This window comes from Macaca nemestrina, chromosome 1 (genome assembly GCF_043159975.1).
Source record: "Macaca nemestrina isolate mMacNem1 chromosome 1, mMacNem.hap1, whole genome shotgun sequence".
NCBI classification, from domain to species: Eukaryota; Metazoa; Chordata; class Mammalia; order Primates; family Cercopithecidae; genus Macaca; species Macaca nemestrina.
Window position 1 is genome coordinate 27,635,961 of NC_092125.1, and position 128,799 is coordinate 27,764,759.

Below are 128,799 nucleotides of genomic sequence, written 5' to 3' on the forward strand. Positions count from 1 at the left end.
TTTCTGTAATTAGAGTCAGTGTCTTCCTCCCAGTTTTTTATCCTGTCCCAGATCTGTAGTGAACACATGACAGAATTCAGGGGGGATGAAGGTGGGTACTTTGTAGGAAAAAAAAATTAAAAACATCTGAAAGAGCTTTTGTACTAACAGAATGTGATCTAAAAAAGGAAGCAGGAGAAGTTTCTGTCTGCACTTTACATCAGAACAACCTTGGCGTCTTGGAGCTGTGTCCTGTGGGAAATGGTGGTGCTTGGTAAGAGATGCCAGGACCAGTGGTACCCACTGGGAGCACTGCCAATACCCAGCAAGGAACGTGGGTGCACAGTAAGGTACTGCACTGTGATTCAGCATAAAATAACAATAAGGGAACATCATGGAGAAAAGGCCAGACTTCCTTTGCTTAGGATGTGGGAAATGTCTCCTGAAAACTGGTAGTAAAAAACACACTTGGATGGTCCACTCCAGGCAAAACTGACTAACTGGGGGTTGGGGATAGAACCCCTGCATCATATGTTTGTTTCTGTTGGACTGACATGAGGTTCACTGTGACCACTGTGGTTTAACCCCATAGTCTCCTGGAAATACAGCCAGGTCAAGAGAGCTCCACATAAAACATAATGAAAAAAATAAACTCAAGTTTCCACTGATCAGCTTTTCACAACTCTTATCCTTTCACTAACTTTGGAGCAAGATTTGAGAATCAGATGGCTATTTGAGGGCTATTTTTGTGCTTTAGTTCAATGTTTTGTTCTTTCTTTATTAGAGAACTATGGTTTTTTTCAACCTTGATTTCTTGCACGTGAATAAATGTTAATGATGATACAAATATTACCTAATCTGATGGTTCTGAATATTTTCATACACCAATTAAACCATCCATTAATATTTACCAAGCTTCTATTATAGATAAAGCACCAGCTACTCAAAGAGATTAAGATACATATTTCTGACTTTAGAATTTCCCTGGGAGGAATTGTAATCAGGGAACACCTAACCTGTTCACTCAGAGCAGTCCATTTTTCACCTGTTGTCCAGGCAAAATTATTAAAACTGCTTCATTTTACTCTCAGAAATTTCCCAGTTTGGATGATAAATTGTAGTCATACTGACTGTAAAACTTTTTATTAGCTAGTAAAATACAGATACATTCTAGAAACATTCAAAGGAAAGGGCATCCGGAATAGATGAAAAGGTGAATAGACTTCACAGATGTAGGGCTTAAGGTAGGCCTAAAATAAAGAGTAGAAATGGTAAAAACCAAGAGGAAATGGAAGGAAGCCCAGGTAGGCAAAATGGGGTTCCTTCGGGGGGACCTTTGATGATGAAGACAGAGATTGTTTTAGGAGGAATAGTTGTTGCAGTGTTCTGGAAATGGGATGTGAATGGTAATTTTGGCTAGTTTAAGGGACGTCTTGAATGCTAAGTGATTTGAATTTTATCCTTGAGATAATGGAGAGCCAGTGAAAATTTTGTGGGTAAAGCAGAAATGTTTTAAAATATTGACCGTTTTCTCAGGTACTTCGGCCTTTTTCCAGAAGTTGGGGGCAGGCTGCCCTTGGAGTAATCAGTGTTATTGCAAGCCTGTCTCAATATTTCTCTTGCAAAGTTTTCCATGATGACCCTACTTTTCCCACTTTTAAATAAAGACGTTAAGAGCCCTCTTCCCTATGGACATTGTCTTTACGGTCCTGAGGCAATGTAAATCAAGAGAGAGGCAGTTATGTTGGCAGAGTATTAGGAGATTGTACAGCTCCATGGTGTCTTATATCATGGAAAATAAATCAATATTTTCTTATTTTTTAATTTAAAAGTGAATACAAATATATGATCTAGTATTTTCTTTCTGCCTTATGATGAGATGTCTTGTATGCCTACTTTGAGGGCCACCGCCTTTGAAACTGGGAAACTGTTAGAGATTTTAATCAGGAAGACATGGGCAGAAATTGATGTGCTGTGAGTAATGTTATCTGGTGGTAGAAGTTGAATGGATTAGCATTAGGCAGGATGAATTGGGGCAATCCTCGATTAGACAGAGATAAAAAAAGGAAGCCGTTAACTAAATATTAGCAGTGTTAGCATTAGAATAGTTCGTTTTAGTCAAACATGGAAACTAAAAGGAAATAGGAATCAAGAATGGTGGTTTGCGGTGAGCCGAGATAGCGCCATTGCACTCCAGCCTGGGCAACAAGAGTGAAACTCTGTCTCAAAAAAAAAAAAGGAAAAAAAAATGGTGGTTTTGCCCTGTAATCCCAGCACTTTGGGAGGCCGAGGCAGGTGGATCACCTGAGGTCAGGTGTTCGAGACTAGCCTGGTCAACATGGCAAAACCCCATCTCCACTAAAAATACAAAAATTAGCCAGGCATCTTGGCACGTGCCTGTAGTCCTAGCTACTTGTGAGGCTGAGGTAGGAGAATCACTTGAACTTGGGAGGTGGAGGTTGCATTGAGCCGCGATTGCACCACTGCACTCCAGCCTAGGTGACAGAGCAAGACTCTGTCTCAAAAAAAAAAAAAAAAAAAATGGTGGTTTTAAATAAGACTAATGTCCTAGATTTATATGAAACTTTAATGTACAATATTACATTTGAAACTCATAACTGAATGCTGTAAACAGAATAAATATTATCCACCATTTTATTGAAGAGATCTTTGTCACTTTGTTACAGGACAGAGAAATAAGTTACAGGAAAGGGGTTTCAATCCAGACCCCAAGAGAGGGTTCTTGGATCTCGCGCAAGAAAGAATTCAGGGTGAATCCCAGCGCAAAGTGAAAGCAAGTTTATTAAGAAAGTAAAGGAATAAAAGAATGGCTACTGCATAGACAGAGCAGCCTGAGGGCTGCTGGTTGCCCATTTTTATGGTTATTTCTTGATGATATGCTAAACAAGGGGTGGATTATTCATGCCTCCTCTTTTTAGACCACATAGGGTAACCTGACGTTGCCATGGCATTTGTAAAACCACATGGCGCTGATAGGAGTGTAGTAGTGAGGAAGATCAGAGGTCACTCTTGTGGCCATCTTGGTTTTGGTAGGATTTAGCCGGCTTCTTTACTACAAACTGTGTTATCAGCAATGTCTTTATGACCTGTATCTTGTGCCGGCCTCCTATCTCATCCTGTGACTTAGAATGCCTTAACTGTCCGGAAATGCAGCCCAGTAGGTTTCAGCCTCATTTTGCCCAGCTCCTATTCAAGATGGAGCTGTTCTGGTTCACGTGCCTCTGACAACTTGATGAAGGCATGTGCACAGTCATGAAGGGCAAGAGTCAGGTGTAGGACTTGGGTCCATTTGACTTCTTTTTTATTAGTATTATACTTTAAGTTCTAAGGTACATGTGCACAATGTGCAGGTTTGTTATATAGGTATAAATGTGCCATGTTGGTTTGCTGCACCCATCAACTCATGATTTACATTAGGTATTTCTCCTAATGCTATCCCTCCCCCAGTCCCCACCCCCCAATAGGCCCTGATGTGTGATATTCCCTGCCCTGTGTCCCTGTGTTCTCGTTCAATTCCCCCTATGAGAACATGCAGTGTTTGGTTTTCTGTCCTTGTGATATTTTGCTGAGAATGATGGTTTCCAGCTTCATCCATGTCCCTGCTAAGGACATTAACTCATCCTTTTTTATGGCTGCATAGTATTCCATGGTGTATATGTGCCACATTTTTTTAATCCAGTCTATTATTGATGGACATTTGGGTTGATTCCAAGTCTTCGCTATTGTGAATAGTGCCGCAGTAAACATATGTGTGCATGTGTCTTTATACTAGCATGATTTAAAATCCTTTTGGTATCTACTGAGTAACGGAATTGCTGGGTCAAATGGCTTTTCTAGTTCTAGATCCTTGAGGAATTGCCACACTGTCTTCCACAATGGTTGAACTAATTTACATTCCCACCAATAGTGTAAAAATGTTCCTATTTCTCCACATCCTCTCCAGCATCTGTTGTTTCTTGACATTTTAATGATCGCCAATCTAACTGGCGTGAGATCGGATCTCATTGTGGTTTTGATTTGCATTTCTCTAATGACCAGTGATGATGAGCATTTTTTCATATGTCCACTGTCTGCATAAATGTCTTCTTTTGAGAAGTATCTGTTCATATCCTTTGCCCACTTTCTGATGGGGTTGTTTTTTTCTTGTAAATTTGTTTAAGTTCTTTGTAGATTCTAGATATTAGCCCTTTCTCAGATAGATAGATTGCAAAAGTTTCTTCCCATTTTGTAGGTTTCCTGTTCACTCTGATGATAGTTTCTTTTGCTGTGCGGAAGCTCCTTAGTTTAATTAGATCCCATTTGTCAATTTTGGCTTTTGTTGCCATTGCTTTTGGTGGTTTAGTCATGAAGTCTTTGCCCTGCCTATGCCCATGCCTATGCCTAGGTTTTATTCTAGGGTTTTTATGGCTTTAGGTCTTGCATTTAAGTCTTTAACCCATCTTGAGTTAATTTTTGTATAAGGTGTAAGGAAGGGATCCAGTTTCAGCTTTCTACATATGGCTAGTCAGTTTTCCCAACACCATTTATTAAATAGGGAATCCTTTCCCCATTGCTTGTTTTTGTCAGGTTTGTCAAAGATCACATGGTTGTAGATGTGTGGTGTTATTCTGAAGCCTCTGGTACCATCTGTTTTGGTACCAGTACCATGCTGTTTTGTAGCCTTGTTGTACAGTTTGAAGTCAGGTAGCATCATGCCTCCAGCTTTGTTCTTTTTGCTTAGGATTGTCTTCAATATGCAAGCTCTTTTCTGGTTCCATATGAAATTTAAAGTAGTTTTTTCTAATTCTGTGAAGAAAGTCAATGGTAGCTTGATGGGGATAGCATTGAATCTATAAGTTACCTTGGGCAGTATGGCCATTTTCACAATATTGATTCTTCCTATCCATGAGCATGGAATATTCTTCCATTTGTTTTTGTCCTCTTCTGTTTCATTGAGCAGTGGTTTGTAGTTCTCCTTGAAGAATTCCTTCTCATATCTTGTAAGTTGGATTCCTAGGTATTTTATTCTCTTTGTAGCAATTGTGAATGGGAGTTCACTCATGATTTGGCTTTCTGTCTGTTATTGGTGTATAGGAATGCTTGTGATTTTTGCACATTGATTTTGTATCCTGAGATTTTGCTCAAGTTGCTTATCAGTTTAAGGAGATTTTGGGCTGAGACGATGGGATTTTCTAAATAGACAATCATGTCATCTGCAAACAGAGACAATTTGACTTCCTCTTTTCCTAATTGAATACCCTTTATTTCTTTCTCTTGCCTGATTGCCCTGGCCAGACCTTCCAACACTATGTTGGATAGGAGTGGTGAGAGAGAGCATCCCTGTCTTGTGCCAATTTTCAGAGGGAATGCTTCCAGTTTTTGCCCATTCAGTATGCCATTGGCTGTGGATTTGTCATAAATAGCTCTTATTATTTTGAGATATATTCCATCAATACCTAGTTAATTGAGAGTTTTTTAGCATGAAAGGCTGTTGAATTTTGTCAAAGGACTTTTCTGCCTCTATTGAGAAAATCATGTGGTTTTTGTCATTGGTTCTGTTTATGTGATAGATTACGTTTATTGATTTGTGTGTGTTAAACCAGCCTTGCATCACAGTCACATGCTTACAAGAAACAAACACTTCACAGATTGATCATTATGTGTGATAAGTGAAATCCAAGGTGGGCTTAACAGGTAGGAAAAGCAGTATTTTCCTTCAACCATGAGTGTATGCAGGTTTTTCTTTTCTTTTCTGAGACGGAGTCTTACTCCATCACCCAGGCTTGCGTGCAGTGGTGCGATCTTGGCTCACTGTAACCTCTGCCACCTGGGTTCAAGCAATTCTCCTGCCTCAGCCTCCCAAGTAGCTGGGATTACAGGTGCCTACCACTGCCTATAGCTCATTTTTGTATTTTTAGTAGAGATGGGGTTTCACCATCTTGACCAGCCTTGTCTTGAACTCCTGACCTCATGAATCATCCTCTTCAGCCTCCCAAAGTGCTGGGATTACAGGCGTGAGCCACTGCACCCAGCCCGCAGGTTTTTCAAAGACTAAACTTTTTTTTAAAAAATTATTTCTCAATGAAATGTAAAACTAAAGTGCTAAACTGTGATAGACTGTTTTAAAAAAAATGCCAATTTTTACAAGTGTCTATAGAACATGTAATTTAGATTGGTAAGATGAAATTTTGATAATATTTGATGGCAAATTTCAACAGGTATAAAACAAAAATAAAATTCTAAGTCCCCCAACCAACTGAATGGACTCCTTCTCTCAGCCAAAGGAATACTAAAGTAAAGCTGAAAAACTAGTTTTGGCCAGGATTGGGGGTGGGTGGGGGAAGCCCAACATGACTCCTTCTTCTCTCCTCCCTTTGGAATTCAGGCACAACTGAATGTCAGCGTTGACATTAAAACACAGATCTTAAGACTGAAAAGCCAGACTCTTTGTAGCAGAGAGCCAGGCCCTGGAAGAAATCGAGGTATTTTATCCCAAAATGTATTTCTTTGATATATTTTGAAATGGCCCTGCAAAGCTGTCTCTTGTGGGGAAAGCTGACATTCTGTACAGAATCTCCTTCCCTTTCCAAGTCTTTTACTGATCCAGGACAGATTTAACTAAGAGGCTATCATCTTTTTTTGTTTTGTTTTGTTTTTTGAGGTGGAGTCTTGCTGTGTTGCCCAGGCTGGAATGCAGTGGCATGATCTCAGCTCACTGCAACCTTCACCTCCCAGGTTCAAGCAACTATCCTGCCTCAGCTTCCCGAGTAGCTGGGATTACAGATCCATGCCACTATGCCCAGCTAATTTTTGTAGTTTTAGTAGAGACAGGGTTTCACCATGTTGGCCAGGCTGGTATTGAACTCCTGACCTCGTGATCCACCCACCTTGGCCTCCCAAAGTGCTGGGGCATTACAGGTGTTAGCCACTGTGCCCAGCACGAGACATTTATCATCTATTCTCTCTGAAGCTGCTATCTAGAGGCTTCATCAACATAATAAGGCCCTTAGTGTCCAAAACTCCTTATCTTAACCCAGACATTAGTTTCTACTGATTCCAGGTCTTTAGATAATAACTTAACTCTTTCAACCAATTGCCAATCAGAGAGTCTTTGAATCCACCTATGACTTAAAAACTCCACTCCTTTGAGTTATCCCACCTTTCTGGACTAAACCATGTACACCTTATATGTGTTGACTGATATCTGCCCGTAACTTCTGTTCCCCTAAAATGTATAGTATCAAGCTGTAACCCAACCACCTTGGGCACGTGTTTTCAGGAACTCATGAGACTGTGCCTCAGACCTTGGTCACTCATATCTGGCTCATAGTAAACTTCTTTAAATATTTTATAGTTTGGCTTTTTTCATTGACACAGGAAAAATAAAGAATTGGAAGGTCTTTCATCAGTCACTGAACCAGCTTCATCTCTGACTGAGGTCATACAGTTCAATGATTTGTAGCTTTGCTACTTATATTGCTATTCATTATCTACAAGCATCAGGATCACATGGGACCTATTGGAAATGCAGACTCTCCTAGAACCCAGCACCTTGGAATTTCCTTGGCACACAGTAGGTGCTCAATACATATTGAACTCCTGGGTGCAATTCATTAATTCATGAATTAATAAATTAACATGCTCTCCAAGTTCAGTGCTTTTTCACAGACTAGTCTTTCTGCCTGTTAAGCACTCAGCTCACCACCCTTCCAATCCCACTCCCCTATTAGTCTGATTAACATCTGCTTACATGTAAGTGTGAGATCAAGTGTTATCTCTTCTGAGAAGTCTTTCCCCACTGACTCCTCTATCTTAGCACTGTCCCAGGTGACTTGTCATTATTCTAGTCTTCTTCATATTAGTTGTTTTTCATATATATGTTATTAAGGAAACTAGTCATTTCTCCTAACAAAACAAAATTGCTGGCCTTTGGGGTTGGCAATGCAGGGGAGGCTCTTATTGAAAAGGGGAAGAGTGTTCTACTGATATTTTTCTTATGAGATTTATGTTGCTCATCTTTAGCTTTTGATCCCCCATTGCCTGCCTACAGTTAGCAGAGACCATCTGTTCTCTCACTGTCAGGAACTGTCTCAATTCTTAAAGTTCAGAGTCAAAAAACAAGCAAGATTTCCTAGCTCTTTGATCAACTTTCTAAGTTTTACTTCCATTTGAAAATCTACTAAGTCACCAGGAGATGGTTTATACTGAGAAATATCCACTCATCCTCTTCCTCTTCAACTTTTTTCCATATACACCCTATTATAGGGATATAGTCTTACTCTACAGCTCAAAAGGATGACCCTATCAGAAACCTACACAGTATGTAAAGCATTCTCACAAGAGGTTCACTTGTGTATTTCCACCCTAGATTGGAAGCTCCCCAAAAGCACAGAATGTATCATTTTAACTTTAGATTCTATTTGCAAACCCAGTGCTTGACACATGATTTTAAGTTAATATTTATTTATTGAGTGATTGTTTTAAAATCATGACTCACTCAACAAAGTTATAAGATTAAGAATGGTGTTACAGAATAGGTATACACATGCTGACCATAATCAACACACTTATCATCATTTTTTGAGACAGGGTCTCGCTCTGTCACCCTGGCTGGAATGGAGTGGCATGACCACGGTTCACTGCAGGTTTGAACTCCCAGGCTCAAGCTATCCTTCCACATCAGCTTCCCACATAGCTGAGACCACAGGTATGTGTCACCATGCCCAGCTAACTTTCTAATTCTTTGTAGAGACAGGGCCACCCTATGTTGCCCAGGCTGGTCTTGAACTCCTGGGCTAGAGAGATCCTCCCACCAAGGTCCCCCAAAATGCTGGGATCTCAGGCATGAGCCACCATGCCTGGTCATAATCAATACACTTTTAAGAATGCTAGAATGTTAAATCAGATGCATACTTCAGCACTGTCTCAAGTAAACTGGGGTGTGGATTATTCTACATAAAAAGTTCAGCAGTGTTGTTCCACAATCCCAAACTCCAACTGAGGTCAAATGGAGGGTGCAACAAGGTCACTGGGGCTGTCATCAAGGGCCTCTCCTTGCACTCTTGCCAACCCTGTTTCTTGATTGTCTCCACCACCATGAGTCACCAGCAATCTCCCACAGTCACTTGTTTAAAAGTTCGCAAAATATTGTGTGAATTGCGGGCAACCCCTTGACTCCCTGATTGCCTGGTCTTTTTCCTTGGGCTCTACCATTTTTTTTTCCCCAGCACTTTTTCTGCTGCTCTAAATTTTAATTCATGCAATTCCATATGTGTTTCTCTATCATTCTTTATCTCTTTTCTCTTCCTTCCATCCAATTTTGTTTGTCTGTTTGCTTGCTTGCTTGCTTTAATACATTTCTCTTTTTCTGAGAAGGCTTGAGTCCAAAGCTGTCAGTTACTTATTGTTCTGTTTCCCATTAGTTAATCTCCGAACCTTCATAAATTAAATTTGACAAAGTCCCTTGACTAACAAAGGAAATGTACAAGTCACAGTAAAAGAGGCACACACAGAACACAAATAGACCCTGGGTCTTTTCTGTTAATCACACAGCTTTTCATAGGAGATCCAGGAGAAATGAAGTGGAAAGGGAAGTGCATTGAGTTACTATACAACACAAGAGTAAACTTTCTTATAAATGGTAATTTTTTTTTACAGGAATAATTGAAAATGGAAATTATCTTCTCTACTCATAGTAAGTACTCAGTGCATTCTTGATGGGATGAGAATGTGTTTGAGCTTTAGTGTAAGGCAGAATTCTGTTTAATCTGCCAGTATTGGAGAAAAATAAACACAAAGGGACTGACATGTAGGAAGTGGCACCTGGGAGGGGCTCAATTCTTCCTACCACAAAAATGCCCCAGAGAAATAAAAACTTTGTGTACATGTTGAGATGGCAGAGTTACCTGGCCCCCCTCGCAGGATGTGTGACAGGGGTGTGGCTCTCTGCTGGGCCACCATGAGCTCAAACCCCTTATAGGAGGGGAGCACACAGGCGGGAAGGTGCAGGAGCTGGGAGAGCTCTTTGGGTTCTGGCCCCATGGTACTGTCTAGAGGTGGGTGTCTGCAACTCCTGAAGCCCAAGTAGGCATGTGTTACAGTGTGTTCTTTCAGCTTTGCTGTCTGCAGCTTAAGCATTAACCAGCTCAGTTTCTTCTTGGTACCCAGGTCCTTGTCTGGCATCCAGGAAGAATCAGGTCACACATGGCCTTGAAGGATGAATGTGGGAGTTTTATGGAGTGGTGGAGGTGGCTCTCAGTGGCATGGATGGGGAGCTGGACGGGGGATGGAGTGAGAAGATGATATTCTCCTGGAGTTTGGCCGTCCAGCAGTCAATCTCCTCACCAATCATCCCCAGCCTCTCGACGTTCAGATGCTCCTCTTCTCTCCTTCTCTGCCATGCTGTTCTGCCATTCATCTGCCTGTCTCCCTCTGGAGCCTGGGGTTTGGGGTTTATATGGTACACAATAAGGGGCATGGCAGGTCAAAAGGGAACTTTTTAGGTGCAAAAAACGGGAATGCCTTTTCTCTCTTAGTGCTATGGATTTTCAGACTTGAAGGTGGGGCCTTTACCAGGGAACCTGTATTTCCCTGTCTCCTGTGCATATCAATGTAATCAAATACTGGGCTGATCCAGGATTTTTTTTAGACCAATTATGGGTAAAATAATTTACATTCAGGTTTTTATATTTGGTTTTGTCATTTCTTTTTAAGCAATCACGTAAAATATCTATTTGACAGTAATAGATGATAGTGAACCTAATTAAAATTACCAAAAACTTAAGAATCTCTAATGATTTCAACTGTAATTAAAGTTATTTCTCTTTATGTTGAACTATGTTAGGAGGTAAGACACAAGAGTTTCTGAAGTATTTTGAGGGAGGGTATATAAATAATATTTTTTTCCTACTTTGGGAAAATGAAAGCTAGTCACAAAGTTAAACGAGTGGTTATTTTAATATTTAAAATACAGGCTCGAATGTGTTTTGTGTTAAAGGAAATAAAATGCAGAATATTCAAAACATCTGACCACCTTTCCAAGAAAATGCATATCTGAGGTATTTTCCATAGAAGTAAGAATCTTTTTGGTTCTTATTGTAAAAATCCTGGAGAAGCTTGAACACAGCAAAGCAAACAGGATGCAGAGTTTAATCTGTGGAAAGCTTAGGGAAGAAAAGCAAATCATTAAAAATGTGCTTTCCTCTGAAGATCTTTAAAACACAAAGGTAGAATAGCAATGATAATAAAAAAGGTGGCATAGAGGTTGGTTAATGACAATTTGCTGTGCCACTGAGCTGACTGGCTGTGTTCTGAATTTCTAGGCATTAGTCTACCTTTCCACACACATTCTCCCTTTAAAAAAATGCCCACACACTGAATACTTTTTTCATGCAATTTAAAATAAGTACAGCATCTAATTTACAGAAATTCACGAGAAGTTATTTATCCTAAAATAGCAGAGATCTAGAAATATTTTGAGCTCTAGGACATTTTAGACACACAGAAAGAAGAATCTGGACAAGTCTTGACCAGACATGACAGAATAGAAATATTTTTTTTCCTATTTATCTCTTTGAATAAAATTTTCAGGATCTTGCAGTGGACAAGTTTGTTGTCTACACATTGTGAAGCATATTGATTTCTCCTCTGTAGCCTTAGGAAGATCTGAGAGGTGACTGAGTTGACTGAATGATCTGTGACCGCTATACTGAGACCAGTAGTAGAACTTGACTGGTGGAGACCTGCTGGAGGTTTGAGAGTAGACTTTGAAAATTACTAGAGCTACACAGATACTGTGTGGCTAACTGGATTATGTTTGGAGGCTTTCAGAACTATGCTGCCACTGCTGCAGTGTAGCCAGGACAGGCAGAGAACATCTAAGACTCTTGAATGGGGTGATAGGGACAGATTTCAGCAGCCATCTGACTTCACGCTCATTTTGATGCTTCCACTGCAGGGTGCAGGGTGCAGGGTGCAGGGTGCAGTGTGCAGTGTGCAGTGTGTAGTGGTGGGAGGCTCACACAAGAATACTTTCTTCTGTAGCCCTAATTTCTAGTTCAAACTCTGCATTCACCTTGACAGATTCTTTTCTTGGCCAAAATTTAGTTAGGCTTCTGGGCTTTCTCTTATGCCTATCTGTGGACCTTTTTGTAAAATCCAGTTTTAGTAAAGAACTCTGCTAAGTCAGTTTAGCAAGAATCCCCACCTCAAAAGTCATTATCTGCCTCCCTAGTAATGTCTGGCTTATCTTCAGCAAGAATTCTGTTAGGTTCTGTTAGGTTAGAATCCTCCTTACCCTTGATGCTTCCTCTTAGTGTTTTTTCATTCACTGACCCCTTGACCCACCTTGCTCCTTGGCTATAAATTCCCACTTGCCCATACTCTGCAGTTAAGCCTATTTTCTCTCCCCTACTGCAAAATCCCATTGCCATGGTCCCTATACCTATTTCAGTGGTAATGAATAAAGTCTGCCTTTCCATGCTTTAACAAATATCATTGAACCATTTTTTCTTTAACAATCTACTGCACAATGGGATTACTAAAACTTTATTCCATTTTGTCATGCTGGATGTCCTCAATGGAATGGCTCTTGTGAGCACCAAATCATTGCGAGAAGAAAAACCTATGTCTTACAGCCCCCTTCCTACATGTGATGTATGTTACATCGTTTTTTTTTTTTCATGTTGATCACTTTTTGTCCATTTTCCTATATCTTATCAGTTGGAAGACTGTGGAAGTTTGTAGTACTAAGCCACAAGATGACTAAGAAGAGTTGAAAGGGCAAGTGGGGCTAAAAACAGATTTTGTTTGACTTACCCCACCATTCCCCCTATCATGGGGCCAAATCTACTTGGAGGAAGGAGCATCTTTATCTTTGTACTGTGAACCACGCAGTCTACCAGCAGCACAGCCAAGGCATTTGGGGATTCATGAGACTAAGTACATGCAATTCTATTGTAAAGGCTTAACATATGTACAATTGACCCTTGAACAACACGGATTAGAATTGCATGGTCAGTTATATGCAGATTTTCTTCCACCTCTGCCACCCCTCAGACAGTAAGATCAACCAATCCTCTTCCTCCTCCTCCTCAGTCTACTCAAAGATACTTGAAGTCTACTTGAAGATGACAAGCATGAAGACATAGTAAATATATTTTTTCTTCCTCCTAATTTTTTAACACTTTCTTCTCTCCAGCTTAATTTATTGTAAGAATACAATCTATAATACCTATGACATACAAAAGAATTTATTGTAAGAATACAATCTATAATACATATGATATACAAAATATTCTTAGATGACTGTTTATGTTATCTGTAAGGCTTCAGGTCAACAGTATGCTATTAGTGGTTAAGTTTTCGAGGAGTCAAAAATTGTATGTCGATTTTCAACTGCATGGGGGTGGGCACCCCTGTCCCCATGTTGTTCAAGGGTCAACATTACTGCCAAAGGCAAGCCTTTACATCCACTTTTTTCATCCCACCAGTAAATGGAAAAGGACAGCTACAGTATCCCTGCATCATATCTTTTTTTTGCAGATCACAAATTGACCACTACCTTGCTCTGTGAGGGGTAAAATGCCCCACTTTCTTTGGTAATATTTAAGTTATAAAGTTTTTCTTTGTCATTGTAATTTTTACATAGTTTCTTTCAAATAGAAAAAGCACTTTTGTTAGATAACCTCCCGTATAGATGATGACACTCCTTTTAATTCCTTGAAAAGGCAGAAATTGGATTTCTAGTAGTTATAAATGTACTATGGCTTCCCCCAACCATCCGGGCTATATAGAAGCTGCATCCCTCAACTGCAATAAAGGATTCTTACAAAGCACAGAGCAACTTCTCTCCTGGGCTGCACTAGTTATGATGGCAATTTTAAATGTGTACTTTCATCCAAAGAAAACCTTATTATCAGCAATCACAATGCCATCATAAACATGGTATGAAAAATTCAAAATGTCCCAGCTAAAGTGGAGGCAAATAATCAAGTTCATGGAGTCTGAGTTTCCTTGCTATTCCTCTTTTTCAAATGACCATTTAGTAAGCACCTGAAGAAAATACTATGGAGGGCATTGAAAAGTGAAGATAGGTTTAATCTTCTCGAAAATCTCATTCTCTAGATGAAACGCTGATACTTATCCACCTGACAGACCCTACAGCAGATGTGTCACTGGCCATCACATTTGACACAGTGAAGTCACAACGCTTAGCACAGACACAGTTCCATGAGTTTCTGAAACATGGACAGAACGTCATCTGTGGGACATGAAAACTGGAACTTAGAGGACAGGCACATCTGAGAAATGGGCAGTTTAAAGGCAGAACACAGCACATACGTGACTAGGTTTTAGAAGCAAATTTACAAGATGCACTCTTCTTCATCATAAATAATCTGCAACCAAAGCTTACAAAAAAGACAATTTAGGAATGCGGAGGTGAGGAGTGGGGAGGGGAATGGGATGAGAGAGAGTGGAGATTAATGGTGGGCAGAGCAAGGCCTAGAACTTAGTGGTTTCTTCAAGTTCTGAACAGAGATTTGTATACTGTAAAGGTACAAACACCATTTTTAACAAATGTGAGCAGGACTTCCTATCTGATTCAGAAAACAGGTGACTAAATAGTAAGAATTATCAAAAATAATAATTTCTACTTATACATAGGAAACTTGATAGGAACCAAGATAAATGCTTAACTCTTAATCTTCAAAGAACTCTGCTAGGGATATAGTATTATAAACTTTGTTTTACAGATGGAGAAATGGAATTTTAACCCAAAGTATCATAACCCTTAAATGATTAAATTACACTGTTACATGAGAAAGCTATGTATCTGTTTTCTGGATTTGTAGCCATAATTTGTGTCCCAAGTCCCTTTTGCTGCCAGCTATCTTGGGTAGGTGTGGCTGTTTGATACCCCCAAATTTATCTTTTTTTTTTCCTTTTACTCTTTTTTTTGAGACAGAGTCTTTCCCTGTTGCCTAGGCTGAAGTGCAGTGGTGCAACCTTGGCTCACTGCAACCTCTGCCTCCTGGGTTTAAGCGATTCTCACGATTCTCCTGCCCCAGCCTCCCGAATAGCTGGGGTTACAGGCATGTACCACCAAGCCCACCTAATTTCATATTTTTAGTAGACACAGGGTTTCTCCATGTTGGTCAGGGTGGTCTCGAACTCCTGACCTCAGGTGATCTGCCCACCTCGGCCTCCCAAAGTGCTGGGATTACAGGTGTGAGCCACCGTGCCCAGCCCCAAATTTATCTTTAATGCCCCAAATTATCTAGTTCCCATGACTGGGCTTCTGCTTTGATCCTTTCTGCACTTGTTGAACCCTCTCCCTGGGAAGTGAAATTGTCCTGAGCCCCTAGTTAGAGGCTGTGTCTCTGCTGTTCCTGAATGGGCCTCCTGGATGAGACCTCATTAAAAGTCTAATTCTCTCGGAGAATTGAGAGATACCTATTTGTCTCAAAATCATTGAAACTGATTATTGTATTACGAGCCTCTATCCAGTGATTTGTACCTCAATTCCCCAATCCAGCTGTCAAGGCCAATTTGTTCTACCTTACCTAGTAGGTAAGTCTGGAATTGTAGCTGTGGCATTTTCAGTAATGGTACTCTAGGTTAGTGGTCCCTAACCTTTTTGGCACCAGGGACCAGTTTTGTGGAAGATAATTTTTCCATGAAGGGCTGGGCAGGGGAGTGGTTTCAGGATGAAACTGTTCCAGCTCAGATCATCAGGCATTAGATTCTCACAAGGAGTGTGCAACCTAGACCCCTCACATGTGCAGTTCACAATAGGGTGTGCACTCCTACGAGAATCTAACGCAGCTGCTGATCTGACAGGAGACAGAGCTCAGGCAGTAATACTCACTTGCTTACCACTCACCGCCTGCTGTGCAGCCCGGTTCCTAACAGGCCACGGACCGGTACTGGTCCATGGCCTGGGCATCAGGGACCCCTGTTCCTAGGTATAAGCATCTGGCTGCTGCATGTCTTCTGTGTAGCTACACCTGTGTGTGTATCTGATGAGATATAAATTATTTGATTATAAATTACTTTCTTCATATTAGAGTTGTGAATATCACATATAATTATATATAAACGAGGAATATACTTTTTAATAATGTATGTAAGGTTCCTTAACTATGACTCTCATTCTAGAGTAGTAAGAGGGTGCTAAGAAATATTTGTGATGAAAACAGGCATTGGTAGAGTTGAGACCACTGGATGATGAAAGCGCGTAAAGACTTTTAAGACTTCAGATTCTGGCTCAAGGTGAGAAATGTGATTGGGAGCAAATCAATTAACTTCTTGGAGTCTTATAGGGCAGTTATGAATATTTAATGTTAAGATATATAAAGGTCTTCTGTTTACACTAAATGCTAAATACTGTTAGCTATTATGATCACTACTAAAATGGAGATAACATATACCTCATAAGGTTTTAAGTATTATGCAAGATGCTATACAAACTACCTAGTTAACTGTAAATGTCCAGTAAATATCACATTTAATTGAATCCATGACGTCCGATTATTTTAGCTACTTCCAAGAAAGAAAAAAATGCTGTCAATTTTACTGTTGTTATAGAGAGCAAGGCCGTTCCCAATTCCCAATGAAGTAAAATGTGAAATTTTTTGCATTTGAATCAACAAAACACTTTCTCCTTTCTTTCCTACTATTTAACAACTGGTGAGAAGTCTATACTCCCCCAAATCTAGAATTCTCCTTTCTTTTTCTTTTTCCTCCTACCAAGACTGCAGGATCTCTTACTTGGCTATAAGGAGTAAACCTAAAGTAGTAAAAGTTCTCTGCATCACTTTTATACTCTATCACAGATTCCCTTTATTTCCTCATCTCCATGTGAATTTAGTTAAATTCTCACCATTCTGATCCTTACTATACAAGGTAAATGAATATAAAAACAAAATGAAACAAAAACCTCTTCCTATTTACCTAAGGCCTTCAAACCTAATATTTAGTGATGTATATTAATGGCACAGTGATCTGATCAGACACTTCACGTGAACCAGGAACTAACAAAGAGCAGGAAGAAATTCAGAGACTTGAGAGAAGAAATGGCAGGATTTCCTGGGTACAATTTCATGTAATGTCAAAGATGGTAAAAAGGTCAAATAGAATGAAGATGGAGAATACCAGAATTTGCTACAAAATGATTTCCCAGGAGATCTCATCAAATGCACAAGGATATTTTCTCAGTTTCACCTAGTGAGTACAAGATTGCTAACACAGCTCACTTATGATTTGGATAAACTAAACAAACATCAAAAATTCAGAAAAATTAATAGCAAGACAGAAATCAAACACTCAAATTTTTGGTCCTTCTGTTTATTTCATTTTGGTTACTCAGTGAATATTAACCGGGAGACTTAAAAGTTATTTCAATTATGAACCGCTTCAATCCTTCATCAATTATTTTGAGTATTCTGGTCTTAAAAACATCCCTTTCTTCTATAAACTTCTGAAAGAGGTGAACACCTCCACCTACACCAAAATAATGTGCTTTGCTAGCCAAAAGTACACGTCCATTTTTACTTAACAGTCTAAGGAAAGTCTGGTGCAAATTACTGTAATAATCTGGGTTGTAAATGGTTTCTGAGGTGAGAATGAGATCATATTTTACAAAAAGTTTTTCACTGCTTAGTACAAGCTTACAAAACTCAGACCACTCACCAGAAAAAAATCGGCATTTATATAGTTCTTGTGTTACTTTTGGTTTCTTGCATCTTTTCAGATCTGGCTTATTTACATCATTTTCTTCATCTTCCAAAGTGGAATTAGCTACTACATTAGCTAAGGTTACTTCATCAATCACCATACTGTTATAATCTTGAAAGTGAATTTCTTTGGCCCCTCCCTTGAATGCAGTTATACCCAGTAAACCTGATCCACAACCAAGATCCAAGACTTTTTTCCCGGCAAATTTCACTTTGGCCTTTGTGAAATAAGCCAGGAGGTCAAAGGTACATTCCCAGATTTTTAAGCCTCCTTCATAAACACCTGTAATCAGATCAGAGTGAGAAGAAAAGCTTTTTGAAACTATGTTTTCTCCAGGGAAGTTCTCTTTCAACAAGATGGTTTTCACTACTGAGAAGTTAACATGCTGGAAACCTGGTAATGTTTCTATGACTTTATTTTCTAACATCTTTAAATCTTTAGGCATAGCATGCTCTTTAGCAGCTCTCAAGGAGGGCTGTTTTCCATATGGCTCCAAGTTACTTGAATTGTTGGCTGCACTGAGTGGACTGTCTGTGTCTTGAGAGGGAGCTGCATTTTCCATTGACTTATGTTCCCACAAGTGACCCTGAGGCAAGTCAAATTGTTCTGCAGAACATTTTCTGTCCCTGTCTTCTCCTTTTTGACTTTCTGAGACTGACAGCTCTTTTGAGGAATCCAGGGTCAAAGCTCCATCTCCAGTGGGTGTTAATTCATTTTCCAGATGGTCTTCTATAGTGAAATTAAACTGAAAGGTCATCCTCTTATTAAATGCACACGATTGTTAAATTCAGATTCTTCAACTTCTGGATAGAATTTGATGACACACACAAACCTGCCTCAATTATTCAATTAATTTTGTTGGGCCCAATTTCTCTTTAGCAGCTTATACATGGTAACAAACATTTAGAGGTATTTCCAAATTACTTTTTAGACGTCTTCGGTCCTCTTTCCATGTAACTCTGGAAAGAAAAAAAACAGAAAGAAAATGATGATTAAAGCAAAATGGCACATTTCACTAAAGTGTAATATTAAACAGCCATCCCCAATCCCTCCCCGCCCCACCATACAGTTGCCTTTTCTAAAAAAGTTGTGGGGAAGAGAGAGAGAGAAAGAGATTTGGACGCTCATATACACCTTAAGGGTTCAAAAGTGGGAGAAGAAAATCAGCTATAAAAACAAACAGAAGAACAGCAGCAGCAACCACCACCACCACCTGGACAAACATAAAGTCCAAGATATTCAGACAGGACGGCCTAGTTACTTGCCATCTTTCAGCTGTCTTGACTGTGTCCAACCATATTCACCCCCTAAGCTTCCAAAATAACTTCACTTCTGTCTTTTACAAAAGACGTACAATATTTTATTTTGATAAGTGGGCGTCCCTTTAAAAACATCCATAGGTATGGTCTGGTGTGTGTAAATTCATCCAAGACTTCACTCCAAACATTTAGTCGAGAACAGCAGCCCTAAGTGTATGGAAGTGGGGGTAATTTGGAAATAATTAGTAAAGACTAATTTGATGACAGAGCGAACGCAAACTAGGGCAATGCAGTAGTTGGGAGAGGCCTGTAGAAATCAGAAGCAACTTTATTGAGAATCTTCTATCCACTGCGCTAGACACTATACCATCTGCCTCTGTTTTTACAATTCTGGCAAGTGGGATCTTTATTCCCTTTACACAAGATTTACAATTCGGGGGAGAGGAGGGTCACCCAGTCCAGCGGCTAGGAAGGCGCCTCTTTTCTCTCCCATCACGCTGCAAGGCTCGGAGTCACTTCCGGCTGCAGGTCCCAGGACAAATCCGACCCTAGAAGTGCAATCTTAAAACCCCATGGGTAGCAAATCTGGGACTTCTGGCCCTCACCTCCCCATTTGAATGTAATGTTTACAGTGATCCAGACCTGAGAATGCTAGCTTCCCGACACGTCCTGGGATCGCGCGTCTGAAAAAGCTCATCTCACGACACCTCCTCCGGACTGAAATCGCGCACCAGCGAGTCGAGTCCTCCGGAGGCTAGAGAAGCCCGACTTTCTTTCCGGCCTTGAGGGACCCGGGCTCACCAAGAAACCAGCCGTCCTCCTCTCTATGGTTCTGGAGCCGGCGGAGAGAGCGCAAGGGTTGGCTGGACTGTGAGTTTCCGCTCTGGGCTGTGGCGGGACTGTGAGTTTCCGGTCTGGGCTGTGGCGGGGTTGGTTTGAAGGTGTGCTGTTTGACGAAAGTATGTCTCAGGAACGCGCCGTCCCGGCTAGCGCGGTTCACCTGGAAGAATTAAGTAGCTGGCCAGAGGAACTATGCCGCCGGGAACTGCCATCCGTCCTACCCCGACTCCTCATATCCTTCCTTAGTTGTCATTTCCACCTAGAGAGGGGTGTGGGCGGGTCGCGAACCTTTCTCTTCTGTGCCGTCAGACTCACCGTCAGGCTGGGTTATATTACCGCGGCGTGAACCCCTTCTTTTCTTTGTCAGCGAGTGGGATGAAAAGCGAGGGACTGGAGGGGAAGCGACAACCATGGTAGATCTAAGGCTTTGGCCCTGGAAAGGCTCGCGGACGTATTCTGACCTAAGGGTTTAGCAGTGGATGTGGCGTTTTCTTCCATTCCTTCTTTGAGTTTTTCTGTACTCGTTGCTTGCAATTAAGTGTAAATACTTTTGGTAGTGGGTAATGGGAGAGGCAAGGACTCAGACCTGGAGTATGAGGATAGCCCTGGCTCTTAATAGGTTGAGATAAAGCGAGATACTGTGAGGTTTTGTCTCCCGTAAAAAGGGTGGTGAATATGAATAATGCCTTTCTTAGCGTTGTAAGAATTAAAGGACACAGTTCTGTGGTGTGAAATCTTTAAAAGATGTTCAGTAAATAAAAATAATTTTCCTCCTTCCTCTCTCAGACCTCTTTTTCTTCTTCTTCCTCTTCTTTTTTTTTTTTTTTTTTTTTTTTTTTTTTTTTTTTTTTTTTTGAGGCAAGTTCTCACTCCTCTTGCTGGGCTGGAGTCTTTTTCTGAAAGAGTTGCTTCCGCTTGTTGGCTTTTGACTGTTGCATTTGAGGCGCTTAGCGCCTTTGCCATCCAGGTGCAGCACATTCTTGATTGGTCTCATGCCTTTGTGGTTGTAAATGTGCCTGGAATCCTAGCCTTTTCATGGTAAACCCTATGTATATGTATCTTTTTCACAACTTTTGAGCCCACCTTTATACAATTACACTAAAAAAAAGTAACCTTCACTTGAGACAGTCTCAACACTGCACAAATATTGTGCAGCTAAAGCCCCATATAATCACATAGAAGTCATTCACCTAGACATTAGCAAAATCTCAGAAAGTGCCAAGGCCCCCTTTTTAAGTTTTTGTGTAGATACACAATTGCCGTCTTAAAGGAGTTTCAACTTGAAAACAAATAGCCACCCTAAAAACATTCAAAAACACTTAAACTGCATGCATAATGTGTGTGAGACATGATGTTAGCCTTTGGGAGAATAGAGACACGGAACATGTTTCCTCTCCTTCCCCACAAGCTTATAGAGAGACTTCATTAAGTTGAAAGTCAACATTCCCACTTAGCTTTGCACTTCAAACGACATATTCAAAAAAGCCGGAACTTCTTCCTCTGGTTTTCCTCATCTGAGTAAATGGTTTCACAAACTGAAACCTTGAATCCTGTCTCTCTCACACACCCGATCAATAAGTTCTATTGTTTCTGATTCCAAACTGTCTTGAATCAATCCATTTATTTCCATCCTCATTGCTACCACTCTGATTCCAAACCCCATCACCCTCTCACTTGGAGTATTAATAGTTTCCTTGTTTCTACTCATAATTATTACAAGAAAGCTCAGAGGGGAAAAACACAGATCACGTAATTTCCCTTTTTAAACCACTTTACCTTCAAGGCTCCAGGTGATCTAAGCCTTGCCCTTCTCTCATACCTAGTTAACTACACTCTATTCATGAATACATTAGGCTCACCTACCTCAGGATCTTTGTGCTCAGCCTGGTTCTCCCAGCCTTTTGCATATTTCATGTTTATATCTTGGCCCAAATGTCACCTCCTTAGAGGGGCTTTTTCAGAGCCTTCAATCTTAGGTAGCTCCCCCAAAGCCAGTCTTACACTTGTATCAATTGACCTGTTCAGTTTTCTAAAAAGCACATTATCGTTAAAAGAAATGCTCTTGTTTGCTTTGTATATTTTCCACTTTTACACATTACGTTGCAAAGTTCATAAAAGCAGCAAGTTGATTTTATTCACAGTGTTATCCTCAGCACCTAGAACAGTGCCTGACACATAGTAAGCATTCATTAAAGAGCTAAAAATATTTCATGTTTTAAAAATTCTTGAGAGTCTAATTAGACAATACTTTTTTTTCAGCTTATGGTAGTATTTTAGCTTCACTATTTTAACAAATGAAAAATTTGCAACAAATCTACAATGCCACTATCCCCCAAAATCATTTTCATGTTTTGCATTTTACATATTATTTTCTAGGCCTTACCTGCATGTCTGCATAATCATAAGTGACTAATTTTGGAACAGCTAGCAATTATTTGAGCTTTACTGAAATTTTTTCATGAGGCCAATTCTATCCTACTGAACTCAAATTTGAGTTAATAATGACCTCATTTTGATTGCTGCTGTAAAAATATATGTGGAAAATAAGATTTCAGAAGAGGAATGAATTCTTGTATTAGTGTCGTGGGATTATAGGTTCCTTTTTTTTTTTTTTTTTTTTTGAGATGGAGTCTCACCCTGCCACCCAGGCTGGAGTGCAATGGCGCCGTCTCAGCTCACAGCAGCCAGGTTCAAGTGATTCTCCTGCCTCAGCCTCCTGAATAGCTGGGATTACAGGCACATACCACCATGCCTGGCTCAGTTTTTGAATCTTTAGTAGAGACAGGGTTTCACCATGTTGGCCAGGCTGGTCTCGAACTCCTGACCTTGTGATCTGCCTGCCTTGGCCTCCCAAAGTGCTGGGACTACAGGCGTGAGCCACCGCGCCCGGGCGGGTTATTCATTTTTCTTATTGACATTCTTTGATGATTCTTATAGTGTTGTTACAGTAAAACATTTCTAACAATTATTTTTGATGGTATATATGGAGAATTTGTTGTCATGTATTTGTAAGTTGCTATGTGCAGAAGAATTTCAGTCTAATAAGGTTGGTAAGAAAGATATGTAAGTAATATGAAAATAAGATAAAAGGTGATGAGTGACGCAAGACAGGTATAAATTAAGTACTATAGAAATGTTGAGGAAAGAGAAATTTCTTGTAATAGAAATTGGAAGTACAAACTGGGCATGGTGGTGTGCGTCTGTAATCCCAGCTCCTTGAGAGGCTGGTATGGGAGGATCACTTTAGCCCAGGAGCTTGAGGCTGCAGTGAGGTATGATCATGTCACCGCACTCCATCCTGGGTGACAGCAAGACCCTCTCTTTTTTTTTTTTTTTCTTGACACGGGGTCTTCCTCTGTCGTGTATGCTGCAGTACAATGGCGCGATCTCGGCTCCCTGCAACCTCTGCCTCCCAGGTTCAAGTGATTCTCCTGCGTCTGTCTCCTGAGCAGCTGAGATTACAGGCGCGCGCCACCATGCCTACCTAATTTTTTTGTATTTTTAGTAGAGACAGAGTTTCACCATGTTGGTCAGGCTGGTCTCGTGCTCCTGACCTCTTGTTCCACCTGCCTTGGTCTCCCAAATTGCTGGGATTACAGGCGTGAGCCACCCGCCTGGCCCCGAGCGAGACCCTCTCTCAAAAAATAAATAAATCATAAACCTGTGGATTACTGTAGCACTGTTTCTCATCTGTCAAAAATATTTCATGACTATGCATAGTTTGAAAAGGCAAGTTTGTCCTTGGGCAATTTTCAAAATATTTCTTTAATGTATTTTCACAATACTGTTTACCTAATCTTAAGTTTTTAAAAGCAAAATTAAGCCAGTAATTTGAGTCCAATTCCAGTCTCTTATGGGTCATTGCTTAAATTTCAAAAGGGTTTTTTTTTTTAAGTTTATTCTGATAACGAATACCCTATTATTATGATACTAGTATCTTCCTTAATTATCCTACTCATTGTCTCAACATTCTGACAGTTGGATTGAGCATGTTCGTAAGTTAAATTGTTTTAACTGTATTATTTGATGTTAAGGTACGAGTCCCCACATACCTCAATGGATGTGTCCTTACAGTTTTGTATTCCCTTGAAATGTAACTGTTTTCTATGTTACAGCCTTTATAACCTTCAGTTACTTGAACAAATTCCTTCAAATTCCAGCACTTAAAAGTTTTAAATTACGTTTTGGATAAATACCAAAAGTGTTTTGTTGATGATGTATGTATAAACAAATTATAAATATTAAACGTTACGATTAGACCTATGTAAAACATGATTTACAGTCCACTGAATAACTATCAGTCTCTAACATGTTTAGTGTCATTTAGAAAATACTTTCTAAATTGTCAAAAGCTGATTGTCTAGGTGATAACAAATTTATCATTTGGAGGAAGTTGGCTTTCTCATTTTCATGTCGTCTTCAGTCTTACTTGACAAGATTTATTCTTTTAGTCAGAAGAGAGTTTAGACTGCTCAGTTTACTCATATTTTGAGTTAGCTTTTCTATTTAGAGTTCACTTGGTTGTGGAATATTCATTTATAATTTGAATCTACATTGTGTAATGGGACCTAATTTTTTTTTTCCTTTGTTTTTGATGAAGTCTCATTCTGTCACCCAGGTTGGAGTGCAGTGGCATGATCTTTGCTCACTGCAACCTCCACCTTCCAGGTTCAGGTGATTCTCCTGCTTCAGTCTCCCAAGTAGTTGGGATTACAGGCATGCTTCACCACATCTGGCTAATTTTTGTATTTTTAGTAGAGATGGGGTTTCACCATGTTGGCCCGGCTGGTCTCAAAACTCCTGAGCTCAAGTGATCTTCCTGCCTTGTCCTCTGTAACTACTGGGATTACAGACATGAGCCACCAAGCCTAGCCCCGAAGTTTGTTTTGTTTTGTTTTCGAGACAAGATCTTGCTCTGTTACCCAGGCTGGAGAGCAGTGGTGTGATCATAGCTCACTGCAGCCTGAACTCCTGGGTTCAAGCTATTCTCCTGCCTCCATCTTCTAAAGTGCTGGGATTACAGATCTGAGCCATCATGCTTGGCCTAATTTTTTGTTTGTTTGTTTTAGGGGACAGGGTCTTGCTTTGTCACCAAAACTGGAGTGTAGTGGTGCGAACACAGCTCACTGCAGCCTCCATCTCCCAGGCTCAAGCAGTCCTCTCACCTCAGCCTTCCAAGTAGCTGAGACCGTAGGTACGTGCTACCATGCCTGGCTAATTTTCTAATTATATATTTATTTTTTGGTAGACATGAGGTCTTGTCATGTTTCCCAGGTTGGTCTTTAACTCCTGGGCTCAGGCAGTCCTCCTGCCTCAGCTAACCAAAGTGTTGGGATTACAGGCATGAGCCACCATGCGTGGCATAATTTTTTTTGAGTAAATTATTTTTTTATCTTGAGTATAGAAGTGATTCATGTTCATTGTGGAAAATATGAAACATAGAAAAACAGAAAAGATTACAAAACATCTAATCTGAAATGGTTAAGATTTTGATGAGAACAGTCTCATCTCATTTCCGTATGTTCCTGCCAGCCTATCCATCATTCTTTGTACATGTTTATATTAAAATTGGTGTTATATTTTGGAAACTTTTTGTTTAACTACATTTTGAACATTTTTCATGTTTTAAGATGTAATTTTAATGATGGCAGATCCTATTCAATAGATGTACAGACACCTATTCAACTGGTCCACAGTTGTTGGATATGTAGGTTGTTTCCTTTCTCTGTCGCTGTCTCTCTTTTTTTTTTGGCTATTACTTAATAGTTTCCCTACATAGAATGTGGTGTTTTGAAAGTATATCAAGCTTTAGATTGGTAGTATTCTTGCATTTAATAAAGGGCAGTGGCCTTTGTTGACTGACATGACAATATTTTTATAAAATATGTTATTTGCTTTACAGAAATTTTGAAAATTATTGTAGAAATGTTTTTACCTCATATGAACCACCTGACATTGGAACAGACTTTCTTTTCACAAGTGTTACCAAAGGTATAATACTATTACCTGAAAATACATGTTATAAGGAATCTAACCTCTCAGTCTTAGATAATTTATCATTAATTATGGGTCTGTTTTTCTAATATATCAAATATATTCAAAATAAAAATAAGGAGTAAATAGATCTCATGTGAGACTATAATCGTGTTAGTGTGATCATTAGGCAATTAAAAACTGTTATAGGCTAGGCGTGGTGGCTCATGCCTGTAATCCACGCATTTTGGGAGGCTGAGGTGGGTGGATCATCTGAGGTCAGGAGTTCGAGACCAGCCATGGTCAACATGATGAAACCCTGTCTCTACTAAAAATACAAAAAATTAGCTGGACATGGTGACTGGTGCCTATAATCCCAGCTACTTAGGAGGCTGAGACAGGAGAATTGCTTGAGCCTGGGAGGCAGAGGTTGCATTGAGTCAAGATCGCGCCATTGCACTCCAGCCTGGGCAATAAGAGCGATGCTCCGTCTCAAAAAAAAAAAGAAAAAATTTTTATTTTCAGATTGTATGAGTCTTTTGCTAATTGATTTTAAATTATTTGTAGTCAATTTTAAATGTTCGTGTATTTTAAAGCCACTGTATTCCAGCCTGGGTGAAACCCTGAATTCCAAAAAAAAAAAAAAAAAAAAAAAAAAAGCTGGAATATTGGCAAAATCAAGTAACTAAGATAAAACATTAAATTCACAGACTACGTTACTACTTTTTAGATATATATGGTATACGTTTTCTCTGAAAAGCACAAGCATACTTTTTTTGTTTTAAATGGAGGCAACCAAAGATACTTTGGTGCCAAAATGAAACATTATTTGTAATTAATCTCTTATTGAAATGGGTTTCTAACTTTAGCTTTTAAACATAATCTTTCAGGTTTCTTGTACTCATAGTCACTTGATGATTCTCTATCTGAAATATTTCTTAGAATTTGTTCTTGACCACCAGAAAAAGATTCAACTATTACATTGATAAAAATAGATGTTGAATGTTAACAGGCCTACGGGAAACAGTATCTTCTTTAACTACATTGTATTGTTGACTATGTTGCTATTCTTATAATGTTTAGGTCATTTAAATTGTTAGAAAGATCCAAGTATTAAGATCTTAGGGTGGCTAACTTTTCACAGACAAAAAGCTTAGTTGTAAGGTCATATACTATACTCTTAATTCAGGAAGGTTATCTTGAATTGGGTCAAAAAGGAAACTGGTTAGAAAATAAGCAAGTAGTGATAGAGATTCAGTGCAAATTCCTTCCAGAAAATACCCTTGTAAATAGCCATACGAATGTGGATTCTTCAAGACAGTCAAATTTATTGTGCAAAAGTAATACTTTTATTTCTTGCATCTCTAAAATGTGAACTTTGAGTGATTTTTTCAAAAAATTGATGCTATTAAATAGATCCAAACCATAGAAATGGAAAATAAATTTCTGTTTGAGGCTTTTGGGGGGAATTATATTGTAAAAGTACCTTTTCTCTATATTTTGTGCTTAATTAGGTACAATTGTTAAGCTAGATGATAGCCTGTTACTAAGTGCAAAATCAAATTATCGTATTGTGTTTTCTCTGTAAAGTTTTGTCTTGTCTTTTCTAGTGATTTCTCTTATTACTGTTTATTACTTGATTTGTTTTTACAGACTGTGAAATTATTTGATGACATGGTATATGAATTAACCAGTCAAGCCAGAGGACTGTCAAGCCAAAATTTGGAAATCCAGACTACTCTAAGGAATATTTTACAGGTAAGTCAAATGTATTAGAAAGCAGGAGAGAGAGGGAGCTTAAAGAATATCAAAATTTTTATACTGATACTGATTAGCCATGTATTCTTATGTAATGGTGTAATGTTGGAATTAAATGTATAGAATTAAAGACGTGAATATAGAAACATGAATTCTGAATAATAAACTCTTATAAGAAGACAAGTCATCAAGCTAGCTTACCCTACCTATGTTTTTTTTTTTTTTGAGACGGAGTCTCGCTCTGTCACCCAGGCTGGAGTGTAGTGGTGTGATCTCGGCTTACTGCAAACTCCTCCTCACCGGTTCACACCATTCTCCTGCCTCAGCCTCCCAAGTAGCTGGGACTACAGGCACTCGCCACCACGCCTGGCTAATTTTTTGTATTTTTAGTAGAGACGGGGTTTCACTGTGTTAGGATGGTCTTGATCTCCTGACCTCGTGATCCGCCCGCCTTGGCCTCCCAAAGTGCTGGGATTACATGCGTGAACCACCGTGCTCAGCCTACCCGACCTGTATTTTCAAGGGATATGTGTAGAACACCTGCCATGTGTTTTGAAGTTTGGGTTAGGATTCTAAATGGCTAGACAGTTGTTCCAGTATTTGTAGTTCTGTGAAAAGAGGAACAGACTGTGTTTTGTTCACTGCTATATTTGTAGCACCCAGCATACTGACTAATACCTTTTCAGTGCACAAAAAATATATTCTGAATGAAATTTCCTTCCTTATTCACAGACAATGGTGCAGCTCTTAGGAGCTCTTACAGGATGTGTTCAGCATGTCTGTGCCACACAGGACTCCATCATTTTGGAAAATATTCAGAGTCTCCCCTCCTCAGTCCTTCATGTAATTAAAAGCACATTTGTGCATTGTAAGGTGAGTAAAAGTCTAATTATACTTTGAATGGTATATTATCAATGTGCATAGGGGCTGAGTAAAATAATGTTTATAAGATTTTACATTTTAGTCTGTATTATTGAAATAAACTTTTCTATACAATAAAGAACATGTAAGTAAACAATTGTTTCAAAAAAAGTGGTTATAAGTAAGTCATTAAAAGTGGCTTTTTGGGAGTTTTTAGTTTTATTTTATTTCCCCTCTATAAAGAAAGAAATTTTAAGAATTTATGTTGAGACAGACACAGGGATCCTGAAATAGTTCTGTCATGTTGCATTGATCAATATTCAGTTACCATTATGATTAGATGTCAGAACTTCCTTTTATAAAGGGAAATTAATCCTTATTTAGTCCATCTCTGCATTCCAAAGGTAGCCTTGAGGCACAAAAGCTTGCCTAGAATTTATGGGGTTCAGACAGTTTTAATATTGCTATTTGCTGAGCAAATGAAAATAGCTAGTTATTTAATACCTCTCTTTGCTGATAGGATGCTAAAAATGTCATGCACCTGGCCTAATGTTACCTTTCTTTTAGTTCTGTATTTGTAAGATCATGGAAGTCAAATAATATTTTATACATGCTTGCATCTCTTGAAGTACACTATATTTAATGGATGTTCACTGAACAATCAATGTGTGATTCAGTAAATTTATGATTTCTAATAGTATGAATTAAAGTAAATTTGGTTCTTGAGCTTTTTATGATTTGTTTTTTCTCTCATTTTTATTTATCCGTAATCAGAATAGTGAATCTGTGTATTCTGGGCGTTTACACCTAGTTTCAGACCTTCTTCAGGCTCTTTTCAAGGAGGCCTATTCTCTTCAAAAGCAGCTAATGGAACTGCTGGACATGGTTTGCATGGACCCTTCAGTAGATGAGAATGATGATATTTTGAATATGGTAATAGGTGAGTGAAGAAAACTTTCTGCTTAGTATATGGTGACTGTAAATCATATATCAGTTAAAATTGTCTCTAATGATTCCTGTTATTTTCTTACTAATTTTGCGTTAACATTGATTTAAATCTTACCAAATACATTTTAATCTTTAAATTTGGAATTTGTAAAATTTATTTTGGGTGCCTTAACCTAGATTTGCGTATTCAGTTACTGTAATTTCTCCACAATGATTAACTTATATAACTTTATGTTCTCTGAGGTTGACCATATTCAGAGACAATAACTTTCACATTTTTTAAACCATAACTCGTATTGAGATGCAGTTTATATTTCCTTCCAGAATACATATAAATATGTGCATATGTGTATGTAAATATGTCTATTCTCATATTATAATGAAGTATACTCATTTTACATGTAGTGCGCTTTATACTAGTTTATTTTTATTTATTTATTTATAAATAAATAAATGCCCAGGCTAGAGTGCAGTGATGCAATTTTGGCTCACTGCAACCTCGCCTCCCGGACTCAGGCGATTCTCCTGCCTCAGCCTCCCGAGTAGCTGGGATTATAGGCGTCCGCCACCACACCTGGCTAATTTTTGTATTTCACCATATTGGCCAGGCTGGTTTTGAACTCCTGACCTCAGGTAATCCACCTGCCTCAGCCCCCCAGAGTGCTGGGATTATAGGCATGAGCCACCTTGCCTGGCCAATGCTAGTTTATTTTTAAAGAATTGCTGGTTGTAGCACACTTCATTGATTTTATCACTCATTAATGGATTATGAACAAGAGTTTGAAAAACAATATAAGGGCAAAGTTTGCATTCAAAACTTTGGTATAAAGAGAGAAATTTGGTTTTGTGCAATGTATCAGGGCCCTGTCCTCTGCAACACACCCTCTCAAAGTCTATTTATTCACTATTCTATTTATTCATGATTCTGTGAGTCTGCAGTTTAGGGTGGGATCCCCTGAGATAACTTTCTCTGATCCACCTGGGGCACTAGCTCACCCATGTGACTTCAGCGACTTCATTCACATCTGGCTGTTGGCAGAGGCAGAAGTACTTGAGAAAGCCATGTGCATCATTCAGCAGGCTCACCACATCTCAGATACCTGATGCCAGTGGTTTCAGGGTTTCTAAGAGTAGCAAGAGTAAGCAGGTCCCTCCCTGTATGCTAGCACTTTCCAAGTTTCTGCTTGCCTTAATTTTATTATTGTCCCCCGGGCCAAAGCAGGTCATAGGGTTTAGCCCAGAGTCATTGTGGAAAAGTGTGGATTCACAAAGGGCAGTCATTGTGGCCATTTTTATAAGTAGTCTACCACAGGCTGAGTAAAAGCCTTGCATGAATACCATGGAAATTAATTTGAATTCTTCCTTTTTAGGTTTTCTTTCCTTAGCAATTTGTTTTGTCATTTTGGATTAGAATTATATCTGTAGAATATTTCAGTTATAATAGGGTACAACTTTTATTCCACTGAACATTTTTAGTTTTATTTAGGTCATCAGGTAGGTATAAACTTCAAAAGTTAATTTTCAATAGGTATAAAAACCGTAACAAGTGTGACACTTAAATAGTTTAAATAATTCTTTTGACACAACTATTTCCAAACTGTGTTACCTATTTTAATTCAATCAAATGTTGAAATTGTTCAGTAGATAGTGTTAATTATGGGAGAAACTCACCCCCATGATATTTGGATGTCTTAAAAGTTCTGTTATCTTTCTTTGCAGTTATTCATTCTTTATTGGATATCTGCTCTGTTATTTCCAGTATGGACCATGCATTTCATGCCAATACTTGGAAGTTTATAATTAAGTAAGTTTGTTTGTTATTTTTTACTTTTTAGAAAATGTTTTCCATATTCCCCAATCTTAATTATTCATGATTCTTTAGATTGCATTTGAAACATTTTGTGTGAATTTAATGTTCACTGACACTGCTGTCTGGTAATCCAGATATTATACATGTAACTCTCAAGCCAAGTTGGACTTCTTTACCCTGTGGCCTCTAAAAATAAAAAAAGTGTTTTTCCTAGTTAGCTAGTACTTCATAAATAATGGGCCATGGGCCAGACTAGAACTTAACCACTTTCCTGCTGCTACTGTTGTTTAACCAGCTCTCAAGTATCCTATTTCTAGGATTAGATAAATTGGTAACTATAATTAGAACTGAATATAATCTTTTCATTAGGTACTTTTAAGTTGTTCACACTTAATTCCATTTATACAGTAATTTTAACTTTCTGAAACTGAAGCATTATAACGGGTCACCAGGGATAGTGCCCATAGCATTCATCAGATTCTTAGGGCTGAGAGGAGATGTGGTTGAGATGTAAAAATGGTTAAGAATATCTACTTTATACACATACATAAAACATTAAAGGTCGGTGTATTTTCAGGTGTTAGGTGCTTTTCTTCTAAGAAATTACCAGGACATTAAGTTGCCATTCAGTGGTTAAGAGTGTTGCCTGGAAGCTGTGTCACATGTGCTTAAATCCATTCTGAAATCATTTACTCCTTCTGAGCCCTTGGGCTATTTGGTTAATTTCTCTGAACATTAGTTTGCTTATCTGAAAATGGAAATAATAATATAACCTTCTTGACAGGGTTATAGTGAGAATTGAGTTCATCACTGAAATGCTTAGAACTGTGCATGACACATAGTTAATGCTCAAGGAATTAGCCACATCGCTATCATCACCACTGAATATCTTCCACTCTTACCCTCTTCCAGTTCATTTTCTACCCAGCAGAATGATCTTTTAAAAAGCAAATCAGTTCATGTCACTCTATTGCTTAACGTCTATCCCATTTTACTAAGAATATCAACCTAATCCTCTCTGGACGCTGCCTCCTTCACCAGCCTGTCTCATGCTACTCTCTCCCTGCTCTTAGTTGCTCAAACATACCAAACTCTCCTGTCCCAGAGCCTTTTCATGGTTTTTCCATCTGCCTAGGATGCTTCTCTCTCCTATTGTATACCTTGCTAACTCCTGCTTATTGTCTTTCAGTTCTCAGCTTAAGAGTTATATCTTCATGATAACATTCTTTGATATCCTTACGCTAAGAATAAACTAGATTAGGTATCTCTATTGTAGCACCTTAGACTTTGTCATTTGACAAATCACAGCCCTAATTAATTATTCTTACAATTATTTAACGTTCTCTCTCATGCTGGACCACAAGTTTCATGCAGGTAAGGCAGAGATTGTGTCCGTTTGTTTGACCCCTTTGTCCCCAGGGCCTGGTAGAGTGCCTGGTATGTAGTAAGAATTCAATTAATATTTTACACAGAGAAAAAATTAGCAGCTTATTTAAACATACCTGCTTCAAAGGTAAATAGGCATATCTTATTTATATTATGTCATATATGATGCTTTGTGATTGTTTTTTAAATGTTCTATAAGGTAGATATTGTTGGTGGTCCTAAGTTACTTGATGTGTTACTTGTGGTGATTGTATTCTTTTCTTTTTATTCATTTAGGCAGAGCCTTAAGCACCAGTCCATAATAAAAAGCCAGTTGAAACACAAAGATATAATTACTAGCTTGTGTGAAGACATTCTTTTCTCCTTCCATTCTTGTTTACAGTTAGCTGAGCAGATGACACAGTCAGATGCACAGGTAAAATTTGGGCTAATAGCATTTTAAACAGCAACTCTTATTTTCTTTGGCAATTAGTAAATCTCATTTGAATGTCTGGGTCAGTCTGTTTAAGAGGATTTTAATTTATTTCATTTGGGTGTTTTTTTTTGATCTGTGGGATTATTTATAGCCCATAATTACTTTTCACCCAGAGCATTGCATTAGATTCCTAACTGCTCTCATTGCCTCTAGGGTCTACCTGACTCCCTCTTTGCATTGTGACTGGTTGGTTACAGCATTCTTCTCTGAATCCTTTCATTCTTTTCTGCATGAAAACAAATTATTTTGTTCATATTTATATAACATCTAATATAGCTGCAATCAATCTTGCATTTTTTCTTCACCAATGCATTGCAACCTTTAGGGATACAAGTATGTTTGTGCATGTATATATATGTATCAGTCTTTTAAAGTTGATGTATTCATACATTCATTTTTATTTCAAAAAGTGAGAGCGTTGAATTGGTATTCCATTTATGAAACAGATTAAATTTGTAGTACGATTATTGGGAATTATAACTCATTAGTACCTTTTGCTTTCAGACTAGCCCTCTAATTTTATTTAACTATAATAGCCCTAAATTATAAGATTAATAGTACTCAGGACCTAACAGTTATATGTAATTTTTTTTTTTTTTTTTTTGAGACTGAGTCTCACTCTGTCACCAAAGCTGGAGTGCAGTGGTGCAGTGGTATGATCTTGGCTCACTGCAACCTCTGCCTCCCGGGTTCAAGGGGTCGTCCTGCCTCAGCCTCCTGAGTAGCTGGGATTATAGGTGCCTGCCACCACGCCTGGCTAATTTTTGTATTTTTAGTAGAGATGGGGTTTTGCCATGTTGGCCAGGCTGATCTCGAACTCCTGACCTAAGGTAATCCACCTGCCTCGGCCTCCCAAAGTACTGGGATTACAGGTGTAAGCCACCGCACCCAGCCTGTTTGTAATAATTTTAATGGGACCACGAATTTAGTATTTCTTCTTTGAATAGCAATGACATAGCCTGTTCTATTGTACATGTGCAAGCTGATATAGGGAATTCTTTTGTACCTGTGCTCTTCCCTGCCAGTCAGCTATGGGGGTGAAAGTGTAGGGATTCATCCAAGTCCTAAAACTGGTAGTAACTCCTAGGGCAGGGATGATCTGGAAGGACAGACCCTAGGGGAGGATGGAACTTTAAAAAGAAATTCTGAAGGTAGTAAGAAGGAAATGAGGAGTAGTGTTAGGAAGGGGCTAACTTTTTTCTTCTTGTTTCTCTTCTTTATCTCACCTGCCCCTCCCCTTATAACTCTTCTTCCTTTTTCCCTTTTCTTTTTTGTTCTCACTTCATTCATGCGTCCTTTCTGATTCCTCTTACCTTGCTAAAAGGAGAAGTTTGTTTGGGTATCCTGTATCAATGGCAGGAAGGTTGTTTTCTTCTTCACCTTTGTCCTGTAGATTCATATTCTCAACCCCAACCTCCTCTTTCAGTTTCCTTCTTGCTTCTCTTGACACCACAGACTTTCCAGCTAGTACTTGGAGAGGAAAATTAAACAGAGATATTTGGACAGGAGTAAGATGAAGAAAGCCTAAGCAACAGTATAGTCCATAGTGGCAAGAGAGAGTATGGGGGCTGCTTAGCCAGGGTGGCTGTTTATATATAAAGGATATTTTCAGTTTATATAAACTGCTTATAGATGGACATCAGAAAATTTAAATTCTCTTAACTGTCCAAGAAAATTCTCATATTTTTACTCATTTGTTCAAATTTGGGACTGATAAATGTGACCAGTTCTGCTTACTGTCCATTGCCTGAAATGGAGCTTTGAGGTGGACTGTATAATTTCTTCAATCTTAACTCCAAATTCTGATCAGCGATGCCCTCTGCTGCTCACTGTTAATATTTATTTACCAATCAAAGTGAAGTATTGAAGTTTTCCAAGCAGTTTTCACTTTGTGTCTTCGTCCGTTTAGGCTGCTATAACAAAATCCCTTAAACTGGGTAAAGGATTATAAATATTAGAAATTTATCTCTCACAGTTCTGGAAACTGGGAAGCCCAATATCAAGGCACCAGCAGATTTGGTGTCTAGTGAGGGTGTACTCTCTGCTTCAAAGATAGCCCCTTGCTGCTGCATCCTCACTTAGTGCAAGGGGCAAGACACCTCCCCTCAACCTCTTTTATAAGGGCACTTATTCATGAGGGCAGAGCCTTCGTGACTTAATCACTTCCCCAAAGGCCCCACCTCTTAATAGTATCACTTTGGGTGTTAGGTGTCTGGGAGGACACCAGTCTTCAAGCCATATCATCTCACTTTGAAAAAAGTCACAATAAAACCAGTAGATTTAATTAATATTACACTATTTATGGAAGCACGTGATGTGTCATTCCTTGTATTTATTTCCTGGGGTTGCCATAACAAATTACCACAAACTAGGTGGCTTAAAACAATAGAATTTTATTCTGTCACATTTCTAGAGGCAAAAGTTCACAGTGTGTCAATCGGGCCATGTTCTCTGGAAGGCTTTAGGGGAGAATATATGTCATATCTTTTTCTTAGCTTCTGGGTGTCACTGGCAATCTTCAGCTTACTTTGGCTTGCAGCTGTGTAACTCCACATGCTGTTCTCTTTCTGTGTCTTCACATCATCTTTTTATAAGAACACCAGTGATAGTGACTAAGGGCATACCTTACTTTAGTATGACGTCATCTTAACTAATTATGTCTTCAATAACCCTATTTCCAAATAAGGCCACATTCTGAAGTATTGAGAGTTAGAACTTAAAAGCTTTCTGAGAGGGACACAGTTCAATCCATAACAGCCCCTAAAATCGATATTTATTCTCGAGTCTTGAAATTGGTTTTTAAAATGAGAATATTCTATTAGAGTTTTTAATGTATAGTTTTAACATATAGTTCTTTAGCCCCCAATTATTTAGTTTTTCTATAAACATAGGGAAATTTATTTGTGTGGCCCTTAGAAATAATTTAATTTCCACTCTAATTCCTACTTATATTTATATAATGCTTTTAGAAATTTGTATTATTCAGAAAATAAACATATACTATTATATCTGTTGCCTACACTTAGATTTTATTGCCTGCTACATTTAAATTTTATTAGTATTTTAGTTGTTTTAGAAAGAATGTGCCTGTAATCTCAGCACTTTTAAGAGGCCAAGGCAGAAGGATTGCTTGAGCCTAGGAGTTCGAGACCAGCCTGGGCAATACAGGGAGACCCCCATCTCTACAAAAAATAAAAAAATTATCCAGGCCTCGTGGCACATACCTGTAGTTCTAGTTACTTGGGAGACTGGGGCAGGAGGATGCATTGAGCCCAGGAGATTGAGGCTGCAGTGAGCCGTGATCAGGCCACTGTACTACAGCCTGGACAACAGAGCGAGACCCTGTTTAGATAGATAGATAGATAAGATAGATAAGATAAGATAAGATAGATAGATAGATACCTGGACAATAGAGCGAGACCCTGTCTAGATAGATAGATAGATAGATAGATAGATAGATAGATAGATAGATAGAGAAAGAAGGAAAGAAAGAAAGGTGCTCATATTTTAAAGCATTGAAAAATGGTCTTCCTTGCTTATATTACCCACACCTTTGTTGGCATTGAGATGCAAACTTTGTTTTAAACAGTTGAGTAAATCAAAGATGGGACTGTTAATTTATTTGTGTTATTTACTTGCTTTTTGAAAATGTAAAAATACAACTCTAGATTTAATTAGTAGTATACTATTTAGTGATGAAGTAAAGCTACAGGCTTCGAACAAATCTTGCGTAATTTCCTCTTGAATGAGAGAGAAAATCTAAAGTAAGCAAACAAATAAGTTGTGTGTCACCACTCATTCAGTCATTTAACAAGAGTGCTTATTCCGTGCCAGGAAATGTTGTAGGTGCCCTCAACAACTTAAGAGTCTAGCTTGAAACACAAATAAGTAGGTAATTATTATAGAATGGTATGATCTTTGGAGGACTGGGTATTGGCTAGCTCATGGGAGTACAAGATAGGTATCCAGTGATGAAGTCAGGAAAGGTTTCTTATGGTGATATGACGTCTATGCTGAATAAAATGTATTATAAGGTCAGTGTAGATTAATCTTTAAACTTTGTGCTTTTAAATTTGCATAGCACTCTATTAGAGAGTTCATGTTCAAAACAGTCGAAAAGGCTGGGTATGGTGGCCCATGGCTGTAATCCCAGCACTTTGGGAGGCCGAGGTGAGCAGATCGCTTGAGCTAGGAGTTCGAGACCAGGCTGGCCAACATGGTGAAACCCCGTCTCTACTAAAAATACAAAAATTAGCCCAGAGTGATGGTGCACACCTGTAATCCCAGCTACTCGGGAGACTGAGGCAGGAGGATCACTCGAACCCAGGAGATGGAGGTTGAAGTAAGTCGAGATCATGCCACTGCACTCCAGCCTGGGCAACAGAGTGAGACTCCATCTCCAAAAAAAAAAAAATTCAAAGAAGAATGAATTTTCATCTACCCTATTTCTGCTGAGGAAAATTGACTATTTTCAAGCATTTTTAATAAACATGAGGGATCATGTTCCATTAGCGAACCATCCAACTCTGTTTTGACTGGGTTTAATGAAGATTTTGCTCTATTGGAAAAGAAATCAAACATAGCCAATTAACATATAAGTTAAGATATGTTATTTTCATATGAAATAATTCACAAATTAAAGACAGTAATTTGTTTGACTTAATTTTATGGCACTGTTTAAAGCTGTTTGGATTATAGTGTGTATTATAAACTTGGGTGATGGAACAACCAATATTTATTGAGCTAAGGTGCTTAAATGTCAGACACTGTTTAAATCTCACAATAATCCTGGATTAGCCTCATTGTAGATGAGAAAACTGGGCCACAGAAAGGTTTAGTAACTTTCCCCAGATCATATAGTAGTTGTAGTAGGACCAGGACTTAAATCCAGGCAGATGAATCTATAGCCCTCCCTGCATACTGTTGGCACTACCCACTGTTTTATCAATTTACAAATGTAATACGTAATCAGAGAACACACATATTACACAAGTATCTAACATGGAAAGTGAAATCCTATTTTCATCTACTAGAAAGAATCACAGGAAAGTTTTTTATTTATTTTGAGGGTGGGAGAAAACATTAACATGGAAAACATTTAAAAATAATGATAGGATTATGTTATCATTAGAGTCAATAGACAAATCTCTGAAAACAAAACGTTTTGTTTGGGAGGAAGTAATTGCAATTTGTAGCATTCATGCAGACCAATTGTTTGGTATGTCCACAGAAAAAAGAGAAGGTTAGCGGTCTTATAAAAAAGGAGAAATAATACATACGGCTCTTGAAGAAAGTCCATTGGCACTAGATTTGGGGAGCTGTCAAGCTCTGATTGGTGAGTGAGGGCAATGGGAAACACTGGTCTTAGAGTTGCACCAGGTACTTTCAGTAACCCTTAGATAAACTGGTTTCCAGTTACAGCAGGCAGTTTCAGCAGCCAGGCTTACAGAGAATTACATTTGGGAGAAATGTTTTGTGCCCTAAGTGCTTTTCCCCCAGGCCTGTTGACTCTGTTTTAGTTGGGTATGACAAGAATGACTCAACTTGTGTTACTAATTTTTACATTATACAAATTGTTTACAACTTGAGTTTTTGCTTAACAGTTTATCCTTAGGGCTTTCTGTGTCCATGAAGGTATATGTACCTGATTCTTTTTAATAGCTATATGGAATTACAGTTTATGATTATACTATAAATTTGTAGTTGACCCTTGAACAATTCAGGTCCGAACTGCACAGGTCAACTTACGCAGATTTTTAAAAATTGTCATTTATTACAATAAAATAACACAAATCTATTATCAAAGGTTAAAATTTATCAAAACTTAGCACACAGAGACCATACATGGTACCCATGCAGTTGAGAGAAATGTAAATAAATGTAAAGATGCAGTATTAAATCATAATTACATAACATTAACTGTGGTACATATTGTAGTACTATTAGGTTGTGCAAAAGTAATTGCAGTTTTTGCCATTATTTTCAATATATATATTCAATATAATACAATAATTTCATAGCCACTTCCTGTTGCTGTTACTGTGAACTCAAGTTTTGCAAGGCCATGTGATACTAACCATCCCCACATGAGCAGTTTGTCTCTCCAGTAAGTAAATTGCATTTCTCAGTAAAAAGTTAGCTCTTGAGGTGCCTCCATATTTTTTCATCGTCTTTAATGCAATATGGTAAACCCATAAGAAGAGCCACTAGTGATGCTGGAAGTGCTCCCAAGAATTCCTTAATACGTATTGTAAATTGAGGTCTGCAACTGCAATTACCTGCCATTTCATTTTGTAAATAGACAGTGTTAACACATATAACATACAAAATATGTTAATCAGCTGTTTTTATTGGTAAGGCTTATGGTCAGTGGTAGGCTATTAGTGTTTTTGGAGACTCAAAAGTTATACTCGGATTTTAGACCACATGGGGGTTGGCACCCCTAGACCCCATGTTGTTCAAAGGTCAACTGTATTTAGGTGTTCCCCACATGTTGCATACTTGGTTCATTTCAGTTTTCACTATATAAAAAAAGTTGTTTTTTTTTTGTAAAGTGAAAGCAAATTTATTAAGAAAGTAAAGGAATAAGGCCGGGCACGGTGGCTCACGCCTGTATTCCCAGCACTTTGGGAGGCTGAGGTGGGTGGATCACGAGGTCAGGAGTTCGAGACCAGCCTGGCCAACATGGTGAAACCCCGTCTCTACTAAAATTACAAAAATTAGCTGGGCACGGTGGCGGGCGCCTGTAATCCCAGCTACTCAGGAGGCTGAGACAGGAGAATCACTTGAACCCAGGAGGTGGAGGTTGCAGTGAGCCGAGATCACGCCACTGCACTCCAGCCTGGGTGACAGAGTAAGACTCCGTCTCAAAAAAAAAAAAAAAAAAAAGAAAGTTAAAAGAATAAAGAATGGTTACTCCATAGTCGGAGCAACCCCAAAGTCTCCTGGTTGGCCACTTTTATGGCCATTTCCTGATTTATATGCTAAACAAGGAGTAGATTATTCCCTTTCTGGGCAAGGGGTGAGCAATTCCCAGAACTAAGGGTTTCTACCTTTTGTAGATCATATAGGGTTACTTTCGGTTGTTGCCAGAGTATTTGTAAACTGATGGAACTGTTTGGAGTATCTTTTATCATGCTAATGCATTATAATTAGTGTATAATGAGCAGTGAGGACAACCAGAAGTCACTTTTGTCACCATGTTGGATTTGGTGGGTTTTGGCCGGCTTCTCTACTGCATGCTGTTTTATCAGCAAGTTCTTTGTGACCTGTGTCTTGTGCTGACCTCCCATCTCATCCTGTGACTTAGGATGCCTAACCTCCTAGAAATGCAGTCCAGCAGGTCTTGGCTTCATTTTACCCAGCGCCTTTTCAAGATGGAGTCCTCTGGTTGAAACACCTCTGACATATTTGCCCCGTCCCTTTTATAAGGGAACCCTTAATCCTAAGGGTTGTAGAGGGACAGGTAGATATCTTCTATAACTTCTTCGGGCTGAAGAGGGATGATGATATTCCTGCCTAACTATTGGGGTCTCTTATATTCCGGGTAGAGAGGAGATCAGTCAGAAAGTGTCAGTATCATGAGGGCCATTCATAACTCTCAGTTCCGAAAAAAGGTGATATCTGGAAGATTAGTAAGTGTTCGATTTAGTAAAACATTCAGTAAGCTTACCTCGTATTCCTACACAGAGTGCAACAGCAGTATATTCCACAACAGTAAAGCAAAATAAGTAAAATTATCCCAAGTACTAAATAAGAAGACTTCCCATGAACTGGGCAACTGTTGGAAACCAAGCTGATTCCAGTCGGCCCAGAATTAGAATACTGATCCAGATTTTCACATTACCATCCCTCTTGTTTCTTCTGAGCAGCAGCCAGAAATCACTGGTTGGTTCACAGGAATAAGCAGGTTTAGTCTAAATTGCAGGAAAAAAACTCAAAAACAACTGATGAGAAAACCACTCAAAAACACCTAATAACAAGTGTACCATAGTTTTTGAAACATAATTTTTTTTTCTCTCTCCAGTCTCCCATTTTTACTAAAGACAAATCATGATAGGACTGATTTGCTTTTTTATACTTGGCCTGATTATCTGTATAAAATACAGCAAGAATAATGATTTTTCACATGGGCTTTTAAAAACTGGCTTTGATGGAACTCTGTTTTATGAGGAAACTCAGATAAGACTTTAAAATATGAATTGGATAAATTCCTCTCCTCTTGAGGTCCCAAGATAATTTGGGGCTCCTGGGCCTGTCAGAAACTGGCATTCTTTACTTACCACAGGTCAGGAACCCTGGCATAAACAAGGTATGGGGCAAGTTTTCCCAAGGGCCTTTATTGGCTTTATAAGTCAAGTTTGATTCCTTAAAGGAAAGCACACTATTCCAGCCAAAGCCTTGGTAAAATAACCAGTTTATCCAGTTGTGTCCTGTTGCAAAAGAAAACATTCGTATTGCACTTACGCAAATAACTGTATTGCCATAAGTTGAGAATATTCACAAATAGGTTCCAAATTCTGGAGAAATCGGAAACAAATAGGCTCCAAATTTTATTCACAGTGATATACTTTACTCAATTGTTAAACAGCTCAAAGAAAAGCTCAAAGCAGCTCAAAAGAAAAGTTTTCTTGACTCTGAAAAATAAAACAAAGGATAAGCAACATTTTAAACAAAAAATAAAAAAAAATTACTTCAGTCTCCTGTTAGCTCAGTCCGTGTAGTTAACGCTTGCCCTATTTGATATCCACGAACACTCCGGCTCTTCATGAGAGTCCGGAAAATTTCTTTCCTCTATTTTAATGTCACAATTGCCAAAGTTATCGGAAACCTACATTGAAAAGCACCTGTCAAAGTCCTATAGCTGATTAAAAATTACCTTTTGATTAAAACCAGACAATTGTCTCTGGATGACAAAAATGCCTTATAGCAGCCTCTGTTAAATAATTGACTGGGGATTTTGGTTACTTCTGTGGCACATAACAATTTTATATAACAATTATAACGTACACTAAGTTATATCAGAATTATAGTTGTTTCCCATAATTTTGGAACACATGCCAGTAACATTTATACAAATATAGCCCAAAGAAAACCAAGCATCATTTTATATTTGACAGTGCTTCCTATATGATTTTTATACCAAAAAAGCCAAGTTTCACCTTTGCAGTAGTGTCCTATTGTTAACCCCGATTCTTAATAAAACTGTATAGACAAATCTAATTTTAATAAGTATAAAACTGTGTAAACAAATCTAATTTTAATCAGTATAAAATTTAATCAGTATAAAATCTAATTGTAATCAGTATAACCATAAGGTATGATTCTCATAAACTGTTTACAGCTCTTTACAATTTTTGTTGAAGAGTAGATTATTGCTTTCAGGAAACCCTGTTGTGATTTTTTGCAGTGTTCAATTTATGGAAAAACTGAATAATATCCCTTTAACTTTAGCCAATATGTTCACACAGATTTTTTTTACAAGATTAATTTTTTACAAATGTACAACTTGCTCAGACCTTCAGCGTTATCATGCTTAACTTAAAACAATCCTATCCCCCTTTAATCTAGGTCAAAAATACACATTCTCATGCTTTCTTACAATCTTTTACCAAAAACACATTTCACTTTCCTTACGTATCTGTAATGTAAAACTCTTTCTTCAGTAGTCTTCAATTACATATTACAATGTTAACTCTTAGCAACTTTTACTTATGGTGGAAAACCTTGGTAAGTAAGGAATTCTAATTATGTACTAGGTATGGAGCCTAGGACACAGAACAGAAGTGCAGATAAGGTCTGACTCTTTCTAGCATAGCTAGGGGGCATGGCTAACACCACATGTCCCCAAGCCTTACCTAGAATCTGCTCCAAAGTAAGTAAGTTAAACAGTTTTCAAAAGTCAAAGAAGCAGTTTATGATCTTAAAGCATTTAGCAAACCTAATATCTAACCTGCCTAATTTAAACCACATGTCTTTATTTTGAAGATATTTTGATTTTACCAATAATCTTTAAAACTATTTCCCAGAAATTACTTAAGTCACATGAATTAAAAGGCATTCCACTTTTTACTTTTCTGACAAAATATTTAAGTGTTCATTATTTTTAAACCAGTTATCAAAGCTCTTTTATATTTCACACACAATACATATAAATATACAGAAGAAGAGATGCAGTAGTTATAAGATTTTTCATTTGCCAGTTTTATTTATTTATTTAGAGACCGAGTCTTGCTCTGTTGCCCATGCTGGAGTACAATGGCATGATCTTAGCTCACTGAAACCTCCACTTCTGGGTTCAAGTGATTCTCTTGCCTCAGCCTCCCAAGTAGCTGGGATTACAAGCATGAGCCAACACGCCTGGCCAATTTTTTGTGTTTTTAGTAGAGGCAGGGTTTCACCATGTTGGCCAGGCTGGTCTTGAACTCCTGACCCCAAGTGATCTGTCTGCCTCAGCCTCCCAAAATGCTGGGATTATAGGTGTGAGCCACCACACCCGGCTCATGTGCCAGTTTCTTAATTGGATTACTGGGTTTAGGATAGAGCCCTTGGAGGAACAGGGCCAGGAAAGCATGCAGTGTCTACAGCCTAAAAATAAGCAGGCACAGTTGGAATGCAAAACAGATCCCCAAAAATTAAGTGTCCCATTTGTATACTGGATCCTGGATTCCCAAAAGAGAAACGCTATGGAACAAGGCAGTCCAATGATTTTACCATGCATTTCATTGCAAAGTAACCCAAAGCCAGTCAGTCCATTCTGTGATCAGCCCATCACTCATGGGAGTTGTATCTCAGTGGGGGTTGAGGGGATGCTTCTGATCCAAATGTGCAAAGATCTGAGTATCCCCCTTGTGCCATTAGTTATACCCAAAAGTATATTTCCTACCTAGTTATATACGAAAGCTCTGTGAAGTAATTTCTGATACCCCCAAAGTGAAAATCATCAGATAGTGCAATGCAAAACAGAACACAGCCTTAGATTTTGAGAGGGATCTATCCATTTTAAATTTTGGGGTTCCATGAGGAAAATAGAGGTTTTCACTTAAAAGGGATCTGTGGTGCCCCCTCTGTTTTCCGATGGAGTCCCAGGCTGTTAAAGCTTGATTATCTGCTTTCAATTAAGCTGACTTAACCACGGCACTTTTTAAAACGTCCTTTTAAATCCCCTGTTACCCATCTTTAGCCATGCCAAAGTGCCAATATTTCTGGCTTTTGAAGCGGGTAACCTTCCAGGTGCTCAGAGAAAGAAAAATTTAAGACAGTTCATGGAGGGGAAGAGAATCAACAAATGGTAAAGGTCACACAGATACCAACCAGAAAGTACTCATTGCCTTTGCCAGATTGAACCTGGGCCACCAGCCATTGTAAAATGGCAAAGCCTTAGCTGCTGAGCTCCAGCACTAAGCAATTTCCATTGCTCTTTCCAGAAGGAGCCCAGAGCACCCAATTTTGAGCTTGCAAAGGCTCAAGATAATTTTTAGAGCTAATTATAACAACCCCCAAATTCCTGTTCTCGGGATGGTAGAGACAGAGCAAGTACTGCCATGTGGTTATAAGGTCAAGCTCCTCAGGATATTTTTCAACATGTTGTCTCTGGGCAAGATGAAAGAATGGACAGTTGATCTGAGTAACAGAAAAGATAAGAAAGGGAAAGGAGAGAATGGGAGAAAAGCATTGGCTGTGGCAGGGTTGGGAAGGTGAGAAGCTCAAGGAGGCCTGAGAAAGACCCCTCTATTGCAGTGACACTGAGTCAAGTTCAGGCACCACTTGTCTGTAGTGAAGGGACCTTTTTCACCAGTCCCATCAGCTCAAGTTTCCCCTTTTGGGAAGGATAAAAGCTCCCCATGTCCCATGATTCTGTACATGCCTAATCCTGTCACCCATAGCCGTCAGCAAGAGTGCAAGGCTGAGTAATCCAAAGAGAATAGCAGTTAACATCCCGTAGTGCCAAACCCGTTCTTAGCCCAGAAGGACTTTACTGAGGGGGATCTCTAACGCCCTAAATCTTAGGAAGAAGTCTAATTTTCCTAAGTTGGGCCGCAGACCAAAGTTCAGTCAAGCATCCTTTCCTTTTATTAAGAGGGGTGTTTAAACCCACCCTGTCTTAGGAGAGACTCTCAACTCCTGTAAGTTAGGGCTCTAACCCAATCCTCTTCGTCACCTGGGTACCCCACCACTTAACGAAAGTTGGCCAATTGGTGCTGCAGTCTACTTTTTGGCACTGGAGGTCTCAGTATTGTCCCTGCGGGGTTTGCCAGGAAGTTATTACTGGAAAGGGGTCCTGATCCAGATGCCAAAAGAGGTCTGGATCTTGTGCAAGAAAGAATTCAAGGTGAATCCATAGAGTAAGATGAAAGCAAGTTTATGAAGAAAGTAAAGGAATAAAGAATGGCTACTCCATAGGCCAAGCAACCAAAAATGTCATATTGCATACCTATGCTAGTATTTCTATAGACTATGTTTCCAGAAATTGAACTGCTACTCAATTAAGATGTTTTAACACTTCAGCTTTTTATAATAATGTATTATTTTATGTTCCCATCAGTGGTAAAAGAAAGTGCTTGTTACCTTACTTCCTTACTAGTGCAGGGATATTATCAGTCTTTTTAATCTTTGCTAATCAAATAACCCTCAAACTTCCCCCTTCCCCAAATATATATAATTAGGTTGTAATTTGGATATTTTTCAGTATTAATTTATTGGCAGTTTGTTTTGTCTTTTTTGTGAACTATGTTTTTATGTCTTTACCTGTTTTCTTTTATGTATCATTCTTTCTTTGATTTGTAAGACCTTTTTCTTTTGACCATCCGTTAAACTTATCCCCATGTAACAAAGAATAAGGTATTTAAATTTCTTTCACTTTCAGATCAACCAAGAAGGATCACCTCTTTTGCTATCATAGGTTAAGATTTCTTTTCAGTAATGTAGAATTGAATACCTCTATTGTCATTTGTTATTTGCATTGCACCTAATAATTCAAAGAAGAGTTATATTTTCTTGGAAAATTTTTATACCATGTTTAAGAGGTTTTGTTTTTGTTTTTTAGAAAATATTGTAAGTTTAGCTAATTTTATATTCTTATTTATTATGCTTATTTCCCTTTTTGGTTCAGGATAATGCTGACTACAGATTATTTCAGAAAACACTCAAATTGTGTCGTTTTTTTGCCAACTCCCTTTTCCATTATACTAAGGTAAGTCTTTATTATACGTTACTTTATTTAATTGTAGTCCTCTCAAAAAACGAATTATTATCCCCATTCCACAGAATAGAAAGCTCAAGCTCAGATAGCATATAACTTGATCAAGTCACATATCTAGAAACCAGTAAGGCTGGGATTTAAGTACAGATGTGATTTCTTTTTTATGGTTAGACTATGCCTTAGAAAGTAAAAGAAATAGTTTTTATTGTATTATAGGAAAAAGCTGATGATCATTTGAAAATTTTTAAAGATTCCCCTGATGGAATTAATTTTTTCAAAAAGACAAGCAGCATAGTTAGGGAAAACTTTGCCTCCCTACACACCAAGCAAATATCAGATGGGTTACTACCCATCAAATGCCATTGGTGCATTTCCCACAATGTGTCTTTGCCACTGGAATACAAACCCTGCAAGCTGCAGGGAACCCAGTGTAAGAAGCAACCAACTACTCTTAAATGGCAGCTGCCCAGAAAGACCAATTTGGATGGCAGTGTATCAGTAGCCAGGGTACCAGCCATGGAATTCTGACTATAATAAATCGTCATTGGAAACCCTTATCTTTCCTCAAAAACAGAAGAAAAGGTCAAAAACAAATTGAACATGGACAGTAGTTTTTTTAAAAACCACTAACATCTTTTACTAATAATGTTTTGTTCACTGACTGCTGTAAGCATTCTCTGCTCATCTTTGCAAATAATCTGCCTTGACAACTTTTCTATTTGTTTATTTTTTTGAGACAGAGTCTCGGTCTGTTGCCCAGGCCTGGAGTGTGATGGCATGATCTCAGCTCACTGCAACCTCCGCCTCCCAGGTTCAAGCGATTCTCCTGCCTCAGCCTCCCAAGGAGCTGAGACTACAGGCGCCTGCCACCACACCTGGCTAGTTTTTGTATTTTTGGTAGAGATGGGGTTTCACCATATTGGTCAGGCTGGTCTCAAACTCCTGACCTCAGGTGATCTGCCCACCTTGGCCTTCCAAAATGCCGGCATTACAGGTGTGAGCCACCGTGCCCGGTCGACAATTTTTCTGTTTTACAGTTACCACTACTATTCTGATGACTCTTACATATGCAGGCCTCTTTAAAATTATGACACAGTTTTTAAAGTGTGGTGGCTCATGCCTGTAATCCCAGCACTTTGGGAGGCCAAGGCGGGTGGATGACCTGAGGTCAGGAGTTCAAGACCAGCCTGGACAACATGGTGAAACCCTTCCTCTACTAAAAATACAAAATTAGCCGGGTGTCGTGATGCACGCCTGTAATCCCAGTTACCTGGGAGGCTGAGGCGTGAGAATCGCTTGAATCCGGGAGACGGTTGCAGTGAGCCGAGATCACACCATTGTACTGCAGCCTGGGCAACAAGAGTGAAACTACGTCTCAAAAAAAAAAAAAAAAAAAGAAAAGAAAAATAATTTTCTTTTAAAAGGGGGCACATTCAGGATTTTATTTTATTTTGCATTCCTTTGTGAGATTATATGTACTAAAAAGACACATTTTATGCAAAGAATGAATAGAGTTGTTTTATTTTAGGAATTTCTTCCTTTCCTCTCTGATTCTTGCTGTAATTTGCACCAGCTGTATCTTCAGATACACAGGTAAGAAGAATGCCGTATGATTATTAAGATATAACAATGCCATTTGTGCCATGCAGTGCTTGAGTACCTACCATTTTACAGTAAAACAAAAATTTTTCTTAATGTTTTAGTAATTTTTATCTGCTAGCTTGAAATAATTGGAGATAGAGGCTTTTGAAAGATACATTCCACATGAGTTATGCTTATCTTTGTATTTTACTAGTACCTTATACAGGAGTGATAATTAGTAGGGTGATAAAATCCAATGGCAAATATAAATATATATATATATATACACAAATATACGTATACCTTATATATGCCTTTATATTTTAATATTGGCATTTTTTCATCTTTATTTTTATTTTGTTTCTATGAAGTTTAAGTCAGTCCCCATTTGAATTTAAATTTTGATACCTTTCTGTAATTCACTTTACAGGACGGTCTTTTTTCTGAAACCATCTCAGAAAAGAAAGGGAATTACAGAAAGGTATCAAAATTTAGATGGGGGCTAAGCGACTTCTAAAATTGATGGTTACCTCCAAAGAGCCCTAAATTTGACACAAAGTGAGTTCATTTATCCATCAGTCCTGTTGCAGCTTCATAATTCATTTAGCGTCCCAGACAACTTTTTCATACCTTTCCTTCCTCGAACTTCCTGTATCTCCAACATCTTCCCAATTCCTCATTGTCAATGACCTCACTTCCTGTGTCACTGAGGAAAAATGGAAGCAATTAAAAGAGAGCTGCTGTATGTTTCCTGTAACACATCTACTATTCTATGTGTCTAGACCCATATATTCATTCCCTCACTACCATGAGTGAACTGTGCCCCTAAGACTAGCCTCTCCATTGTGCATTGGATTTCATCCTGTCTCACAGGCTCAGTGACCTTGCACCAGCAATTATTCCCTTTCCCTCTTGCATCATCAGCCTTTCCTCCATACTGGGTCACTCTCATGAGTATACAAATATGCTGTTATTTTTCCCATCTTAACAATGCAAAACAAAATCTCTTGACTCTACATCCTCCTACAAATACCCTCTCGTTTCTCTGCCTTTCTTTACAGCAAAATTTCTAGAAAGAGTTGTCTATACCCCTGTCTCAACTCTTTCTTGAATCTAGTCCAGTCAGGCTTTCTGCACCAACACTTCATCAAAATAGTTCTTGTTAAGGTCATGAGTGACCACCACATTACTGCATCCACTAGTCAATTATAGTCCTTCTGTAACCTGTCAGTAGCACTTGATCCTCTTTTATGAACACTTTGTTCTTTTGGTTTCTAGGACATATCTCACTCTTAGTTCTCTTGGTTCCAGTCTTACTATCTGCTCCTTCTCAGCTTCCCTAGGAGGTTTCTCTTCTAAGTTAAGTGTGTCCCAGCACTTACTCCTCAGGCCTGTTATCTGTCTATTATCATTTAGTCTCAAGACTTTAAATTTATATCTTCTTTAATGTCTAACTACCAATCAGGACATCTATACTAAATTGTCCCAAACTGAACTCTTGATTTCCACCCATGTCATCCTCATACCCAGTAAAATCTGCTCCTTTTGTAACCTCTTTATTTCAGTTTAAGTGGCAACTTTGTTCTTCAAATTGATCAGGCCAAAAAACCTTGCCCCTTTAGCATATTCTGTCAATGTTACCCTCAGTGTACACAGGCATGCACGCACGTGCATGTACATGCACTTCTCATCACCTGAACTGCTACCATCTGATCTGACTCACTATTATTTTCTTGCCTGGATTTTGCAAAAAAGTTTATGTCTTTGCCTCACGCTAGTTTGTTCTCCACACAGTAGCCAAAATGAGTGATAAAAAACACAAATCAAATGATGTGACTTCTTTGCTCAACCCTCAGATGACTTTCATCAATAGAACTTCTTGTCTTTCTTTCCTTGTTTTATTTTTTTTCTCTGCAGCACTGAATTAACCTCTGCTATATTATGTATTTACTTGTACACTTGTCTGTTAACTGTCCCCTTTCATTAGAATTGTAAACTCTATAAAGACAGTGACTTTGTATATTCTCTTTATTACTGTATCACCCACTCGTGGAACAGTGCATGGTATGTATACATAGGCACTTAGTAAACATTTATCTAATTAATTTAAAAATATTTGATTGAAAAAATAAATTCTTGCAATGATGCTCAGTAGATGTAATTCAAGTCTGGAATTTCATTACTATGTTTTATTTGTATATGTCCTTTATTTGCTTATAATTAATCCTCACAATAACTCAGAATCAATGTCACAAATGACAAAACTGAGTCTCAGGAAGGGCAAATGAATGAACCAAAGTCATGTAACTAATTGACAGATTGGTGCTTTTTCCATCATGCTACAAAAACCTCAAGTGTTTATCTTAAGTGCATACTTTAAAATGCTGTTATCCTCTGCTAGACAGAGTTTCTCATGTTATTGTCAAGTATACAATTAATGTGGCAAAAAATATAGAATACATATCTTAGTTCACATAAGTTTTGATTGCACTTTAGTTTAAAACCCAGTTACTGAGACATTTTCATGAAATAGTCTTTCCATTCTTCTTCAGTGTTAGTATATGGTTTATTTCTTGTAAAGCTCTTGCTTCTGAGAAACTGAGTATTAATTCATAGTAAATTCAGCGTTCTGCCTATTTAAAAGCAACTTTTTTTTTTTCTTTTTTGAGACGGAGTTTCGCTCTTGTTGCCTAGGCTGGAGTGCAGTGGTGCGGTCTTGGCCTCCCAAAGTGCTGGAATTACAGGTGTGAGTCACCATGCCCGGCATTTTGTTTGTTTGTTTAGTTGGTTGGTTGGTTTTTTTTTTTTTGAGACAGAGTTCACTCTCCCGCCCAGGCTGGAGTGCAGTGGCGCGGTCTTGGTTCACGGCAATCTCCGCCTTCCAGTTTCAAGCGATTCTCGTGCCTCAGCCTCCCGAGTAGCTGGGATTACAGGCATGCACCACCACACCCAGCTAATTTTTGTATTTTTTAGTAGAGACGGGGTTTCACCATGTTGGCGAGACTGGTCTTGAACTCCTGACCTCAGGCAATCCACACGCCTCAGCCTCCCAAAGTGCTGGGATTTGACAGGCGTGAGCCACCACACGCTCCACCTAAAAACAACTTTTAATAGAAATAAGCTAGAATTTATCAGAAATAATCTTTTCAATATGTATTTTCACTTCTGATTTACGATAGATTTTTATAGTATTTTTAAGGATATCATTGTCAAAATGGTATCAGTGCCTCAAAGCAACAAAGATTTCTCTAAGATTATCAGCTTCTCATTTTATAGAATTATAGCTATGTTTAGTTTAGAGATCTTGATCCAATTCTGGTATCAATTCAGTACTTGGGATTTTGTTTTATAAAATGCACACTTATTTTTAAAAATTTAGTTTTTAATATATTTTTACTACTAGAACATCAGTTTATAGTACTTACTGTACCTAAAATTTTAAGATAGCTATTAATAAGTTTTTTTCTCTCCCTTTCCAGCAAGTTTCCTCCAAGCCTTTATGCTACCAGGATTTCTAAAGCACACCAGGAGGAAATAGCAGGTGCTTTCCTAGTGACCCTGGATCCACTTATCAGTCAGCTGCTCACATTTCAACCTTTTGTGCAGGTGGTTTTGGATAGTAGATTAGGTAAGCTTCAAAACAGATTTAATGGTAAATCATCTATTATGACATGTTAGAGACAGTGATTTCCCCTAACCATTCTTTTTTACAATTAAGAAATTTTTATTAAGTTTCTTTTAGTTTCTTTTCTTGAAACATATTTCTTATTTCAAAATTATACCTGGCTGGGCACAGTGAATCATGCCTGTAATCCCAGCACTTTGGGAGACCGAGGCGGGGAGATCACCTGAGGTCAGGAGTTCAAGACCAGCCTGACCAATATGGTGAAACCCCATTTCTACTAAAAGTACAAAAATTAGCTGGGTGTGGTGGCGTGTACCTATAGTCCCAGCTACTTGGGAGGCTGAGGCAGGAGAATCGCTTGAACCCAGAAGGTGGGGGTTGCAGTGAGCTGAGATCGCACCACTGCACTCCAGGCTAGGTGACAGAGTAAGACTCTGTCTGGGAAAAAAAAAAAAAAAAAATTCCTTTACTTATTAATCAGGTTTCTGCTGAATTAATGTGTTTTTATTACATGTAAGACCTGCCATGTGAACTACAGTTTCCACAATGTCTTCTTCTTGTTGTTGTCATGGATAAGCTGCCATCTCAGCCTAAGGAAGTGCAAACCCTGTGGTGCACAGACAGCCAGGCCTCAGAAACTACAACCAGGTAGCAAACATGTTTTTATCCAGTCACATTACCAATGGTTGAGAATGCTCTGTTGTTTGGAATGGTCTTGAAATTAAGTTTCGTTTTTTTTTTAATCAGATATTTATGTTAATAGTTATTGTGTAGACCTCATATGTGTGTGCTACACACACATATATATTGCTACTATATAACAGTAGATAAATATAAAATAAATAAACCTATATTAGATGCTAAAAATATTTTAATGTTTTAATTTTGTTTAGTATTGCTTAATGGTGAGCATTATAAACATTGATTATAATAGAGTAGCTGTAAATAGAAGCATTTAAAAATGAGCTCTGGTAAATAGAACACTAGACTATGGGGGGGTGTGTGTGTGTGTGTGTGTATATATATATATATATATATATATATATATGGTATATCCTGGCAAATTTTACCTTTAATCATCTTCCTTGCCAACACCATAGTCCATGCTCTAGTTTCTTTCTTCCCGGATTACTCTGTGCTCTAATTTTCTACCTCTTCCTTTATCCCATTCTGTGTACATAACATTTATGTACTGTCAAAGAAATTCCTTAAAGGAGAATTTTTGTGGACATTTTTTGCATCATTTACCAACTGTTTATCTTAGTACTGAGTTATACAAAGTCAGAGTTCCTCAAGGAACTTGAAACTTAAATAGCTAAATTAGATATTATATGGAAAACAGAAAATAAGTAGCAGAAAAGGAGGAGTCATTTTAAGATTAAAATGGTTGAAGAAACTTAGAGGATTTAAACAACAAATTAAAAATAGTCAAGTTATGGGCATGGTGTAGTGGCTCACGCCTGTAATCCCAGCATTTTGGGAGGCCAAGGCAGGAAGATCACTTGAGCCCAGGCGTTGGAAGACCAGCCTGGGCAACATAGTGAGACCTCATCCTTAGAAAAAATTTAAAAATTAGCCAGGACAGCTGGCACATACCATTGGTCCCAGTTACTTAGGAGGCTAAGGTAGGAGAATCACTTGAGCCCAGGAGGTTGAAGCTGCAGTGAGCCATGGTCGTGCCAGTGCACTCCAGCCTGGGTGACAGAGCAAGACCCCGCTCCAAACAAAACAACAAAACTGTCAAATTGTAAGTACGTAAAGAAGACAAAAGCACGAGTAAAAGGAAGACATAAATAAGGAGTGTGACAGAAACAAGGAATATTTGTTGAAAACGAATACAAGAATGAGGAGCAAAAGTAGAAGATGGCAACAGTATGGGACAGGCTTTTATTCCAAAGTTGAGAAGTTCTAACATTATGCTTCAGTTTTTGAGCAGAATAGAAGCTCAGAGCCAGGTTTAGGGAGACTAACCTCATCATGGTACACTGAATGGGATAAAGGAAGAGGTGAAAAATTAGAGCACAGAGTAGTCCGGGAAGAAAGAAACTAGAGCGTGGACTATGGTGTTGGCAAGGAAGATGATTAAAGGTAAAATTTGCCAGGATATACCTTATATATATACCTATAGTCTAGTGTTCTATTTATCAGAGCTCATTTTTACATGCTTCTACTTGCAGCTACTCTATTACAATCAATGTTTATAATGCTGACCATTAAGCAATACTGAACAAAATTAAAATATTAAAATATTTTTAGCATCTAATATAGGCTTATATATTTTATATCTATCTACTGTTATAAAGTAGCAATATATATTGTCTACACAATATTAATATTCATATCTGATTAAAAAATGTTTTTTGACACACATGAGGTCTACACAATAACTATTAACATAAATATCTGATTAAAAACTTTCTTTGACACTGTATTTTCCTTTTATGTGCATATTCACACATGTTGGAAACTTGCTGAGTATACCTCTTGAAATTTTTCTTTGCTTAAACAACCTGTTTAACAAGCAAATGTTACATATTATTATTATACTTGCTAATTAGTAAATGTTATTAACGTTGGGTTCAATGTTCTCAATTTCCCTGCAGGATATCTCTACTCAAAGCCATTTTCTACAGTTTTGAGCAGTGTTCTGGTGAACTCTCTCTACCTGTTCATTTACAGAGATTAAAGAGTAAGGGGAAAGCTGAGGTGGCTGTCACATTGTATCAGCATGTTTGTGTTCATCTGTGTACATTTATTACTTCCTTTCATCCCTCACTGTTTGCTGAACTGGTAAGCATATTACTGTGCTAAGCTAAGGTTACACTTTTGCTTTCTCTTCACTGAAATTGTGATTCATATACAGAAGAAAGTGTGGGAATACTTAACGTGTATTCGTTTTGAATGAAACTTAGTTGTGTCCTAGAAAATGGTAATCCTAGATTCCTATATTGTATAGATCTAATATTTGGCTAAAATATTTGAGAAAACATTTTGGGTGGAGAGGTATGCAAAGACAGTGTGAGAAGAGGAAAAAATATGTGGTACTTAAGTAAGTTTCAAAAGAAAAATTAATAGCTTGTAGTACCAGGGCTCTTTTAGATCTCAGATATAATGTAGATTTTCAAAAAATAGAATTTGATTCGAAAAGAGGTTAAGAAATTCTAGGAATTTGATACTTGTAATATCTGAAATTTAAGGATCAGTAGCATTTCAGATATTACATAATATCTAGCACCTATTAAATATTGTATGTGAATAAAAGCAGAAAGAAGAGTATAAGCATATATGTTATTTATGTTGTTTTGAATATTTCAGGCTACTTAGAGAATCTTTGTGGATCCTCGTGATTGAGTTACCACATTTAAAACCATGTTGAACTCTCCATAGCACAGCACGGTACTTAATGTATAGTAGGTGCTCAATAAATAGTGAGGGAATGGCAGTGTCCTTTTAGATACTAGAAAGTAGAACTTTCCCATTGAGGATCTGTTCTTTGGATTCTGATAGTGCTTTCTTGTTTTATTTTGAGAAATATAATACTATTATTGTGAATTTTAGTATTTAAATAAATTTTTCTGTTTTTGATTAGGATGCTGCTCTGCTGAATGCTGTACTTAGTGCTAATATGATCACCTCTTTGTTAGCTATGGATGCATGGTGCTTCCTTGCTCGGTACAACATATTTGCTTTTTCTTTGGATTGGTTATTAGTAGTGACTGACAGTAAATAATTTTATAATTGTAAGTTTATAGAAAAACTATGTTTCAATAATCCTTTAATAATAATTCCCAAAATGCTTTGATTTCATATTACAGCATTAAATTAGGAAACAAGTTCTCTTCTTTCTTTGGTTCAAGCCAATAGATGAGTACTGTTTAGGGAGTTTTGTATATTGTGATACTATTTGGTCATGGAAGTAATGGCAGTTTTTAATGTCCTCATCAGAATATTTAGTGCTTTATGCAAGTTCATCTCCTTGTGTTTCTGAGTAATTGTATAAACCCAGTTGCCTTCTCTTTATATTGCAGATATGGGACTGCTGAACTCTGTGCATACCATGTCACCATAGTGGCTCATCTGGTGTGTAGAATTACAAGGCCTCAAATACCCACTCTCTATGCAGTTCCTTTGGGGATATGATAATCTTTAAGAATGTGAATATCAGCGGGAGAAATATCATAGTAACAAGATTGTTTTGACAGTCTTTGTCCTGTATTAATGCTGATGCTTTTAAGAAGGATGTACTGAAAAACTGTTAGTGTGAAACTGGGGATGTTTTCTCATATTCTCAGGATTTTATGTAATTTCAGTAATTGTTCTGGGAAGGAAAGACTAGGTTGAGATTACATTTAAAATTGAATACAAAGTAGAAAATAAGAGCGATTTATAATTGATGGCCAAGAGGTCTCTCTCCTCTGTCTCTCTAATACGCCTTAGACAAGCTGACCCTTGATTTTGTTGTATTTTTTTTTTTAAGTCAGGATGATTTGAGAGGAACTTGAATTTGACAGTGATAGATGCTTTTGGCAAAAGAAGTCATGTTTTATGAATGGGTACACAGAGAAAATGATTTAATAATGATTTCATCTTTTTAACATTAACATTTTTTGCTTTTAAATTCTGAAGTGTTTTATGTGTTCCATATAAGATGATTATGACCTATTTGTTATGTATTTTTGTCCCTGGCCTTTAAGATCTTATGTGGGCCATACATCTTTTGCTTTCCAATAGTCTTACTGTATCTTACATTTCTTGGTTTACCTTTAAAGGATTTTGTAGATCAGACAGTGAGGTGTGTAATATGAACAGCTGACATCTATGTCTCCATGGCTAGATGGTCTGGATTATCACTTACCCACTTTACTAAATCCTTAACATATCTTTCACAAAGCAGATAAAGAGTGATTTTTATGTTACGTGTTTTATGTCTCAGGTTTCCTTTAAATAAAAGCTTATCAGTGCATTATGGTGTAGGAATGGATTTCTTCTAGTTCATTATGATATAAATTGATTCCAGGATGGAATGATAGTATATTATGATAGGAATTGATAAAATTGAGTTTATAACATTTTTTTGTTAGTGGTGGTTTTTTCCTTAGAGACAGGGTCTCATTCTGTCACCCAGGCTAGAATGCAGTGGTGTGCAATCATAGTTCACTACAGCCTCAAACTTCTGGGTGCAAATGGTCCTCCTCCCTCACCCTCCTGAGTAGCTGGGACTACAGGCATGCACCACTGTACCCAGCTCAATTTTAAAACTTTCTGTGGATATGGGGTTCTTGCTGTGTTGTCCAGGCTAGTCTCAAACTCCTGGGCTCAAGCAGTCCTCCCACCTTGGCCTCCCAAAGTGCTGGGATTACAGTTGCGAACCACCACACTCAGCCCCTATAATGTCTTTTAATGAGCTTCTGTCTTGTAGAGTTTTATCTACCTCTCTATTATTGTAGTTAGATCTTAAAAAGTTCCATGAATTGTCTTTGGACTGACATACCAAGTTATCAAAATGATAATTAGAAATAGAAATTACAGTGTTATTTTTAAATATAATGTCAAAATTTCAATCTCATTCTAAATTTAGATTCATTGAAGATAAAAAAGAAAAGCCCCAAATTAAAAGTCAATATTACTACAATCTTTTCCCCTAGAAAGAGCTGCTATTAATATTTTGGCATATTCTCTTCTTATAAAAATTCTGATTCTAAAATTAGTCAATCTCTTCTCTCTTTCTCATGTCTTTTTCCAGATAAAATCATGCCCTGGAGAATGTTATCAACTCATCAACCTATCAATACTGTTGAAGCGTCTCTTTTTCTTCATGGCCCCACCCCATCAGGCAAGGAAGGATATCATCTTTGTCACTGTCTGTGAACCTGCTCAGAGTTGGATTCAGACTCCTTTGATAGCCTTTTTTTTTCCGTTTTAAAAATTTTATTTTATTATTTTTTTGAGACAGGGTCTCACTCTGTCACCCAGACTGGTTGTACAGTGGCTCAACCATAGCTCACTGCAGCTTCAACTTCGGCTCAAGCAATCCTCCCACCTCAGCCTCCTGAGTAGCTGGAACTACAGGCACACACCACTACGCCTGGCTAATTTTTTAAAAAATTATTTGTAGAGACTGGGTCTCACTATGTTACCTAGGCTGGTCTCAAACTCCTGGGCTTAAGTGATCCATCTCTGTCTTCCAAAGTGCTGAGATTGCAGTTGTGAGCCACTCTGCCTGGCCTTGCCTCCATTTATTTTAAATTTAAATATTGGTGTGATCTAAGTATAAATTTTTGACATGTTGATTGCTTTGTTTATTGCTTTCAGCTGGGTATAGATTTTGATGTCCTTGCTTCAAGTTATAATAATTATTCTAATTCCATCTTCCTGAAATAGATCTTTCCCCTTATTTTTCAAGTATATTTGAGATACATGAAATGAAATGGTTCTGTATCCCCTGCCCCTTTTATTTTGAAGAGCTAGAATATTATTTTTGTTCTTAATGGTCTTTACATAAACCTGTATGGCCTAGTGCAGTCCCTCAGACTGGTCACGTCGGAACTCTTTTATGAGCTTTTTTAAAAATACAAGTTCCTGGACTCTAATCTGTGGATGGGTGGGTATGGAGGCATGGGTATGAAGTAAGGCTCAATAATTGGTTTTGTTGGTACTATCATTAAGTTCCTATGTGAGTCAGACTTGGATCTAAGCTTGGGAACCACTACATTAGTGAAGGGGATTAGAATTTAAGGTCCTGTGGTCCTTGCTTTGAATCCTGGCATACCGTGACCTTGGGCAAGTCATCCTTTCTGAACTTCATTTTCCTTGTCTGCAAAACAGAAGATATGTATAACTATTTTGAAAAAGTTTGTAAAGACTTGGAACTAATACATGGAAAACAGCATAGTGCTAGGTTTAAGAGGGTGCTCAGTAAATGCTAGGAGTTATTTCTGACTAGGGTTTTTGCCCCAAGTCCAAGTCTGTTCCTGCCCTAGAGTGGTTGGTCAGGAACCAGAGGTACTACAACTACCTCTTAGCCTTCTTTTTCTTAAAGGTAGCCCCACCCATTAGCCCTCTAAGAGCATGGGAAGCTTGCTTGCTTCCAAAAGAATTTTCTACTCCAGATCTCTTAGAAGAAGTGGGACTGGGAGGGAAAGGGTCACATGTCATAATACTTTAAGAAAATCACTTTCCTTTTTTTTTAGACACAGGGTCTGGTTATGTTGCCCAGGCTGGTCTCAAACTTGAACTCAAACGATCCTCCTGCCTTGGCGTCCTAAAGTGCTGGGATTAGAGGTGTGAGCCATTGAGCTCAGCCGTCACTTTCCTTTTAACCTCAATTTTCTTATTTATACAACAGGAATAAAATTATTTTCCCAAAGTGGTTGTGAAAATTTTAACTTTTAAAATAATATAACTCAGAATGAATTAGCTATGAGGTCTAGAAGCAGTGTTCTAAATTAGATAAATTATAGTCTATGCCTGGAGATCTCTTACTCTCAATTTTCTAAATTTTTCCAAATGCGGCTATCAGATATATAAATTATAGGTAAATGAACGGTTACTTTTAATTTGTATCTTCGGTTATCGAATGCAGATTTTCTTTATGTACAAGTTACTGTGATAAAACTTAAGAAACCTGAATCTGAATACCTATTCTGAGAGTCTTTAGGAGAGTTAATTATAAAATTGAGATAGATACTAATACTCATATGGCAGTTAAGAAACTTGATAAGATAGAGAATATACATATGGCATGAAAAGACCATTTAACAAATGTTAGGTCTCCTCTCCTGTTTGGCCTTTTTTTTTTTTTTTTTTTAACCCCTTAAGATATTATCCTTTCTCTTAAAGGAAGGAGGACGGGAAATAATATTTTTGAGACTGTACCAGTCCAGGCACTTAATTCATTTAATCCTTACAGCAGCCTTGTGGGATAGATAATATTGTGTCCATTTGACAGATGAAGAAACAGTAGCTCGAGGAAATTAAATAACTGCCACAAATTCACACCTAACAGCTGATCTGGGATGCTGAGGCAGGAGGATCGGAGGATCGTTTTATTTAGCCCAAAGTTCAAGTCCAGCCTGGACAACATAGCAGGACTCTCTTTACAGCTTGGAAACCACTGCATTATCTCATGATATCTCAAGAAACATAAAATCTAGTATAAACTATAAATTTATAAAGATACTCATATTAAAGAGTGGTTTGTGATGAATGCCAAAACTGAGGCACAAATCAAATGTTGTTGGGTGTTCGTAGCTGAGACAGTCATTTCTGAAGAGGTGCAGCATGGGAACAGGTAGACATAGGAGTTGGAGTTGATGGCATTTGAGGTATGTGTTACAGGATGAATGTGGAAGGTGGTGGGACTAGAGAAGCAAAGGCAAGAAAGCATATTAGAGAAAAAAGGAGAAGCAAGCAATGAAACTTGAAATAATTATTCAGCTATTTGCATACAAGATGTTGTCTTTTTAAGTAGTAAAATAAGAACCCCAATTTTTTTTACTAGTGATGTAGCCTTAACATAAATGAAAATAGTTAATCCCAGTATGGTGATAATATACTTTAAAAAACAAAAGTGTCTATGATGCTCATTTGGAAGAAGATGCCGATAGAAATAGATGTTAGAATGCATTTACTGTTTTAATATGAGGGGTAATTATTGAATATCACATTATTTCTTTTAGTATGTAACTATTAATAGTATTCCATTTTATCAAGAAAAGCAAAAATACAAGAAGGTTACCTGCTTGAGGGAAAAGTATTTAATATGCCTTATCTAAGCACACTGATAGTTTGTACTATCTTTTTAATGTAAAGTAAAAATTACTGCATTTACATTTTAAACCCACAAGTGTATTTTTTCTTTCCAGTTTTAAGAAGGGAAATCATAATTCTCTGTGTATTATTCCCTTATACTTTAGTCTTTTATGAACTATTTTGTCATAGCAGTTTTAAGTCTTTAGAATTGTGTTGAAACCAGGGTTTTCAACCTCAGAATAGAATCTTGAACTCTTTCTGTAACAAATTTTGGCAATACCTACCCTTTTATGTTGTCCAGGACATTATATTTTTAGTTTCTATTTTGGAAAGGGAAGTAGTTCACTCACTTACTGGACTTTATTATAAAGAAAGGTGATACTTGAACTGATGTTTGCCAGTTGGCACAGTTCTCTTGGCTTTCCTGATGTAGTTTGCTTTTATGAATAAAGCTGCTTTTTATAATAGACACTCGCTCATCAAGGGATCTGTTTTTCTGGCTGTAGCCTCTGTCACAGCAGATAGCCACATAATTTCTAGCTTGTATTGACAGGTAAATATTTTCCACAAAAGAAGTAAAATTGAAATACAAATACAGTATATGACAGAAAAGTTTCTCTGTCAGATTTAATTTTTTTTGGTGAGTTTTTAGTTTTTGGTGTAGGAAAAGTTTTCATCAAGTAGATTTTGAATATTTTAAATTGAATTATTCTACTTCTTAGAAAATACACTAATATACTTCCTAGTTGGATTATACTTATTTTAATCATTAAATGCACTATTGGTTTTACCATTTTTCCACCAAAAACTGATTCAGCATTTAAACTGTTTCTTAGAACTCTTGTTTTCCATTTTTATCTAGTCTGTAACATCTGCATTTTAACAAAACAGTACTTTTCTGTTAACCTAGTAAGCACTTTGAATTGTTATTTCAGTGGTGGAATGGATTTGCCAACCACATTCTTTTTGATTTGTGGCTTACCTTTGTGAAACTGATTTAGTATGTTGTCTAAAGTAGGGCAGAACCAGCTAACTCAGTTTAAAGCTGAATCTTTGCTTCTTTAAGTTCTCTGCTATGAATCAAGTGAGATAATAGTAAGCTATGAAGGTTGACTAAATCCAGTTTGTATATTTGGAATGTTACTTTTGACTTAACTACAAGGTGAGGAGTATACAGAAAAATAAGACTTATTGGTAAGTAGGAGCATGATAAGATATCTGACATAACTAATAATTGAAATACATTATTTAGTGGCTTAGTGCATTTATATCGTGCTCCACTTAAGCTGTGTTTTTGTTTTGGAAACCAGTGCAGTGTCAACAACAATAATAATAAGGTATGTTCATTTATGTTACCTTGGTCTGGAACATAGATATTACGGTACTATTAAAAAGCTTTCTTGAAATATTAAATGTGGAAACAAATACTTAGCTTTTGTGTATCCATTCCTCTGACTTGTCTCATATTACTCTTCTTTCTTTAACAATTTATTTCAGCTGGAGTTTATCCATAAATTTTCCCCAAAAGAAGCAGAAAATCTGCCTCTGTGGCAGCATATTTCCTTCCAGGCGTTACCTGCTGAGCTTAGGAAACAAACTGTCCATGAGGTCTCCATGGTAGGCACAACAGAATGCAGGAAATGGCTGAGCAGCAGTCATACTTTGGGAGAACTAGAATCTCTGGTAAGATAATAATTTTGATTAATTTTATTCATTCAGCAGCTATTTATTGAGCATTGTTTTAGGTAATGGGGATAGGTTGTTAATAACAAGCACACAGGCTCTGTGCTCTGTTTCTGTTAGAACCTAGTAAGATTTTCAGATTTCTACATCGTAAAAGAATCTGTGAGAAACGTACTGTTATTTTAATTGATGTATTATATTGGGGGGTTGTTTCCTATGTTGCTTAAGACATGTTGAGACATGATCAAACACACTATGGAACACTTGACTTGTGTATTTTTGCTGATGCATCTCTGGATTAGGCAGATGTAATTCTTCCATTCGACAAAATACAACCCCCATTTTATGCGAACTTACTCTGAACCTTTATGTACCTTTTACATAGAATGTTCCCTCATAAAATAATGGAATAATAAAAAGACACTCATCCACTAGAAGAAGTAGGAAATGCTTGCTTTTAAAAAGTTGACTGGATATAGTACATGTAATTGAATTTTCCAGTTTAGTGTTCATACGCTCATTCATTCATTCAAGAAATGTATTTGGAATACTTTTATGTGCCACTTTGTTCTAGGCATTGGGGGTACATCGGGAACCAAAAATTTCTACTCTCATAGACTCACATTTGAGCTTAGCAGTGGACAGTAAAATAAGAAATGCCAATTTACATTAAGTAGAGAAAAGCAAGGATAAGGATAGGGCATTCAAAGGGACAGAGGTCTATTTGCAATTCTAACTTAGGAGTTCAGGGTCTTCTGAGGGCATATGTCTCCATGCTGAGTACAAATGTTCTGATACTGTTACATGTAATGACACTTGATCATAATTATTATAATTTTTTGTGAGGGGATGAGGTTTTGTTCTCATGGCCCAGGCTGAGGTGCAATGGCGTAATCTTGGCTCACTGCAATCTCTGCCTCCCAGATTTAAGCAATTCTCCTGCCTCAGCCTCCTGAGTAGCAGGGATTGGCTCCCACCACCATGCCCAGCTAATTTTTTGTATTTTTAGTAGAGACGGAGTTTCGCCATGTTGGCCAGGTTGGTTACGAACTCCTGACGTCAGGTGATCCACCCGCCTTGGCCTCCCAAAGTGCCGGGATTACAGGTGTGAGCCACAGTGCCCAGGCTTATCCAAAGGAAATGATTTTATGTGACTTTATTTTAGAAAACCTGTTAAATACCTTGTTAATAGGTTAAATGTGTCTGAGTTTTGCATTTAATGTGTACCAATTTCTATAGTAAGGACAAAAGATGTTTTGTTTTATATTAGGTAAAGTAAAAGCACTATAAGTAAACTTTTGAAGTATGACCACAGCTTTTTAGTCCAGCAGGTTGTTTAACATATGTCTTTTTAAATTTTTTTTCAACTTTTATTTTTTATTTTATTTTTTGGGATGGAGTCTTGCTCTGTTGCCCAGGCTGGAGTGCAGTGGCATGATCTCGGCTCACCGCAACCTCTGCCTCCTGGGCTTAAGCGATTATCCTGCCTCAGCCTCCCAAGTAGCTGGGATTACAGGCACCCACCACCATGCCTGGCTAATTTTTGTATTTTTAGTGGAGACAGGGTTTAGCCATGTTGATTAGGCTGGTCTCGAACTCCTAACCTCAGGTGATCTGTCCGCCTCAGTCTCCCAAAGTGCTGGGATTACAGGAGTGAGCCACCATACCCAGACTCAACTTTTATTTTAGATTTAGGGGATACTTGTGCAGGTTTGTTACCTGGTTTTATTGCATGATGCTGAGGTTTGGGGTATCAATGATTTCATCACCCAGGTACTCAGCATAGTACCCAACAGTTTATCAATCCTTATCCTCTCTCCTCCCTCCCCCTACTAGTAGTCCCAGTGTTTATTGTTGCCATCTTTATGTCCATGAGTGCCCAGTGTTTAGCTCTTACTTATAAGTGAGAACAGTGGTATTTGGTTTTCCATTCCTGTATTAATTTGCTTAGGATAATGGTGTCTAGCTGCTCTATGTTGCTGCAAAAGGACATGATTTCATTCTTTTTTATGACTGTATACTATTCCATGGTATATATGTACCACATTTTCTTTAATCTGTTGATGGACATCTAAGTTGATTCAGTGTCTGCTGTTGTGAGTAGTGCTGCAATGAACAAGTGAGTACATGTGTCTTTTTGGTAGAACAGTTTGTTTTCTTTTGGATATGTACCCAGTAATGAGATTGCGGGGTACAATGGTAGTTCTGAGTGCTTTGAGAAATTGCCAAACTGCTTTCCACAGTGGCTGAAATAATATACATTCCTACCCACAGTATATAAGCATTTACTTTCTCTGTAGCCTCACCAATGTCTGTTGTTTGACTTTTTAAACGGCCATTGTGACTGGTGTGAGATAGTATCTCATTGTGATTTTGATTTGCATTTCCCTGATAGTTTCTTTATATGTTCGTTGGCCTCTTGTGTGTCTTATTTTGAGAAACGTCTGGTTCATGTCTTTTGCCCATTTTCTAATGGGGTCGTTTTTTACTTGTTCAGTTGTTTTAAGTTCCTTATAGATTCTGGATAGTAGACCTTTGCCACATGCATAGTTTGCAAGTATTTTCTCCCATTTTATTGGTTGTCTGTTTACTTTGTTGATAGTTTCTTTTGCTCTGCAGAAGCTCTTTAATTAGGTCCTGCTTGTCAATTTTTGCTTTTATTGCAATTGCTACCGGTGTCTTTCTCAAGGCTGAGGTCTAGAATGGTGTTTCCTAGGTTTTTTTCTAGGATTCTTATAGTTTGAGGTCTTACATTTAAATCTTTAATCCATCTTGAGTTAATTTTTGTATATGCTGAAAGGTAGCTATCCAGTTTCATTCTTCTGCATGGCCCAGCACCATTTATTGAATAGGAGTCCTTTCCCCATTACTTGTTTTTGTTGACTTTTTCAGTGATCACGTGGTTGTAGGTATGTGGCTTTATATGCAGGTTCTCTATCGTGTTCATTGATCTATTTCTGTTTTTATACCAGTATCATGCTGTTTTGGTTACTGTAGTCGTACAGTTTCAAGTCAAGTAATATGACGCCTCTGGCCTTCTTCATTTTACTTATCATTACTTTGGCTATTCAGGCTCTTTTTTGATTCCATATGAATTTTAGAATAGTTTCTTCTAATTCTGTGAAAAATGGTGTCAGTAGTTTGGTAGGAAAAGCATTGAATCTGTAGATTGCTTTGGGTAGTATGGCCATTTTAATGATATTGACTCTTCCAATCCATGAGCACGGACTGTTTTTCCATTTGTTTGTGTCATCTATGATTTCTTTTAGCAATTTTATCATTTCCTTGATCTTTCACCTCCTTGGTTAAATGTATTCCTAGGGGTGTGCATGTGTCTACTGTAAACAGGATTGTGTTTTGTTGTTGTTGTTGTTATTCAGACGGAGTCTCTGTCGCCCAGGCTGGAGTGCAGTGGCGCTATCTCGGCTCACTGCAAGCTCCGCCTCCCGGGTTCACGCCAGTCTCCTGCCTCAGCCTCCCAAGTAGCTGGGACTACAGGCGCCCGCCAACACACCCGGCTAATTTTTTGTGTTTTTAGTAGAGACGGGGTCTCACCATGTTAGCCAGGATGGTCTTGATCTCCTGACCTTGTGATCTGCCCGCCTCGGCCTCCCAAAGTGCTGGGAGTACAGGCGTGAGCCACCACACCCAGCCTTGTCTTCTTGATTTGCCACTCAGCTTGAATGTTATTGGTGTATAGAAATGGTATTGATTTTTGTACATTGATTTTGTATCCTGAACAGTTTGACTTCTTCTTTTCCTATTTGTATGCTGCTTTTATTTTTTTCTCTTGCCTTATTGCTCTGGCTTGAACTTTCAATACTATGTTGAATAGGAGTGGTTAAGAGTGGGTATCCTTGTCTTGTTCCATTTCTGAAGAGGAATGCCTCCAGTTCTTGCCTGTTCAGTGTAATGTTGGCTGTGAGTTTGTCATAGATGGCTCTTATTATTTTGATGTATGTTCTTTTGATGCCTAGTGTCTTGACGGCCTTTATTATGAAGGGATGTTGGATTTTACCAACAGGTTTTCCATGTCTTTGAGATAATCAACATGGTTTTTGTCTTTAATTCTGCTTATGTGGTGAGTCACACATTGATTTGCATATGTTGAACCAATCTTGCATCCCAGGAATGGAGTGTACTTGATCATGGTCAATTAAGTTTTTGATGTGCTGTTGAATTTGGTTTGCTAGTATTGTTTAGAGGATTTCTGCATCTAGAACATGTTCATTTGTAAAAGGAAATAGGTAAATCTTAAGAAGTTGTATGGTAATTTCATAAAATTAAGTGTGGTTGTCTAAGTATAATAGATTAAAGGCATTCATTGTTACTGATTATTACATTCTCATAAGACCTTCCCTGTACCCCCACCACACCTCAAAAAACCTCATTCCTGGCTAGTCAGAGAGAGAATGGAGTATTTTCACACATAGGTAAGACTTAATCCAGAAAATATTGCCTTTAGTTTCAAATACTAGTACTTCTTAAGTACTATCTTTGCTTATTAAATGCAGTGTTGCTGAGGCATTTAAAATTTTCAAACAACAGGAAAAATAAAAATCTAGTAAACCATAGATTGCTGTGTGCGTAATGTGAAAAAATAACTTTTTGTTGATGTGTATTATAAAGTAGCTTGATTATACTGACCACTTGTATCAAAGCTATTTATTAAAGTACATTTCTGCTTTCATTTGGTAACTTTGGGTTACCAACATTTCACCCTAAAAGGAAGTTTATGGCTGGGTGCGGTGGCTCACGCCTGTAATCCTAGCATTTTGGGAGGCCGAGGTAGGCGGATCACAAGGTCAAGAGATCGAGACCATCCTGGCCAACATGATGAAAAGCAAGTCTCTACTAAAAATACAAAAATTAGCTGGGTGTGATAGTGCGTGCTTGTAGTCCCAGCTTCTTGGGAGATTGAGGCAGGAGAATTGCTTGAACCTGGGAGTTGGAGGTTGCAGTGAGCCGAGATTGCACCACCGCACTCCAGCCTGGTGACAGAGCGAGATGCCGTCTCAAAAAAAAACCGTTTATTTAGAAAAACAAAGCAAATGTTTCTGTGTACAAGGAAAATTATTTTTAATATATACTTGTGTTAAGTAAATAGCTGAAAAGATGGCTTTGGCTCTTAGAAATATTATTCTACATGGACTTTTATGAAGAGTTAAAAGTAACTTTTATAACCTCTAGGTAAGTGGGCTCTTGGTGGTGCTTTAGACTGGTATTTAAACTCAAGTCCTTTCTTGTTTCTGCCCTTTAGAACACAGTACTGTCTGCTTTGCTTACAATATGTAATTCTGCTGGTGAAGCTTTGGATACAGGAAAACAAACTGCAATTATGGAAGTTGTGAGTCAGCTTTGGGCTTTTTTAAACATTAAACAGGTAAGGAAAACAACTGATCCTTTCTTTATCAAAAAACAGAAAATATCAAAAAAAGAGGATAGTACTGAAATTTTCCAGTGTAGAGTAAAATGTATCTCATTCTTTTGGGTGTTTGGTAGACCTTTATAAGAACTTAAAGTATCTGTACTGTCTCAGGCCGCTTTCATTTTCAGAGTGTGATAGAATTATATTAGTAAAATTAGAATACGTGATGTGATGGCAGTCCACCTACTTACTTTCCTAACTGGTTATACCCTCTTCCCTACCCGCGCCCCCCGCCCCTTATCTCTTCCCCTATTGTTTCTGTTCTGTTTTGGGTTAATGTATCCCATTTCTGTGATTCTAGGGCCTTTAATAAATCTTTTGGGCAATGGAGAGTGAGCTGACTTAAAGGTGGAAAGGGCTAGTGAATAGATGTGGCTAATTTCTATTTCTCTTTCCCAGCAAAGCCAAGAAGCCAAGTGATGATCTAAAACTAATGATATGCCTCCCACACCATGGTTGTACACCTGTTTCTTAGTTTAAAAATATAAATAGGCTGTTTGTTTTCTCTGACTAAGTATAACACTGGCCTCTGGCAGCTAGTGGAAGCTAAAGGCAACAGCCATACTTTTCGGAAATGATAGAAATGATTTTACAGATAATGTTTTATTATTATTATTTTTTTATGGTCAGATTACCCTACTGCATGGTTTTGACTTCAACAAGCACTTTCCCGGATGTTCACAAATCATTCAGTATTCATTCAGGATATCTGTGATGGGGATATAGCTTACAATATTATAACGTAAACCAAAATTATGAAGAAGAGAAATTAAATTTTAAGATGACTAAGGAACATTTATATAAGCCTTTCAGTCACAGACAAGTAATTAGATCCTTTTAGACTTAAATTTGGATTTCAATCACAGCTCTGCTTTTTATCATAGCCACGTGATCTTGAACAAATTTTTTAACCTCTTTGACCCTGTTTTCTTATCAGTAAAGGTAATAATATCTACCTCATAGAGCTGTTGTAAGGCATAAATGAGGTAATATAAAATGCTTAACATATTACCTGATATATAATAAGTGCTCAATAAAAGTTTGCTATTATTATAGTAATTCTTACGTGATTGAAACTTTTTCTTCAAAATTATTTTGTGTTTCTTAGGTAGCAGATCAACCTTACGTTCAGCAGACATTCAGCCTTTTACTTCCACTGTTGGGATTTTTCATTCAAACTCTAGATCCTAAACTGATAGTTCAGGTAAGAGTAATGACCAAATTGATCCTTTGTTTGCTAAGGAGGTTGCTAAACTGCTATCATGTGAAATAGCTTTCTAGAAATAGTTATTTTAAACCTCCTGTTGTGTCATATATTGACTTGTCTTCATCAAGGATATCTCATTTCTCTTCTTTCTTCCTTACAGTATTAATACACGGCGCTGTTAATTCAGCCTTTATCTGTTCTTCGTCACCCCATACTGAGCAGTCAGTACTTTTTGTTATTACTGTTAACTACCCCCCACAAACCCCTGAGGTTAGGAGTCGTAGTTCATGTGTTGAACCCTGAGCAGTTTCAAAGGCATTTCAGCAGCTGTGGGAACGCTGAATTGGTTAACCAATATGGATTAAAAGATAGCACCCATTGTTTCTTTGAAGAAATACAATTATTTTGAAAGAAGAGCACTACTGAATTTCCTCTTTGGCCTCCTGAATTTCCTCTTTGGCCTCCAGCTTACATGGCTAGGACAGGGGCAGAGCCTGGGTCACTGTCTAGGCAACCCTTGTCGTGGTGCCTCAGCTGCGCCTTTCTTTTGGAGGTTCTAAGATGACAGAGAAAATGGGAAAGCCCTTCAGCTAAACCGAAGTGATTTAGAGGCTTTGGAAAGAGTCCATACTAGAGAGAATTGATGCCCCAAATTAAGAGTTAGCTTAAGCTCAGGGTCAGGTAAGAAAGAGAAACAATAACTGTTAAGAGAAACTACCCTTCTTATTTATGAAGATGATGGAAGAGATGATTCCTGTCACAGTATGTGGTAGAACAGAAAGGAATGAAACTTAAAGCTTTGCTTTTAGTAGCTGTTTTTAATGATGTGTATATGAAGAAGTTAGCAATAACAAGTATGTACTATACCATATGTATAACATGGATATTACTAATTTATAAAGAATCAGAATACAATAATTAACTCAGTGAATGCAACAATTTGATTCTGATTCTGAAACCTCTAATATTCTTTTAGAAAAAATAATTTTGATATAATGTGCCTACCTTTAAAAAACCCTAACAAAATTCTAAAATTTTTAATTAAGTAGATTGTTCAAAAGGTATTGCTTCCTTTATAAAAGATTTCACCTTAAGATTCCCTTAAATTAGGGGTTTGCAAATTATGGCCTCCTGTCTAAATTTTGCCCTCCTGTTTTCAGCCCAAGAGGTAGGCATGATTTTTAAAGGTTTGCAAAATAAAAAATAATATGTAACAGAGAACATGTTGCCTACAAAGCCTAAAATATTTACTATTTGGCCTGTTAGAGAAAAAGTTTGCCAGTCCTTACTAAATAATGAACTTCTCTCAATAGAATTTTAAATACAGGCATACCACAGAGAGATTACAGGTTGTGTTCCAGACCACCACAATAGAGTGAGTCACATGAATTTTTTGGCTTCCCAGTGCATACAGAAGTTATGTTTACACTATACTGCAGGTTAAGTGTACAACAGCATTATGTGTAAAAAATGTATATAATTAAAAAACACTTTCTTGCTAAAAATGCTAATGATCATATGAGCCTTCAGCAAAGCATAATCTTTTTGGTGGTGGAGGGTCTTGCTTCAGTGTTGATGGCTGCTAACCCATCAGGATGGTGGTTGCTGAAGGTTGGGGTGGCCATGGCAATTTCTTAAAATATGACAGTGAAGTCTGCCACATCAATTGACTCTTCCCTTCATGAAAGATTTCTCTGTAGCATGTGATGCTATTTGATGGTATTCTACCCACAGGAAAACTTCTTTCAAAAATACAGTCAGTCTTCTCAAATCCTGCTACTGCTTTAACAACTCAGTTTATGTAATACTCTAAATTCTTTGTTTTCATTTCAACAATGTTCACAGCATCTTCTATACCAGGAGTAGTTCTGTGTCAAGAAACCACTTTCTTTGCTCATTCATGAGAAGCAACTCCTCATCCACTCAAGTTTGATCATGAGATTGCAGCAATTCAGTCACATCTTCAGGATCCACTTCTAGTTTGCTAGCTATTTCTACCACATCTGCAGTTACTTCCTCCACTGTAGGCCTGAACCCCTCAAAGTCATCCTTGAGGGTTGGAATCAACTTCTAACTCCTGTTAATGTTGATATTTTGACCTCCTACAAATGAATCATGAATATTATTCATGGCATCTGGAATGATGACTCCTTTCCAGAAGGTTTTCAATTTACTTTGTCCTGGTTTATCGAGGAATCACTATCCATGGCAGCTATAGCCTTATAAAATGTATTTCTTAAACAGTAAGACTTGAAAGTAACAATTCCTTGATTCATGGGCTGCAGAATGATTGTTGTATTAACAAACATGAAAACAATCATCTCCTTGTATATCTCCTTTAGAGCTCCTGGGTGAGCAGGTGCATTGTCAATAAGCAGTAATATTTTGAAAGAAATCTTTTCTGAGCAGTAGGCCTCTCAATAGTGGAATACAAAAAATATTCCGTAAACAGTGATATAAACAGGTATGCTGTCATCCTGGCTTTGTTGTTCCATTGATAGAGTACATGCAGAGTAGATTTAGCAGAATTCTTAAGGGCCTTAGGATTTTTTTTTAATAGTAAGTGAACACTGGCTTCAACTTTGCCAGCTGCATTACCCCTCAAGAAGAATCTTGAAGCCAGGCATTGACTTCATCTCTCTAGCTATGAAAGTCCTAGACAACATCTTCTTCCAATAGAATGGTGTTTCCTCTACATTAAAAATACATTGTTTAAGGCAACCACTTCCATCAGTGATCTTAGCCAGATCTTCTGGAGAATTTACTGCAGCTTCTTCATCAGCACTTGTTGCTTCGCCTTGTACTTTTATGTTAGAGATTGCTTCTTAAACTTCGTGAGTCAACCTCTGTTAGCATCAAACATTTCTTCTGCAGCTTTTTCACCTCTCAGCTTTCACAGAATTGGAGAGAGTTAGGGCCTGGCTTTGGATTTGGCTTTGGCTTAAGGGAATATTGTGGCCGGTTTGATCTATCCAGACCACTAAAACTTTCCATATCAACAGTAAGACTTCCTGTGTTCATTGGAATAGCATTCTTCATTTCCTTCAAGAACTTTTCTTTTGTATTCACAACTTGGCTGACTTGCAAAAGAGGCCTAGCTTTTCACCTCTCTTGACTTTTGACAGCCTTCCTCACCAGGCTGAATTATCTTTAGCTTTCAAGTGAGAGATGAGATTATTCTTTTCACTTGAACACTTAAGAGGCCATTTTAGGTTTAATTTTCATATTGTGTCTCAGAGAATAGGGAAGCCCAAGGAGAGGGGGAGAGACTGGTGACCTACCTGTTGGTAGAACAGTCACAACACACAATTTATTATATTAGCCATCTTATATGGGCACAGTTTGTGGCACCCCAAAACAATTGCAATAGTAACATCAAAGATCACAGATCAACATAATAAAATCCTGACGAATAAGTTGAAATATTGCAAGGATTACCAATCTGACAGCCATGAAGTGAGCACATGCTGTTGCAAAAATGGTACAGGTAGACTTGTTCAGTACAGAGTTGCCATACACCTTGTATTTGTAAAAAAAAAAAAAAATACAGTATCTTCAAAGTGCAATAAATCAAAGCACGATAAAATAGTGTCTGTACAAAATATTGTTTAAAGGTTTGATATATAAAGTTTTTCAGGAACATGTATACTTTTATTTTTACAGTGGTTTGAGGCAGGAGGGTGTGGTAAGAATAATGCTGTAATAGTTAACTTGTTCATATGATTGTCTTATTTAAATTCTACCAGTGAAGTTCAGGGGCTGTGGTGTGTTTGTTTTTTTCTGGGTTTGGTTTTGTTTCCCCTCCCCACATTTCCATCCAAATCTTAGGCAGTTACTGTGTCTGTACAAAATACTGGTATTCTTTATAACTGTTCTTTGGTCTTCACCTCTGTAGGTAATAACTTGGCAGACCTCACTACTTAAATTAGAGCCTCCTGACTATGTTCGTCTGGCAATGCTGGATTTTGTATCTTCTCTAGGAAAACTTTTTATACCTGAAGCTATCCAGGTAATATTTCTTAACTCTGTTCTTGTATTATTAAAACAAAATCTCTATAAGAGTTAGTGATTAAGGGATTTTTAGGCTTTTTCTGAAATTTTGTAATTACTGACAAAGTTGGAAAAAAAAAAAAACTGTGTTTCAGACATTCTAAAATCTATTTATAACTTATAATACAACTCATTTTAAGTTCTTTTCTTTTAGAAAAATATATGTTGATACACAAATAATTTTTAGTTGGCTGTAGTCTACCATGTTAGTCTCATTCCAGTTGAGTTCTAATGTACAGTTCCTGAGGATAGAAAACGTATTTGTCCTATGGGGAGCAGCACGTAACTAGGAAATTTGGTAATTTATTAAAGTTATTCTCTTCGTTCTTTTATCCATGAAAGAGAACCTGCTTGTTTTTAAAGACAATATTTTTGAAAATGTTGCAAAGTATGTATAGCTGACAAATGGATTATTTATAAAATTGTACTGTACTGGCCTGGCAATACACATCTACAGAATTTTAAAACCTCAGTAAATGTATATTACCAGGCCAGTACAGTAATTTTAAAGAACTTACAGCAAAGAGATCTTCATAAATTGAGAGTTACGCCTTCCTTATTACTATAGTCAGTAGTAATTCTAGATAATTGACACTGCAACCTCCAAGGGAGAGACTATAAGGAGTCCACTAATGAGAATTTTCTTACGTAATCAAAGCAAACACATGATAGTATCTCAGAACAAGTGGATTAAACTCTTTGAAACCAAAAATTTAATTTCTTTCTTTTTTTTTTTTTTTTTTTTTTGAGACGGAGTCTCGCTCTGTCGCCGGGGCTGGAGCGCAGTGGCCGGATCTCAGCTCACTGCAAGCTCCGCCTCCCGGGTTTACGCCATTCTCCTGCCTCAGCCTCCTGTGTAGCTGGGACTACAGGCGCCCGCCACCTCGCCCGGCTAGTTTTTTGTATTTTTTTAGTAGAGACGGGGTTTCACCGTGTTCGCCAGGATGGTCTCGATCTCCTGACCTCGTGATCCGCCCGTCTCGGCCTCCCAAAGTGCTGGGATTACAGGCTTGAGCCACGGCGCCCGGCCCAAAAATTTAATTTCTAAGGGGCTCTTTTATTTGTTCATAAGTTAACAGTATCCCATCTGTCTCCATCATGTTAATGTTATATTTCATGAGATAAGCATAGAACGTTGACAGCTTCTTTTCAACTCTCTTGACAAAAATATCCAAAGACACTTGGCATCTGAGCTGTCTTCTTTTTACCATGAAATCTATTCCAAAATGCCACTTCATTTGTGAACCACTGTGGACTATGCACAGGCCTAGAAATTATGAAACAAATGTTTTATAAGCAGAAATTGCAGTGCCTTCTATATTCCCAGGAGTGAGGTCAAGACCTGAAGAAATTTTTGAGATTCATCAGAACATAGGAGGCATTCAAAGCTATGAAATGAGATTGACTGATTTATCCATTTGGGAAAGATTATAAGTTTTTGCCGTATCCAGTGCTGTTTTAATCACTGGCAATGCAGTAATGAACAAAACTAATAAATCCCCACCGTTAGCCTGTTTAGAGGCAATAAATACCAACATGGTGATATGTGCAGTATATTAAATGCTGGTGAGTGCCATGGAGAAAAATAAAGCAGGGAAGGAAGATAGGGAATAGGAATGTGGGAGTCCAATTTGAAATGGGATATATAGTCAGTCACCAAGATGACATGCAAGTAAAAACTTGAAGTGCAAAGCATTGCAGATGGGAGCATGCCTCTTGTATTCAGGGAAGCAAGTATAGCTAACACAGAGGTAGCAGGACTTGGCAGGCCATTTGAGGACTTTAGCTTTCACTCGGAGGGAAATAGGGAGCTACTGGAAGGATTTGAGTAAAAGAGTGACATTACCTAATATGTTTTAATGTGTGTCCCCTGGGACAGGATTATGGAAACTTGACAACACTGGGTTTACTGAATGTATGGCTATTTTATGATTATCTATTGTGGTTTCTGTTTCTCTATTATAATAAGGCTTGGTTCTTTTAGGACAGAATTCTGCCCAACCTGTCCTGTATTTTTGCCTTACTGCTAGCTGACAGGAGTTGGCTGCTAGAACAACATACCTTGGAGGCGTTTACTCAGTTTGCTGAGGTAATTATAAAACTGATTTATCACAATGACTTTCAAACCATTTTAATATTTCAAATATTCCAGAACAATCCCAAAACATTTATTGAACTGCTTCTGTATTGCAATCGGAAAATTGTCTGAAGGGTACATTACTCGTTATTTCTTTTACAGCTTCTCAAAATGAGGCTTAGAGAAATGAAGTGAATTTCCTAAGGTCCTCTGAATAAACAAGGACTAGAACAGGCATACACAGCAGGCCTACTGACACAGACACAGTCTTCCAGCAGATAGTATTTTTGGTTCAAATGATAATACATTTCATTTTGTACTATCAGTCATAAAGGTTAGGCTGATGAACCTAAACCTGTAAGATGGGTTGCTCCTTTACTCTTACTGCATTTGCTGTATAGTCATGCCTATGATCATAAGCGAGTCCAGAAGCATTAGTATACCAGCAGAAGTAATGAAAGCCTACAACACTTGTACAGAAGTTAACTTTATATTCTCCTAAGGGACCCTGAAGGAATCATGAGTTTATCACCTTTGAGGATCCTCTGGGACTCTTACTTAAAATGAATTTTTGGTTAAGGTAGCTCATAAAACTCATCTATTTGTCTTTGTAAGTTGTTGAAATATGTTAAAATTGGTCTTGTTCATCAATTTCTTAATAGGGAACAAATCACGAAGAGATAGTTCCACAGTGTCTCAGTTCTGAAGAAATTAAGAACAAAGTTGTATCCTTTCTGGAGAAGGTACTTTCTTTACATGGCTCATGTTTTATTCTTTGTCCTGTTTTTTTTTTTTTTTTAAATTATGTAACTGTAACCAACCTGAGTATCTTCTTAAACTTTTCACAGTGCTCAGCACAGTGTGGACAGACTTTTACTAAGCAATTGAGGCCACAGAAGTAAAATACTTGGGCCACAGGCACGGTGGCTCATGCCTGTAATCCCAGCACTTTGGGAGGCCAAGGTGGGTGGATCACAAGGTCAGGAGTTCAAGACCAGCCTGGCCAACATGGTGAAACCCTGTCTCTACTAAAAATACAAAAATTAGCCGGGCATGGTGGTGCGCGCCGGCAGTCCCAGCTACTCAGGAGGCTAAGGCAGGAGAATTGCTTGAACCAGGGAGGCAGAGGTTGCAGTGAGCCAAGATCGTGCAGCTGCACTCCAGCCTGAGTGACAGAGCGAGATTGTCTCAAAAAAGAACACTTGTAGTTCCTCTGCCTGTAGTTTGGGGTTTAATAGCACTGATTATCCAGTCAGTGAGATGACTAATGAGGATCCCTAAGCCACTAATAATCATAATTAAATACACTTGATCACATAATTAGGTAGGCCTGAGGGGATGTAAACATCCATATTTTGGGTATAACTTAGGCATGGCTTTTCTTTTTTTTGTGGCAGTCTCCCAAGCCAGGGTAAGCTCCGAGTCTTTTTTTTTTTAAGGGATGGCTTTTTTATTCTCTTTGCAGCCAAGGCCTGTTTTTACAATTAAAACCAAAATTTTGAATAACAGAGTTCCTATATCTATGCATACTTTGGAACTTAGTGTGAGGAAATAATAGTTAATTGAAATACTAGTGGAACTGTTAAACCACAAATTTAGACTACCCGGAGAAAGTGAATTATTTTATATATTACATGTAATGATGCACATGTTATATATTTTACATATATTACGTACATTTTTTTTAGGTGGGATAGGCCCACTTGACTCACTGAACTTTATTTTTTAGACAGAGTCTCGCTCTGTGTCGCCCAGGCTGGAGTGTGGTGGTGTGATCATAGCTTGCTGTAACCTCAAACTCCTGGGCTCAAGCATTCCTCCCACCAAAATCCTGGGATTACAGGTGTGAGCCACCACACTTGGCCTACTTATATTACATCTAAGCTGGATTTTAAGTACATGTGTGTACACTGCTGTTGCTAGTTTCTTAGCTAATACATTAGCAGACTATCATTTTTTCCTGCAAAGACGACTATAACTTTTCTGTAAGGAAGAACACAGTAGAGTGATTTAATCCATATTATACTAAGAGGATTTATAAGATCAGTCCATGTGACTTCCAGAATTTGCCTAGTATGGCTGAACATTGAGCACTTACATAGATTATGTGGCCATTTCATATCTAGTAGAGTGCTAACATGTTGCTATTTGCTTGGTTTTTCATGGTCCCTGGCAGACTGGGTTTGTAGATGAAACTGAAGCTGCCAAAGTGGAACGTGTGAAACAGGAAAAAGGTATTTTCTGGAAACCCTTTGCTAATGTGAATGTAGAAGAAGCAAAGAGGTCATCTTTACAGGTATGGGCTGATTTCAATAGGGGCCAAACTTTAACAAGGCAAATTCTGCGCTTATTACTTACTGATGAAACAAACCAATGTGGTTTCCAGCCTCATGTTGAATTTCAAATCAAACAGATCTAGACATGTAAAATTCTGTTTTATGGTAGTTGCTTTTAAAAATCAGAAGTGGGACTATACCATACCAAATATATTCTTTCAGTATGTTTGAATTATTGGTAGTAACCTTTAAGGGAAGTTACATATTGTACCAATGATGCTATAAATGCAGTCTTTACTGAACCACAGAAGAAAATGAAAGAAACTTACTCTCCTAAATGTTTAGTTTGATTCCTTTCCTTATTAATCAAATCAGACTCCTAATAATTTTTGGCAGTATCTAAAGATCACATCTGCCTATTAAAAGGCAGAAATTTGACACCAATAAGGATATTCAAAATATTGTTTTGTGCACTTTAGTATAGTAGTAATTCATGAAGAACAACATTCTGATAAGTTTTAGTCAAACTTTCGTAAAAAAATACATTTATGAACTTGTTTATAAGACATGTAAGCTTAGACTATGCAGCACTTCTCATTGGGAGCCCTTTGGGACAGAATACTTGTTGTATACCACATACAAACTAAGACACTAGTAGCAGCACTCTGAATTGCTATGATAAAACCAAAATGGCTTTATATATTTTTCTAGATGACTATGTAGGGGTTTCGGGGTTCACCCTCCTACCTTTGTGATCCAATGACTAGAATAAAATTTGCACGTAACTTTTTTCCAGTCCAAAAGGAAGGTTCTTTATATTTATGATATTACTTATGTTTTTTTTCCCAGCCTTATGCAAAAAGAGCTCGTCAAGAGTTCCCCTGGGAAGAAGAGTACAGGTCAGCGCTGCACACAATAGCAGGGGGCTTGGAAGCAACTGAGTCACTACTCCAAAAGGGTCCTGCTCCGGCCTGGTTTTTAATGGAAATGGAGGCGCTCCAAGAAAGGATGGATAAGCTAAAACGTTATATACATACTTTAGGGTGAAACTTATGTCTGTACATTTTCTAACAAACAGATATAAAACAAATTTTGTAAAGTTGAATCTAGTGAAAATAATCTTTATTTGACATTTAGAGAACAGGATTGTGGGGAATATTCTCATTAAGAACTTTGGTACAATGTACTACATGTGGAACAGTCAGGAACTGCCCAGGTCCACAAAGAACCATTTACTCAGATAGTATAACTGTAAACAAATAAATAAGCTGCCTAAGGAAACCTCAGCAATTTAAAATCATTTATATAATTTATAGCTAAAATTTTTTTAAGTTGTATTTCATAATAGAGCTTACTCTTATGTTAAAGAAATGGCACAAAATTAAGCTAACCAGCTTGAATTCTTACATTTTCTTTACTTCCAGAATTATCCTGGAAAAAGCAGTAAATTTGACCTCTCCTCAGCTACTTGCTCTTCAAAGAAACTGGCCTCAGTCAAATGCACAAAGGCTCTTCCTCCTGGAAACCAGTACTGTGAGCCTCACCCCCAGGGCTTTTAGCCAGCACTCGCAGTCAGTCTCATATTTCTGTTGGTGCAGACTGGATAATGAGCTCCTGGGATGGGAAAAGCAGGCCACTTTGGGGTTTTTCTTGTCCCAAAGCCTGCTTTTGAGGTATTGATTTTTTTTTTTTTTTAAAAAAGGGAATCCTTTTTCCTAAAGTTTAACTCACATCTATTGTCACCAGTTATTATCTTCCCAGTTCAGCTCCCCTTCTTCTTCCCAGCCTTCAGCCTCTCCCTGCAACAAAATAAAGCACACCAAGAACCCACTGAAACAAATCCATATGCAAATTTGAAAAAGCAGGAATTTAAAATTTATCTTTTGATGCCAGAAACACTACCTTGTACTAAGTAAAATAACTTAGAGCTCTAACAGAAAGTTGAAAAGTAGGATTACAAAACCACAGCACTGGAAAATAGCTTTGCAAAAAACATAAAATCAAGTAAAAATCAGTGTGAATGACACCATATCCTTATTTTAATCTTTTTTCAAATAAAAAGGTTAAAATAGCTCATTAAACAAACACTTAGCCTAAAATAGCTCATTAAACAAACAGCCTAAGCATTGCTACATTTTTCTGGGGAAGGAAAGATACCAATGACAGAAACTGATTTTGTTAATTTTGTGCTTGACTTGATGATTGGGAAAATAGCACGTTGCTTGTTATAAATGGGATAGTGCAACTAGGACCTATGAGGGAAATCCTAAAGCTAGTAGCACAGTTTACTCCATAAAAAGTACTCACCTCAGTAATTTCTGCTGCAGCAAATTTTGAGGAAAACTGCATCATTGGGCAGATTTCATCCTTTTTAGGGACCATTTCTGTCCTCAGTTCAGGTAATATAAGAAAAGCAGCAGAAGGCTTAATTTCTGGGATCATATCAGCAAACCAATCCATCTCAGGATCTTTTACTGGCTTCTTTTTCACTTGAATGGTAAATTCCTCTCCTAAACCAAGTTCTGATGGAACCTTAAGGGGCCTTTCTTGTGATGACACTTTTGGCGGCTTGATTTGGTCTGGGTCATCCCCGTTTTGTACAAGACTAGTCTTTTGGGGTAGGCTTGATTTCCAAGGCATAGACTCTTCAGTGAGTGGAAGCAAAGCAGAAATGGGCTTCTGCTCCCCTGAGGTAACAGATTTTGTAGCAGTGATTCCACCTCCTGGGTTTACTTTAGTATCTAAATTGCTGGGCTCGCAGTCATCCCAAGATGACTCCTCCATATCCAAGGTAGTGCACTGGGACTTGACAGCATCACATGGTTCTCTATGCCAAATCTGTATGTTGACAGTTTGATTTTCAGGCTCCTCAGGCTCACTCCAGTCAGGCCACTCCTCAGACTTTTTAGAACTTGATGGGAAGTTTTTACTGTCCTCCAAAGTATTTTTTACATCCGAAAGTCCATTTATGGGAAATTTAATAGGCTGAGAAAATGGATCGCCTGTAGGGAAAAGAATTATTCTCATAAAATACTGGTTAAGGGTAAGAAATACATTTAGGGGAAGGATAGCATTAAGGAAGTTTAAGTAGTATAGATCTAATTACTTGGAAATATCCATGCATACTAAACAAAAGAGATCCCAGCAGAACATTACTCAAGATCAATGATGTAACATGTTATCCAAATAATTATATACTACTTATATTATTAACTCAGTGGAAGCATGTAAGTAATACCTAGCACATTCAATCCTTATTAAATATCTAAACATATAGTATACTGACATAATTATCTATACATAAATATAGAAATGCTCTAAGCCAGGCAGTGTTATCCTTGGGATGTTAATTACATATGCCTGAAAAAGTCTTGCATGCTCGAATAAGTTTGCCTAACTCAACTTATTATCCTCACTTTAAGCAGATTTCCCTAAGTGTAGTAGTTAAGGCACTGAGAGATCCTGTGCAATGTGTTAATGACTTTGCTCTCATTTCCCCAAACTCATTTAACCACAAAACTCTTTTTCACAACACGCCCATTAACATCTTTCAAAACTATCATTCTTGGTACAATATGGAAGATGCCGCACTAAGGCATCAGAAGTCTTTTTTTTTTTTTTTTTGAGACGGAGTCTCGCTCTGTCGCCCAGGCTGGAGTGCAGTGGCCCGATCTCAGCTCACTGCAAGCTCCGCCTCCCAGGTTCACGCCATTCTCCTGCCTCAGCCTCCCGAGTAGCTGGGACTACAGGCTCCCGCCACCTCGCCCGGCTAGTTTTTTGTATTTTTTTTAGTAGAGACGGGGTTTCACCATGTTAGCCAGGATGGTCTCGATCTCCTGACCTCGTGATCCACCCATCTCGGCCTCCCAAAGTGCTGGGATTACAGGCTTGAGCCACCGCGCCCGGCCAGAAGTCTTAAAGTATCAGTGCAAAAAAGAATTCAAGTAATGTCAACCTGCTTTTCTCACCAATTAAAGAAGAGGTAAGTATATATCCAACAGTCTGGAGAAACAAGATGAGACCAAAGCTGACTATATAGTTACAAATAAATCAGTCTCAAAACTCCCAAAACACCCTTAAGCTTATTAGTCTCAGGAAAACATTCATCCAAGCAATGGGAAAGCTATATAAATTTAATATTTCTACCTGTCTGTAAAAGAGTATTGTAGTAATCTCGCTGTATGTGCTTCTTGCTGTTGATGGGCATGCTGCCAGAAAAGAAACATTTAGGGAATATGCTAGAGAAGGGGTTCTCCAAGACTGGCGAGATCTGACTGTGCTTGCTGCAGACGACACGCATAGAAGAATCTGAAGGTAAATAAAAACTCCAAAACATGAAAGGGACAGTAAATTGCTTCTTGATCTATCACATGGTTGGTGGGCATAAGTGAAGTGAAATGGGTATATTTTAACACAGATAAAGGATAAAATGCAGGAGAGAACATCTTCAAACATTTGAAGACATACACCCATTATGGAATGGACTGCCTGTCCCTAGAGGTGTTTAAGAACAGGCTGTGTCCACTCCATGTGGTGGTGATGAATAGAAAGGATCCAAGCATTATATAGATATAACCTTTGGGACACCTAGTTTAAAAATTACAGCCCTTCAAAACATGTTGGTGGCGATTTAAAACCAACTAATTCTACTTACTTTCCTTTTAAGAATAAAAGTTGAAGCATATAAGCACAAGAATATGAATGTACTGAATACCACAAAACTATACACTTAGTAGTAGTTAAAATAATAAATTTAAGCTATGGACATTAACACCAACTGGGGAAAAAGTTTCAAGAAATGTCCTTAACAGTTTACCAGAAAATTCATAATAAAAAAATGGGCATTGGTCAAAATGATTCAATAAAATTTTGGCTAAAAAAAAAAAAGGATGTGGGGAATGGCCTGGGGTAAATTCTTACAATTAGGTCCCCAGCTCTCTTCAGCAGCACATCTCCCCTCCTCACCCCAGCCCTCTAAGGCCAGGCCTCTACAAGCCCTTCACTCTTATTTGTGCCACTGTCCTCCTTGAAGTCCTATCTAATGTCTTATCGATGTCGTCTTCTCTGAACCATGTTCTCTACCTCTCTTTCAGGCAGACTTAATTTCCTATTTCCCTCTCATAGCTGAAAATGAGATCACAGACTCTACATCACCCTTTACAAGCTCTTTGCAGCCACGACACTGGTTTCATTAGCACCAAGGAAGAGGTGAACGCTCTTCAAAACTTCAGGAAGCCAATGTTGCTTTAAGAATTCTTTTAGCATCAAAATTAGAGAAAAGCCTATCTGATAAGTCTTTTCTATTAAGTGTCTCCATGTTACCAACTATCAATGAGAACTGGGTTAGAGATCCAGAATTACATAACAAGGTCATTGTCTTATTGAAGGCTATACAAACGAGCAATGACATTGTTGATAAAAAATTCTTATAAGACCAGAAATTACTGCTACCTCCCAGGAAACATCCACTGGGAACATACCAGAAATAAGGACTTCCTGAAGTATCTAAAAGTCAACAGCTTTTTACCCCATAGGCCAAGAAAAGTCACAAGAAACTTAAACATCTAGTGTTAATAAGAATTGATGCAACCTTTTTGTAAGCTGACAGTATGTACTAAATTTAAAATATATCCTTTGGCCCAGCAAGTTTACTTCTGACATTCAGTGTCTGCAGATGCTCAAGTCTCTTAAAGAAAATGATGTAGTATTTAAATATAACCTATGCATATCATCCCATAATACTTTAAATCATTTCTGGGTTACTTATAATACCTTTTTTTTTGTTTCTTTTCTGAGTATTTTTGATCCACAGTTGGTTGAATCTGCAGATGCAAACCTGCAAATATGGGGGACCAACTGGAAAGATACATGTATAAAGATATTCATTGCAGCACTGTTTATAGTGATTACAAATCCAGAAATGGATGCAGTATCCATGAATAAAGAAATCACTGAATGAGTTATGTTCAATGAAATATTAGGTAGCTTTCAAAGAGTAAGTTAGACTTCTATGTATTGGGGGACAGGTCCCTGATATGTTGTTACACGAAAACAAGTTAAACAAGTTATAGATTTGTGCATGACATTTTCTTACCATTTAAACAAAAATCCTACACAGTCTTGTGTCACTTAACAATGGGGATATGTACTGAGAAATGCATCTTAGGCGATTTTGTCCTTGTACAAACATCATAGATGGTATAGCCTACTAACACCTAGGCTATAAACTGATACAGCATGTTACTGTACTGAGTACTGTAGGTAATTGTAACACAGTGGTAATTATTTGTGTATCCAAACAGAGAAAAAGTACAGTAAAAATATAATGATACATGGTATACCTGTATAGGGTATTTACTATGAATGGCATTTGTAGGACAAGAAGTTGCTGAGTTACCAGTGAATGAATACAAAGGCCTAGGACACTACTGTACACCATCATACGCTTTATAAACACTACACTTAGGCTGCACTGTTTATTTTTATTTATTTTTTTGAGACAGAGTCTTGCTCTGTTGCCCAGGCTGGAGTGCAGTGGTGCGATCTTGGCTCACTGCAAGCTCTGCCCCCCAGGTTCACGCCATTCTCCTGTCTCAGGCTCCCGGGACTACAGGCACCCGCCGCCATGCCTGGCTAATGTTTTTGTATTTTTAGTAGAGATGGGGTTTCACCGTGTTAGCCAGGATGGTCTTGATCTCCTGACCTTGTGATCTGCCCACCTCAGCCTCCCAAAGTGCTGGGATTATAGGTGTGAGCCACCACGCCCAGCCAGGCTACACTAAGTTTATTTTAAAAATTTCTTCAATAGTCTTAGCTTACTATAACTTTATAAACTTTTTTATGTTTTTAACTGACTCTTTTGTAATAACACTATGCTTAAAACATATTGTACAACTGTACCAAAATATTTTCTTTATATCCTTATTCTGTAAGCTTTTTCTGTTTTTAAAATTTACTTATTTTTACTTTGAAACTTTTTTGTTAAAAGCTAAGACACAATCACACACATTAGCCTAGGCCTACACAGGGTCAAGATCATCAATTTCACTGTCTCTGACCTCCCCAGCTGTCATGTCCTCTGAAAAAAATGCCACCTTCTGGATTATCTCCTGAAGGACCCCCTGGAGTCTGTTTCACAGTTAAACTTTTTTTTTTTTTAAATCAGAAGGAATACACTAATGATTAAAAGTATAGTAAATATATAAATCAGTTACATAGTCATTTGTTATCATTACCAAGTATTATGCACTGCACATAACTGTATGCACTATACTTTTATGACTGGCAGCACACTAGGTTTGTTTACACCAGCATCACCACAAACACATGAGTAATGCATTCCACTACAGCTACATCAACTGCCAATAGCGATTTTTCAGCTCCATTATAATGTCATGAGACCACCATGGTATAGACAGTTGGTCATTTACGAGGTCCTTCACTGACCAAAACGTCCTTATGTGGTACACAACTCTATGCATGTGTAAACATATATTTGTGTCTTTTTGCAAGCTTAAAAAAAAATGAGGCCGGGCGCGGTGGCTCAAGCCTGTAATCCCAGCACTTTGGGAGGCCGAGACGGGCGGATCACGAGGTCAGGAGATCGAGACCATCCTGGCTAACACGGTGAAACCCCGTCTCTACTAAAAAATACAAAAAACTAGCCGGGCGAGGTGGCGGGCACCTGTAGTCCCAGCTACTCGGGAGGCTGAGGCAGGAGAATGGTCTAAACCCGGGAGGCGGAGCTTGCAGTGAGCTGAGATCCGGCCACTGCACCCCAGCCTGGGCGACAGAGCAAGACTCTGTCTCAAAAAAAAAAAAAAAAAGAAAGAAAGGATTTCCACTGAAAAGCCCCTCCAGAAGTTCAGAAAAGGAAATTAACTTTTTATTTATGCTTCTTTATATCATTTGACTGAATATGACCCTCCTACATTACTTATATAATATTAAAAATCTAAAAAAATAACATACACAAAAAGCTAGACCTTTTAATAATTCTTACCTTCTAGAGAAAGGTCAATATTTTTAGTAAAACTTGGGGCAGTGCGTTTGAAGATCTTGGTTCGTTCTCCTCCCACAACCACCTCTGGTCCAAGTAGGGAGACCAGCACTGCTAGGCTATGCAGAGTAATTGCCACAATGGAATCGCTAGTATCACGCAGGCCCAGCAAAACCTAGGAGCAAATGAGGTAATAAGGGTTGACAACCACAATACCTATCTCTTTCTTCCCCTGTAAATGAGCATTTGGGCTGCAAACAGATTGTGCTTACTCAGATAAACTACATTATCTTAGATATGTGTTCCAGGTCAGTGGCTCTCAAACTACCTGTGGTAAAAGACCAGGATCTTCCCCTCCCAATCCATCACAGACTTACCATTTTTAAAAAATACAATCAAAACAAAATTAAAAAGACACATGTTGGGGACATAAAAATACTGTCAAATTGCTACAAAAGGTTTTAAATGTTAAGTCTTCATATCTGTACTCACATCACAGAACTGTAATAAACAGTTCACATACTGGCAGTGTTTTGCAGAGCACACTCAGAACTCGTCTAGGGCACTAACAGTTATGTTCCTGCCCATGCTCCTCTTTTCAGCTCTTTTCAAGGGTAGGACCTTAAAACCTCCTTTGTAAATGATGCATGTAACATCCGTCCCAAACTGAGCCCATCACGATCTCTTGTCCAGTAATATAAACTAGAATTTTTATTTTCAGTTTATATAGGTTTACTTAAAATGAGGACACTATGCCAGGCAGTGTCACGTGCCTGTAGCCCCAGCTATTCAGAAGGCTGAGGCAGGTGGATCACTTGAGCCCAGGAGTTCTGGGCTGTAGTGTGCTATGCCGCTTGGGTGTCCTGCACTAAATTCAGCATCAATATGGTGATCTCCCAGGAGCTGGGGACCACCAGGTTGCCTAAAGAGGGGTGAACCAGCCCAGGTTGGAAATGGAGCAGGTCAAAGCTCCTGGGCTGATCGGTAGTGGGATCATGCCTGTGAATAGCCACTACACTCTAGCTTGGGCAACACACACCCCATCTCTAGAAGAATTTTTTTTTTTTTTTTTTTTTTTAATGAGGACAGAAAACTTGGAAGTTATGGGACAACCGTGTTTGGCCATGTGCACACCAAAACAAGGAAAGCTGGTCTTCAGAGAGTCGAAAGTCAAATGCAGAGAGAAGAAAGGAATTAAAAACATATGGCTGTAAGCCCCAGCTGCACTTGATTTCCATCTAAGGTAGTCTTAACATTTATTAAATTTTTTGTTTTTTGCTTTAGCTGGTTTAAAATGAGTTTCAGTTACTTGCAACCAAAAACACCTTAGAAGACAGTAACATACAGATACCAGGCAAGTACTGCTCTGCAGAGAAGGAAGGAAATGACCTTCAAAGCATCTGCACCAGCCAGACACAAGGCCAGGGTAACTGGCCTGCCTAGTGGAAGCAGCAGGCTGTGATAGGTATCAGGAATCTTTGGTTTTGGTCTTAGCTCTGCTAGTAATTCTCGATGTGACTTGACCAATTGGTCTTTTTATTTTTCTGGCCTAGTTTCCTCATTTATATAGTAAGATCAAAGGTTTCAAACAGGACTCAAAAGATAATTATTAGGACCAATGCTAACAGATCAGGCACTTTCTGTACATGTAAACTAAAGCATGTTTCTTTTACATATTAGAGTTCTACCCACTGAATATGATAATCATAAAACAATCCCCCAAGCCAAAAATCAGTCATCCTCAACACTTCTTCCATCTAATGAGAAACTGTGTACTACCCCTTCTATATCCACTGTCACACTTTCCCTAGCCTTTGTCATCTTAGCTAAACTATTCTAACAGCTTCCTAGCTTATCTCCCTTTCTGTGTTCTCTCTTCCACACTGCTACCAAAGTGAACTTTCTAGCACACACAAATTGGCCCACTCTTCTTTAGGGGAAGCGGTTTCCAAAGTATTGACAGCTTTCATTGCCTTCCACATGCTCAACATTTACTCTCTGACCTCAGTCCAATTCTGAGACCTATGATGACACCTCCATGTCAGAGTTAAGACTGCTTCATTCCTCTTCTAAATTTCCAGACACAACTACATACTGGGTAAGAATTACTGCTACAGATGTAAATACAAAGTGCTATGTTGTAGTTACTACAACATAGTGACTTTAAAGTCAGCCCCCTGTGAATCACACCTCCAGTATCCATGCCCTTGAGTGAACCCATCCCACAATGAGCCTGGGCTGACTTTTGCAACTCTAACCGAGAGAATGAGGCAAAAATGGCTGTCAGTTCACAACCTACACTTTAAGGCTTCTTTTGCCCCCTTTTTTTCTTTAGCCCTGGCCATCCATTTAAGAACTCCACCTACCTTGCTAAAGAAATCATGTGTGTGGGGAAAAGAAAGAAAGATCAGACTTACTGTGTCTATGTAGAAAGAAGTAGACATAAGAGACTCCATTTTGTTCTGTATTTGAGATGCTGTTAATCTGTGACCCTACCCCAACCTTGTCCTTGCAAGAGACATGTGCTGTGGTGACTCAAGGTTTAAAGGATTTTGGGCTGTGCAGGGTGTGCTTTGTTAAACAAGTGCCTGAAGGCAGTATGCTTGTGAAAAGTCATCACCATTCTCTTAATTTCAAGTACCGAGGGACACATACACTGCCAAAGGTCGCAGGGACCTCTGCCTAGGAAAGCTAGGTATTGTCCAAGGCTTCTCCCCATGTGATAGTCTGAAATATGGCCTCGTGGGAAGGGAAAGACCTGATCGTCCCCCAGCCTGACACCCGTGAAGGGTCTGTGCTGAGGAGGACTAGTGTAAGAGGGAAGGCAGCCTCTTGGCGGTTGAGATAGAGAAAAGCATCTGTCTCCTGCCCCTCTCTGGGCAATGGAACATCTCGGTGTAAAACCCAATTGTATGTTCTGTTTACTGAGAAAGGAGAAAACCGCCTTAGGGCGAAAGGTGGGACTTGCTAGTGCAAAGCTGCTCTTAATGCACTAAAAGGGTTTATGGAGATGTTTACATATGCATATCAAGGCACAGCACTTTTCCTTAAACTTATGTCACAGAGATCTTTATTCATATGTCTTACTGCTGACCTTCTCCCTACCATGATCCTATTATCCTGTCACTTCCCTTTTTCTAAGATGGTAAAGATAATTACCAATAAATACTAAGGGAACTCAAGACCGGTGCTGGCGTGGGTCCTCTGTATGCTGAGCGCTGGTCCCCTGGGCCCACTTTTTCTTTCTCTATACTTTGTCTCTGTGTCTCATTTCTTTGCTCAAGTCTCTCATTCCACCTAACAAGAAACGCCCGCAGGCCACCCCTTCACATGTGGAAATGTCACTTTGGGGGACAGAAGCCCCAGGGCTCCCCGAAAATTCATGGAGAGAAAGGCCCAGCCTTGCAGCCACCCCTTCCAAGATACCAAGGAGCCATTTTGGATGTGTCAACCCTTGTCGGGCCCCAGATGACTGAAGCCTCAGCTGGTATGTGGAACAGAACCTTCAGCTGAGTCCAATCAATCCAAAGAATCATGAGAATAAAATGATTGTTGTTTTAAGGCACTAAGTTTTGGGGTAGTTACACGGCAACAGATGACTGAAACATGTCCCACTTACGAGCTCCTTGAAAGCAGAGAGAATGTTAATCTATCTCACAGGAAAATTATTTTAAAGACACCATGTGATTGTAGTCTTTTAAAACAATTTTTTAAAAACTTCATACTAGATTGAATAGTGTCCCTCCAAAATTCATGCCCATGCAGAATGTGACCTTTATACTGGGTTAGGGTAGGCCATAAATTCGATGACTGGTGTCTTTCTAAGGCCATGTAAAGACAGACAAGGAGGTAAGAAGGCCACGTGACAACAGAGGCAGAGGTTGGAATGATATAGACAGAAGTCAAGAAATATCAAGGATTGCTGGGAGCTATGAGAAGCTTGTAAGGAGGAGTCCCTTTCACATCCCACAGCCTTCAGAGGAAGCAGGGTCCTGGTGACACCCTGGTTCTAGACTTCTGGCCTCCAGAACTAAGAATTTTTATTGCTTTAAGCCATGCAGTTTGTGATAATTTGTTATGGCAGCCTAAGAAACTAATACAAACCTTTCATTAGTTTCACTAACAAAACACTTCAGTGGGCAAATCATAATAAAGTTCCCTAATGGCTGATAACAACAGGCTGAAAGCCACTGATACAAATCATCTCATGTTCCTCTCTGTTCTAATTTAATTACTTTATAATAATTATGGATAATTACACTTTATGTTCACAAAGCGCTCCATATATTGTTATTCATTTACCCTTCTGAAATTAGCAAACAATTATAGTTTTTCCCAGGTTAAGACCAAATATGTCAGTTTAATCGATTTGCCTGTGTGAACGGAATGGAAATGCAATTTTAATTTCAGCACTTTGTATTCCACAGACTGCTGCCTCAAGGCTTTGTAAGCTATTATCTGAATACCTCCAAACCTCCTCCTTTCAGCACTCTTTCCTCAGGTTCTGTGACTACCCCACTGCAAACTTGGCCTCTGACCTGTGGCAAGATGACTTTCTTCAGCTGCTCCTGAGTGAAGTGCTCCACGTAGGCCTCGATGTGAGACAGCAGCACCATCCGCACATGCTCTTCGTGAACTTCGAACAACTGGAGAAGCACGGGGATCACCCGTGACTGGAACAGGGCTGGTGAGAGCAAGCAAGGAGTTTCTCCTTGCGCATGATCTACCCGAAAAATCAAAGGTTATAGATGAAAAAACAAATATTCATTTCAGTGAAGAGTATTAAGCATAATTCATGCACTGGGCCCAAAAGTACACATATTCTAAGTACTCTTCTAAATTCTTTTTTTTTTTTTTTTTTTTGAGATGGAGTCTCACTCTGTCACCCAGGCTGGAGTGCACGGCGCGATCTTGGCTCACTGCAACCTCCCCCTCCCAGGTTCAAGCAATTCTCTTGCCTCAGCCTCCCGAGTAGCTGGGATTACAGGCACCCGCCACCACCGGCTAATTTTTGTATTTTTAGTAGAGACGGGGTTTCACCATATTGGCCAGGCTGGTCTCAAACTCCTGACCTAGTGATCCGCCTGCCTCGGCATCCCAAAGTGCTGGGATTACAGGTATGAGCCACCATGCCCGATCAGCCAGTACTCTTCTAAATTCTAATGCTCTAAACCAAAGGAAAGTTCTTTTCTTGACCCAAAATTACTTAACGCTTAATTATGTTAAGTACACTTATCTGTAGAGTTTTTGAAATACTAGAGATCATACTTAGTGTAAAACAAAGCTGGTATTTTAATAGAATTCTGAGTAACTTTTTATAAATTTATGTTTAATCAGTGAGGAATTTCATACACTAGATTTGTGACATACTGATATTGTTGTAGTGTATTTGCAAAACCAGGTGTTAAATGCTACAGTGGGACTTTGATGCTGGATAGTCCTCTTTTTCCAGTATTTATGGTAGTGGTTATCAGGCAGGTATGCATTGAGAATTATTTGGGAACTTTTAAAAAATATGTATACCTATGTCCTGGCTCTGTTCTAGAACCAATGGATCAAGCAAAGAGGCAAATTTTTAAAAAGCAACATAGGCGATTCAGAGGCACACCCCTATGTAAGACCTACTGAGGAATAGGATGTAAGAGCTATAAAGAAAAATTCGTGGCTAAAGAGAATGATATCAAAGTAGAGATATAAGGAAATTCTAAACTGTAACAAAGCTTTGTTGGACTGAGATCCTTTTAAGAAAATAAATTCTGAAAGCAGGATTCTACATAAATTAAAATTCTAGTGTTATATTAATACTATATTCTCTAATCTGTTGTGTTACCATCTATAGTGCTATAAAATTGTAAAATTCCAAAGCAATAACCTCATTTCACATTCGGAAAAAAAACCCTTGAAGTCCCAAGAAGTAAAATGATCTCAGTGCTTTTCACTGAAAATAGAAAATAAATGGGTTGGTCTTGGTAAGGTAGGAGGTACAGGCCTAAATGATTCATGATAAATGTAAAAGTTCTTTGAAGATGCATGCCTTACCTTAAAACTTCAGATGTATATTTCAGATTCTAGTCAGATGTAACACTTATTATAGTAAATTGGACTCTCTAGGAAGATGCTTCATTTATCCTGTGGACTTTGGTACCCAGGTTTGAAAATTAAAGTTATCACAGCAGGGGCCAAAAACTGTTCTCTGTTTTTAGAACCAAACATTAACTACACCACACAGTAATTTCATCCTGCTCAAATATGGACTAATAATCACCAAACTCCTTAACTAGCAATAACACTTTGAAAAAGCATTCACCTTTTTTGGGGCCAAGCAGATGAGGAAGAAAACTCTTAACAGCCACTGGCTCTGCAAACACCAACTGATTAAGCAGAAGAGGCACCAACCTTGAAGCTATCAATTCCTCTGACAAGCAGCTGACTCTGTCCAGCAGAAATCTGAGGACAAAAAGGGAAAGCCCAGGAAACTGGTCATGACACTGTATCAGCTTACTTGTACAGTTTAGCCTACACACAGCTTCTCTCTCACTTCTATCAAAGTGATGCATTTTGAAATGGAGATAGAGAAGGTGAACAGATTGGTCCCCAAGTACTTAAGAAAAATGCATGGCTGGGTGCAGTGGCTCACACCTGTAATCCCAGCACTTTAGGTGGCCAAGGCAGGCAGATCACTTGAGGTCAGGAGTTTGAGACCAGCTTGGCCAACATGGCGAAACCCCATCTCTACTAATAAAGTACAAAAATTAGCCAGGCGTGGTGGCAGACGCCTGTAATCCCATCTACTTGGGGCTGAGGCATGGGAGGCTAAGGTTCAATCACCTGAAGCTGGGAGGCAGAGGTTGCAGTGAGCTGAGATCACACCACTGCACTCCAGCCTGGGTGACAGTGAGATTCTGTCTCAAAAAACAAACAAACAAACAAACAAAAACAGGAAGTGTGAGGCAAAGCCAGGTAGTAGCATACCTCCAATTCACACCAGGAAATGTTTCCACCAAATTATCCCCTTACTAATAGCCAAAGTGCCCTCCTTTTTACCCTAATAAGACAGGCTTTCTAGATTATTATCTAAAAGTGTCTAAAAGACACTTTTTCAAATTTAAACAATGTAGAAAGTTTCCATAACTAACAACTTATAGGCTTTTGTCACTATCCTCATAAATTAAAACAACATATATAAAAGCACTTTGTTAAAAATACAGATATTAGGTATTAATGGTAATATTACTCCATTATACAATCACCCTTAGCAGATATCCTTGCCTCCTACTTTATTAGGAAATAGGTCACATGCATTATCACGTTCAAACCCCTACACCACTATCAGCAAACAGGTTTGTATTGATACTCATTCCCACCTCCATTCCAGTTATCAAGGTTCCAAGGGCCTCCTCTTAAGGCCACCCCCAACCAGTCACTGCCCCAGCATTCCCCTCTCTTCCAGGACAATGCACTAACAGTTCCCCAACTTGACTGCAGCTTCAACTACTCCCTCCATTCTTCTGCTAGCCCCTTTCCCTCGTCTATTAATATGCTCAGGTCTCTTCTACCCTTACAAAATGCTTCCTTGACTCCATTTGCTTCTTCAGTGATAATATTTTCTCTCCAAGTTTTTCTCCAGTGTCTTTCTCACCTTCTGTTCACTTACCAGCCCAATGCATTCTCACTGCTGGAACAGCTCTTGCTAAGATAAAGTTACCAGTGTCTTCCTAACTGCTAAATGAACAGGTACCTGTTGATTCCTCCTACCTTTGTGAAATTCCCTACTCCTTTGGGAATATCATAGCCTTCCTAGCTCTCTGAGTCTCCTCTAACCCCTGCTTCTCATTCATCAGCCACCCCTTCCCACCAGCCACCACTTCCCACCAGCCCCCTTATAAGGTTGGGTGCCCTAGGATTACAACTTGGGCCCACTGTCCTTCATGCTACCCACTTTCTCTGTGAAAATATCACCAACTACAGGCTAACACACTAATATTTCCCTCTAGCTCATCAGCTTAAGACTTCTCTCAAGCTTCAGACCTGTCTGATCAACTGTCCATTTACATCTCTGTCTAAAGTCCAACCGATACTTCAAACCAACATATCCAACACTGAAGTCATAATTTTCCCTGCAAATTAGGTCCTCTCCTCCAATATTCTCTATTTCATTTGGTGATAATCACTAAGGCTTCTCAGCTTTATCATTTTAAACCTTTATTTTAGTGTCTTCTTCATTGTAGACATTAATGCCCTTATGTGTGGCTTCATATTTACTGCCTGGACTACCATAGTCTACTAACCAATCAAAATCTTAAATGAGTTAAGCCTTCCCACAATAGAGAACAAAGTGATCCATCTAAAGGGACATTAATCTGTTTCGCAGCCTGCTTCCACCTCTTTGATGGCTTCAATGCCTGAAGTCCCCTATTTACAAATAATGTCAGCACTCCTCACTGCCACATGGGAGGGGTACCTCCTACCTGTCCTTGTCTTGGAATTTCTGCCCCAGCAGGACTCAACTGCTTGTGGTTCCTGCACAAGTCACACTAGGTCTTGTCTTTGTGCATTTGTTTATGTTGCCCCTCTGCCTAGAATACCTTTTCTCTAACGACCTCCTCCTGCCCTGTGTGTTCTCAGGACTCCTTCCAAAAGCTCTACTGTACCCACCTCTCTGTTTAAGGATTATCAGTCTGGGTACCTGTTTCCTTCACCAGAAATATCTATCCCAGGGCCTAGCAGAAAGCCTGACACATAGGAAATGTTCAATAAATGTGAAATAAACCAAATATCTGAGTCATCTTCTCTAGAATACCTCAAGTGATTACATGGAGTTAACCCAAGTTATTCAATTTAAATTCTTAATTTTCTGAACTTACTTAAAGAATTCCGTTTTTTCCTCTTCACTCTTCAATGTTAAACTTTTCAAGAAATTCACAACTTCCAGAAAATCATTTCTAAATGCCAAAAAGAGAAGGAATTCAGCAGAACAGATTAGAGAAGGCATGTTAAATATTGAGGCCATAACCACAGACTACATCAACATAATTTTAAAGAAACATTCTCCTTTGCCATTTAAAGATTCTATTACAACTAAGTAGCTTGTGAGACAAATACTACGGAACAAGCCTCTATGAAATCTAACATTTTAATATCAAAGAGATCTGTGAAGAGGATACAAGTTTAAACACACATATGCTAACATGCTTTATGGTTTCGTCAGAAAAATCCTCCAAATTGTTGGTTGTAATAGGATGTTAAATGAAATATCCTGGGAGAAATGACATTACCATTACAAAATATTGCTGACTCTCCAGTCTCCTTTGATGAAATAAAAACTATTAAAGAGGTTGTGGAAAGTGGAATTTCCATACAGCAATCTTCTCATTTCTCCTGCTGTAATTTGCTTGGTCATTCTTTCAGCCAAGCAGGGATTAGTGCGAGAGGAGTGGTCAGTTTCCTACAGGGCTGCCAGAGAATTCCAAAGGCTGTGCACTGCTCAACTCACATCCTACTGTGTATGAGACTGTTGACCCCAGATGCTACGGCATACAAGCTGGACATTCTATTCAGAGGCCCAGTAAGCAGAGCTACCACCTGGGTCTCCAAATCTTATGTTTATACCTATCTTAGGCTTCCCCTAGTTCAGCAGCAAAGATGTCTTAACTTAAATCTAATCAGTCAAATTGGTTCAGCTGCCTCTGTAAGGGATGCTGACCCTGGCTCCTACTGTTGTCTCTTGACTGGGGTTTCTCCCCACATTAACAGTGGGATTTTGGCAGGTGGGGTTTGTGTGTTTTCAGCTTTCTTCTCCCCTCTCAATTTACAACTCTTAATAACTCATTTTACACATAGTGATGAGAGAATCTATTTACCGTAAGGGATTGTTCTTTGTAGAGACTTTCTATCAAGGGAAATAAAATATTTCTAAGAATCATCCAAAAGGGCATAGAAATACCTTGGAAAGATTCTCATAGTGATAAATATGTAAAATTTATGTCAATTAAAAATACAAATGTTTAAAAACATCCTCAAAATGATGATCATAATGGGAAAAATTCTGAATAGTTTCTTTGAAATATAAATGACAATATAATCCCAGTGACCACAAATGCTACTTATTTAATAAGATTACCCTCCCCACCTGCCCCTAGTTCTATCCTAGAGGTAATTTTCCCCACTTGGGAATAATATTAGCCTTCCCTTTGCTCTGGTTTTTCCCAAGCTCTAAATGCAAACACATAGGGTTTTTAGTTTTAAAACTGACATAAGGTTGGCTTTGCTAATAAAAGTCATGAATATGGAACTAACCTGTGCAGAAGTTCTGCAGTCATGGAAATAAAAAAATGAAGGACACATAATTAAAACTAACCTTGAAGAGGGGGTCAAAAACATCTCTGAATCTAATAAAGTATTAAATTATATTGTGCCCTTCCCTCTAAACCGACTTCTTTGCTCTTCCATCACATACTACTAGACAAAGAAAATGAACTCATTCACCATCCCCATGAGAAAAAAATAATAATAAACTCATAATATAATGGCAGCAGAAAAGAAAGGCTAGGTTTAATAACTTTTTCAATTAACTTACAACTGTAAACCAGTGGACACACCTCGCTTCTTCACTATTAGAAGCCCTAATAAAGCTGGCTACAATTTCTAAATCCAAGCCTTCAAGACAATAAAGGATTTCTAAAACTTCCTATCTATAATAGGAAACTGACGGACAACCCAATTTCTTCCCTATTTTCTCCTGTGGACATGATTCAATCTCTCCTAATAATTAACAACAGAAACTGCATCATTTAGTCCTCCAAAATCCCCCCACTGGCACTTATCCAAGGTATGAGAGCAGGCAGCAGTGTTCCGGAAGCAGCCAGCGTCACCACACCAGATGCCCTCACCTGAAGAACTCATGAGATAGTAAGGTGCAGAGCGCTGGCCGACAGTTTGGAATGGGATTCAGCAAAGTTGAGTGCAAGGTCTGTTGAAAGCTGGAGAGAACATCCGCTGAAACTGAAATCCAGAGCTACAATTAGTTTCCAATGCCTTCTCCCTCTTTTCAGGACCTCTATAGCTGGAGACTGCCGAAAGCAAAAACCAACCTGTAAAAGCCCAAACAAACAAAGCCCTGGCTGTTGCTAAACAGCTTCCTACTTGCCTTAGGCATAACTCCTTGGCAGGTGTAGAAAGTTGTCCTGCCACCACCATCAAACCCCACCCCAAGTGCCATTTCCTTCTATTCCCTCTCATTTCCTGATTATTCATTTAACCCAGCTCAGGCCCAAAGAAGAAGGGCTAACAGTGTGATAGGTTTCAGGGCCTTTCTCAACAGGGGTTCCTCATCCATAGAACAGTTATATGAACGATTATATTTACAGTTCTTCCAAGGATAGTAAATAATTGCTACCATTCTAAATACACAAAATAGTTAGTTCATTATACACAATGGATGCCTTTAGGCCTTAGGGTTTAATTCTCAAGTATTTGGGATGGAACAATTTAGAGCTGACAGCTGAATCAGAACACTGCATAAGCCTGGCAGAACAAACTGCATTAGAACTGGCACAAAGCTTGAGCTATGTGAGATGTAGGCCAGTAAGGGGCCTACTGTGACACATGCTTCAGTAAACTCAATGAGTGGAAAATTAAAGTCCTAAAGTGGGCACAGGAGAGTGAAGCAGGCTGCCAAGCATGCAATTAGAAAACACAGAGGAGAGGAGAAAACAATGTCCTTAGTGGCCTGAGCTTTAAGAGGCAATGAAAGAAAAAAGTGAAGAGTAAATTAAAGTAATAGGAAAATAAATCAAATGAGCTTTGAAAGAATAGAGAAATGTTAAGCCCAATTTAACAAAAAATTATGAATTTTACCCTATTATTCAGATTATTACATATAAATCATTAATGATAGTTATGTACTTATTGGCTGGTTCAATAAGGAATACAGTCTACATCTAGACCGCTTAAGTACTATTACCAATTAATAAGATAATCACACGATACTGACAGCCATAGTTCAAAGTGCTTCCTACTTAAAATTCTTTTCACTATGCAAATGAATGAAACCCAAAGCTTCTTTCCCTATTGTTCTTAATATCTGCCCTAAAAAAGTTACCTGGTAAGCAAAAGATTCCTTACTATGCTCAAAGACTATAGTCCTTTGAATTCCACAGAGAACAGACCATGGATGATTTTCCTACTTATTCTATAGATGCAGTAGTATAACTCTAACTCACCCTGTTCATTTAAGATTGTGAGCAAACTTTCCACCAATGTTCCAAATGAAAAGGCATCCCGGGCATGTCCATGACACTCTGGGAGAGTTGTGAATTCTGGAGACTAAAAGCAGTAAAGACAATTAAAACTACAGGATCTGCCTTAAAGCCATTTCTAATTTTCTCTGAAGCACTTTCTCCCATGTTTGTATTTATTATACTCAAATCTGTCTTTAGAATACCACACATAAATGAATGTATACGTTCTTAACACTATTAGTGAATAGAATTTGTGGAAGATTTTAAAACATTAAAATGGGCAAAAATTTTTAAAAAGGTCAGAGCATGGCACACGTCAGTGGCTTTTAAAAATATTTTCACTGCAACCCATGGTAAAGAATGTCTTATATCATGACCTACTATACATACACGTGCATAAATACACACATAATGGAAACAAAAGTTTCATAAAACGATGCTTAGCCTTACTATCTAAGATGCCCAAAGACGACTTCTTTTATTCTACTTTTTTGTAAAATGCTAGTCAGGACCCCCTAAATTGACTTAAAACCCACAAATCACCAATTTTAAAAACACTAGTGTGTGTGTGTGTATATATATATATATAAAATATATATATATATATATAAAAAATACTGATTTGGATAAATCTGATTTATTTCAAGTCTTAGGTCTATACTTGAGTTTATAGTTGAGTTCATATTTCCTGTAAAGTACACTAAATATATCTTTGGGAAATGTTTATTTACAGTGGCTATAAAAACAAATTTATAGAGGGAGCATCTGCTTTTGAATTTATTGGTAAACAGAATATTTCTTTGCTAGCACTCTAATGTTAATAATCATTGTTCTGTGCATCTTGAAATCCCAAGTAATGGGCAGCTAGAGATAGATGAATGGTTTGGGTGACATACAAGAAAGGACCTAGGGCTTTTGCTTCCACAATTATTATGGATTCCAGAAAAGTACAACTACTGATAATGGTTTCACTGTTTCCCCACCCAAATCTCATCTTGAATTGTAACTCCCACAATTCCCACATGTTCTGGGAAGAACCAGTGGGAGGTGACTGAATTATGGGGGCAGGTCTTTCCTGCCCTGTTCTCATGATGGTGAATAAGCCTCACAAGATCTAATGGTTTTAAAAAGGGGAGTTTCCCTGCACAAGCTCTCTTGTCTGCCACCAGGTGAGAGGTGCCTTTCACCTTCTGCCATGATTGTGAGGCCTCCCCAGCCACGTGGAAGTGTAAGTCCAATGAACCTCTTTCTTTTGTAAATTGCCCAGTCTTGGGTATGTCTTCATCAGCAGCATCAAAACGGACTAATATAGTAAACTGTTACCAGTAGAGTGGGGTGTTGCTGAAAAGATACCCAAAAATGTGGAAGAGACTTTGGAACTGGGTAACTGGCAGAGGCTGGAACAGTTTGGAGGGTTCAGAAGAAGACAGGAAAATGTGGAAAAGTTTGGAACTTCCTAGAGACTTGTTGAATGGCTTTGACAAAAATGCTGCTAGTGATATGAACAAGGTCCGGGCTGAGGTGGTCTCAGATGGAGATGAGGAACTTGTTGGGAACTGGAGCAAACGTGACTCTTGTTATGTTTTAGCAGAGACTGGTGGCACTTTGCCCCTGCCCTAAAGAACTGTGGAACTGAACTTAAAAGGGATGATTTAGGATATCAGGTGGAAGAAATTTCTAAGTAGCAAAGCATTCAAGAGGTGACTTGGGTGCTGTTAAAGGCATTCAGTTTTAAAAGGAAAACACAGCATAAAAGTTTGGGAAGTTTGCAGCCTGACAATGCAATAGAAAAGAAGATCTCAGGTGAAATTCAAGCTGGCTGCAGAAGTTTGCATAAGTAATGAGGGGCCAAATGTTAATCCCCAAGACAATGGGGAAAATGTCTCCAGGGCATGTCAGAGATCTTCACGGCAGCCCCTCCCATCACAGGCCTGCAGGCCTAGGAGGAAAAAGTGGTTTCACAGGCCAGGCCCAGGGTGCCCGTGCTGTGTGAAGCCTAGGGACTTGGTGCCCTGCATCTCAGCCACTCTAGCCATGCAGAAAGGGGCCAACATAGAGCTCGGGATGTGGCTTCAGAGGGTGCAAGCTCCAAGCCTTGGCAGCTTCCATGTGGTGTTGAGCCTACAAGTGCACACAAGTCAAGAATTGGGGTTTGGGAACCTCCACCTACATTTCAGAAGATGTATGGAAATGCCCGGATGCCCAGGCAGAAGTTTGCTGCAGGGGCAGGGCCTTTATGGAGAACCTCTACTAGGGCAGTGTGAAAAGGAAATGTGGGGATGGAGCCCCCACACAGAGTTCCTACTGGGGCACCACCTAATGGAGCTGTGAGAAAGGGGCCAGCATCCTCCAGATCCCAGAATGGTATCCACTGACAGCTTGCACCATGTGCCTGAAAAAGCTGCAGACATTCAAGACCAGCCTGTGAAAGCAGCCAGGAGGGAAACTGTACCCTGCAGAGCCACAGGGGTAGAAGCTGCCCAAGACCATGGGAACCCACCTCTTGCATCAGCATGACCCGGATGCGAGACATAGAGTCAAAGGAGATCATTTTGGAGCTTTAAGATTTGACTGCCCCATTGGATTTCAGACTTGCATGGGGCCTGTAGCCCCTTTGGCCAATTTCTCCCATTAGGAATGGCTGTATTTACCCAGTGCCTGTACCCCCATTCTATCTAGGAAGTAACTAACTTGCTTGTGATTTTACAGGCTCATAGGTGGAAGGGACTTGCCTTGTCTCAGATGAGATGTTGGACTACTGACTTTTGAGTTGATGCTGAAATGACTGAAGACTTTGGGAGACTGTTGGGAAGATATGATTGGTTTTGAAATGTGAGGACATGAGATTGGGGAGGGGCTGGGGAGGAATGATGTGGTTTGCCTGTGACTCTCATCTTGAATTGTAACTCCCACAATTCCCATGTGTTGTGGGGAGGAACCCAGTGGCAGGTGATTGAATTATGGAGGTAGATCTTCCCTGCATTCTTCTGGTAATAGTCAGTAAGTCTCATAAGACCTGATGGTTTTAAAAAAGGGAATTTCCCTGCACAAGCTCTCTTCTCGTCTGCTGCCATGTGAGAAGTGCCTTTCACCTTCTGCCATGATTGTGAGGCCTCCCCAGCCACATGGAACTGTAAGTCCAATAAACCTCTTTCTTTTATAAATTGCCCAGTCTCAGGTATGTCTTTATCAGCAGCATGAAAACAGACTAATACAACTACTTATCGTGAAATGGGTATAATAGTCTGTTTACACTGAGGTATCTCTACCTCATATCATAGGTGTTTATGTGACAAAAAAATTTAAGCTGGTTCCCTGGCTGTGGCGATAAGATTAATCTTAGAAAGCTTTAAGGCCAGAGGAATTATGAGGCACCTATAACTCAGTAAAGAAAGGAATAAGCAGAGGAAAGTTTTTTAAAATTTCATACTTAGTTATACAAAGGTGCCTTCATTACATGTGAAGTATATCATCTTACCATCTCTTCAGGAGGGACAGATGCTGGGTCTCTTATTGACTGAATGCTCCTCAGAAACTAGACAGAGAAATAAATTAAAGAAAATGATTCATACACGTTTGGTGAACTAATCTCTTACATCAGGTAACATAAGCAATGAGCAATGCAAACAGCAGCAATTAAACCTTCAAATCAATGCCACACATTAGATGCACAAATTTAAAATGCTCCTAATTTAAAAAATGCAAATAAAGTACCTGGCACAGCACAAGGCATAGTAATAAATGGTAGTTCCTTTTCCTCTCTCCTTCATCTGGTTTAACAGACACGCTCTGCTATTCAGAGGCATCTGTGCATCTGATTTCGTTATATGGAAATTAGAACATTTCTTTCTCTCCTGCTTAGATATTAACAATAAGAAGGCTTTTCTAGCACAGAACAAATCTGTCATTAATCTCACTAAATCAAATGAATCTTAAGTCTTGCTACCACACGAGATTAGAAAGTTGAGAACCTTAGCTATGGAGACAAAACCAACATCCACAGAATAAGCATGTTAATTTGCTAGTTTTGAAGATTATTTTTGAAGAGCTTATATGTCCCGAACATCATTGAGAGCACTAAGAATACAAGATGAATGCAATAAAGTTTCTGCCCCCAACCAGGTGCTCACAACCTAGAATGTAAATAAGAATTTCCATAAACATGCTGAGTGCCCTGGAAGCACCGGGTGACTAATTTTGTTGGGTAGGGGAGTGCCTAGGGTAAGGAGTCACAGAAAGGAGATGGAAGCCAGATCTTAGATGAGTTTACATTTTCCAGAAACCAAGGGGAAGAAATGCATTCCTGCAACAGAATGGCCTACAAAGAAGAAGAGTGTGAAGGAAGAAGGCATATGTGGGGACATAGCTGAACTACATGGAACAAGATGTAACCAGACTACAGCTCAAGAACTCTTGAGTGAGGCCAGGCTCTGTGGCTCACATCTGCAATCTCAGCACTTTGGGAAGCTAAGGTGGGCAGATAACCTGAGGTCAGGAATTTGAGACCAGCCTTGGCAACATGGCAAAACCTCGTCTCTATCAAAAATATACAAAATTAACCAGGTGTGGTGGTGTGCACCTGTGGTCCCAGCTACTTAGGAGGCTGAGGTGGGAGGATCACTTGAGCCAGGGAGGCAGAGGTTGCAGTGAGCCAAGATCACACTACTGCACTCCAGCCTGGGTGACAGAGGGAAATTCTGTTCCCCAACACTCCCCTAAAAAACCTAAATGGTAAATGAGGCTGAAGGTAGGCTGGAGAAAGATTGTGAAGGGCCTTATATCCCATGGCAAAGAATTTGGAATAAATAGCACAGAAAGGATTACATGCTATTATACGAAGTACACAAAAGGTAAATCCAGGGAGAAAAGAGATCAGTATGGGCAGAATAACCAGAGAGATGTCTTTGTGGTAAAGCTTTTGAACTGAGCAAGAACCCATGAAGGTGCACGTTAGACATGGCCCCAAGTTAAGTGTGGAAGCAGCACAAAAGAGAACAGGGGAAATTAGACTGAAACAGTGAGTCAACAGTGAGCCACCATTTCCGTAAGGATATTAAGAGGGAAATGATTTTTATTTTTTCTGTAAGAAAGAGTGAATGCAATGGCAACATGTGAAATGTGAAGAGAACACACCAAACAGAAAACAGAAAGGTTCATCAACCTGGGAGGGAAACACGTAGACAAAAGTATAAGGAATACTACGTCAGCAACAACACAGTCCACTAGGAGTTAAGATGCACAGGTCCTAAGTCCAGCTACTAAGATACCATGTATGAATTCGGGCAACTCGGACAATTGTTCAAAGAACATTTTCTGAATAACTATTATGTGCCAGGCACTATTCTAGGTAGAGGTATAACGATAAGAGACTCACACCCTTAAGAGCCCAACCACTGGAATACAAGACAGATACATAAAGGTAATCTCACTATCAAGTGGTATGATCAAAGTAAGTACAAGGTACTATGGGGCAGAGAGGAGGGGCATTTAACTAAAATATCTGAACAAAACATTTTACCTCTCTCAGTCTCAGGTTCCCCATTTATAAAATAAGGAGAAAGGATACATGACTCCTACTGCCTCTGAGGAACAAAATGCTACAATTCTATAAATGAGGGCACTGACAAAAAATTCAAGTCTCTTAAGACCAAGCTAACACTGAAGGAAAGTGCCTAGGCAAGAACCACATACTAAGACGCTATTAAAAACCAAGTAAGGAAGGGGGGCTGTCCCCTGGCTTACCTCTGGTGTGGCCTGAGAAATTTTGCAAACAGTTTCCATTGCTCCTAGTTTCCAGTGCCCATCTTCACTCACAAACACAGATGATAAACAGACATTATTGTGTGTTAGTTGTCCCTGGAAAAAAAAAAAGAACAGAAGGAAGAGTGCCACTCCAGGATCTGAAACAGAAATTTATTTAAAAAAATGTTTTTCTCCATCTCTCACAATCTTTATTTTAAAAAACTAAATACTAAACACCAAAAAAATTATGACAAGCCTTCCCACTTGTGGCACGATAAATGGAACTATGACTTTAAGAAACAACAAATTGTATGAAGTTAGGTAAAAGGAAAAATGGAATGGAAGGGCTTCTGTTATCTCCCCCTGCCTCATGTGGCAGGTTAATAAACACATTAAAGCCAGTGCACACAGTCATCTCCCCATTTCTATGGGAGTCAGAAGATATACATGTTCTTAAACATAAATTTACAAGTCTGTATAGCCTATATTATTTACTTCCAATGCCTTTAAAGATAAAATGTATCTTTGCTCACATAAGTTATTTTATTAATTTTCTTCTCTAGATTCTTTCTCACCTACATTCTATCACGAACCCAGATCCACTTCACCTGAAATCTTGTCAGTAGGCATTAAAAAAATTCTGCCTGAAGAAGAGGAAAATGGAATGATAAGGACCACCAGAAATATCCCACAGACCACAAAAGAGCCCATTTTAAAACTGTAAAAACAGTACAGTCAAATAAGAGAAAGGGAGAAAATAAGAACAGGATTCAGGTATTATTTTTCCCCAAAACAAAAATCATTTCAGTAGACAAAAAAGTTTGTTTAAAGTTATTATGTATGTATGTAATGTATGTATGTATTTATTACAGGGTCTCTGCTGCTCAGGTTGGAGTGCAGTGGCGTGATCACAGCTCACTGCAGCCTTGACCTCCTGGGCTCAAGCAATCCTCCCATCTCAGCCTCCCGAGTAAGGGGAACTACAGGCATGTGCCACCATGCCTGGCTCCTTTTTTAAAATGTTTCTGTAGAGATAGGGTCTTGCCATGTTGCCCAGGCTGGTCTCAAACTCCTGGGCTCAAGCAATCTGCCTACCTCGGCCTCCCAAAGTGCTGGGATTACAGGTGTGAGCCATTGCACCTGGCCAAAAGAGCACTTTAAATATTCTACCCAATACATCAAATATGTAAATATTTTTATAGAGAATACTCCAAAGGATATTTTTTAAAGGAAGGTTTAGAATAGTGTGTATAGTATATTTCCATTTGAGAAAAAAATTAAAGTGAAGAAGTTTACACACCAGATATTTGTTTCATATGCACAAAGAACATCTCTGGAATAATACACGAGTCACCATCATTGCCTCTGAAGAGAGGAATTAGGGCACTGGATTCAAGGATGGGAAAGGGACACCTCACCCACAGAGTGTACAAACTTTTTAACCATGTGTATGCACTTTTGTTGACAAAGAAGATATTTTTCCCCGTTGAACCATTAATAATTCTCATTATCATGTGACCTTGTAAACATACTTTTAAGAGACTATAAATCCAATATGATATTTGAAGAATCTGTCTCAAATTAATAGAAAAAATTTAAAAACATACAAGATGAGTCAAGTCCAAGTGTTTCTAACCTGTGATTGGTATTTGTTAATCTTGGTGGACTGCCAAAGACCTTAATGCTTCAGAATGCAAATACCATTAAGAAAACAGTAATACTGTCAAGAAACAGACCAGAAGTAAACCTAGGAACCACCATCTTCTAGTAATAGCAAACATCGTCAGAGAGTCAAGCACACTGGTTACACCACAGAATGTTAAGAGGCTGTCTCTCAATTGGCCCCAACTACTCAAATGGGAAAGGATATGTATATATTCTGCCTTTCCTAAGAAATGGTCATTTCTTTCTACAAAATCTAAAATGGGACACAACTCCTGAAAACAAATAGGAACTTTAGTCTAAGGCAGCACTGATACTACACCTTTTCTTTGTTTTAATAACTCATGGCAGCTGTAGCTATTTTTAGGCAAAGAATTATCCAAAACTAGAGGCAGACTATAGTAAACTAAAATAAAATTCTAAAAATAACTGTCCAGGGACACAGAACTCGTTGTCCATTCAATAAAACCTCTATCTATAGCACCTCTTGTGCCTTCCAACGTGCTATTTTTTCTCAGGAAGTTTTCTAATAATAACACTAACTTACAATTTCTATACATACCATAATTTATAAGTATTACCACACACATCATCCCCCTACCCCCATCTACATCAAAGTCTGTGAGGCAGACTATACAGGTTACTTACTCTGTCATGAAGAAAGATAAGAGCCAGCAATATGTCATAGATCCCAGCACAGACCTCTGCAGAAGACAATGTTTCCAAAGCCACTTCCAGGGGCTGTACTCGCTCAGTGACAAGATGAATGCCATCCGCTTCCACAGTACAAGATAAAAATCTTAGCAAGCAAGGGTGACGAAGTGTCTTCAAATGCTTTAAAAATACAAACAGAAGAGCTGAAGTTAATGACCCCAAACCAGATTATAGTTTCATATACATTACGGGAAAAACCAGAAAATGTATACTTGCAGTTAAGGCTCTTTTGAGCGCCCTACCTTCCTCCCTACCCGCTAAATTTCACATAAGGCAAAGATCTATGACTTGTTCTGACATCATTCAATTTACTAACATTTAAATGACTCTACAGAAATTTCCAGTTCCATTATGGTAGTGTAAGCCTCATAAGAGCCCAGATCTCTCAACGATTACTGCTGTCAACTAAACAAAGTGCCAGAAATAACTGAAATCCCGAAAAGCAAGCAAATGCAAGCAGATTATGGAGGGGAGTCAAACCTGAAGAAGCGACACCAATGGCGGTAAGTTTCTTGGTTTAGGGAAATTTTCCCCTTCTCACAGCTATGCATGGAGACAGGCCCCAGTTGCAAAGTAGTGTAACAAAGGTGCTAAAAGTCCAATAAAAACTTTACCATCTTTCTGGCTGAAACAATGATAGAAAAGAACGAGGAAGGTGAGTATGAGGAGGATATCCCAGAGAGGAGACAGCTGGAGAGAGGCCCTGATTATTCACATACCCACAAATTCTCAGAAGCAAGCATCCGCAGGATAGACCCAAACCAGCAAACTTTTGAGAAAGACAGATTGCAAATACTATTCACAGGAAGAGTAAGAGGAAGTAGTTCAAAAACTTGAGGCCTGAACCTAAATTAGCTGCCTGCTAAATAAAAAACATCAACATTTTCCAAAGGATTATAACAGAACAAAGAGTTATGTGACGTCGCATTCAACATGTCCAGGATGCAACCCCAAACTACTCAACATACAAAGAACCATAAAAATGTAACACATTCTCAATGGAAAAGACAACCAACAACCACCACCTCAAGGGGCCTCAGATATTAGAATGACCAGAAATAATTTAAAGCAGCTATTATAATCATCCTCCTAGAGATAAAGGAAAAGTTATAAAATAAATAGAAAGATACAAATTTCCAAAAGAAAAAAAGATTGAAAATAAAAAATTAATGTATAGACTCAATAACAGAATGAATAGGACAGAATAAAGAATCAGTAAACTTGAAAATATTAACCAATCTGAAGAATAAAAAATATTTTTAAAAAATGATCAGAGGGGCCAGGTGTGGTGGCTCAAACCTGTAATCCCAGCACTTTGGAGGCCAGTGCAGGAGGATTACTTCAGCCCAGGAGTTTGAGACCAGCCTGGGCAACACAGTGAAACCCCCGTCTCATAAAGAAAAATTAAGAAAGAAAAAAATAGAGACCAGAGCCTAAGAAACCTGTGACAATAACAAAAGGTCAAATAAATATAACTGAAGTCCCAAAAAGAGAAAAGAAAAAAATTGGGGCATAAAAAATACAATGGATGAAAATTTAAATTTGGCTAAATACTTAGGTTTACAGACTTTAAGAATTTCAGTGAATATAAAACAAGACAAAATTTTTTAAAAGCACACTTAAACATATTACCATCAAACTGCTAAATATCAAAGATAAAAAAATCTTGGAAGCAGCTAAAGGAAACACATTACATGGAGGAGAATGATGATTTAAACAACTGCAGATTTCTCATCAGGAAACATGGAGGGCAAGAAACAATGAAACGTTTAAAATGCTGAAAGAAAAAACTATCAGCTTGGAATACTGTATCTAAGCAAAAGTAACCTTCAGAGACAAAGGCAAAATAAAAGCACTTTTGGTGACAAAAAGAAAATTTCTCGCCAGAAGACTCGCTATTTAAAAAATGCTCATGGAAGTTCTACAAATGGAAGAAAAAATGATACCAAAGGGAAACTTGAATTTTCAGGAATGAAGGAACAGCACGAGAAATGGTAAATATTACAATAAATATGAAGGCCTCTTTTTTTTTTTCCTTTTTCTTTTTTGAGACAGGGTCTCACTCTGTCGCCTAGGTTGGAGTGCAGTGGCGCAATCTCAGCTCACTGCAAACTCCACCTCCCGGTTCAAGCGATTCTCCTGCCTCAGCCTCCCAAGTAGCTGGTACTACAGGTTTGCACCAGCATGCCCAGGTAATTTTTGTATTTTTAGTAGAGACAGGGTTTCACCATGTTGGCCAGGCTGGTCTTGAACTCCTGACCTTGGGCAATCAGCCTGCCTCAGCCTCCCAAAGTGTTGGGATTACAGGCGTGAGCCATCGTGCCCAGGTGAAGGCCACATTTTTACCTCTTCAGTTATTTAATCACTACTTAAAGCAGATATTTTAATAATTCCTGGTGAGGTTTTCAATGTGTGTGAATGAATATACAGTTAATATGTGTGTAACAAAGAACAGTAGGGATGGGAGGTTGAAGATACCTACATTACAAGGCTTCCACATTTTATGTGACATGTGGACATGGTATAATATTAACCACAGTAGACTATTTTTTGCCCTATTTATTTTTAATTTTCTTAAATTAAAAAAATTGATAATAGATATGCATATTTAGGGGGAGTACCTGTGATTTTAATACCTTCATAATATTTGTAAAGATTTAATCAATATAATTGGGATATCCGTCACCTTAAACATTTGTCTTTTCTTTATGCTAGAAACATGAGAATTATTCTCTTCTAGTTATGTAAAAATATACAATTGATTATTGTAAACTAGTCATTCTACTGACCTATCAAACACTAGATCTTATATCTTCTATCTTCTAACTGTGTATTTGTACCCATTAATCAACCTCTCTTCATCCCCTACAATCCCCTTCCTGGCCTCTGGTAACCACCAATCTACTCTCAACTCGTATGAGATCAACTGTTTTAGATTCCACATGAGTGACATCTTTCAGTGTGTGTCTTTCTGTGCCTGATTTACATCACTTAATGCAGCGGTCCCCAACCTTTCCGACACCAGGGACCAGTTTCATGGAACACAATTTTTTCACGGACCAGGGGTGGGGGGATTATTTCGGGATGAGACTGTTCTACCTCAAACCATCAGGCATTAGTTAGATTGTCGTAAGAAGTGCACAACCTAGATCCCTTGCATACACAGTTCACAACAGGGTTCCTGCTCCTATGAGAATCTAATGCTGCTGCTGATCTGACAAGAGGCAGAACTCAGATGGTAATGCTCGTGTGCCCACTGCTCACCTCCTGCTGTGCAATCCAGTTCCTAGAACCGGTACCAATTTGCAGCCTAGGAGTTGGGGACACGTGACTTAACATAAGGTCCTCTAGGTCCTAACATGTTACTGCAAATGATGGGATTTCATTCTTTTTATGGCTAAACAGTATTCCATCGAATATATACACCACATTTTCCTTGCCCATTCATCCACCAATGGACACTTAGGGTGATTTCACATTTTGGCTATTGTGAATAATACTGCAATAAATATGAGAGTGCAAATATCTCTTTTTCATATTGATTCCCTTTATTTTGGATACACACCCAGTAGTGGAATTGCTGAATCATTGGGTAGTTCTGCTTTTAGTTTTTTGAGGAACCTCCAGACAGTTTTCTGTAGTGGCTATACTAATTTACATTCCCGCCAACAGTATATGAGGATTCCCCTTTCTCCAGATCATCACCAGCATCCAGGAGGATGGTGTGAACCCGGGAGGATGGAGTGAACCTGGGAGAATGGTGTGAACCCAGGAGGCGGAGCTTGCAGTGAGCCGAGATAGCGCCACTGCACTCCATCCAGCCTGGGTGACAGAGCGAGACTCCGTCTCCAAAAAAAAAAAAAGTAGAAACCGTTCTTAGCTAATCTGGGCGTAAGTTTGCTCAACTCTGCCACAGATCATCAATGAATATAAAACATATTTACAAAGTATTTTAATTTTGTTTATTCTGTTTTCTTACATTTTACCTTTTTACTTATTATTTACTCCCCTTGAAAATGTTTATGCTGGGTGCTGTGGCTTTCCCCTGAAATCCCAGCACTTTGGGAAGCTGAGGCGGGTGGATCACTTGAGCCCAGGGATTCAAGACCAGCTTGGGCAACATGGCGAAACCTCATCTCTGCAAAAAAATACAAAAATTAGCTGGGCATGGTGGCGCCCACCTGTGGTCCTAGCTACTCAGGAGACTGAGGCTGGAGGATCGCTTGAGCTGGGGAGGACCAGGCTGTAATGAGCCATGATCAAGTCACTGCACTCCAGCGTTGGCAACAGAGCTAGACCCTATCTAAATAAATAAAATAAAAATAAAACGTTTAAACATCTTTTAAACTTTTATCACAACTCGCTGGGTATGGATACCCCAACTTTTAGAAATCCCTACAATGGAATATTCCTGCGTCCTGACCTGGTTTCTTTGTCCTACTTTCTAAGCAGACACTAGACACAGATGAAATGACAAGCATGAAACAATTTTGTGTCCGAACAAGGGAGGTTAAATCTGTGGAATATCTTCTCTAGATGGTCCTGGAACAGCTCTATCAGATCCTGACTTTCCAATCCCCACCCATGCAGTATATTTTGAAAATTTTAACATGAGTAACAGGAGATCCACAGTCCAAAATTCCTCCAACATTGAATAATTTTATCATTTAATTACAGCAAAAAGAAACTGCTGGAAAGGTGGTTTTCCTTACAAACCACGAATTTCTGAAAGAAATTTCATGATATTAAAGCTCTAAGGTCTACCCTATACAATCACTGAGGAAGCCCTGTAAATCAGTCATATTGGGAGGAGAGTGATAAAATATTTCATTTGGAAGATAACCCTCAAGATATTACCAGGTGGTGCCATTTTCACAAATAAACAGTGAGTACTGAACATTCCAAACACCTTGAAAGACTATGGGCTAGTATAAGAATCCATACCCTGCATTGGTACAGTTTTTCTATCAGATGCCTCAAAGTTCTATTAAACTACTTCCAGGAAGGGTCATAGGAAAATCTTCTCAGTGGGTTGGTTTCTCCAATTACCTTTTTTTTTTTTTTTTTTTTGAGACAGAGTCTCGCTATGTCACCCAGTCTGGAGTGCAGTGGCACAATCTTGGCTCACCGCAACCTCCGCCTCCCGGGTTCAACTGATTCTCCTGCCTCAGCCTCCCAAGCAGCTCGGACTACAGGCGCCCGCCACCACGCCCAGCTAATTGTTTTGTATTTTTAGTAGAGATGGGATTTCACTATGTTGGCCAAGCTGGTCTTGAACTCCTGAGCTTGTGATCTGCCCGCCTCAGCTTCCCACAATGCTGGCATTACAGGTGTGAGCCACCGTGCCCAGCCTCCAATGTCTTTTATTTTCTGATAATAATCTCACATTTTGCCAACCCTGGGAATAGTTCCAAAAAGGTTTATTTATTTATTCTTAGGAAGAAAGGTGTTACCTTCCCTTGAGTTAATTTAATAAAAACTAATTAAAAAAATATTGAAGAAAAAATTTCTCTAAGTAGCAATTACAAACCAACAAATACAGCAAAGATCCTGATAAACCAAAAATTGTGTTAGCAGGTTGGTTAAATCAGTTAAGTTAACTGGGAATAATTTTTTACAAGTGTTTTTTTGTTTTGTTTTTGAGACGGAGTATAGCTCTTGTTACCCAGGCTGGAGTGCAATGGCATGATCTCAGCTCACTGCACCCTTCGTGTCCCGGGTTCAAATGATTCTTCTACCTCAGCCTCTCAAATAGCTGGGATTACAGGCACCCATCACCATGCCCGGCTAATTTTCATGTTTTTAGTAGAGATGGGGTCTCACCATGTTGGCAAGGCTGGTCTCAAACTCCTGACCTCAGGTGATCCACCTACCTCGGCCTCCCAAAGTGCTGGGCTTACAGGTGTGAACCACCATGCCTGGCCTACAAGTGTGTTTTGAGCTACGGATTCTGTATAAAATTATGTAGCCTCCCTTATATTTTCATTTTAAGAATCATTTCAAGTAATTTTCAAATAAATTTCAAATAATTTTCAAACCAAATCTTTCATGTTCTCTTCTGCTTATTGTTTTACTCTACAATGCTTAGAAAATTTCTTGATCCAAAGTGAGTTCGTGTTTGTTTAATAAAGAAGGAGAGGAAGAAATGACTCACTGCCTGTTTCTGAACAAGGCACTTAGCAAGAACCTTATTTGTCACTCTCCTTTGGTACATTCAATATTAAGCATAAATTATGCATACAGATTCACAGGAAAGGCTAGCAGTTCAGAATCAAATAGAACATTTTTTGATTCAAGCCTCTGCTGCTCTAAAGAATGGCAACAAGACATACTTGCTAAGGGTAACTAGGATATTTTTCAATCAACATCAGCTGAGCAAATAAATGGCTCTTGCCCTAGTAGAGAAAGATGACTATTTTTGAATGACAGTGTCTTGAAAGCACTTTCCCCAAAGTTATTGAATACCTGTTACATCCCATTCACTGTCCTAGGTCATGGTCTCTGAAAGAGGATTCTGAGTAAGGACCTTTACTGTTAAATATGAATAGTATTATATAATTTATTAATGTTGATATTTATCTACACCCAAACAGGGATCTTAAGTATGAGATTCTATCCCTAAATATAAATGATTCCCATTTGTCAGGAATTAGTTATGATTCAGTTATCCAGAGAATTCATTCAAGCCTCAGAGGCTTAACTTGTTATTGCTGTTCTGCCTCTGATTTGCTGTTTCACTTTGAGAACTACGCAAAGTTGACTGACTCAGCGTTACAGCCCAAATCCACCTGCAGGCGTTTAGATGGGAAAAAGCCATAATTCATGCTGTTAAATATGTTAAGTAAACATAATAAAATGACCATATTGCCTAAACTAGAGAACAAGGGAAAATATTATTCCTTTTTCTCTGAAGATGTAAATCTAAGACAAAATGCAGATACTTTTTTTTTTTTTGTAAATGTCCACTATCTGAAGGTTAGATCATAAACTAACAATAAAACGCAAAAAGGGAAAGGAATAAAGAATTCCATTGTGTAGAGCTTGCATTTGAGGTACTGATAAAACTTTTAGGTGAAAATGTTCAATAGGTAAGTGAAAATACAGATCTGGAGCTCAGACTAGAGATTTTGGCAGATAATTAGTTTAGAATAGCAGGTTGGATGGTTATCAACATTTAAGGAAAAAGGAGAGAGTGAAGTCTGAAAGGTGTGGTGGGGGCAAGTAGCTGGCCATTCCATCTGGTGGGTCCATCATATCTGAGGCATGGAGGATACTTCAGAAGTTCTTCTGAGTGGATAGTGCCCAGGAGCCACATAAGAGCACTGCATTCTGACTGTGAAGGGCAAAAAATAATTTCTTAAAAATGCAACCATGGGCCAGGTGCGGTGGCTCACGCCTGTAATCCCAGTACTTTGGGAGGCTGAGGCAAGCGAATCACGACGTCAAGAGATCGAGACCATCCTGGCCAACACGGTGAAACCCCATCTCTACTAAAAATACAAAAATTAGCTGAGTGTGGTGGCGCGTGCCTGTAATCCCAGCTACTTGGGATGCTGAGGCAGGAGAATCGCTTGAATCCAGGAGGCAGAGGTTGCAGTGAGCCAAGATCGAACCACTGCACTTCAGCCTGGGAGACAGAGCGAGACTCCATCTCAAAAAAAAAAAAAAAAAGTCAGTATGAGAAAGAGGAGAACAGCTTTCCCCAACTAGAATGCAAGCTCTTTTGGGCAAAGCCATCATCTCTCCCATTTCTTGTTATGCCCACACAATGTGCATTCTTAAATACGTTGACCAACCCTTCCACAACAGCCCGAATCCATTATGGAGAAGAGCATAATGACTCCAACAATACTAAATAGAGCACTTATATAGCATCTATATACCACTCCTAGATAGTCCAATGTGATTCCTGGCATGAAGACACTCAAGAATCATTTGTATAAGCTTTTATAAACTTACCACAAAGCCCTAACTAAACACTTGGATTACAGCAAACTACAGCCATCAAATTCGGGCTTAGAATTTTTCATTGTTTATAGGCTTACATATATGAGTCATCATCATCAGTTAGCAAATTATACTGTTAATTATAGCTGATGAATTCAAGATAAAATGGGATAGTCAGATAGAACTAAGTATTTCTCATATTATTTTGTGGCCAGAGCTGATACCTGCATTTCATCTTGGTGTACTATGATTGCTGTTTTTCAATTGTAACAGTGGAGAAAGTGTATATTGTTATCCAGTAACATCTGCCACAGAAAACACCATATATCTGCTTGAAATAATCATTAAAACTACCAAAGGTGTGACCAACAACCCAAACTCTAGAGAAAGTGAGGCAAGCTAAATATATTGTTTTAGTATTTCAGATACCTAGGACATCAAATTCCTAAAATCTAACACATCGAATGCCATACATTTTTCAAGTACTATGACCTCATTTTTTAAGATTACGAGAAACATTCTGAGAATCTAAAGTTATCACTTTGTTGCAATTTCAAATTTCCCAAATTCATATATGAGGTTTTCAAAGCCACAGAATGGCTTACCAAGAGACAAAGATGAACTATGTGCAAAGACTCAGACATGGCTTAAAAGGGTATCTATGGATATTAGGGGGGAATAAGTCTTCCCTCTCAAGCTTCGCAATTCCTTCAGCACAGAAGTCCTCCAAAATGAAGAGTGGACTTTGTGTTTTTTTCCTTTAAAAACTCGATCTAGGTTATTCAATTTTCTTGGTACATGCACCATAAAGGGTAACACCATTTTTAAAAAATCTTATAAAGAAAAAAAAACTAAGAAAGATAAATCTCTAGTACCTCGCTGATAAGTCAGTTTAAGTTATTATAAAAAACAATATGCACAATCTTATTAGATAAAAATAACAGGAGGCATGTTAGACATGAACTGTAAGAACAAGAAACCGAAATAAGGCATTTTGTCTTTTGTAAAATCACAATAAAAAATTCTTCATACCTAGATGATGTAAAAAAGAGTCAAAAATGTGGTTCTACCAAAAAGCAAAATTACCTAGCAATAAAACAGCCAGCTATACTTTTTACCACAATGCATTGCTAGGAAATGCATCTCGAGAGAACCGTTACCCATCTTTTTCTTTAGGAACCATCTTATAACAATTTCATGCTTGATCAAAAATACATCATCAAATAAATAACTGTTGTGACCAATGGAAGACCAAAATTCCATTACTAATATAATCCTTTATAATCATGTTAAAAAGCAGAAACAATTTAGAGTCCTATGAAATAGAAATAAATGTTCCATACCTGTTGATATTACTAAGGGACTCAAGGTAATAGAGATTTTTTTTTTTTTTTTTTTTTTTTTTGAGACGGAGTCTCGCTCTGTCGCCCAGGCTGGAGTGCAGTGGCGCGATCTCGGCTCACTGCAAGCTCCGCCTCCTGGGTTCACGCCATTCTCCTGCCTCAGCCTCCCGAGTAGCTGGGACTACAGGCGCCCACAACCGCGCCCGGCTAATTTTTTGTATTTTTAGTAGAGACGGGGTTTCACCGTGGTCTCGATCTCCTGACCTTGTGATCCGCCCGCCTCGGCCTCCCAAAGTGCTGGGATTACAGGCGTGAGCCACCGCGCCCGGCATAGAGATTTTAATTCTAACAAAATCAAGATATCAAGTTCAACCTGAAAATAGCATGCCTACCAGAATAAACACTGGAGAATTTACTAATACAACTACATTTTCCTTTTTAGAAGATGATATATCTGAATGACTAAATTTCTGAAGTGCTAGCTATCCAAAGAAGCATCAACTAATGCCTTCATTTTCCCCAATTCAAAAAGACAATTGGGGTTATTTTATTGACTTATATTCCACAGTAAAATCATTTTTCTCTAATAAGAGGCCAGGGTCACCTGAGTGTGACAGACAGCATCCTAATGCACTGGCACCCTCTGCCTGGAGCAGCAATTATAAGGTATGAACTACAAGGATCTTTTCCCTCAGGAGGAAGCTGAAGCCTACAGAATGTTGTCAATACTTAACAGAATTTTGCTAGACAAGATTAACTCCTTATATCGCTCCTTATATCTTATATTAGCTATATAAAAATGTCTCCCTAACTTTCTCACCAGAAAAATAAAATATGATAAAAGCCATTGTGGCATGAACCCGGGAGGCGGAGCTTGCAGTGAGCCGAGATGGTGCCACTGCACTCCAGCCTGGGAGACAGCGCCAGACTCTATCTCAAAAAAAAAAAAAAAAAAAAAGCCATCATACTGAGTTTTATGATGTTTTTTGGCTATAGTATGGTACCTGACCATGTCATGCAAATGCAAGATAGGCCCACGAAGTAAGAGCAATGTTTCAAAAGGACATAAATAATAAAATACTGTTCCTTATGATCTTACCTCTTTTGACCTTTACTAATTTCATATTTTTTTAAAAGAAAACAAGATAGTAAAAAGTACTAACTATTAAGTCGTCACCTATTATGGTACCTTGGCAGCTTTATTAACCTTGTCTTCATTTTCTCTCTTATACACAAAAACTGAAGCAAATTTGCCATCTTGCAGTACAGCGGGATAAACAGCAAGTCCAGAGGGTAAGATAAATGGTGGTTCTTTCAGTGTATAGCTCTTTAAAGCACTGTTCTCTGATCCCATCCCTTATGCAGTGAGGCAGTACTGCCACTCTTCCTCAAAGCCAAGCAGATCTAAAAGAAAACAGAAAACAATTTCAAACATTAAATCCCTATCTGCAACATAAACAAGAGATATTCAGACATAGCCACCCCAAACTACTAGTTTCTTCGATCCTCGTAATTAGGACATTTGACAGTAAAAATGGTAAATGCTCAGCAAGTTACCAGCAATGGTTGTTAATTAACAACTAACAACTCTGGAGAAAATGCACATTACTAAGTAGTCACATGTAGTTACTGTCCCTCCCCAAACACCACCACATACAAACTTTCAGAGTGGAAAGGTAATCAAAAATAGAATAAAGTAATTCATACTTCCTAACTCACTTGTATATCCTAAGGAAAATGTTGTAAAACTTTATTATTCAAAAACAATAAAACTTCTGTATGTCTAAAATAACTTAAAATTATAAAAGAAAACAATACAAATTGGAGAATACTTATAACAATGATGAAAATCATTGTTTTAATGTTAATATGTTGAAAAACATTGTTAATATGAAAAACATATTAACAAATGAAGAGCTCATATAAACCAAGTAAAACACTAAAACACCAGTACAATAATGGGAAGGAAAACAGCTCATTGAAGAAACACAGATGACAATAAACATAAGAAAAAGTACAATCACACTACTCTTCAAGGCTATCCCAAGTAAAAAGGGGAAACCACAAAACTGAATCATCTCAAATAATCTCTAACACTAAAAAAAAAAAAAAAAGGGCCCACACATACACAGAATTCAAATGCAACTACGAAAAAATATTTCAGTGCTTGCCTAGTGAAGGGGCACAGTTAGAGGGACCAAGGGGGAAGACAGGATTATCATGATGTATGAGGAAATTTTGGGAAGATGGATATATTCATTATTTTGATTATAATGATGGCAATGGGTGATTATAAACATCAAAACATAAAACTGTACGCTTTTTTCATTTATTCTATATCAATTACACCTCAAAGTTGTTTTAAAAAGAAATATATGCATACATACACACAGACTTGAAAAATATATGTTGAAGTATTAACAGAGGTTTGCGGTGGAAGGTCAGACAATAGGTAATTGTATACACACACACTTGCCTGCACCTTCCAAATCTTCTACAATATAAACGTATCTTTCTTGACAACAGGGATACAAACTCACAGGGTGACAACAGGTAATGCGCAGAACCCCAGCAATACTGGCAGCTTGGCACAGGGACCTACTATGCGTGCCTGGGACCCAGTGTGAGAGGCTTTCATTCTGAAGAGAGTGGCTATCACAGAGTTCCAACCAGGACTGCAGTTTCAGAACTGTCAGATCATGCCACTTATCATGAGGAACCAACAGCCTGAATAGTTTTGTGGAAATCTTCACATTTTTCAATGTTGGATCAAATGTTTTCTAAACCTATATAGGCCAAACAACGTATGTCTGAAAAATCTGTGGCAGTCAGTTTTCAGTGGTGGCTTTACCATAATATAAAAATTAGAAAATAGAGTTCTTACTAACTCTGGCAATGTAGAAAGCAAACTGCTACAAATACGCCAATAATTCTATGTAGGCCTTTCAAAATTTGTTTAAAAATCTGTATTCTTTGGACAAATATAAACTCAATAATCATTACACATTGACCCTCTACTTGGAATTTTTCCCCACTTCGGTGAAGTTCCATACAACACCTTCTACACCGGGTATGTAATGCTGCTCAAAACACATGCCTAGAACAAAATTTAAAATGCCTACCAATCCACAACCATCGTTATATAAGAAACACACGTATAAAGTCTAAAGCTATCTAAAATTGAAGCTTTTCAAAATCTAAAACTGTTTCTGAGAGTAAGAACTAAATCTGCTTTGTAACAAATTCACTGAATTCCTACCTACCTGGCAATATATCTTTCTTAAAAATGACAGAGAAGCAAAAAACAGGACTAAAAAAATGCCAAGTATGGCAACTATGGTAACATTCACCTTTCTACTGGGACTACAAATAAAAAGTTTATGTGGGACCATGAGTAAAAGCAATGATGTTAATCCCTCGATTCTGGAGATGGAGTGCTGGCCAGATGGTCACAACCGCCTGCTGAGTAGGGAGGTTCATGCTTAGCACTTGATCTTGCCATCTTTTCTTGGGCACAGTTAATGTTGTCAGGTACCTAGCCTGGGCCAAAGGGCGGTCAACTCACAAATTAGTCATCAGTCTCATGGCCTGAGTGAAGAGATAAACTGGCCAGATCATTGTCTCCCCCAGGAATTTGAACTAAGAACAATTTTTGCCTATTAGAAGCATAGCTGAAGGTAGAAGGATGCTATGAGGTAGAGTTGGAGCTATGGCAAACCAAAGCCACATGAAGTCAGAAATTTGTCAAGCACAGAGGAAGTCCGTTGGTAGGAAAAATTTAAAAAAGCAAACACTGGGACAGTAGCTTAGTCATACTTAGGGGGCACATTGCTACTATCCATCTCAAGATTACCAGAAGCCCAGCCTCAAACCCAGTTCCACCCAGATACCCTAACATCCCATTGACACGCTTATAACCAGCCCCCTTTCCCTCAGGTAGCTTGAATGGGTCTATGTTCTTTGAAACTAATTGCCATTTCATAGGCAGAAACCTCTACTTGGTCTCCAACTCCTGCCTGAAAAGCCAGCCAGACTGGAAGAGTGAGTTACAGAAGTGTTACTTTGAAAGTATCTGAAGCTAGTCTGACCTCCTTCTCTCTCTTAGCCACAAAACACAGCTTTCCAAAATCAACACACAGTAAGAGAAAAGCAGAGAATAAGGGACTGTATGTAAATGAATATCTTCTTGACAGGAAATCATGCTGTTTATTTAGTGTTAATATTAGTCCTCCCGGGAGATAAGACTGCCACCAGGATTCAGGGTCAGCGCTCTGGCTAGATGAATGGCAGTCACCAGAGGCAGAAGAAAGGGACATTTAGTTTACTTAGCTATTTCTAAATAGCGAAATACTTCCTTGTGGGAATATTGACCTTGCAATAGCTATTAACCTTAGATTTTATATGAATTCCACTATAAAGTAATTAACAAAGTTATAAAAGCATTAGGAAGTAGTTAAAATTCATTTTTCTTAGTGTATTTTAGGTCTAAGACTTTAAAAAATATCACTTAAAAATTTAAAAGAGACGACTGAATTTCTTGAGAGAACTGGAAAGGATGCCATTTTCTTGTTTTGAAAGTATGTTAACTTTGACAGGAATCCACTGATACCATCAGTGTAATACTGAGAGTGGTAGGATTATATTCTAGGTCCCCAGTGCAAACTTTATTGGGGGAAAATTAAAAAGGTGTGCTGAGTATTGCAATTTGAGAATGTTTTGACGCAGTAATTCTTCACACTAATACATCTAAAGAGACACAAATACTGTTATATGAACAGTTTTTTTTGTTTGTTTTTTTTTTTTTTTGGTTTTTTTTTTAAAGAGATAGGGTCTCGTTGTTGTCGCTGGCCTGGAGTGCACTGACGCTATCCTACCTCACGGTAACCTGGAACTCCTGGTCTCAAGCGACCCGCCCTCCTCAGTCTCCCCAGTTGCTGAGATTACACCATGCCCGCCAGTGCTTTAAAAATGATATTTCAGCAAAAATTGATCTATTGAAATGTAAGAAAAACACTTGGCCTTCCAAATGCTTTCCTGTTGTTTTGAGGAGGGGGAAAACACAAAATCTTGCTCATTAGCTTTGAAATTAAAAAGTCACAAGAAGGTATATCCTAGTATCACAGAATAGGTATTTTGTAGCAGTAGCATCTCCACTCTATAAAAAAACACCGAGTTGACAGTCTTTGACTTGAATATGCATCATAGGCTTCCCTTTAATAATCTCCCTCCACTCTTTTGCCTACTTGGCCAGCACACGAAATTTCTGGACCGCTTGTAGATTAAGAAAACCCTTGTCTAGGTCAAAGGGCAACTCATACACTCAACTAAGAAACCTTTGTGCTCTAGGGAAATATTTCTACCAAATATTTTCTTTTCCCAGCAATTAATCGAGACTCTCTTGGTCCTAGCTCCCTGAGCTTGAAAGTTCCGAAGATAATGGCTTGCACTGTGAGTATTAAGGACGCACTGTACTGGCTGATATTCTGGTACCCAGCGGTAACATTACTCCGGCCCTTCGCTTTCGTCTGTTTCAGGTATACATCCCCTCTGCGGAACTCAGTCCAGCATTGCTAGTTGACAAGCAATACACAATTATGTCTTCATGGACCAAAATAATCATGATTTCAGCTCAAGATATTACATTTTATAAGGACACGGGTCCTTAAAACAGCAGTAACAGTGACCCCCAAAATTCGAGATCCGACTCCGAGAATTTCACATGGATTCCTGAATATGCCCTTCCGAAAAATGTTTCATCTTTATTCTAAACAGAAAGCACTACGCCAAGACAGGAGCCAGCTGGGCCTTGGGGGACCGGGCACTGGTCTTGGATCAAGAATCAGGCCGCCTTCCCGAGGGCGGGCGCGCCCCCAAGAGTCCCCCGGGTTCGGGCACTGCCGCCCCGGGACAGTGACGCGCCCAGCCGAGCACCCTCGCCCTGCTCGCCGCGACCCTGCGGGGTCACTGAGGGGCCGGGACTCGGCTCTCGCTTCGCTGGCCCCTCACCTCTTCCACACCTCCCCGCGAGGACCGACTCCGCGGCTGCCTAGGAGAACTCTGACCGCGGGCGCCTCACCCGGCGGGGGTCGCCCGCGAAGCGCAGATTACAGGGCGACCCACAATCAGCAAGGGGAGGCTGCTCCGAAGCGAGGAGCACAGCTCAACCGGCAGCCGGCGCCGCGCCGAGCTCGCTCCTGCGCGGGACCCACAGCGCAGACCCGCGAGCGGGGCGCGCGCCCGCCGCCTCCTCCCCGCCCGGCCCCTTCCCCCACGGCGCAGTCCTGCAAGGACTGGGGGCGCAGCGCAGGGCTCCCTGTTACCTGCGGCAGGGCGGCGGGGGAGGAGGCCGAGGGTCTTGGCTTTGGTCCCCTGTTGGCCCCCGTGTTGACACCAACCACCCCTGCCTGCCTGTAAGGCTGTGGCCACTACACCCACAATCTTCTGGGGGCCGGGTTTCTCCCACACCATAGAGACGGGTCCGGAAACGGGACAGAAGGCCCGCCTTCCTCCCTCCGACGCCACCGCTGAGGCCAACGAACCAGGAACCGAGGTAGAGCGGCCGCACAGGTGAGTCTCAGGCCAGTGCCATCTTGAGTGTGGGCGCTGTGACGTCCCCGTTTTTCACTCACTGCCCTAATGGTCTAGTTAGTCCACCAAGATGTCCCCTTTCTAGACGTTTTTGTCGAATGCTCAAGTTTGTCTTGACTTGAATTTTTAAGCTTTTAACAGCACAGTTTTACTTTCATTTCCGCCCAAATCCAAAATGGCTGCTGGCCACTTGTAACAAATAGTAGAGGTGCAGGGCGGAGAAAAGGAGTACGGGAATTAGCGAGGACTTTCAGCGGAGTGACGTCACTCAACCTGTAGCTTTGATTGGCTAGGCTGCGAGGGCGGAGTCGTGCAGAGCGGCTGAAGCTGGCGGACGTCCTGGTGATCTCGTTTAATCTTTGAGAGGGAGGGTCCTGAATCACACTTCATTACCAAAAAGTAATATTTGAAAATTTTAATATTAATGCAGTAGTCTCCCACCCCTCATGCTTTCTGCAGTGTCAGTTACCTGTGGTCAAACCTTGGTTCAGAAATGTTAAATGGAAAATTCCAGAAATAAACAGTTCTTAAGTTTCAAACCGCCTGCGTTCCAAGTAACCCTATTAAATATCGGGCCATCCACTGTGTCCCACCCTGGACGCGAATCACCTCTTTGTCCCAGGTAGCCCCGTATCCACCCATTACCCACTCAGTAGCTGCCTTGGTTAACAGATGCACCTGTAGTAAAGCCGCGATAATGAGAGAGAACACCAGCTTATGTTCAGGTAACCCTTATTTTACTTAATAATGGCCGTAAAGCACAGGAATTGTGGTGCTGACAGTTTGGATATGCCAAGGAGAAGCCGTAAAGTGCTTCCTTAAATGAAGAGGTGAAAGAAAAAGAATCATATGCTGAGGTTGCCAAAATCTATGATAAGAACAAATTATCCATGAAATTGTGAAGAAGGAAAAAGATTCGTGCTAGTGAACTAAGCACCTGTCATGCACTGTGGCTGTAACTTTTGTAGTTTGAAGTGCAACAGCAAAAGACGGAAAAGGCATTACATTTGTGGGTGGGAGACATGAATAGAAAACGTGTTTCAACTGACCACAGTGTGTTTTGTCAGAAAGTGTTGAGCCTATGGGAAGACTTCAGAAAGGGATCCCCTGAAATTAGGCACACCAAGCCATTTACTGCAAGTAAAGGATAGCTACACAGATTGAGGACTGAAAAAACAAAAGTAACTGGAGAGGCCACATCTGCTGATGAAGAAGCTCCCACGTGTCTGGCAGAGTTGAAGAAATTGATTAAGGAGAAAGGCTTCCAGGAGATTGATGGAGAAGTTAGGAAAATCATTCAGGTAGCAATGAAACTGCCTTTGCAAAATTATGACTAAGACAGTGAAAGAGATCCAATTTAACCAACTCCATCTTGTCCTTAACCTCCATGCTGTCCTTGTTTATTCCTGGGCGTAGGCTGCACTAACTTTGGGAGGAAATTAGTTTATAATTTACAGTTTGAAACAAAGACAGAACCCTTTCTCAAAACAAACCTCCTTCTTGCCTGGGGTCTAGACTACCAACATTAGCCACAAGATTAGATATTATGGTTTGGGAGTCATGCAGCTGGAGGCCACAAGATTCTGACCCTCCCTAAACTGCTCCTGAGATCCGTTCTTGAGGTGTTTTGCAGATGCTGTACTTGATGGATCAGCTGGCACTACCCAGATGATAAACTGGCCCATCTGATCTTGTGACCCCCACCCAGGAACTGACTCAGCTCAAGAAGACAGTGAAGCCCCATAATCTCATCTCTGACCCAACCAATCAGCACTCCCTGACTTACTGCCCCTCCCCACCCACCAAATTGTCTTTAAAAACTCTGACTGCTGGAGGAGACTGATTTGAGTAATAATAAAACTGGCCCCCACACAGCCGGCTCTGTGTGAATTCTTTCTCTGTTGCAATTCTCCTGTCCTGATAAATTGGTTCTATCTAGGCAGCAGGCAAGGTGAACCTACTGGGAGGTTACAGCAAGACAAGTTGGTGAAGTAGGATTTGTCAATATGCTTGATGAAGAGGTGGGAGAACATATCAAAGGCCTCGCTATCCATTCTGAGGACAGGTTTAACCTTCTCATACTAGAATCAGGGCTTAGTCACCCTGGACAGTCTCTAGTTCTCTGCCTCCTCCCACTTCCTCTATGTGGTCAGTCCAGAGATCTGCCTTGTATGACCACCTCTGGTGACCACCTCCCTATCGAACCATCAGGTACAAGCTACTTGCTTCATCCAATTGACCCCTATACCCCACATATACTTTGCAGATATGCCTCAGTAACCACCTCTTAGTCACAGTGGGATGTCAGGGAACTTGAAGCCAGCCAATTAGAATTCTTCAAGAGAAACCTGGTTGGGTAACACCCAGGACCACAGTGAAGGCTTTGGCCCACAAGTCCCTCTCTCTGTCTCGTCCCGCTCCCACTGGTTGAGCATGTGTGTCCCCCTTCCCGTCAGCCCTATGAGGCATGCTGTCCTCTTCTTATGGATCTGTAAGTAATGAAACTGCTTCTGTTATTTCATATGTTTTGTTCACCTCCTCTGTATCTCACCTGATTATGCACCCAAACCCGAGTTGTTTCCTGGTTATGGCTGTCCTAGAGAGTGGCTATCTTGGTTGGAATAAACCAGACATGGGGCAGACAAGAGCCACAAATGTGCCTGCTAATATAAACAAGCTTCCTGTGAGAGGGACCCCTGGTCATGGGTCAGACACCTAGGATTTAGGCCGTCTGCCAGGATAAAGAAGTATGCCATGGAAGCCATACTGTAAATATCCAAGCCCCATCAAGGAAGAGCTAACGTTTATAACCACTCCCAGAAAGAGACCTCAAGACTGAATTAGAAAAGAAATACAACCCATATACTCTAGGTTTACTAGCTCCAACATCCTTTGCCACTCCTCGCCCCCTTCTTCCTTGTTCACCTTCCATAAAGGAGTTAAGAAATCAAAAAGATCACTTTCTGAGCCTACTTTGCCGCTAGGGTGGTCATAAGTTTTGGCCAGTGAGACGCAGCAGAAGTTGGGAGGAGGATAGACAGTGGATTAGGAAAAGTTTTTCCTCTCTGATAAAGGAAATGGCTGTGGGTGTAACAGCAGCAGCCACCCAAGCACCAGGAGACAGCAGGAGAACATGCTGAGGATGTAGATTTGAAAGACAGAAGAGGAATTCTCTTGCCTTTCACACTATCTGTCGAGAGTTCATAACTATGTTTTTCTTCCTTTTACAGGAGAAGTAGAGATGAGTCTCTTCAACCAGTACATGAAATCTTCTGCAGTCAACACAGCTACTTGCTGGCCCACCCTTTTCCCAGTGCCCTCACCTCTGAGTCTTTGCTGGCCTTCCCACCCTGTTCCTTCCTCCCTGATCTTATGTCCAGATGTGCTGAGCTCCAGGGTATCCTCTATAATCATTCATCAACCTAGAGGACTCTATTTCCTTTCATTTTCCCAAGGTGAACCCACTCCTCCAAATATCAATGAGAAGGGAATATTTTGTAGCGAATGGAGTAGGAGAGAGATGGGAGGGAGTTTGACACTCAATGCTTCCCCTCTTCACTATTCATCTACTCACCTATTTGCTTTTGATATCACTCAGGTCTCTGAACAAATGTCACCTGTTCAGACTCTTAAAGATTTGGGGCATTGAAGTCACAAGCTAACTTGTATATTTTTGTCCAACGAAGATGCAAATCTTTCTGTCCAGTGGAAAATATAACCCCAAAGTTTATTCTTATTGCAGTAGAGAGCGTTTCTCATTTTAAAATCTAATCTAGTAATCTTACTTCATTTTATATTTGCATGAGAGTTATAATTATATTTTGAAAATTCTGCTTGAATGCAATTTATCAGAGACAGCTCCCCTGAAAACACTGTCTAAAACAGCACCTTAGCTGCCTCTTCCTGTCTTTTGACCTTGCCTTATTTTCCTTGGCACCAATGCACATATTTGTTTGTTTGTTCAGCATCTCTATCCCACAGCTAGAACATCAGCCCCCTGAAAACAGGGCTTCCTTCCTTCGTTTCTTTCTTTCCTGCCATATTTCTAGCACATAACACAGTGCCTAGAACATACTAGATACTCAGTAAATATTAAACACACAAATGAATTTACTGAGAGCACGCTGCATGTCCCGGGCACCCTAACTACATCTCTCTGCCTCCCAGCCCTTACCCCACAGAGCCCTCTATAGCTCTGGTTCCAGTTCTGAGTCCCCTGTAGCTGCCCTCTGAGCTCTTTCTGCCTTTCTTATGCACAGCAATCTTGTATTCCCTCACTGATTCCTCAGTCCTCATTTTAAATATGTGTAAGGCCAGGAAAGAAAAGAATCTCCAACAACCTGAATCCGCTGTCCTTAGAATGTGGCTGGTGGGACAGTTAGAAACAAATAGTTTGTTTTCTTAATAGAAATAATTTTTTCATGTCATACTGTTTAAGGCTTAATCTGAATTTTACTTTCAACCAATCCTCTTCTTAATTCAAATCAAAACATGTCAAATCTATTGCATTCAGCTTGACTTTTAGGTATTTTTTAAAAATCTTTTTCATGTTTCTAACTTAGACTCCCAAGTAGACTGTAAGTATTTGGATATATTCCTGGTTCTATAAAAGCCTTACCCAACCAACTTAATTATTTTTTCCAACTTGATTTGAACTAACTTTTTACAAGCTCTACCTAAAAACCAAAAAGAGTAAAAGTTATTCAAGTGATTTCTATTTAATGTTCTACCTCAATAATTCATGTAATTGCATAATTGCAATTAGAATCTGGAAATGTAAAAGGGGAAACTTGCATTAAGGACAAAGCCTCCTTCAGGCACCTTTCAGATAAATACATATAGCATCCATAGGTAGTGGATCCCTTACAGCAAACTGACCTTCACCTCAGCCACTTTGCTCTCTCATTGTTTTTTAGGAACTCTGCATAGATACTGGAAGATTTCTCTAATGAGAAGTATGTGTTTTCTAAGTTCCACCATAACCTTCCACCATAACCTTGCTACCACTACAAAGAGAGAATGAAAGCAAGTCTGAGGTGGGATTCTACACATTCACACGTTTATTAGCAAGGTTTAAAGACAGACAGTAGAGCTGTTATAGAGACTCAATGAGGTTCCACTTCCTTGTTTAGGAGCTCGGACAGCATCTTCCATGAAAGGTTCATCTGCTGCAGGAAGATGGGACAGTATTCTAATAGCAGATTCAGCTATCCTAATTAGAGTTGGGTGACAAAATCTTTTTGTAATCTTCATATGGCACTGGTTTTGAAATCCTAAATCTAGGGCACCTTTCCGAAGTGTGTAGATTACTAGACTCACTAGTTCTCATACTCTGATCATGTAACGCATGGCAACATTTCTTTTCATTCTGTCCATCTTGAAATTACTCACTTTGGCCATGAAAATTCACTTTTAAACATCCTTAAAGCCACTAGTATTGGACTGAGTTAGAGATAGCTGAAGTGCTTGTAGTATCTGCCCCAGGAGAATAGACGTCTCATTGAAATCTTTCAGATGCTAAAACCCTCTAAGTGTGAATTGCTTCTCAACTTCAAAGTGCACATGAGTCATCTTGGAATCATGCTCCTGGGAGACAGATTTGGGGCAAACAATGTGTGCATTATATATCTACATCTTCTTTAAAATACTTCAGCCTTGAGGGGGATATAGATGTGTTCTAACTTAGATCTGTCCTGTAGGGGCAGTTAATTAATATTTGAAGGCAACATGAGCATCCTCTGGAAGCATGTTAAAAATGCGAAAGCTGAGTCCTCACACTATATTGTCGGAGTCAGAATCTACATTTTAACAGGATCTCTAGGTGATTTGCAGGCACCTTCCTTGCAGGAAGGTTTGAGAATTGCCCTAAATGATCTAAGGCCTCGCTCCTTTGGCCTCACTGCTGTCCTCCTGCTCACTCACTCTGGTCCACCCTCAGTGGCCTCCTTGCTGTCCTGTCAGCATGCCAGGCGAGCTCGTGCCTTAGGACTTCTGCTCTAGCGCTTCCTTCTGCCTGTCCTTCTCTTTTCCCACATGTCCATTTGACTAAGTCTCTTCCTTCTGTTTTTTGTTCAGATCTCATCTTCTCAGTGAAGTCTGATCCACCCTAATTCTACAACTTTTCCCTTTCTTCCTGCTATACTCCTGATGCTTCCTATCCTGTTTCCTTTTGCTGTTTTCCTCCATAGCACTGGCCATCTTATAAACAGCCATATACTGTATTTTCTAGATTGTAAAAACTATACTTCTTCACATTTTAACATCCCTGAAAGTCAGAAAGCGTTTTACCACAAATGGCATAATATAATTTGTCAATAATTTTTTCTTAGTGGTATGAAATATATTGATGCTCCCTAAATGTGATGGCATCATATATTTGATGAAATATGGCAATTTATTTATATATGATGGCTTTTGGTTTTGAGAGAAAAAAAGTATCTGAGACTTTAAAATAGGCAATCGAGGTTACTGTGGCTTTCTTCCCATGCAATTCTGGATTAAATTCCTATTGACTAGGTTATTTTACTACTTTTTTATTACCTTTCTAGAGGCAGAAGCTAACTTTTTTATTTTCACCCACTGGAGATGTAAATAAGTTTGTCCAGCACAGCAAATCATCTTAATGGTTACAGTTTATTGTCCTGTAAGTCATTAACCCAGCAACCCGAACCTGACGTGTCTTTATCAAATTGGCTACATATACACCTATCTTCTCAGCTGCTATTTGGACTAGCTTAAAATCTTACTGATTCCCTCATTAATAAAAACATTAAATAGAGTCTTCGACATGTGTTCATTTTATATTCGCCTGAGAAACCTTATTCTTTTTTTTTTTTTTAATTACATTTTAATGGTTTCTTTCTCCCCTGCTAGAATGTTAAGTTTCACAAGGGAAAAAAAAAATCTATTTTGTTCAATGATCTACCATAAATGCTTAGAACAATGCTTGGAACATTATAGGTGCTCAACAAATGTTTACTGATGAACGAAGGAATGGAAGTATAGAAAAATATACACTAGTCTGTTTACATTCACCATGTAAAGTAGGGAGAGGTTACTTTCTTTATATACCTTTTTATCTATCTGCATATTGTTTTTGTTTATTTGTTTGTTTAAAAGACAGAGTTCTTGCTCTGTCACCCAGGCTGAAGTACAGTGGTGCAATCATAGCTCATTATAACTTTGAACTCCTGGCCTCAAGCAATCCTCCCATCCCAGCCTCTCAAGCAGCAAGGATTACAGGCATGTGCCACCACACCCAGATACATTTTTAAAATTATTTTTTGTAGAGACGGGGTTTTGCTCTGTTGCTCAGGCTGGTCTTGAACACCTTGCCTCAAGCAACCCTCCTGCTTCGACTTCCCAAAGTGCCGGGATTACACACGTGTATTTTTGTAATTTTAAAGATAATTTAATAAAGAGATGAGGAACTGAATGTAAAGTTGTATAAAGGAGGAAAAATAATCTTTCCTTTTCCCTCTCTTAAGTTCATTGTCTGGGGCCCCTATAACAAAGATTGACAAGAGAAAAACAAACAGAAGTTTATTCGTATTTCATATACACATAGGAGATACTCAAGAAATGAGTAATTCTCACAGAGGTGGCTTAGAACTCAGGCATATATAGCATCTTCAACAAAGAAGATTCAACTCTTAGAGGAA

At 38.9% G+C, this 128,799-nt stretch overlaps 3 protein-coding genes across 19 annotated transcripts; 1 reads left to right on the forward strand and 2 right to left on the reverse strand.

The window, feature by feature from the left end:
• Positions 1 to 10,916: 10,916 nt before the first annotated feature.
• On the reverse strand, positions 10,917 to 19,912 carry LOC105493037 (methyltransferase 18, RPL3 N3(tau)-histidine). 3 transcript variants are annotated; one of them, XR_011610978.1, is made up of 3 exons: positions 19,617 to 19,769; positions 15,848 to 18,674; positions 10,917 to 11,141 (listed from the first exon to the last, which is right to left on the reverse strand). XR_011610978.1 is itself a non-coding variant. In XM_011760480.2 (2 exons), exon 2 carries the CDS (start codon positions 18,470 to 18,472, stop codon positions 17,354 to 17,356), a length of 1,119 nt encoding a protein of 372 aa, XP_011758782.2. In that variant the 5' UTR covers positions 18,473 to 18,674; positions 19,776 to 19,912; the 3' UTR covers positions 10,917 to 17,353. The 3 variants fall into 3 exon arrangements, 2 of the variants coding, with proteins under 2 accessions (XP_011758782.2, XP_011758780.2); XM_011760480.2 differs by lacking the exon at positions 19,617 to 19,769 and adding an exon at positions 19,776 to 19,912 and having other exon boundaries at positions 10,917 to 18,674; XM_011760478.2 differs by having other exon boundaries at positions 10,917 to 18,674.
• Positions 19,775 to 78,596, forward strand: FIRRM (FIGNL1 interacting regulator of recombination and mitosis). 8 transcript variants are annotated; one of them, XM_071075370.1, is made up of 24 exons: positions 19,932 to 20,045; positions 23,769 to 23,809; positions 25,717 to 25,805; positions 27,441 to 27,545; positions 28,278 to 28,418; positions 29,181 to 29,346; positions 31,074 to 31,158; positions 32,827 to 32,965; positions 46,137 to 46,217; positions 47,755 to 47,819; positions 51,287 to 51,435; positions 51,951 to 52,080; positions 54,036 to 54,222; positions 55,022 to 55,104; positions 55,461 to 55,512; positions 57,176 to 57,265; positions 61,681 to 61,866; positions 67,127 to 67,249; positions 68,403 to 68,498; positions 72,397 to 72,510; positions 74,536 to 74,640; positions 75,291 to 75,371; positions 76,805 to 76,924; positions 77,754 to 78,596. In XM_071075370.1, exons 1-24 carry the CDS (start codon positions 19,936 to 19,938, stop codon positions 77,949 to 77,951), a joined length of 2,736 nt encoding a protein of 911 aa, XP_070931471.1. In that variant the 5' UTR covers positions 19,932 to 19,935; the 3' UTR covers positions 77,952 to 78,596. The 8 variants fall into 8 exon arrangements, 7 of the variants coding, with proteins under 7 accessions (XP_011758779.2, XP_070931471.1, XP_070931474.1 ...); XM_071075373.1 differs by having other exon boundaries at positions 19,945 to 20,045; positions 23,769 to 23,805; XM_071075389.1 differs by lacking the exon at positions 25,717 to 25,805 and having other exon boundaries at positions 20,016 to 20,045.
• On the reverse strand, positions 39,911 to 121,010 carry LOC105493035 (SCY1 like pseudokinase 3). Of its 8 annotated transcripts, XR_011610970.1 has the most exons (16): positions 120,871 to 121,010; positions 115,740 to 115,954; positions 105,195 to 105,380; positions 102,885 to 102,998; positions 100,621 to 100,677; positions 97,125 to 97,227; positions 95,793 to 95,904; positions 93,768 to 93,845; positions 91,211 to 91,350; positions 89,442 to 89,626; positions 84,907 to 85,078; positions 81,051 to 81,212; positions 79,212 to 79,906; positions 78,636 to 78,703; positions 48,438 to 48,513; positions 39,911 to 41,661 (listed from the first exon to the last, which is right to left on the reverse strand). XR_011610970.1 is itself a non-coding variant. In XM_011760467.3 (15 exons), exons 2-14 carry the CDS (start codon positions 115,902 to 115,904, stop codon positions 78,644 to 78,646), a joined length of 2,229 nt encoding a protein of 742 aa, XP_011758769.2. In that variant the 5' UTR covers positions 115,905 to 115,954; positions 120,871 to 121,010; the 3' UTR covers positions 47,817 to 48,513; positions 78,636 to 78,643. The 8 variants fall into 8 exon arrangements, 7 of the variants coding, with proteins under 7 accessions (XP_011758769.2, XP_011758768.2, XP_011758770.2 ...); XM_011760467.3 differs by lacking the exon at positions 39,911 to 41,661 and having other exon boundaries at positions 47,817 to 48,513; XM_011760466.2 differs by lacking the exons at positions 39,911 to 41,661; positions 48,438 to 48,513 and having other exon boundaries at positions 78,010 to 78,703.
• Between the last annotated feature and the right edge of the window lie 7,789 nt (positions 121,011 to 128,799).

What these genes read in the sequence shown, in the direction of transcription:
- LOC105493037 (XM_011760480.2), bottom strand. Translation starts at nt 18,472, where the DNA reads ATGACCTTTCAGTTTAATTTCACTATAGAAGACCATCTGGAAAATGAA.
- FIRRM (XM_071075370.1), top strand. Translation starts at nt 19,936, where the DNA reads ATGTCTCAGGAACGCGCCGTCCCGGCTAGCGCGGTTCACCTGGAAGAA. An exon ending in TGGGAGAACTAGAATCTCTG is followed by an intron (nt 61,867 to 67,126) that starts GTAAGATAATAA and finishes TCTGCCCTTTAG; the next exon opens with AACACAGTACTGTCTGCTTT. An exon ending in TTGTATCCTTTCTGGAGAAG is followed by an intron (nt 75,372 to 76,804) that starts GTACTTTCTTTA and finishes GGTCCCTGGCAG; the next exon opens with ACTGGGTTTGTAGATGAAAC.
- LOC105493035 (XM_011760467.3), bottom strand. Translation starts at nt 115,904, where the DNA reads ATGGGATCAGAGAACAGTGCTTTAAAGAGCTATACACTGAAAGAACCA. An exon ending in AGGTTAATAAAGCTGCCAAG is followed by an intron (nt 105,381 to 115,739) that starts GTACCATAATAG and finishes GTATTTTTAAAG; the next exon opens with CATTTGAAGACACTTCGTCA. An exon ending in CAATACTCTTTTACAGACAG is followed by an intron (nt 79,907 to 81,050) that starts GTAGAAATATTA and finishes TTTTCCCTACAG; the next exon opens with GCGATCCATTTTCTCAGCCT.